This window comes from Panthera leo, chromosome B1 (assembly GCF_018350215.1).
Source record: "Panthera leo isolate Ple1 chromosome B1, P.leo_Ple1_pat1.1, whole genome shotgun sequence".
NCBI lineage: Eukaryota > Metazoa > Chordata > Mammalia > Carnivora > Felidae > Panthera > Panthera leo.
In genome coordinates this window covers 142,221,882-142,343,777 of record NC_056682.1, presented here as the reverse complement: position 1 = coordinate 142,343,777, position 121,896 = coordinate 142,221,882, and the positions used below count along the sequence as shown (strand labels likewise).

The window sequence follows — 121,896 nt, the reverse complement described above, 5'->3', positions numbered from 1 at the left end:
CAGGAATAAGAAGGCCTGTCAGCTGGCATACTATATTCTTGTGAGGAAGGTACAGTTTAATTATTGATATAGGAGCCCATGGAGAATGTCCTTCTAATTTTACTGCAGTGGGACATAATATGACCTGGTAGGAGCCCTTCCCTTTTGGGGTTAAATCCTCGGCTGTATTAGGATTTCAATTCTTTAAATAAACCATGTTTCCTGGGTTTATATGGGATGAGTTTCAGTAACTGTCAGATCAGGTTTAGGGAAGATATGGTTTGCATATCCATTTAGAAATTTATGAGTAAAGCACTATAGTCTTTACCTATTGATAGGTTTACAGGAAGAAAAGGCTTTTTGGAAGAAGATTGGAAACCTTAGTTTGGAGAGCCACAGCCAAATGTTTGAGGAAACCAGAAAAATTAGGATCTAAATAGTATTAAAATTTAACATCTACAGAGATGAGTTATTGAAACATAATTTTTCTCTATAATTACCCTCATTTCCAGAGGTAGCCAAATCAAGACTAATTCATCTCGTAAAACAAGTCCAGTTTTAACAAGCTTGGCTTAATTATTTATACAAGCTCAGCAAGAATAGCAATTGAACATATAGATCTTTTAAATTTGCTTTGCTGTAACTTTTCATAAGGAATCTAGATTGAACGTTTAGTAGACTCTCCAGGCCAGAAGTCAAGCCAAATACTTGCCATCAGACATGTCTACAATACCTGTAGATTTGGGCGAATTCCTCTTCATGAGGTCCCCAAGATATCCTGAGGTTCCTGCACCTGCCAGGAAATGACATTCTTTACTCACCTGGTAAGGCTGCTGGGAACCCTGTTACCAAAGTATCAGGCCAACATTTCCAAGGGCCTTTATTGGTTCCAAGCTTCATAAAGTCAACCTTAGTTCCTTAAAGCTGTCTGGTCATATTGGAGTCTATGCATGTCACTCTCACATATGACATTCTAGTTAAAGCCTTGGTAAAATAACCAGTATTTCCAATAGTGTCCTGGGACACCATGGGGAAATCTGAAGTAGGCGGTCCAAGGGGGTGCTCTTCACTCCTAGACATCTCAAATGTTTTATTTATAAATACTTTTAGATTTATATAACAGTTGCAGGGACTGTAAAGAAAGCTCCCTATTCAAAGGGAAACCCAGTTTCCCCTAATGTTAACATTTTATATAATCATGGTACATTTGCCAAAACTAAAAGATCAACACTATATATATATATATATATATATATATATATATATATATATATAGTCAAAATGGTTCAGGGGGGAATGATGTGGGAGCCAAAGGCAAGCTGAGGGCAAAGCACAACATATATATATATATATATATATATATATATATATATATATATACACACACACACACACACATATGTATAATGAACTAAACTCCAAACATTTTGGATTTCATCAAATTTTCTATTAATATATTTTTCTGTTTCAGGATTCCATGTGATATCCCCTTAGTCTCTTCTGGTCTGTGACAGTTTCTCAGTGTTTCCTTATTTTTCATGGCCTTGATTGACTGTTTTAAAGAGTGCTGGTCAGGATTTTATAGGATGTCCCTCCATTTGGTTTTGTCTGATGTTTTTCCCATGATTATATTGGGGTTATGGGTTTTGAAGAGGAATATCATGGGGATGGAGTGCTCTTCTCATTATACCAAAAGGTACTTAATAGCAACATGACTTACCGCTGGTGATGTTAACCTGGATCACTTGGTTAAGGTCGTGTTTGTCAGGTTTCTTCACTGTAAAATTGTTTAAGTTTTGGGGCGCCTGGGTGGCGCAGTCGGTTAAGCGTCCGACTTCAGCCAGGTCACGATCTCGCGGTCCGTGAGTTCGAGCCCCGCGTCAGGCTCTGGGCTGTTGGCTCGGAGCCTGGAGCCTGTTTCCGATTCTGTGTCTCCCTCTCTCTCTGCCCCTCCCCCGTTCATGCTCTGTCTCTCTCTGTCCCAAAAAAAAAAAAAAAAAAAAAAAATTGTTTAAGTTTTAGTTTAAATTACAGTTAGTTAACATATGGTATAATATTAGTTTCAGGTGTATGTAAAATTATTATTTTTTCCCTTTCTCTACTCTGTTCTATAGATACCTGAGTCACTAAGCCCAGCCCACACTCAAAGGGAGGGGAATTAAACTCCACCTCTTGGACTGGGGAGCAGGGACATATATCATTTCAAATTATTCTGTAAGGAAGTTTTGCCTCTCTTTCTCTATTAATTAAATCACTTATTTATATCAGTTGGATTGTTAGTGTCTAAACATAGTACTTTTTACCCCCAAATTTACAAACGAATGAGCTTTTCAGAAACATGTGTATCCTGAGGATTCTGAAAAACACAGACAAAACCCATTCCTACTAGGTCACTTCTTGCTTCCTCTGAATCATAGGCTTTAATGATAGCTGTAAATGAAAAAAATAAATGAATGACACACACAGGTGAGCATGAAGATCATTAGCACTGTCTGAGGGTAAGGATGTTTGACTCTAACACCAGTGTCTGACCAAAAAGCTACTCATATTTCCTTTTGCTTTGTTTTGTTTTAAACAAAGAATCAACCTTATTGGACATTCGGGGTCAGTTTCTCTTTTTGCCCTTCCCTGTGACTGGGCTGGTGTGAGGCCTGGGACTGCTGCCTGATACAGAGTGGAGGAGGCCTTGTTGATGTAGCATAGGCCAACCATGGAGAATGTGAATCAGGTGGTGAGGCAGACTCGGTGGGTGAGGCCGGATGCAAAAAGAGCCAACGGGAGGCAGAGAAGAATCTCATGGAAGATCTTTGCTTGGAATCCTTTGCCAAAGACAAGATTCTCCAGATTATTGAAAGCAGTCAGAGAGAAGACAAAAAGGCCAAAGCCCAGCAGTCCCCATGAATGGCGAGCTACTCGCTGCAGACAAGCTGGTGGCTACCATCTGCAACCTGGTGAAGAGTAGCAAGTACATGAGGGAGGAGAGTGCCAGAGAGGCACCTGCATCTTACCCTTGGGCCCAATGGATGCCTCAGGCCAAGAAATAAGGTAGCCTACCTGAGCCTTTGCTCTGCGCATGCGTCGGCCCCTCAGGGTTCTCCTTTTGATTCTCCTTAAGGCTCACAAAATCTTTCACGTTAAGACTAAGTGCTAGAGGGGTAGTTGATTCAGCCACTTTTGGAAGATGACTCTAAAGTATTCCCTCACAATGTCTTCAACAACTCAGTGACCTTTACCAGGCAGGAAAAAAAGCAGAGGGAGAGCACTGCCTTTTTAAAGTGAGAAGCCTAAAGCTTGAGGCTCTGGCAACCGGGTATTTGGAAGGCTATTTTTTTTCACCAGCCGGAAATCACGGACCAATTGTAGACCCGCTCCTCGGTGTTCTCATTGGTCCGCACCCAAGAAGAAGGCGGGGCTTTGAGTATAAAAAGGAGGCTGGCTGGCGGCCGCAGTTGCTTGCGGTGCTGCTGTAGGGTTGGGGTGTGTGGGTCCCTGAGTGAAGTAGTTCGCGGTTTTACAGGCGTATTAGTAGCTGAGGGGGTTCTCTGAGGGTTAAGGAGGGGGTGGGTGGAAAGAACCAAACTTCTCGTTGGATCTCAAGGGAAATTTTGGGTAGCTTACTTTAGAAGTGAAAGAATGAAGAAAAAGATGGGTATCTAAGCAAACAGATCAAGGAACTCGAAAGCAGTCATTTGCAGACCGAAAATATCTCTGTTATGTTATGTAGGATGTTTTGGCCGCTTCCTGAAGTCACTTTATCAGTCATGTCTTCCTCGAAATACAGATAGAGGAGAAACTTTTATAGTTATTGGGAGTCCTGGGGGGGGAGGGGCGGTTCTTAAACTTTGGGGCTCCTGGGTGGCTTAGTTAAGCATCTGACTTCAGCTCAGGTCATAATCTCCCAGGTTGTGAGTTTAAGCCCAGCGTCGGGCTCTGTGCTGACAGCCTGGAGCCTGCTTCGGATTCTCTCTCTCTCTCTCTCTCTCTCTCTCTCTCTCTCTGCCCCTCCCCTGCTTGCACTCTGTCTCTTTCTCCCTTAAACATTAAAAAATACAAAAAAACCACATTGAACCTTGAACTTTGAGTTTTCTTCTCTCGTGCTCAAACCTCGCTGAGAAGTCACCTGCTTTAACTGACTTGTGTTTAACCTCCCACTTAGAAGATGGTTGATCAAATCACTCTTCCAACTAACTTCAGTTGTATAAGCCTTAAAAGGACAAGTTTAGAGCTTCTATGCTCAAAGCAGATTCAGTAATCTAGCTTTCCTCACAAAAATTTCCTACTTTTTTTTTTTCTAGCGTTCAGTTGGAGTCCTAAAGTCTCTATTGGAAACTCCTGTCTAGACTAATGGCAAAAAGTGAGGACAAACCACCTCCTCCCTGCGTTAAGAGACCAAAAGTTAGATTGGCTTGGGTGGAAACCGTGGGAGAAAAATGTAGAATACTTTGGAATTACATTTCTTTGGGGGAAGGAATTGTCTTTAGTGACAAGTTGGTGAAGAACTAAAGCGAACTTCTAGCACATGTGGCTTTTGAGCCTTCTTACCAGGGAGTTAAGTTTTAACCACATTCATTTTGCAAGCCCTTGTCTGACCTGAAAATGATACAAAACCTGTGGGCTGAAACTTACCTACTTGTATGTGGAGCTGGAGGGGGGAAATGTATTACCTCTCCCTGAACTCTTCATTTAATGTCAGAATTGCTCACCTGAGATCACTTTTCTGATGAGGAACGGATAGGAGCTTTTGCAGTTGGAATAGTAAAGAAATTTGACTTAGATGGTTACCTAAAGCACCATAAGGATTGTGAAGTTTCCTTGAGCTTATTAACAAAATGTCACAAAGGAAGTCGATAATGTGGCATCTTTGTAACAAACTGATCAAGAGCATCCTAGGTGACAATCGGGACTATGATGATTTCCCAAGTGCTACCTAGCAAATCGTAGTGTCACCTGTATAACAAAGTGGTCTCGTAAAAAATCGCACTATATCCAAACTATACCTAGGTCTACCTGCTTTAAGAAAAATCTGGAAAAATAAAGTAGGATACACAACTTTGTCTACCCTCACCCCTATCAGTGGGGAATTAATTTTGATAATGTACTTGTGAAGGAAAGCCGGGCTCAAGAAGAGCAAAGATCTTGCCTTGTAGACAATGTGCTCAAGACACGTATAGTTCTGGGGTTGGCAATTTGCTTGACGCAGAATCACTTGACTGATGAGATCTGGGGTCTTGAGTCCCAGCTTTTCCAGAAGATGCTGCTGCTTGCTAACTGACGGTTATAACTAGAACTGGGGTAAGGGGAGGGAGTGCTCCAGCAGGATGAGGCCCAGGGATCGCAATTAATGGCTTTGCTTCTTCATGGCTGCCTAACACTGAAAACCAATATTCTCGTTACTCCTCCTGTAGCATTCTCACCTGTAATCATGTCTTTACTGATGGCAAAATTTCTCTGCTTTCCAATAATTCCAGAAACTGGTATACTGGTGACTTAACTGGCAATGAAGAATTCAGTTAAACTTAGGTGAATTCTAAGATGAACAGCATGGTATGTTTTGTCTACCAGTCCCCTTTCCATTTCTGTAAACTTCATTAAATATAAAAGTGAAAGGAAAAAATGAAAAGCAAACCATATACACAACTTCAAATCTACAAAATACTTCAGTGTACTAGACAAAATGCTGACTTCCCAGTAGAAAACTAACTGGAGACCCTGAAAAGCTTTGCTTTTCTCCTTAAAAATGCAGACCAAAACAACACCTACTGTTTGCCTATTTAAAGGACTCCACTGCAGGTGGGCCCTATAAAACTGGTGTCTGTATGTTGGTGTTACTGCATAGGCTTCTGGAGCCACTTGGCTCTAGATATCAAACTAGGGTATGATGAAGGGTTAGTAGTCACTCTTGTAAGACCATAATTGAAGAGTGGGGAGAAGGGGTTCAATAACACCAAGCTTCTTAAATGTCAAACTTCTAGAACAAAACCTGGAGCAGTGCAGGGTTCTCTGCCAATGGGAATTTGGCCATGCTCTAGGACCTTTTTATCTGTGTGGTTACCTCCGAGCTGTGGCCTGATGTGCATTCTGTCTGCTTTCTGGCCACTGGGCTCCGTTCAACCCAAACCTCTTAAGTTTTTTCTTGAAACTTGCCTGGGATTTAGCTCTTCATAACTCCAACCCCGACAAACCCTTAGGGTGGCATTAATAGAAATTCTTCAGCTGTGGCAAGACGATTTTGCGTTCAACTCATTACTTGGGTTTCTGCTTAGTATTCAGTGGTTACCCAGAGCTGCTTCACACCAGAGTTCAGTGCTACCTTCCCAGGAAATTGGTTGTTTGCTTAGTTTATTTCTTAGCACTAAATCTTAGTGTCTGTAGTCAGACCATTATCATTATCCTAATTGTAATCAGCTACTCAGACTAGAACTAAGCAAGAAGAGTAGGAAAACTATTAGAGGTGAGAATTCAATGATAGAAATTGTAACCAAGTAAACTGAAATGTGTGCCTCGGAGAGAAGCAGTTTCTCAGAAGGGTTTTTGTTAAAGGCAGCACTCTGAATATCAAGAGCCCCCCCCCCCCCCCCATAAATCTTACATGTAGCTGATGCATTATTGGCTATCCTTTTTTAAAAAAATATAATTTGTCAAATTGTTTAACATAGTGTGTAAAGTGTGCTCTTGGTTTTTGGGGTAGATTCCCGTGGTTTGGCTATCCTAACTCAAGCCAGTAGCTTTTGGACCTTTGTGTGTGCAATCTTGATACATAAAAAACCTGCTCTAGGAACAGGGGAGAAATGTACATTTTTATCAGCCTACTGCCCCAGAGAATATTCAAGGTACTAGGGAACATAATTTGAAAGTGTTTAAAATATACTTAAGCTTGTTGAAGAAAAAATACTGACGCATTAGTTTTAAAAGGAAAAAAAGTCCTCATTCAGGAAGACACTTCAAGCTTGCAGCTGTGATTACAGTATTAACTTCTCAATTCTCCCAGTGCTTCTAGGGAAACTCCATATCTTTAGGCCTCATTTCATTTCCTCTACGGCAAACTTAAGTTTAAGTAGAAATGAACTCACTCTGGGTCTTTGGCTTCTGTGATGTCTGTTCCAGTGTTGTCAAGTCTGAGGTCTTGCATGAAATGGAGATGGAATTGGAGAAAAGGCTCACTGGGAAGCTTCAACCTTCACTATGGTTCTGAATCCTTTGAGGCATAAAGCAGTTTGCTTACGTAATAGTCCTTTCACAGACCTGATTCTGTTTAACTCCAAAGGCTGACATTTTTTTCTCCAGGGGAAAAATCCTGTTAGAAGCCTGTGGGTGGGAGCTGTGGTGGCCGGAGGTGATCCAGGTCAGTTTTCCCTTCCCCCACCTCCCAAACCTGACCCATGGTCCAGGAGACTGGTGACTGCAGCAAGTGACTGGCTGGGAGCAAATAACTCTTCTCTGAAGCTTGTGTTAATGTGAGGCTGGTCTGAAGGCAACTAGATTCAACAGCCCTGTACTGAGCACACTCTGAAAGGAGGCCTTGCCCTCTTAGGAACGTACAGCACAGCTTAGGAAGGAACACAAACACCCAGCTGTGGCCGAAGATGCTTAACTGCAACAACTCTCCACAGAAAAGGGTGAGGGGGGAGGCTGGCTGGGAGTCAGAAATGAATTTCATATCTGGCTGTTACTCTCCGAAGTAACTTTGAAAAGTGTTGAGTAGACTTCTCTTTTGGCCTAAATTTCCCTTGCAGAAAAAACCATAAAGGCTTGTTTAAAATCTGCTATGGAATCCAGGCACAATCTTCCTCAACTGCGTGATAGAAAGGGCTTCTGAAGAACCTAAGGATGGAGTGAAGGGAATGAAGCTTCACTGCAGTAGCAGGAAGGGTCTCACTTCCCCAGTGGGATGGCCTGGGTGGAAGCAAGGCCAGGTTTTGAGTGGAAGGGTGGAAGCTTGGAAAAGCCCAGGATGGTTTTTGGTCTGTGTGCTGCTGCTGGTGAGGTTTCTAGAAGCAGTAGAGAATTCTTTGAGGGATGTTTACACTAGGTATGATCAACTAAAGGACAAGCAATCACTGTCTAAAGATACCTGATGATGTAACATTTTTGTTCTCATGTCTGAGGTTTAGGAATTCCCAGGTAGATGGGACGTGGTATAAACAGAACAATCTTGTGATCTTGTCTAATTCTCTGAAATCAAGTTCTCATCCCAGAGAACCCTCAACTTCTGAAGTAGCATTTGTGGAAAGCTTCTAGATGACAAGGTTGTTGGCACATAGTCTCCTATAAATTCTTTATAAAGACACTAGAATGGCGCTGTCTGAGACATGTGAAACACAAGTACAAACCACATACTACAATCCTAATGACCCCATTAAATGAAACTCCGTTTTAACCCGATAGACAATCGATTTCAACATGTAATACAAAAACTAAAGGGCTTATATTTTGGTACTATTTGTAGTTGCTATGCATCTTAAACTTACAGCACCTCTCCATTCAGACTCATTCAAGTGCTCGGTGGCTAGTGGCTATCCCATGGGAATAGATAAAAGGTAACATTGGGGGGCCTACTATCCCTCTTAAACTTCACTTCCCATGTTTTAGATGTTGGTCCAAGCTGACTTGTGTAGAAAGTAGTTTCACTATTGCTGCCAGTTGAGTTCAAACCTTTCAAGAGGGAAATTCCCAGGAATCAGAACATTGGAACCATTTAAACTATTTACTTGGACTTTGTCAGAATGATTGCCTTTGTGTTTATACCATCATACATCAGCAATATGGCCATCTTCCACACCCCTAGCAATCATTTTGATTATTGTTGGCAAACTTTGTCCTGGAATCTTCAGGGCCATGTCTAAAAGCACACAGTCTAAAGCTTAGTTTACTAACTCATGGCTGTTCTAAGTAGAGGAAACTGGAAAAATACCACATGTAGCTCTTTTTGAGTATTTTCCAATGGAGTTAGTGATATCATAAAGAGAACAAGTACTTAAGCATTTAATACCTAACCAGAGCCTCACTCACTACCACCACTGCCCCCCACCCCCCACCTCCAAAATGCATACCAGAGTTTCTTCATTGTGGGAGAAACTACCTCTTAGTGTTGAATTCCACTCCAGTTAGGCTGGTGATGGACTGTTACCAAAACCCTTCATGAGCCAACTGAAGTATAGATTCTGATAAACTTAACAGGACTGGAGATGTGCCTGCATAAGGACCAGTGTAAGTGGGTATCAAACTGAATTAAATTGTCTTCAGAGTAGAGAGGAATCCTCCTTATAACAACTCCTTACTCAAGACTTCCTAGGTAAACTGATTAAGCCTGGATTGGAATTTAGAACTGGGCTAGTCCCTGCGCCCCCACCAGGTGTTTGCATTCATTGGCAGTATCTAAATTGGCCAAGGGGAAGTTGTGTTGGGAGCAGGAAGGTGAAGAGAAGCATGTCTCTTCCTCAGACCTGTGTTAAAAAGCTGTGGTGAGGCTGAGCCCCAGGTTCAAGTTGGGCAGCTTTATGGTCAAGGTGTCCAGTGGAATATGGAAGCCTCACTTAAGAAATATAGTTTGGTCCTCACATGGTGAAACATATTCTCACATACCCTTGGCACCTCTTAGAAGGTAGGTTGGGCAGTTGACATAAATAAGGCCAAAGCAGAACTGGAACCAACTTTTTCATGAACCTCAAAGCAGAACTGGAACCAACTTTTTCATGAACCTATCTGAGGTCCAAAAATAATGGAGGGTATTTGGGGGAAGTTGTGATACTGTGGGGGTGGTGGTAGGCATAAGCCAACAAAATGGGTTTTGATATCATGCCCTCATTTATAGTCCTAAAGGGCTAAAACATGAGCAATCAGGGGTTTCTGTTTTGGAGGCATATCACTTCAAACAGTACACAATGCAAAGCTTTGTGAGATATTTGAGTGGCTACAGAATAGAAGCAGAGTCAGTATCTTTACTGTCTGTACTAATTAAGGAAATACTTCATAATTGATAAAAGTGATGTACTTGCTAAGATGGCAAGTCCCTTAGTGGTGTGAGTCCCCAGCAGCCCCAAAGTTGAGGAATGGGAGCCTAGGAGCAGTGTCAGTGTGGAAGTTAATAATGCAGGTGGCCACCATTGAGATCCATGGGGTGATTGAACGGCATGCGAAGCATCTGCCTGATTCTCAGGAACTTCCCAGCATTGTTGGGGGTGGGAGGAGGAGGAGGAGGAGGAGGAGGAGGATGCTTGTGGTATTTTCAGGTCTAGATCTAGACCTCCTGTTGATGGCCAGCATGCAGATATGTGCCTTGTTATATCTTGGGCGCAGACCACTCAACCACCCTTGAGCTGCAATAAATCTCCAGAGGCCAATGGAGAAGTCATCTGGAGGTACTAGATTTTTTTGTGGCAAGTCATAGCTGGGGGGCGGAGAGCATCACTCAGCTGGAAGCTATACTGTAAAACGCTTTGAATGATTTGGCTGTTACTAAGATGTTTTTGAATAACTTAACACTTGGCACTAGATCACTGGCTTTGTTGCTAAATACCTTAAATATCCTACCTAGTTTAAGAATTAGACTTTAAGCCAAAAGTGTGTGTTAACCCATTATATATCTGAGGGAGCTGGGATCCCATTTACCTTGTCACGCGTTGATAACGCTGACCTGGAATCTCTGGTGCTTTCTCCTCACTGCTGCCTCTCTGGATTGTTTCTTGATAGTAAGGATAATGAATCTCAAGTATTACCTGTGGCTTTTATGGTTTTAAAATTATGTATAATAAACTATGTATAATACTTAAAGCATTTTCTGGGAGTTCTTAACCAGTTAGCTTATATAATAGGCCAGGCTAACTTGTAAGTAGGAGGCAGTAATAATGCAAGAGTGGTTTCCTTCACCTTGTGGGCCACTAGAAATGAGGCTTTGTAGAGACAGCTAATCCTTCATGGTAACTGGAAAAGTTTCTACAACCTGCAACGCCTTGTCAAGTTACCTTAACCTGCTTTTACTGGCAGTTACTGTTTTTACAGGCAGCACTTGCTTTGTTTTGAAAACTACTTACTACTTTGTTTTGAAAACTACTACACTCTCCTAGAAAAAGAGTGGTCCTGTCCCCTCTACCCAGTCTTAAAATAGACTTCAGTATTTTTCCCAAGCTAAGTTTTGGCCCCCAATCCAGCAATAAACATTTGTCTAAAATGAGTCTTCAAATGCCAATCATGGCCTTAGCTAATGTAACATGATTACTCAAAGACAAAAATCCCAGAGACTGGTGACAGATCTGTCTTAGGGGGAAGGTAATTCTTACACATTTACTGTTATGTAACTGCCCTTGACTACTGAAACAGAACCAGTCTTTTTACTTAGGGATTCTCTTGCTCTCAAAATAAACTTAAGCAGGACCCACGGTGCCAGACATGGGGCTCAATGTCCCCCACAGATCATGACCTGAGCCAAAGTCAAGAGTCAGACGCTTAACCAACTGAGTCACTCAGGTGCCCCTGAACTAGTCTTCCTATAAAATGCCTAAACACAGTAGAAGACATAGGCATGGGGAAACTGACCAATATTTGACGTGACTCAACACTTAATAGGCTGAAGGGAACTTAACCTGTATTGCCAGCTAGTCAAATGTTTGTCACTTTAGCTAATGCTAACAGATTTAAGTCCAGTCAATGTTTTTCCCTGTCCAAAGAATATACAGGATAGGACCTTGTCTGGTAACAAAGTTCCCTCAAATAGATACTTAATAACTGTGATTCACAGGTTTTTTAAAGTTTTACAAGACTGAAAACTTGGAATTGTATTTTACAGGTTTGTTTTCATTTATGATCTGATCCTCCATAAATTGCCTGAATCTTTGCAACTCGTTTGGTACTTGGCATGTCCCTATCACTAACAACTTGAATTAATAGATCTACCTATGTAGAAGTGGAGTTTGGAATTGTTTTAAATTTATTTATTTTTTTGAGTTTGGAATTTTCTAGAGTTCTACCTGTTGCATACCTTCCTGGTCTCCACCCATCCTCATTGTTCATTGGAATTGGGTGTATTTTAGAATGCTTATTTGAAAGGTTCCTCTACCTCTGTCAAGGGTGAGAAAGATCTATCAGATCAATAGATGAACCAGACAGGACTTAATTCCGTGGGCACCTCAATCTAGGCAATGTTGATGTTTAGAAGAATACCTGAAATTTGGAGTGAGGAAGCCAGGCTTATCTCTACTCGGTGTACTCCATAGTGAATTCTTCATTGAAATGCAGCAGGTAGTTTGTTTCATACTATGTTGTGACCCATAACTGGAAATTATTCTGCTTTGTGGTCAATTCACAGATGTTTAAAACACCCTGGATCCGTGGCATAGGGCCCCTTCTGTTTGGGTTCTCCAGTATTCTCCTGGTTCCATTCTCATGTCTCCATACTAATTATACTCTTGCCTAATTTTATACCACTTTCAGCTCACCTCTTATGTTCACGTTCTATTCCCTATCCTTAATCCATTGTACCACTTGGCTTTAAATTTGAGTGGATATTGATGGTTTTAGTTCTCCCTTTTCCTTAGGTTAATAAGAATTTTCAGTCTTAAATATAAATGTTCTTTGCTCAAATATGTAGAACCTGGTCACCTTATGTGAACAGATAAGTGTTAAGTCTGTAATACATGTGTGGATATGACAAGGAATAAACAGTAGCAACAGGAGCCAAGACAATACTATTCGGAATGCTTCTACATATTTTGGTTCATTTATTTCTTAGTAACTACTGCACAGTGGCTCCATTTCTAGAGAAACAAACCTGCGACCCAGAGTATAAGTTGTTTTCTCAATCTCTCAACCTGGGAAATTGTTTGTTTTGGGTTAAAGTGTTTTTATCTATACAATTAAGTTGCCCTTACAATGACTTGCTATAATATACAAATAGAACAAACATTTCTTCAATGCTTTATCATAGTTAAATGTTAGGTACCTCTATTAATAGCAAACAATCTCTAAAATAAGCCTAAACTACACATAATCAGGTGAATGTTATTTTTTACCTTGCTCAGCAGGAAGCTAGGCATCATAAGGGAATAGTCACTTCCTATAGAACAAAGTCCTATCTGCTTACCTGGTTCTCTGGTACACTGACTCAAATGTCAACCGTGGGTAACGTGGGGCATCTACCATTATGTGAATGGAAGCTCTTGTTGTGGCAACATGACTGATTAAATATCAGGAGCTTAGTCATGTACATGTTTACATCAGACTAAATGACCAAGTAGACATAAAAAGGTGGTATAAATCTATCGTAATCACTTGGCATATACCTTGCTGTCTTTTCCCTCTTTTGTGGCTTAACTGTAACAGATCTCTCTGGTCTGCTTTAATAAACTAAAATCATTTAAGGGCTGCTGCTTAGTACACGTATACACTTAATTCTCCTTAATAGTAAACTCTAGATATAATAGACAGTCTGTCTGATTCAGTGAGGCAATCAGTACCTGTCACCTTGATAAACCAGAACTGATGTAGAAATCTTCCTCTGAGGTGTTTAAGATAGTCCATTTCTACTTCTGACTTACCTGAGAATGCATGTATAAACTGGCCCATTGCCAGTTAAACGAAACTCAACTACTCAGTCCTAGGTAGCTATCAACTTCGATAGGTGATGCTCAGAGGCTAACTGCCCAAAGTATCCCTTGTAAAACGTACTGTGATTTGAACTCTAGGTGTGGTCCAAAGCCAGATACTAGTTCTCTTATATGTGGAGGTGCTAGATGGTTGTGGAAATGCTTCCCTCAGCCCCCAACTCCACTGTCAATTGCTTCTATTCTCTCATGAATGAGTGGTTAACACTTTGCACTTTGTTTTCCCAAATACCTAACTTAGTTATTTTACTCACCTTGTCTTCTCTTTGGTTGGGCTGTTCAACTCTTCACACTTCAGTGCTGTTAAAACTGTTGTACATCTTCATGGGGACCTCCAGACCTTCATGACCCTTCTACTTTATCTCCATATTTCAGTTGCTGCCTTTATTTCCTTGTTAACTTGTCTTTTTCCCAAGTAACAATCTTGTAGGCTCTATTTGTTATGGCTTTCTTATTTTTTTATAGGCAGTTTTTAAAAATTGTAGCTGAAGACTACAATAAAACAATGTCAACATAATGAAAACTATCAGTGCAGTATAAACTTTTGTCAAGATCATGTAATAGACATCCTAAAAAATTAAGGCTTCTACAAAAATTAAGTACCCAGTAAATATTTTGTTCTACCACCAGGATCTCTCTAAAGGTACAGAAACTTTTTTTTTTTTTTATTTTCTGATAAACCTAATCCTGCATGATTCTAAATGCCTACTTTGTCCTTATACTGAAAAGGTAGAGCTTGGATGAATTAATAAAGATTAAGGTAGATCTTTGCCTCTCAACTTAAATGGAGTTTGGATTCTCCCAACTGCCAATTATTGCAGTAAAAGGAGGGGGAGAAGAAAAAAGGGAGAGTTGTTAGTCAATCTTAAGCTTAAATTCTCTTTGCACTCTCCCTGCTCCCAAGAAAAAAAGTAAATTTTAATTCTTACAACAGAAGTTTCCCCTTGCCTCCAGATATTCTAAACAAGTTGATAAAACATGGCATAACCACAAATCAAGGTAGCACAAGAATTGAAACTTGTGTGGTAGTCTTTATTTTCACCAATTCTTGTGTGTTAAACTCCCCAACCTAAGTAGCTGCCTTAGTCTAAGATGGGTTCCACTCACTGACTTCACTCTCCTTTCTGAATCCGTCTCTGGCCATCTGTGACTGTTGGAGGCTAAGTCTTGGGTCTGTCCCTAGCAGCAAGAACGCTAGAACGGAGCCCTTGGGAGTGGCAAGACTCATGTGAGAAACTCTTAAGTGGTTCAAGAGATCAGGCTTCTGTAAACATGACCGACTTCCACAACTATGTTGAATGACTTGTCCTAAAAGGGCTTGACCTGGGTGACTGTTTCTAACCAGCTAAGCAGATAGCCATGGAGGGTTATATGAAATTGAGAACGAGTGCCTTATAGCAGATACGGTGAAACACATTACCACAGCGACATAGATGCCAGCTGAAAAAGAATTCCCCCTTTAAAAATATAGTCCCCGGGGCGCCTGGGTGGCTCAGTCGGTTGAGCGTCCGACTTCAGCCCGGGTCACGATCTCGCGGTCCGTGAGTTCGAGCCCCGCGTCGGGCTCTGGGCTGATGGCTCAGAGCCTGGAGTCTGCTTCCGATTCTGTGTCTCCCTCTCTCTCTGCCCCTCCCCCATTCATGCTCTCTCTGTCTCAAAAATAAATAAACGTTAAAAAAAAAAAAAAAATTAAAAATATAGTCCCCAACTTTTCAGGCAAGTTAGCAAAAGCAGCCAATTTCACAACTTGGTCAAGCTTTCCTTTTTCTATGGTTGCTAAGTGCCCCCTGTTGGAAGATGTGTTAAAATCTTTAGTTGGTAGTTGTGCTCTGTATGCTTAAATAACAAGATCCTGTGTTTTGAATGGACCAAAGCTCCATAAACATGAGAGCATGGGGTTAGTCTTGATTGGTTCTCTCCCTGTGGCATTTGCTTTGATATGTATTTGGTACAGCCTTCACGGTTTGAATGTTTCCCGGTCTTGGTCTTTTATTCCAGAGAAAGGCTTTTTAGAAGTGGCATCAGTATCTATAAACATCATCCTTGCATTTCTCCCCCTAAAAGCTAGTTGTTTGTTGAAGATAGTTGAGAAAGGGGGGAGCTGGACATTTTAGGCTGGTTGGCATCCTGAAAACTGGCTTCTGTTCTTAGAAAAAACTTTTCCCCCCAATAATCCCCTCCTACTTTCTGGTACAAACTTTTGAAACTGGGCTTGATGGGATGTTAGGAGTAAAATGGTTAATTTTCTGGCAGTAATAACTTATCAAATGAGATGAGTTAAAAGCCTGGGATGTCCCAGACTGTGCATCTCAAAGTATCAGGTGTAGGATCAGTTGGTTTCTAATCTGTCACAGGCTAACACTTTGTAAATACAGTGAAAAGAACTATCAGAATCCAAATTCTATTAGACAAAATGTAGAATTATATTTTCAATAATCCAAACAAAAGGGGAAGGAATAGATTTTACATTGATTCTTTAAAGTGACTAAAAAAAATTGTAAGATATGTAAATGTTGAGTTAAAATGGAATACAATTGCACTAAATGTTATGCAGAATGAATACTTGTATTAGTACTTCCAAATGTTCAGTTTCTAGTGTGACGGGAGGTTTGTTTCTTAACTTATTGAATCTAGGTTGGATCCACAGCAATGCTACTCCAAGAAATAACTACCATGTTGTAATAACTTTAGTAGGGGAACTCAAAGAATTGAGTTGATCACAGTGGAAGTCTTTGAAGCCATCACAGCAGGCACAGGAGATAACTTAGCTAAAATAAATGAAGTCATGCTGTATTTGAATGCACCTTCAATCCTTCATTGTTAGCCATTTACAAATTTACCCCATAAAGCTATGGATATCTTTCTACCAGACAAAGGGATTTTGGATCTGAATTTCCTATACTTGGATCTCTTGATGGAAAACAAAATTCAATGTGTTCTAATTCAAAAGATGCTTGATCATTTAGTAAACTTGGAATATCCAGAATACCTACTTCATTGATTTGTCAAATTATGTAACCTCTAATGACTCTTTCAGGAGTCTAACTTTTGTCTTTATCTTACCTGAACTGCATACGCATTTTTATTGGGAGCTTTTAGAGGCTGTTGGTATGGTTTGGAGGCCAGGGAGAATGTGGTTAGGCCCCTTATCTTCTCATCCACTTTGATTCTTCTGTCAACTAGATTATCTCAAAACACCCTTGGGGGAAGGTAGGTTGCAAATAAATGACATTAACTATTAAACACAGCTTTTGAGGTCTTATGTGGCTGAGGAAGAACTAAAATTTATGATCTGAACCTTAAAAGTGCTAGCGAACTGAAGTTTCCAGGATTTCAGCATGGAAAGAGTAAAAAATGACTAAATCCTAGATCTACAGTTAGGATGCCATGCTTACAAATTCCCTTGAATGACTGTGCCAAGTGGGGGGTGGGGGCTTGAACTTTAGCCATTTCTTCATCCTCTCATGATGCCCCAGTCTGCCCTGTTTCTTAGTAATGCAATTGGTTCTTGCTTGATATGTAAACAGGGTTTCAAGCCATAAATATACTTCTGTAAACCAGGCTATCATTTCCTAAACCCATCCTATATAGGAATTCTGGAAATGCTGCTTTCCCATGGAGTAGTCAGGTTTTCAGCAAGGTGACATAATCCAGGTTCTAGAACAGATTTGGCACACTGGCCTGAGCCTGGAGTTCTAGATATTCCATCTTCTGGCTGTGTGACCTGTTGGCAAGTTAGCTACCCTCACCAATCAGTACACAAGATGTTTTTCATAGGATGAGTAAAATGGTTCATTGTTCCTCAAGGCTGAGGCAGTTATTTTTTGTCCTGATACAGGACTGTGTAAAATGAGATTTTTTTTGTCAGTAAAGGGAATGGAGCCTTTCAGAAGGCTACATCTAGAGTCTGTAGGGAATTAGGTATTCACAGGCTGCTTACAAAACTGGAGCATTAAGTTCCATAGGGTGTTATAGCACAACACTTTCTAATCACTTTCAGTCATGGCTCTCATGGAAAGTACTTAGTAAGCTGGATGAAGGTGCTCATGGCTGAAAGTCCTAGTTTTCCTGAGGAATGAGAGATTTATGTCCTATAACTATCAATATAACCCACTCTGACTCGCTAGGAAGCTCTGCTTGTGGGTGCTGTTTATTTGGAGAAAATGTCCCTGAAGACCTTGCTAGAAAAAACGTTTCAACTACATTCTGCACATTGGGGAAAATTTGGAAGTCAGTGGTTTTTGAACATCATTGCTAGCAGACAGGCAAAAGGTAGGCAACAAAGATGAGACTTGAGTTTGTCTAGAATGTCCCATCTTCACAGGTGAAGCCTCTTAGCTCTCTAACCCAGGTTCTAGAGCCAATTCTATTTATGGTATAATAGGCCAGCGGTGGTCACTTAGTATTAAGTCAGTTCTGTTATTGGTCCATGCTAATCTTGACAGACTTTAGCGACTAATTACTTCTTTCCATTTTCTAAGCTCCCATGTTAAACCCCACTCCTAAGAATTGAATATCTACTTAGATCTTCAAGTCTTCCTGGACCATGGCAATGTACTATGCAATCTACCAAGGAGCAGTAGCTGTCTCTGAGGCAACCCTCCCCGTGTAGTGTCCATGTCCTGACTAACCCTGGTACAGCTTGTTCTCCCAATGAAGTCTACCCAGAATCAGTTCTGACCTAAGTAGCTTGCTTCTTCTGAGATTGTTAGATAATCTACAGGATAAGGATAAGGATGGGATTCTCAACTACTGAAAACAGGACTGATCATAGGCTTTCTTTTCATGAGATTGATGATCAGGGAAAGAAGGTAAATAGAAACATAATAGAACTATCTAGACCTTACAATGTACCACTTCAATATAATAGAGAATCATGTCTTAGTGATTTTTACCATACTCAGAGATCTTTGATCAAATGGTGGGTAGGAGTTGTAAGTGGGAGGCATGCCCAGACATGGACTCGGGCCTTCCCCATGCCTGCCTGTGTAACAACAGCTATCATTGTCTCTTTTCTATATTGGGTTTTCTCTAAATTGTCACTTGGTGGGTTTCAGCATTGCAGTCTGGAAAAAATGCACACAATTATAATCAACATCAGAATTGACACCTGAGACTAAACCTGGGCAAAATTCCCTAAGCCCTTCTGGTGAAGTTTTGTCTTGTGTTCAAGACTGGGGCTAGGAAAGGGACATGGAACTGAGTCCTGTTGGGGAAGCTCATGGAAAAGATATGACTGCCAGTTTACCTATTAACTGGACCTGAGCAATTAGATTCTTACCCCCTCCTTTGCCCTTGGAATGTGGACTCCAATTTTCCACATTCCTGCTCTGAGGCTGTTCCAAGGACCTAGCCTTGGGATAATAATGTGGTATTGAATAGGTACTGTTATGCCCAGAATTTGTGATCCCCAAAGACCACCAGGGAGCCGAGTCCCATGCAAAAGCAAAGAGCCTTTATTCAAACTAGCTCCAGCTCAATCCCTTGCCTGCACCGATGCAGCGGTGAGATACCAGAGAGAGAGGGTGTTTTGCAAGCACAAAGGTTTTATAGGGGTCTAGGGGCAGTTGGGGGGGGGGGTGTGATGGTCGTGGCCTTAGCTGATTGGCTGGGGAAGGGTCAGAGTCCCATTGCGCAGGTTGCCTGGCATGGATTGAAAGGGAAGTAGGCGTGGTCTGAGGTTTGAGTGGGAATTTCTATCTGCGGTTTTCCCAGAAAGGGGGCCATTTCGGGGACATAATCACTCAAGATGGAGGACACAGAACAAAATGGAGTCGGCCAGCCTAGGTCCACTCTTTCAGTACATGGTATACTTGAATGTCCTCAGTTAAAGCCTCTCTATAAACAAATTTTAAGACTTGGTGAGTGGGTGCAGGGATCCATTTGTCTTCTCGCTGCCCAAGACCAGACTCCTGTAAGTTCCCATTACTTACTAAAACTGCTACCTACCAAACTGGAATGCCATGCCTCTTTCTTTGGTCTTTCGTTGCCCTTCACATATAATCTCAAGTTGTACCCTGGAAATTCTGGAGAGGGTTGGAAAACAAAAGATCTGTCTCTAGTGAGCTCGTGAAAGGCAAGGCACTGAGGGCTGCCTGAATAAATTTTTGTCTTACTGCTTTTGGGGGGAAAGAAAGGAATAAGACTCCTAAATTGGGAAGAGGAATGGTGAAACCCCAGAGACATGGGAGTTGAGGAGGATTGAGGCAGTGGCCACTGGCTTCAATGGTGCCAGGAGACCATGGAAAATCGAAGAGTAGGCAGTGGAAGGGCAAGGAGAAGCCTTGTTTTTATGTACTTGGCCGTGTATTTCTTGCAGTGCTGACAGAGCTACAGTTGCATCTTTAAATGCGATGAGCTAACCAAATTCTGTAGGCATAAGACCTTCAATAATGTTAACTATGTTTATGTTAAAGAAAAGGAAATGGAGTTGGGGGTATATAATGTGATTAACAGGGTTTCTAACATTGGAGTACCTTACCAGTAATTGTTGATCACGTGAAAAATTCATTCAAGTTTTGTTTGCAATGTTTTGTAAGAGGCAGCCATTGGTTCCTTGAATATAGGACAAATTCGAGGAGGAAAAACCCAGTAAGGTTACCAAGTTGATAATTTAGTCCATTTAAAACAGAAAGGAAATCCATCTTGGTGGACATAACCCATCTATAAAGTTTTCATCTGTAGTTAATTTTTAAAGTGGAGCAAAACCTTTGTTAGGGAGTTGGCAAATATGGAAAAAAGGCTTAGGGCTTTGCTTGTTTTAAACATTGCTAGACAAGCCTGGGTGCTTTAAATTCATAATGTCTCTTGTGGGTGGGTAATGTCAGCTTTGCTTCCCCAGTATTCATTGGGATGTACCTTCAAGAGGTTTCTTGGAGTCAGAAGTAGATTTGGGCAAGAGAGTTGGAGGATGGCTTAAATTCTTGAGGTGCCTGTTTCTCTCAGTTGGTAGAATGTGATTCTTGATCTTGGGGTTGTAGGTTTGAACCCCATGTTGTGTATAGAGCTTACTTAAAAATCTTACAAACAAACAAACAAAAATCCTGGCAGTGCCTAGGTGGCTCAGTCAGTTAAGTGTCCAACTTTTGATTTCGGCTCCAGTCGTGGTATCATGGTTCGTGAGATCAAGCCCCACATTGGACTCTGTGCTGACAGCATGGAGGCTCCTTGGGATTCTCTACCTTTCTCTGACCCTCCCTTGCTCATGTGCATGTATCCTCTCTGCTGTCTCTCTCACACACTCCCAAAAACAAAACAAAACAACAAAAGCACCAAAAAAAAAAAAAAAAAAAAAAAACCCAAAAAAAAACTTGGCTCGTGAGGTGGTGATTTTGTTGTCTCTGTAATAGAATTCCTGTTCTCATTGTAACATCAGGAACTTTTCTAGTTTCTGCTTCCTTCCCTATCCCCTCACTCAATTTTACTCAAAGGAAGAAGAGGAATTGGGTTAAGACTGGAAACAGTTCATGGGGCACATGTAGCTGAACATTTCTCTTTAACTTTGAGCAGTCTGCCCCCCTCAATTTGTGTGGAAAAGCTTCCTACTAAGCAAGATTTCTCTACCTTATGGTAGTAGGTTCATTAAGCCTTGGAAGTTCAGTGGGACTTCCAAACGTGGTTCTGATTTGATACAACTAACAAGAGTATTTGGATTCTGTGATTTCAAGTCTAGTTCTCAACAGGTGCAGCACCACCTGGGGAAAGTGAGGTGAATATGACACCTCAGATACCAACCCAGGATCTGAATTGCTGTCCTTCCTGACAAGCCTAGAGAGGCACATCAGTTACAGTGTTGCTGGTCTCCTATCCATGGCTCCACACCAGTATGCAGAAGAGTTGAGGGTCAGGGTAAGGGATTTCAAGGCTATCAAGAGCTTTCAACAGTGTGACAGAGTATCTGGGCCAGGCTCTCCTCCATGGTACCGGTGGAGCTGGGGATACCACTACTCTAGGAAGTTGCTGTAAAAATTGGGTCAGATGGACCGGGAACTCGGCCAGGTCCTACTACATAAGGAAGTAAATCTAATGGTCTTGGGCAGTGGAGTCTGTCAGGTTCTTGCAATGTGCTCTATTGTCCATATTCTGGATAAGGATTTCTTTGCAGATAGGTTGGTTTGAGTACAAAGCTTGGGCTTCCCAAGATAGACAAATACCTAAGTCTAATCTGGGAGAACAGGCTGTGTTATTTCTTGGGTCTGGTCTGATGAGACAGTTTTGGTGTTCAGCAGTTTCATGTACCATAGTGCAAGTTGAAGATGGTGTTCACAACTCTTTTGCATGCTATATCAAATTCTTAATCTGTCAGCAGTAAATTCATAATAGTTTATATTAGGAATTCGGAGAAACGACCCTCTCTAAGGTCTTAGAGACTTGGATTTATGTTGTAAGAGGTAATGTTAGATGGGGTGGGTTAAATTGAGAGCAGAAGTCTTAGTATTCTAGGGCTAAGTCTGAGCAGAAGAGATTAGAATGCCAAGATTTGAACTAATTGGTGAAGACTCTTCTATCACGGAAGAAATGGTAAGGGTTTGAGGGCCAAGAGGAACCTTCTAGAACCAGCTTTGAGAGACTTTTGACCAGAGTGCTAGTACCTCTTCTGAGGTGGTGGTGGGGTTGGAAGAGTTTAAAGCAGCCTCACAGGACAATTAGTCTGCCAGAGGTAGTTCATTTGCTAGATACCATGACTTTTTTCAGGTCTATGGGTTAGAGATTTTTAAAGTCTCCATCACGGTAAGGGGTTAAGAGATCCCAGGTTGTATGGGTATAGAAGATGCTATAAAAAGAATAATGGCTGTGGATGGATTACAGGAAATAGTATGTGAATTTGCTTAAGTATAGGATGTGGCCAAAGTGGATTGTTTATGAGGGCCAAAGTATTCCTTGGATTATATTAATCTCATGGTACGTTCTTAGGAGAACACTGAATGCAGACCTAGAGGGCATGCATGCACCAGCAGGCAGCTGTGTCACTTTGGGTCTTGGAGTTAAGACCCAAGAGACTTCATGGGCATAACGTCTGGGTGGGGTGGAGGAGGGGGGTGATGAGATAGGACCAGGCAGAGAAAATCTTCCTGCTTTATTGTAATCTCTGTGAACGAGGAAGGGAGAATAGGAAGAGACTGAGACTGCAATACAGCTCTGTATCCAGTCTCTGCCAGCCTAGGATGGAGTTCCAGTGCAAAGATAGCCAGTAGAGGAGTCTTGGATTGGGTAGAAAGTGAAGCCTTAATACACTATATTTAGTCTTTGGCTAATTGCTCCTTGGGAAGAGCATGCCCTAGACTTGAATGCTGTAGTAGATCCTGAAGCATTGCAGCTGGAAGCTGTCAGCTGACTCAAATGTTTATAGCTGCTCTAATCTCCCTTTAAGGCAGAACCTACATGTCCCCTTGACTACAACAGCCCCACCCTTGCACTCTACAGATACAATTCTCTAAACTCATTTGGAGAGAAACTCTTTTGTGATTTCTATGGGCCCCTCTTCCTGATAAGCATTTCATAAGAGGGATAAGTGGGAAGAACTGCATTTCTCACTGCTGTAATTACTTTCCATGCTATATTGGTACTTATCTCCCTTCTCCACTTGCCATTCCAAATTTTCCTTACCCTCAGCTATCACCTCTACAGGTCATTGGGACAGACTGAATTCTTCATGCCTGAAGGATCTATGGTCATAGAAACCATTATTTTATGAAGCCAGGGTTCTCCTATTTATTCAGTTATAATTGGACGAAGGTATGTGGAGAAGTATCCAGTTAGATCACCTAAGTTCCATAGACCTTCCTTCTCCCTGGAATAGCCTTACCACCCATTGGTGATCAAGGTCAATTACTCTTGCTAAAATAGTGACTCTTCTTGTGGGTTGGTTCTTAGGCACAAAGAATCAAAAGTGCAGTGGTAGCAGATTATAGCTTGTAGTTCAATGAAACCCATTCTGGGTCCTTTGGTAAGACTTCATATCTTTTTGTGGCCAATAACCTCTAACCCTGCAAAGCCAAGAGTTTCAGGAGTGAGAATCACACCATCCCCCAGTGGGTTACTGGGAGATGGTGTGGGTCACTCCCTTGGTTCTCAGACTCCTGTAGTTATCTTACTGGGGATGCAGCACCATACAGGCCTTTCCTACTGTGTGCATATACTACCTCATAGAGGATGACCCCTTCATGTATACAAAGTATTGCTTTGGAGCTGGTAATTCTGCTTTCAGCAGAATATATGAAGACTGAGGTCAGGAGCTTCTGGGTGGTACAGTATGAAGTGACCAGTGAATCCCATGATCGTTGGTCCATCTCAGTCTTTGCTTTGAATTGAATCCTCTGGTCCTAAGCTATGACACATACAATTTTTTGTGGATTTCATGACCCCTTTGGATAGTGTTGCAACTTGGGTCTTGCAAGCTGAGAAGAAAAACCCATGCTTGGAATAAGCATCTTGCAGTGACAAGCAACTTCTGGCCCTAGTATGGAAGATGCTCAATAGTTGCCACAAGCTAGCATCTTGGTCCTCCAGTAATATTGCCTATTTAGGGCCTCAGTGTTGATCTGTTGCAGGCAGATTGGACATCCATAGGCAATTGTAGCTCAGTTGGTTCGGGTAAGAGCAAGTGTGTGATGTTGGGTCCACATAGTCTCAGTGTCTCTCTCTCTCTCTCTCTCTCTCTCTCTCTCTCTCTCTCTCTCTCTCTCTCTGACTCTGTGGCTACTTTATTCATGTATCTGTGTGACTGAAAGACTGGCTAATGTCATGTGGTAGCCATATGTACTTGGTTATTCAGTATATCTTCTGGGGTGGATCCTTTTTGGTGGGGGTTAATGTGGGATAAAAATCTTCATACTTCATGCCCAGCACCAGAGGTCCATCTGTATTTCTCTACCAATATCTCCTAGTTTGATTTTTCAATCTTCTTTCTAGGCTGATGACCAGATATCTAGGCCATAGCCCACCCATTGCCTGTGTGTTCATGTATATTTTCCCCTTGGGGCCTTCTCCTTCATACAAAGTAGAGGACAAAATGTACTCTTTGAAACCTCACCCATTCACAGTTGGGGCTAATACTTGACTGAACTTGAGGTAGTGTTGATAGTCTCTAGTATGTGGTTTATTTATGGGCTGGAATGTAGAGTTAAATGGAGACAAAACCACCAACCCTTTTTGCTTGACTCTTAAATATTGCATGAGGGTGGCTAAGTTAACACTATATTTTTGAGTTAACATTTTGGCTGTGGTAAGGCCAGTTTCGGAAACTTGTTATTTGTGTTATCCTGTGATAGCCCTTACTTAACATGCCAAGGACCCAATGTAGGGGTTAATCCAAATGCCAAGTGTGTTAATCTCAATTATATACTCAGGGGTAGTAACTTCTGAATGGGTCCCCAGACCTATTGCATTATTGATCAGCCAATCTTGGTCAGAACTCCATTTATTAATCCCCATATGTCTGTACTTTAACATAGGGTCATGATCCTTTGGGTCTCCAGATATCAATGTCAGATCTTAAATCCAATAGTGCTCACATTCTCCATATTGTAATGTATGTTAAAAATGAATAAATGTCTATAAGAACATTTGCCTCCCTGACCGGTCTGGTCCCCTAGCTATACCTCTAGAGTTCCTGGCACTAGAACTCCTTCTGTGGGCATTGAAACTATGGCCAATATGAATAAGGCCTGATCCTGTCTTTGAATGAAGCAATCTCATGGGAAGGATAGGACTGTAGTAGAATGAGTTTGGTGTGATGACAGTAGAGCATCTTATTAATACTATGAAAAAGCACAAAAGTCCATCATGGGAGGAGGGCCAGGGAAAGAGCCCTAAAATAAGTCTTCTAGAAGTATTGTTTCCCTTGTGAAAAGGTAGAGGTTGAGAAACAAGTGCCTTTGACGCAGACAAGGCAAGATTATGGAGAACCTCAAATTTGTGATTGCAAGTATCAAGCTGGAGAAGGGAGCACTTTTTAAGACCTGGATGTTAACACCTATCTAAAAGGTAAGATATCTGGTCTTTAGGCAAGGAAGTGTCATATTCAGACTTGAATCTTCAACTTTATAGCAACATTCAAGTAGAAAAACTGATTTTTGGAACTAAAAGATATGTTATAAGAGTGGTTGGTAATAGACATCAAGACTAGCTTACAGGTTTCTGCTATGGGCATTCTTGAATAGATCCAAAAAAACTAGCTTATGACAGGTAGCTGCAATTGAGCTATTACTTGGTGTCTCATTTTCAAGACCAATAGTAAATTGTGATCTGTCTCAAATGAAGCATAATTCTCTGCCATAAAAGATGTGGCCTTACCCTCAAACCCTAGGGGTCTACATTCTAATTTGCCTATTAGGGTTTTCCAGAGACTTACAGAGAATATTTATACATCCCAAATACTGCTAGCACCACTGGATTTGGTAGATCAAGGTGGATCCAGGATAACTTGTATTATAGCTTGAATGTCATTTTTTCCATGGGTCTGCAATCTCACTGGATGCTTCTAAAACCGTAGCACTTCTTAAGGCATGGACAGTTTTCTCAGGATGAACCTACTGTAGGGTGCCCTGCCTTTCATAAAGAAAACTCTTAATGTCCCATTATTTCTTGAGGAGGTTTCTTTTCAGCATTGTTTGCCTCAGGGTACCTGGTTCCTCTATACCAGATTGAGGGATGTAAATGTGGTTCAATTTCAACGGACTTAAGGCAATGGAGATCTGCCTTTCTGTTGTTTACTCTGGCATATTCTTCGTGGGTGACCTATCCATGTTCAACTGCTGATCACATAGAATCCTTTAACAGCTTCCAAGGAAATGAGAATTTCCATGCCCAGTGGCAGGGCGTTTACTCCTGAGTGGTAGGGATAACCAGAGACTACACATGGGGTTGGAAGGTCTTGGGGGTCGAAACCATCCAGATCCTTAGGGGGGGAAAATGAAGCTACAGAGTGCCAAAGAGGTAAGGTTGAAAGTTAGAGCAGGTACACATAGCTGTGTCTGGTAAAATGTCTAAGAAAAAACACAAAAGTCCATCATGGGGGGAGGCATTTAAGATTTAACCTCTTTTAGGCATTTAAGTCATTTCAGAGGTTTTTAAATACCACAATACAGCTAAGTAGTACAATATGATCTTAGAGTTCCCCTGCACTTTGAGGCAACTGACTAGACCAGGTTTCACATATGTGTTTAGGCTTGGCCAATAACAAATATGGACCTCTCCCCAGTCATCTGTATTACATTCTTACTGTCATTTGTCTCCCTTCCTTATGTCACTCAGTCTGCCTTCAGGAACTCCCATCAGCTTTTGACCAGCTCCACCCTTCAACTATGATTCCTCAGGACACTTAAGCACACAGCTCATGAAATTTTATAAGGGAGTGCTTGCTTTTTAGCTCTTTATGATAGCCCTGGGAGAAGGACTTAGTAGTTTTTTAAGCTTACCAACAATGGTTCTGAAGTTCACACTTCACGCTAGTGTTTGTGGGCACTGTAAGCTTTCTTAATGAAATGTCTGTGTTCAGTTAGAACTTAATAGCTATTGTGGTAGAGAGGCCTGGAAATACAGTGAAGGCTTAAGTAGCTAAATGAATTCTCTTAAGGTGCTGCCATCATCTTGCACTACTTTAATACTCATTTGGATGACCCAACCAGCTTAAATCAGTTTCTTAAACTGAAATTTGAGGTTAGACGCTAATATTTTTACGTGTGGGGGCTGTCCTGTGCATTGTAGAACATTAAACATCTGGCCACCTCTACACATTAGATATTAGTAGTACCCTGTCTCCCCAGATGACACCCAAAATATCTGTAGGCATTGCCAAATGTGCCCTGGGAGGCAAAACTGTATCTTTCTGCCTCCCATACCCCTTGCCCCATTGCAAGTCTGGAAAGACTAGGTATGATCTTAAATACACAAATCAATGTTGTACTTCTATCTAAACTGTGACATTTTTAGATGGTGTTCTCATTCCCTGAACTCCTGTGTTTAGGCCTCTGATGTCTAGATCTTAGGCCTTCATTCTGGCCCTACTCACTTGCCCTTCTTGGATCTTTGTCTATGAACCTCCAGGTAGTTTCATTAACTCCTTTCTACATACATCTTTGTGCTGGTATTTCATCCTGGACTCTGATAAAATAGCAGATGAGTACTTCAAATCTGGTTGTGACATCTAAGCCAATAGTATCTTTGTTACTGCTTCTCTAGGCTGTCACCTGCCTAGCTTCTCCCTGCTCTACATTGATAAGAATGCCACACCAGGGCAGCTCTGAGCAAATAGTAGGCCCAGCAGACCACATCCTGTCTCGTCAATGCTTTCAGCTATCACTGTGGAAACATGCTGTAGAGTGGAAATGTCTCAGTGGGACTGTTTCCAGCCTCTCCCAGAGGGGAAAGGTTACTTTCATAGAATAGGGGAACCTCTTCTGAGCTTCTCCTCAAAAGGTGAGGTCAGGCTTCCTTAGAGCTCAACCAGGCATTGTCAGGATTGGAATCTTTTGGTTCTGCTAACTGGGATTTTTCACAACTGGATAGTCACTTCCCCTGTGTTTGCTGGCAGAGGATCTCCCAGGTTATATGGGACACCTGATTTTGTACAGTAGACCTTTCTTGCCAGGATAAATGAGTTCTAAACTCTAACTCTAGGGAGCAAGGCCTACGTTTGCTCTGGACTCCTGTAACTTGTAAAGCTCTGGCAGGCTAGAGAGATGGCTCTGGTGTGATAGGTTTATTCCAGGAGGAAGATCGGATCACTGTTAGCCCTTCATATCCTGTTGTAGTTAAGTTATACTAAGCACAGTGCAGCAGATCCTAGTTTAGGAAACTGCTGAAGGAAAGGTCATCTCCATGGTTTTGGAGGTATCCAGCTGTCCCACAAGGGGGAATGCCACAGTGGAGTGGGTTAAGATGAGTGCAAGAATGATAGGGTGCCATTTTCCAAATGTCTAGGCTATGGCAAGAGTTAAGTGGGGGAGAGTACTTAAATCCTTCATGATCATGAAGTGGTAAGTTCCCTGCACACTCAAAGTAAGTGTTCACCACTTTGAGGGGAGGCTGCTCTCCACTAGCATTATGGGCTATGGTGCTCCATGAACAGGTTTCATGATTCTGTCCGGTAGAATCCCATGAGGAAAGTGAAGTTCATTTCAGGGAGTTGAATAGAGAATATTTGTCAATAGTTTGCAATATCAAAGGTGTAAAAGACTGATCGGTAAGATCACCTCTTAAGCACTTACCCTAGTACACGCAAAATGTCTTTAACACCTTTGCCATACCTAAAATGCCACATGAACAGTCTCTTAACTAAATGGCCTGCACAACCTTATTAAAAATAGGAGAAACATCCAGAGAAGAGTACAAATTAAGGTGAATGTACCCATGACCAAACCACTCCAGGAAGCTACAGATCATCAATATTTTTGCTGACACAGGCACAGAAATATCAGTGAAACCAAGACTATGCCAGGACACCATTCTGGGTGCCTTCGTGGGAAATTCTACTTAAAATACTAGCTTGCTCTAGTACTTTGTCCTAAAACCCAGTGCTTAACTTTGCCTCAGGACACTTTGTCTTTGCTGTTATTCACTCCTCAACTAGAGAAGAACATTTGGATAGGATCCTGAAACCACCAGCTAGTTCTTAATTTTTTTCTGGATCCTTGTGGGGAAAATTTGGTATTGCTGGGAAGTAGAGAGGCAGTGGAGCTAGTCTCACTTTAGAAAAGTCAAGCTCAACAGGCTTCTCCCTAGATGCTAGTTTCTTGGTATGAATCATTAAGTCCTAATAGAAATAAGATAGGAGTTTCCTATTGCTGCAGCAAATTACCCACAAAGTAGCTTAAAATAGCAGATATCTTAAAACTTGGGAAGTTGGATCTGAAACCAGCCTCATTAGACTAACCTGGAGGTGTAGGCACAGCTACAGACTTGACTAGAGGTTCTGGACTGGAAATTACATCCACTTTCTTGATAGCTGCCCCCCCCCCCCCCCCCCCACCTTATACTTTGGCTCATGGTCCCCTTCTAAAACCAGTGATTGCTAGCTGAGCCTTTCTTTCGTTTTTGTTTATTTTTGAGAGAGTGAAGGAGACAGCGAGGGAGGGGCAGAGAAAGAGGGAGACATAAAATCGGAAGGAGCTCCAGGCTCTGAGCTGTCAGCACAGAACCCCATGTGGGGCTTGAACCCATGGACCATGAGGTCATGACCTGAGCCAAAGTTGGAAGCTTAACCAACTGAGCCACTCAGGTGTCCCAAGCTGAGCATTTCTTACATTGCATCATCCTGGTACTGACTCTTCTGCCTCCCTTTTTCCATTCTTAAAGACACTTGAGATTTTACTGGTCCTCCTGGGATAATCTGATTTACACGGTAAACTGATTAGCAATCTTCCATTTGTAGTCTTTTCCCCTGGACTTAAAACCATAGCATATGCACAGGTTCTAGGAGTTAGGGGGTAGACTTTGGGGGTGGTTGTACCTACGACAAAAGGGTAAGAGAAGCATTCTCTACCTGGAAGGGGACATGTTTTTATGGAAGGAATCATGTGAATACCGTCTACAATGTCGGTGCTGCCCAGCATATGGGAATAAATAGTGGACACTTGCACCATGGCAAGAACTCTATAAAGGACCTGAGTGATCATTGGATATGGAGACTGAAGGAAATAAGTCAGAGAACCAGGTCTGTGGTGATTTTTGGGAAAAAGATCATGTTTTTTGTTTTCACTTGGACCTGTGGGTTCTTTCTGAGTTTTATATAAGCTGCTGAGCTCTTCTACCATTTGGCAACAACCTGAGGTGCTGAGACTTGGTATTTTCTACCATTTGTGTTCAGATAAAACAATAGGGCTTGGTAGTAGGTGTGCTCATAGTCGTTCCCTGTGGCCTGACCATTGTTTCCCTACAGCTTTGTGTTCTTCAGCATTAATGTTCTTGTGGATTCTGGATGGTTTCTCTACTCGACACTTGTCTTTCTTTGACTTTAAAATCCCTGGGTATTCACTGGTACAATAGGGCTGATCAACAATGACTGGAAATATCTTTCCTCAAAGCCTCTCATTTATCATTTTTACTAACATGGTGTGGGGGTTGGTAGAGGGAAGCCAAAATGCCTGGGTGATCCCTATGGGTCCTAGAACACCCTTCTTTTAATACTTAAAAATTTTAAGGTTTAAGACGTATTAATATACAGTGAAATGATCAGTCATGCTAAATAGAACTTCTCACATAACCACACTTTATTTTGTGATAAAAACACTTAATGCAGTCTTAGAAAATTTCTAGTATTCAATACAGTATTAAAATATAGCTTCTATGACGTACAATATCTTTAGAATTTCTCCTTCTACAGAACCGTAGCTTAGAACTCTCTAACCAACATTCCCCCACTTCCCTCACCTGAGCCCTTGGTAATTACTGTTAAACTGTTTTTGTTTTTTTGTAAACTGCATTTTGTGTTTTAGATTCTAAATGCAAGTGAGCTAGTAAAGATTTTTTTCCTTTCCCATATAACCCAGAACTCCTCTTGTAGCATCACTAATACTGAGGAATGACGAACTGACAAACTATGGAGGATTGTCTGGTACTGTTGACCTGCTTGTTAGGGTGACTTCCATGGAGAGATAGGTCATTAATAACAATGTATATTCATCTTAGGATATCCATACTCGGGTATTTAAAAAAACATAAAATACAACTTGTCTTTCCTTTTCAAAGTTTGTTAGTAGTTACTCCATAGGGTGTTTGTTTCCTGCAGAGTTAATCCTAGATTTGAGAGCCATCTTTTTTTTTTTTTTTTTTTTTTTTTTTTTTTTTTTTTTTTAAACATCTTCCAGTCTGTTTCCCTGTTGAGTTGTTAAAGATGGCTTCTCATGATCCTTTTTTCCCAGACAGCAGGAAGTAAACCAAAAGTGGTAGGCCTACAGCTTTCTAAAGGTATGGGCTGCCATTTGCCCATAATTTTTAACATCTCCTTGTCCAGTATCTGGCTTTGTGGTCACAACTAGCAGAAAGGCTGGTCACGTAGTCTTAGCTGGGGAATTATACAATCCCCTGTATATGAGGGGCTCTGTTACTAAAAGGAAGAACATATTGGATAACCAGGAGTACCACTCTGTATTTAAAGAAGGCCTACCATTATTGGAATCCAACTGAACTATGTTCTGTAACTAGATAATTCACCTCAGATTTCCTCTGCCCCTTCCAAAGCAAGGTGGGCTGATCATGTCTAATCCCTCTAAGGTTACCTAGCTGGCCTAGAGCAAAGTCTGGCTTTCAGTGTGTTGGTTAGATGCTTGCTACTGGCAGGTTCAAGTGGAGTTCTACCACTGAGGAACCTCCTGTTGGACACAAATAATGCATGGGCCTGTGGAGCACCTGTCACACTAATGTTTGTACAGGTTCTGGCCCTTGAGCTGATGTCATGTATGGCACTTCACTGGCATTCAGGTAAAGCAATAGTGTGTAGCCTGGCTGTATGGCTTGGGTGAGGTATAGTAGCAAAACTCTCTGAATTCTGTTCTTCATTGTACAGATGTAAACAAAGCTTGGGCATGAGGTTATTTAAGTAGCCCTGATGAGAAGTGGAGGAAGTAGCTGGAAATCCTTCTTACCTTCTACCACAGGCCTTCTGATAGGTCCGTGGTGTGGGTTTTATACTTGAATGCATGATTCTTAGGCAATATGTTATATGGAAATGCAGCTGTGCTTGACTGTTCCTGTTGGACTAGGTGCTGGGGGTCAGCTGAAACAAAGTATGGGTGATAGCATTAACAGCTTAATCTGTTCTTCTGATCCAGGGCTTTATAGGAAGGCATTCCAAAGCTGATCTTAGAGTGGCAGAGGAGGGGAGTATGTTGTGCCTTGTGCTGGTCTAGTCCCCAGCACATCAGAGTCCACTATCATTGATCTCTAGGTAGTTGTGGTACTTGTGTTTTGTTTTTTGTTTTGTTTTGTTTTGTTTTTGCCTTGAAATAGTTAATAAACAATAGGGGCAGGGATATATTTGCCCTAGGAGAAGAGTTGGATCCTACTACTTTGAGCCTGGGCCTTTAAAATTAGGTTCTGGGGCACCTGGATGGCTCAGTTGGTTAACTTCAGCTCAGGTCATGATCTCATGGTCTGTGAGCTCGAGTCCTGCATCGGGCTCTGTGCTGACAGTTCAGAGCCTGGAGCCTGCTTTGGATTCTGTGTCTCCCACTCTCTCTGCCTCTCTCCCACTCAGGCTCTGTCTCTCTAACACTCAAAAATGAATAAATGTTAAAACATTTTTTTTTCTTAATTAGGTTAAGAACCTTTATGGTATTCATTATTGGTTGTCTAACCCACACCTTTTTTGGTCTGCCTTCAACAAAGAGACTATGAAAACTATATGGCTATGTGTAGCTTTAAGAAGAGCTGAGAAAGAGTTACTAAGACACAAACATAAGTCTACTGGAGGGCTTCTGGGAGAGCTATTTCTAGTTGATTAAAAAATCAAATAGGAACTAAAGCCTTTTCTATATTTGTGCCTGCAATCTCCATGTGATAGCTGGAGCTTATTACACTTTGTGCCTGAATTAAAAGCTTGCTGGCAAGTCAACGTTCTAAAGATGATAGAGTGGATGGAAAAAGCCTGGGTTCGTGGAGACCCCACTGAGCAACAGAACTGTTTATAACAATCTGCCTCCAGACTTGCTGTATGTGGAAAACTGTCCTTGAGTTCTTGAAGCCAAACTGGCATTCTGTGTGAAACCAAATGTGTAACTTAACTGAACCCATTGTGCATGAAACGGTGTTTTAGATTTTGCCTTCTACCAAAGAAGCTTCTGTAAAGTCCCAAAGGAGAAAGAGGAACACGGTCGATCTCTTGACTTAATGCCATAACACAGCTTTTAAAATGGCTAAGAGTAGTCACTTTCATGTAAGAGGTAAAAGACACATGAAAGCTTACCATAAAACCTAAGGTGGACAAAAATATTATATCCTTTTTCTACTTAAAGTAATCTCATCTCTTCACCACCAGTTAAATGTCTGTTATTTGGTCCCTTTATGATTAAGGCTATTTTCAGGTAAAATCTAGGTAACTAAGACTTAATTCCTGGTTAGAATTCTCTAAAATGCAGACCCTGAGAAAAGGATCTGGGAGGAAGTAATGTACTGGGGAGGTGCTACCAGGAAACAGTGAATTAGGGAACTGAGAGAGGGAAGGCTGGTACACCAGCAACTACATTAGTGAGTAGGTAACCACTGTGGCAACTTGGGCCAGTTCTCAGAACCTTCTTGTGGGATAGTTCTGAGGAATGACCTTTGAAGACTCCCAGGGGGAGGGTACCCACTCCTGACCCTCACTGGCTGAGGGTTGTTCCTGGGGGCTCCCTCCCAGTACTCCTGGCAAACATGGTCCTGTGGCAGAACTTGGTGGAGAGACAGAGGAAGCCATTGGCCTATGGAACTATTGACAGGTGACTTTGGGTGACCTGAGTAAATAGGAAGAGTTCGGGATCTACTCAGTCTACCTCTTAAATATTTGGATCCAATTTTGCCCCATATTGAATTTACTTGACTGGTTATCATTTTGAGTCAACCTTAAGAAAGCTTAAGTGTAACAATCTACCCACACTGTAATTAGTTCTTAAATTCTTATATACATTCCTTACCTATTCTGGATTCCTTTCTGCTTCTACCAGTAGTTTGGATCAGGATACTTGGCCAGTATGTTGCCCAGACATCTGGTTACCTTGTTCATATGAGGTTGTCATTGCTACAATAACTGTAATATGTCCCACCCATGGTGGCATTAAGGCAACCAATCTCACAAGTCTAGACATAAGCTTCCCTCTTCATAGAAGCCTATGTTGTCATGATTCTCGAGGTCATTGACCTGACATATAAGTAACTCTTCTCTTTCCCTATTGGCCTACTGGCATGGGATGCCTAGCATCACCAGTTGTTAGTTTAGGTCCTCTGTAACCCATTCCATATCTTCTGGGGGTCAGAAACTCTAATCTGCAATACATGAATTTGTAGGGAAATAAGCCATCCAACTATAAGTGGGTATTACTACTTGTTGTTGGTTATAGGTAAAATATTGTAGCTCCTGGGGACAAAATACATGACTATATCTTCATCTTAGAGTGTAACTTGATGAATATGACACTGGGGATATCTAAGAGTCGATTTGAATTGAGCTGAAACATAACCAATTACCTCAAGACACAAAAGCGCTAAGACATGGGATAACAGGCAGTGAACATGGGAAGTGAAGGCTTTTGAGTTCACATGGTTCCAGTACAGTCATGCCTGAGGGAGTTTTAGAGTATCTACCTGAGAAGTTCAGACTAGCTTATCAAATCTGAGGCTTATCTTGTCTGCACCATCTTATTGGGGCCTTGAGGCCTTTCACTTTCAGGAAGTAGTTCCCCAGGAAATCATAGGGCTGAGCATATTCATGGTTTGTAGAGCCCAGGGTATGTGGATCCAGCAGGGGCCAGGGTCACATATTTGTCCAGGTATTCAGGGTGTGACACCTTTCATTCTGGAAAGAGGATAAAGTTGATACTCAAGTAGCAACTTCAGAATACCTTTGGTGCCTTCATCACTTTATTCTGTCTGGTCCCAGAGAAAGTAGTTTCATATCTTAATAAGGCCATATCCTTGTGGTCAAAATAGCCCAGTAGAGGTTTGCTCAGATGCCAACTGACTAGGTGGTTGGCAGCATCATCTGCGTGGCTGGAACTACCCTGGAGTATATTAAAGTTTATGGTGAGAGGCAGGTGCTATCTATAAGGATCTAGGCGGGTCAGGGACTGGTCATGAGTGTGGAGTGTGTTGGGTTGGGCTTCCTAGAAGCAGACCCTAGGATGAGAATTTGAGGGCACACAACCAAGTAAAACTCCATAGGATAGTAGAGAGATAAGATGGGCAAGAGGAGGCTAAGCAAGGGTGTGAGACCAAGTAGAGTCTTACAGATGATAAATAAGTCAATATGGCAGAGGACCTCTGCAGACAGTATAGGTCATATCTCAGTTCCAGTCAAGGGAAAGAGAAAAATATTCCTACCATCTCACTCATCCCTCTTGAATTAAAGCTTGTCCTAGACCGGTTCTAGGTGCTTGGGCCCTCTTCAGATGGCCCCTTTTCCTGCCTTCCCACCCAAAAGACTGGCTTTTGGCAGTCAAATAACCAGGAACTATAATGCCTAAAATTAGGAGAGGCTTTAAGGAGGTGTGGGCTGAGCACTGACAGCTTCTGATAAACGATTTTCCTAAAGCTTAGAGCTAGAAAGAGAACCCTTAGTTTTTTTTGTTGATTCCAAACACTACTAAATCAAGAAGTAGATGAGCAAATCTGGAAGTGCACTGAGTTGTTGTGGATTTTTAAAGTAAGACCAAATGAGAACTAGATTTTGTTTAGGCTTCCCACAAAAGAACATGAAGTTCATGTAGATATAAGGAAGTGTTCTCAGGAGAAATCCATGAGCGAGTGGGAAGATAGACTGTAGGGGTTGGTAAGTAAGCCAAGGAAGAATCTCTAGCAAAATCCTGTGTACTTTATTATCCACATGGGTCACACAGGGGGGCACTAAATTCCAAATTAGACTTGGTGAATTGAACTTTCATATATCTGACAGTCATTAGCTAAAATGCCTTTAGTAAGGTGGGGAAGTGTAAACTTTTAGGCACATCTGGATCTTTGGGTGTACAGGCAAAACAGGTCCAATAATCAAAGGATGGAATTTTAGAATAGAGGCAGCAGCTGGCTCTGGAATCCCATGATAGCCAAGTTGAGGAGACACAGAAATGGTAAAATAGCTTTGAGGGGATTATGCACATGGCCTTAACCTCTTTCATTAATGATTGTGTGGTTAGAGGAGGAAAAAGACAAAGAATAGAGGAGAAAGGAGGCCTAAAGTATTGGATTTATTTCATAAAGCATGTACAAAGGTATCCTGGAAATGTGACCCCTTATTTTGTGTGTATGCTTGCCTTTGGGCTTAACTGTAAGAAAAAGCTCTCAAAGCTTTGTGAAGTACTTTGTTCTTAAATTTCATTCAGCATCTTCTGGAATACTCCTCCAAAATTTGAACCAGTGGCAGGATGAGCAGTTACCAGAGGGTAGCCCACTGGCAGGGCACCACCTGGAGGCTGAGGTAGGTCATTATGGGGAAGTAGGCAACAGACTAGAAACATTGCTTCTTGTTTTTACTATATACTGCATATTCTAGCATTGCCTCCTGGCAGGGACAAGAATCTCAATATTGGCATTTCACCAGTTATTTTGGTTGTTCTGGAGGTAGCTTTAGTGGATTGTAAGGAAGGGCCTGCTGGAGCAGAATTCTGAGTCCTATTAACCATATCTTGTGGGCTCACTCATGGCAGTTCTAGAAAATTTTCAGGTTATACTTTCTTTCCTTGATAAACACTTCTACATGGTCTCTGGCTTAGTGTCTCCCTATTGAAGTTATAAGTGACTTGGTCTGTTTGCCAAAATGCCCAGAGAATTTTGTTGACTTTGAAGTTGAATTTGCCCATGCGTTGACCATGATGAGTATACTTCTCCCTGGAAATGTTATGCTAATGGGCAGAATGAAGATGTCATAGATTCCTCAATACAGGAAACTTCCATCCTTCCATGCAAGGGACTGATAGAAGAAACCAAGGGAATATGATGGACACAACATTAAAAAGTAGTGTGCAAAAAAGTAGTGTGCATTTTTTTTGTACTTTGGTATATTGTAACTTTTTAAAAAGGTAGCTGGATGTGATATACCAGGTGAAGGAAACTCTTGTAAATAGAACTTTAATAACGTGGTGATAAAATGCAGGAGAAGCACTGCATAGTTACAAGCTTAGGTCTCCGGCTTTCCACGAGCCTATGAAGTGGGACTATGAACTCCACAGGTGTTTTATTAGTTGTTTACCTCCTCCTGCAGGTGAGACAAATGGCTAGAGTAGGCTGAAATTGGGTATTTCCTTTCAGTTAAGTTAGGCTCTGATAATACCTGAGCAGGTTAAGCTGTGGTGCATTACTTACCCTTAAAGGTAGACCTTGTTAAGAACAGAGCCCTCTGGCACATTTTAAATCATTCTTACTCCTCTGCTGCTGCCAGAAACAGAAAGGGATTTGTCTTATATTACTGTGGAACTTAGAACTCCTGGAGGTAAATCTTCTATTTTAGGGTTGGGGTGGTCCGTATGACTGAAGGCTGTGGAGTTTTAAAATCTTAGACTTGTCTACTCTGAACTTGCAGAAACTGATCAAATACAGTTTAGGTTTTCTTCCTTCCTTCTGGTTCCCTCTGAAGTTTCCAAAAAAAAAAAAAAAAGTCTCTAATAAGCCAGGACTGTGTATTTAGTTACCTCTCCTCAATCTAGAGGGCAGTGGTTTACCCTGTATTTCCCCCCCTTATAGATCCAGACAGAGTTGACTTTGTGTTGAAATTTCCACTTGTTAGGGCAGAGTGAGTGACTTCCAAGCATATACATGTGGAAATAGAAATAGGAAGTTTCCTCTTCACCCATTTTGAATACCACCTGCTTGCCTTCTGTAACCACAGCAGTCTGAGATCTGGGTCCTCAGAGGAAGTGAAACCTGGCACAGAAAGAATGAAGCAATAGTTACATTTCCTTTAAAACATGTGATTTTTTTTTTTTTTTTTATAATGCATCAAAAGTTAATCTCAGCACAGGATTGTCTGTTATGACTTGGGACTAAATATTCTTGCTCTCTGGTGATGGACCTGAGATAAGCAGAGTTTGTGTGTGTGTGTGTGTGTGTGTGGGGGGGGGGGAGCAAAGGAGTTCAGCTTTGAAGGCACATCCACATTGTGTGTAAAATTTGTGAGTGTTAAGTAAGGCAGCTCTTTCTTGAAGTAGGTTAGAGAATTCTAGACATCCTCCTCACAGAATGGTGTGGGCATGGGACATGATTCTGCCTAGCGGTCCGGGAGAAGTTCTTCCTGTTCCTAGTGATGACAGAGTCTGAATCCTGTGCAACTCTAGGTTCTGATCTCAATGCTTCCAAGATTTCTTGGTCTAGCGAAGGATGGGAGAATGGAGTCCTTGGCTATGAACCAACTGTATCTGTTGGCCAATTTCCTTTTTATTTCTGCCTGAGCTGCTGCTTGTCAGCCATTGTGTGTAGTAGTGACCCTTATTTCTACTACTGATATCCCCTTGGTTTGGACATGGATCTACAGATATTAGAGTGGGAAATGAAATGTAATTGTTAGCATCTCCATTGATCTCAGGTCTCAAACTCTTCCTAGAGTTACTCCCATAATCTTGAGGTTTCTTGATCCCAACATTTGAGTTACTGGGCTAGGTTGGCATGGGTGGATTGGGCACTAAGGCAGAGACTTGGTGAGAATTTAGGATTGCAAGTCTCTAATAGAGCCAGGTACTTGAAGCTGTAGGTTTGGGGGATGTATATGGGACTTAGTGATTACTAGTGTCTTGAGCCAAGATTGAGATGAAACTGGTGATTTCTTGTGTGGAATCAAATGTATAGGAACTAGATGTATAGGAACTTGATGAAGATGAAACTGAAGAGGGAAAAGGAACCTCAGGAGGCAGAGAACCTTCATTCTGCAAATAGGGGAGGAAGGAAGGTTGGTATAAAGCCTCAGATTTGAAATCACAGAAGAGGTTTGAGTAGACTGATAGGAAATCTTGTACTAAAAATTCTTTGAAAAAACAGTCCTGTGTCTTGTAGAAATGGGCTTGCCTTAGTCTTGTCAGGGGGCATGAGCTGGGCAGTTAAACTGCCCACCACAGGATATGAGTGGGCTCTTAATCATTTCTAATATGGGAGCTCTTTGTGGATGTGAATCTACAAACAATAAGAGTATGAAATGTAAGAAACCTAGAAAGTGGGTAAGGAGATCTGTGTCCCCAAAAGATGATTTAGAACTCACTTATATTGGAGGCTAGATAAGGATCCTCAGTTAACTCTAGATCCTGAGGGGGGTGGAAGTAATCAGCTGGTTCAATGGTTCTTGATCTCAGCTGCACTTGGAATCAATAAATTTTACCAATTACCTCTAGACCTGAATTTCATGTGCCTTGGGTTTAGACTCAAATCATTGAAAAGTAGTCAAGTGGTTTTCTCTATGTATCTGGAATAGAATAGAAATGTGATACAATCACTGTTTTGCCCTGGTTGTTTTGCAGAATCTGTTAATTAGTAGTCCTTTAGGGAGAGACCCTCTCAAGTAGGAGAGTACCATAGTAACTTGGAGTATACCTACAATTTCATTAGCTATCTAAGGAACTGTTGCTTAAGTATAATACCTGTATCCCAAACCCTCAGAAATAACCTTTAAAGGTAAACTTTGTTTTTGGGTAAGCATACTAATACCAGATGGCTAGCTAGAATTTATTTTTTGCCTCCTTTTAATTGGGAAGGTCATCTTGACAGATACCGAGGGATAATAACTAATGTCAAAGCTAGACCTGGGAGTTTCATGGTGGCAACTCCTCAGAAGTTGTGAACTCTGAAAGCTAGTCATTCTACCCTGGGCTTAAGTATTATAAACTTATATTGTTTAACATTTATTTTCATATTTTCAGCCAAACATACTCCTGACTTTCTTGTAAGGAATCATTTCTCAGTTTCCCTCTATCCTTGGTCATTCTTTCATAGATCAGACTTAAGCTCACCAGGATATTCCATTTGCCTACCCACATATCCATGAGTACAGTGACTAGTTCAGGGATGGGGCATGCTATCAGCCATTAAAACACAAGGAGATATTGTTGAAAATGAGCAACTTAGTTTCCAGAAAAATATATGGAAGAAATAGGACAAAGGTAACAAGGTGGAGCACTTGGTATCATAAGAGGAGACTTTGGAATTTCCTAGAAGGTAGAGCCTCTTTAAACCAACTTCACCTGGAGACACAAATTTAGATGTGTCAGTTTTGCCAATGTATTTCTATCTTAAAACAGTTATGGTTTGGATTTACCATCATTTACAACCAAAAGAATCTTAACTGTTACAGCCCAATGGAATATCTCTGAAATGTGGGAATTAAAGTAAACTGATTTGCTTCATTTGCAATGTTAAAGCCAACTTGGTAGTTACTAAGTCTGAGGAGTTAAAAGGGTGACTAAAAGAGCTTCCAGATAATTTAAAATGGGGTTGGAGTGGGAATGAGTTTACTAAAGAGTTGTAAAGGTTATGCAAAGGCAAGTATAAAATGGAAATAAGCCCATATCCATATGGCTTTTCTGATATACTTCTTACCAGCACGAGTGCTACTTTCATAAAGGAAAGGTGGTGCTTTCATGAGTAATGGAAGTTGAGAAAAGATAGGAAACTACTACCACTTTGGGGACTCTTGTCTAGAAGTGATTAAAGTTTGCAAGGAAGGAAGAAACTTAAAGTGAAATGAAAACTGCATGCCAAACAAAGGATTAGCAAAGTGTAATGGCTAACACCAGCCCTAGTGCTAGCATTGGTAATAGTCACCCAAGATTTCCTGGATCCACTGAGCTTCCAATCCAAAAGAAACTTCCTGGTCAGTCTGGGATCCTCTAGCCACTTAATTTGGATACTTCTTGGGGCAGGATGAGGACATTGGGGCCCACATTAGATAATTATGCCCAGGAAGGGCATACGTTGATCTGGGTTAGCAACAGAGAAATGGCATAAGGCAGAACATAAAACCAGAAGAGAAAAATCCAAAATAACCATAAGCAAATATGAGATGGTAACCTGGCAAATAGTGTTAAATTGGTTTAGAAGTAAGTGGTAGGGACTGGGTTTTTGTTTTTGTTTTTGTTTTTTTAAAAATAGGATCCACATACTTCAGCCATCCCAGGAGCTGCATTTACCCACCTCATCTACATTAGATGGCTTAAATCTTTGTTCTGAATGGAGTGGACTTGCAGATACCTACAGGCTTATTTCCATAGCTAAATGTAATAGTGCTTCAGTCTCTGGTTGGGAGCCAAAGCTACTTTTTGTTGTAGTTTGAAGTTACTTAAACTCCAGTTAACATATAATGTAACAATATTTTCAGGAATAGAATTTATTAAGTCCTCACATATGACCCCCAGTGCTCATCACAACAAGTACCCTCCTTAATACCATCAGCCATTTAACCCATCCCCCTGCCCACCTTCTGTCCAATAACCCTCAGTTTGTCTCTATTGTAAAGAGTCTTTTATGGCTTGCCTCATCTCCCCACCCCTCTATGTTTTCCCTCTATTTTGTTTCTTAAATTCCTCTTGAGTTAAATCACATGGTATTTGTCTTTCTCTGACTTAATTTACTTAGCATAATACACTCTGCTCCACCCATATCCTTGCAAATGACAAGATTTCATTCTTTATGTCTGAGTAATATTCCAGTGTGTGTGTATGTGTCTATGAGTATCACCTCTTTATCTGTTAATCAGTCAATGGATATTTGGGCTTTTTTCATAATTTGGCTATTGATAATGCTGCTATAAACATCAGGGTGCATGCATGTTTCCCTTCAAATCTGTATTTTTGTATCCTTTAGGTAAATACCTAGTAGTACAGTTGCTGGATCACAAGGTAGTTCTATTAACTTTTTGAGGAACATCCATATTGCTGTCCAGAGTACCTGTACCAGTTTGCATTTCCACCAATAGTGCAAAAGGGTTACCCTTTCTCTGCATCCTTGCCAACTGTTTCTTGTGTTAATTTCGGCCATTCTTTCTGGTGTGACGTGATATTTCATCATAATCTTGTATTTCCCTGATGATTGATGTTGAGCATCTTTTCATGTGTCAGCCATCTGAATGTTGTCTTTGGAAAAGTGTCAATTCATGTCTTCCCATTTCTTAACTGGACTATTTGTTTTTTGGGTGTTGAGTTTGATAAGATATTTAGATTTTGAATACTAACCATTTATCCAATATGTCATTTGAAAATACTTTCTCCCATTCCACAAGTTGCCTTTTAGTTTTGTTGATCATTTCCTTTGCTGTGCAGAAGCTTTATCTTGATGAAGTCCCAATAGTTCATTTTTGCTTTTGTTTCTCTTGCCTCCATAGATGTGTCTAGTAAGAAGTTGCTCCAGCCAAGGTCAGATTCATTCTGCATGTTGCTGTCCAGGTTTTCCAACACCATTTGTTGAAGAGATCCTTTTTTTCCATTGGATATTATTTCCTGCTTTGTTGAAGATGAGTTGGCCATATAGTTGTAGGTCCATTTGTGGGTTTTCTATTTCACTGATCTATGTATCTGTTTTTGTGCCAATACCATACTGTTTTGTTGACTGCAGTTTTATAATATAACTTACAGTTGAACTGTGATGCCACAGACTTTGCTATTTGCCAAGATTGCTGTGGCTATTCAGGGCCTTTTGTTGTTCTATACGAATCTTTAGAATTGTTCTAGTTCTGTGAAATATGCTGGCAGTATTTTGATAGGGATTGCTTTAAATGTATAGATTTCTTTGGGTAGTATAGACATATTAACAATATCTATTATCCACGAGCATGGAATGTTTTTCCATTTTTTTTGTGTCTTCTTAAATTTGTTTCATAAGTGTTCTATAGTTTTCAGAGTACAGATCTTCTACCTCTTTGGTTAGGTTTATTCCTCCAGGTATCATTGGTTTTGATGCAATTATAAATGGGATTGACTGCATGATTTTCTTTGTGCTGCTTCATTATTGGTGTATAGAAATGCAACAGATTTCTATACACTGATTTTATATCCTGCGACTTTGCTGAATTCATGTATTGGTTCTAGCAACTTTTTGGTGGAGTCTTTCAGGTTTTCCAAATAGATTATTATGTCATCTGCAAAGAGTGAAGGTTTGAGTTCTTCCTTGCTGATTAGATTCCTTTTATTTCCTGTCTGCTTGTTGAGGCTAGGACTTTCAGTACTATGTTAAATATCCGTGGTGAGAGTAGACAACCCTGTAGTGTTCCTGACTGTAGATGAAAAGCTGTTTTTCCCCATTGAGGATATTAGCTGAGGATTTTTCATATATGGTTGACCCTCTATCCCTACTTTGTTGAGGGTTTTTATCAAGGATGGATGCTGCACTTTGTCAAGTACTTCTGCCTCTACTAACAGGATCATATGGTTCTTTTATTGCGGTATATCACATTGATTTATGAATATTGAGCCACTCTTGCAGCCCAGGAATAAATCCCACTTGATTGTGGTAAATTATTCTTTTAATGTACTGTTGAATATGATTTGCTAGTATGTGGGGGAATTTTTGCATTGATGTTCATCAGGGATATTGGCCTATAATTCTCCTTTTCAGTGGGGTCTTTGGTTTGGGAATCAAGGTAACACTGGCCTCCTAAAATGAGTTTGGAAGTCTTCTTTCCATTTCTATACTTGGGAACAGTTTGAGAAGAATAGGTATTAGCTCCTCATCAAATGTCTGGTAGAATTTCCCTAGGAAGCCATTTGGCTCTGGACTTCTGTTTGCTGGGAAATTCTTTGATTCCATTTCTTTGTTTATGGGTCTGCTTAAGTTTTCTATTCCTGTTTCAGTTTTGGTAGTTTGTTTCTAGGACTTTCTCCATTTCTTCCAGATGGTCCAATGTATCGGCATATAGTTTTTTATAATCTCTCATAATTGTATTTCTGTGGTGTTGTGATTGCTTTCAGTCATGATTTTATTTGGGTCCTTTCTCTTTTTGGTAAGTCTGTCTAGGAGTTGATCAATTTTATTCTTTCAAAGACCCAGTTCCTGGTGTCATTGATCTGTTCTACTGTGGGGTTTGTTTGTTTCTATATCCTTTATTCTCTAATCTTCATTTCCCTTCTGCTAGCTTTAGGCTTAATTTGTTCTAACTCCTTTTATGTGTAAGGTTATGTTGTGTATTTTAGATTTTTCCAGATTGAGCTAGGCCTGTATTACTATATACTTCCTTCTTATGACCACTTTTTCTGCATCCCAAAGGTTTTGGATCATTGTTTTCATTATCCTTTGTTTCCAGGTATTTTCTTTCTTCTTTAATTCCCTGGTTCAACCATTCTTTAGTAGGACGTTTTTTAACATCCCTCCTGTATTTGTAGTCTTTCCAAGTTTTTTTTCTTGCGGTGGACTTCAAGTTTCATAACATTGTGGTTAGAAAATATGCATGGTATAATCTCAGTCTTTTTGTACTGGTGAGGCCTGATTTGTGACCTAGTATGTGACCTATTCTGCAGGATGTTCCATGTGCACTCAAAGAATGTGTATTCTGCTTTTGGATGAAATGTTCTGAATATATCTGAAGTCCATCTGGTCCAATGTGTCCTTCAAAACCATTGTTTCCTGTTGATTTTCTGCTTAGATGATCAGTCCATTGTTGTAAGTAGGGTGTTAAAGTCCCCTATTATTCTATCAGTGCATTCCTTTGTTTTCTATATTTGGGTGCTCTCAGCTTGGAATAAATATAGTTAGATCTTCTTGTTGGATTATGATATAGTGCCCTCCATCTCTTGTTAGTCTTTCATTGAAAATCTAGTTTGTCTGACGGAAGTATGGCTACTCTGGCTTTCCTTTTGACATCCATTTGTATGGTATAAATGTTCTTCATCCCCTTTCAGTCTGCAGGTGTCTTTAGATCTAAAATGAGTTTCTTACAGGCAGCATATAGGAAGGTCTAGTTTTTATCCATTCTGACACCGTGTCTTTTGATGGGAACATTTAGTCCATTTACTTCAATTAGAGTAATGATATGAATTTAGTGCCATTTTATTGTTTATGGAGAATTTATCTTCCTTTCTATGTTGCTTTTGGTCTTTCCCACTTAGTCTCTTCTAATATTTCTTACAGGACTGGTTTAGTGGTCATATACTCCTTAAGTTTTTGTTTGAGAAATTAAAAAAAAAAATAATGTTTGTTTTTGAGAGACAGAGCATGAACAGGGGTGGGGAAGAGAGAGAGGGAGACACAGAATCTGAAGGAGGCTCCAGGCTCTGAGCTGTCAGCACAGAGCCCAAAGTGGGGCTTGAACCCATGAACTGAGATCCTGACCGGAGCTGAAGTTAGACACTTAACCAACTGAGCCACCCAGAAGCCCCTGTTTGGGAAATTTAAAAAAAAAAATCATTTTATTTTGAGAGAGAAAGCATGAGTTGGGGGTAGGGGCAGAGAGAGGAGAGAGAATTCTAATCAGCCTCTGTGCTGTCCATGCAGAGCCCTACATAGGGCTCAAACTCACAAGCCTTGATATCATGAGCCGAGCCAAGATCAAGATTTGGATGTTTGAACCACTGAGCCACCCAGGTGCCCCTGTTTGGGGAAACTCTTTATCTTTCCTATTCTGAATGATAGTCTTGATAGAGTATTCTTGGCTGCATTTTTCCCATTCAGCATGTTGAATATATCATACCACTCCCTTTGGCCTGCCAAGTTTCTGTAGAGAGATCAGCTGCTAACTTTGTCTTCCCTTGTAAGTTAGGGACTACTTTGATCTTGCTCCTTTTAGGATTTTTTTCTTTATATTTTGAAATTTTAACTATGATGTGTCTTGGTGTTGGCCTGCTTTAGTTGATTTTGATGGGAGTTCTCTGTGCCTCCTGGATTTGAATGTCTGTGTGCTTCCCCAGATTTAGGAGGTTTTCAGCTATAATTTCCTCAAATAAACCTTCTGACCCCTTTTCCCTGGGGAAAAGGGATCGCTATGATGCAAATGTTACCATAACTTAAGGAGTTACTGAGTTCCCTAAGTCTATATTCATGACCTAATATTTTTCTTTACAGCTTCATTATTTTCCATAATTTTATATTCTATATCTCTTGGTCCCTGCTTTTATCCTTGTGGTCATTCCATCCTGTTGGTTTTAAATCCTGGTTCCTGCATTTTTCATTTTGGCATGACTAGTTTTTAGGTCTTTTATCTCTGTGGTAAGGGACTCCTCCGTGTCTTCTATGCTTTGTTCAAGCCCAGATAGTATGCTTATGATTGTTGTTGTAAAGTCTGGATCAGGCAGATTACTTATATCTGTTCTGGTTAGATCTGTGGCTGTGACCTTTTCTTCATTTTGGGGTGAATTTCTCCATCTTGGAATCTTGTCTAGGTCTCTGTTGTCTTCTGTATGTTAGGAAAGCCTGTTAGGTTTCCTGCTTCTGAGAGTAATCTCTTTATAAGGAAGAGATCATTTACAGTCTAAGTCCTGGTGCTTTAGGAAGTGTTTCTGTAGTATGCTGTGTGTACTCTGCTGCTGTGTTTTAGCCATTCTTTCCCTCAGGTCAGTCCTCTACAGAGATTCTCCTTGCCTGAAGTGGGGAGTGTTTGGACCTTGGCTAGAGTGTGGGGAGTTTTAACTAGGTGTGCTCTGGACTGCTTGTTAAGAGACCTGATGCTATTTCTATTAGAGCTAAAGCTTTATAGCATTCCATGGTTTGTGCTGGCTTCTCTGGAGGGGCCCACTGCCCTGGTTCTCAGGCATACTTATGGAGAAAAGCAACACTTGCAGAGTGTTGGCAGCCACTGTTGGTGCTATATTGCTTACTGAAGTTTATGCTGATGGGTGGCAGAAGGAAATGGTGCCAGCCCCCCCACCCGTCTCCCTAGAGAGGGGCATTCATGCCTGCCAATGTTCAGGAAGCTCTCTCAGAAGAGCAATCTCCATTCGTGTGTTTCAGGTATTCTTTGGATCCCTTCCCTGACTTTACCTTGTCTGTGTTCTGACCATCTGCCTGTTTGTAAGCCCAGTGCACCTGTGTTTTATCCCAGGCTAGCCAGCTGAATTTTAAAACATCAAACTTTAGGGAACTGGCATGGCATGGACCCATGCTGGTCCTCTATGGAAGGGTCTTGCAGAGCTGGGACTGATGAAGGAAAGTCACACCAAAGTGCAGGAGCATGGAGTTTGGAGTAGAGCATAGCAAAGAGCCAGTGCCCAGGTTAGCCACACTCAGGAGGTGTCTCTGTGCCTGTGTGTGTGTGTGTGGGAGGGGTGGGGGGAGAGGGTAATAATGCCTGCTGGCTCTTTTATCCCTAGAAAGGCAATGCCACCTCTGCCAAATGTGCTCCATGAAGGGGAGGGCACCACCTCTCCCATGAATCCCAGGGACTCCTCAGATTATGCTGTCTGCTCCAGGGCTATCTGCCCTTCTCCACCGGAGCATTGCACTCACAAGGCTCCACATTGGTCAACCCACGGACCTCTAAAACTCAGTCTTTGAGCCCCACTGACTACAAAAACCCTGGAGAATCAGCCCCTCTGGTTTCCCATTCAATGGCTTTGGGGACATGTTTTCTTTGTATGATCCCTTGTGTGTTCCTCTCTGGCTGACTGTCTAGCTCTGTGTGTCTGTCTCCTCCCCACCCCTCCAGGGCTCCCTCTCTCTTTCTCCCCCTCCCTCCCTCCCTCCCTTCCTTGTGACCAGGGCTCCCTCCCCTCTGCAGCACCCACAATAAATTTCTCCCACAAATCCTGTCTCCATACCTCCTACCTTTCATGATGTGGGCTCTTCTCTCTAGTTGTGAAGTTTGTTCTATCCGTCCTCAGATTTCTTGGGTATTTAGAACAATGCCAGTCTGACTGAAGGGAATGAAAGAAACGTTGTATAGGAAGTGGCTTAGACTGGTGCAATACCAAGTGCCTTGGCAAAATCAAGGGCAAGTAACAGCAAAAAGTGTCCCCTCAGAGGCCAAGTCTCTCACAACAAATGGGACTTCCTCAATATTCCTGATGTGCTTAGCTGGAATATAATCCATGGGAAATAAGGCTTTTTTAATGACTGTCACAGTCTGTCTCTTGTGCTGACAGATCTTATCTACCCAGGTCCACAAAGCAGCAACTTCATGATTCCTGCAGGTTACAAAGGGGAGACTGAGATAGGATATAGGTGGGATGAAATACAGCTCTCCTTGGTGGAGTGGATCTTGGATTATAACTAATAACCCATCTTATCCCTTCTCTATTCTCCACTGTAAATTCTTTTCATCCTTGGCTCTCACCTCCTCTGGATTTTAGATTACTTTAGTAGTGTGACCTGAACTGTCATCCTAAGGACTCTGAATCTGTACGGTTCATACCTTTTCAAGCTTGGGCTGCTGAAGTATCAATTATAATGGGGCCAGGAAGGAAATAGGAGATAACCACGTGGATCACATGGTTTCAACATGCATTCATTTCTTAAATACTTATTTTTGAGAGAGTATGTGAGTGAGCTGGGGAAGAGCAGAGAGGGAGAGAGAATCCCAAGCAGGCTCTGTGCTGTCAGCATGGAGCCTGATGCAGAGCTTGATCCCACAAACTGAGATCATGACCTGATCCAAAATGAGTCAGATGCTTAACTGACTGAGATACCCAGGAACCCCTCAACATACATTCTTATCTGCTTCCATCATGTCAGAATAGTCCAACTTTCTGCTAATTAATATCCCTGCAACTGTGACTCGAGAAATGACTCAGATGATTGGGAGTGAGGGACGATAGGACTGCTCTTGTCTTTATCGTTTGGTTCTTGTGCCCATGTGATCTTTCTCAGTAGGGATAAAATAACCTATAGATAATGACTTTTTAATGGACAGACTTCAGGCTGACAGAAGGCATCCCAAACTTACAGCATATTAACTGAGTTAGTACTTCTCCTATGCTTTATGAATGCTTTGTTTTCTAAGAGGCTAACTGGTTTTGAATGGTTGTATGATGTGATAGGAACAGCGGGCTCATGATCAGAGGGCCCATTCTCTACCACTTCTGTGAAGTGAGTCCATTGGTCAGGTGCTTCACTCTGGTATCCAGGCCTATGGATGGAACATGGTAGAAGTCACTAGAGTAGTACTGTTTGAGGCTCTGTGGGCAGGAAAGACAAACCTATATCAAGATTCAGTATCTATTGCTAGTAGGCTAAATTTCTGGGTTTTTTATTTTTGACTTTTTAGAATGGAACTGGTATAACGTAGTGAGGATAGTCAACTTCTGTCAAGTGGCAAGTTGGTCTACTTAACAAATAGTGCCATTTGGGGATTCAACAGTTCTCTCAACAGGTTGTGTATTCTGAGGCAACAGTAACTAGATTGCCTGAAAATTAGCATTCCATGTAGTTAGACATGTATGTACTCTTCATCCCTGTAACCATGGCTACAGTACTCAATTATGCATTGGCTGAAGAATGCTGGGTACAAACTGGCAGAACGATTTTGACCACTTATTCAGTGTCTCTTTGGTTAGAACTTATGGGTATTAACATGTGATATGAAAATCTGAATATTATATCAATATGCTTTTTCCTAGACCTCATCCTTTCTGATTTTCCAGTCCCTTTTTATCTGGAACCCATCTAGATGGCTAGACAATTGGCCACGACCAAGGGAGCAATATATATTCTCATCTTGAGCCACTTGTCATTTCACTTAGTTGATTTGTAATCTAGCAGCTGGAACTATCAATTACTGTTCCCTAAATAGAGGGTTTGTCACAATCAGAATATAGCCAAGATGCTTTGGAATTGGACCTAGTCTTTAGCATTTGGAACATAAATTTGTTTCTTTCCTAATCCTAAAACTATGTCAGTGCGGACAGAAGTTCTTAAACACTTGAAGAATCTGGGTTATAGTTGAAGAATAAAACTGCCTTTGCCGTCTGCTCCCTTCCAATTAGGAATAGGAGATACTCAATTATTGGATAGTAAACTAAGGAAACGTTTGAAGTATAGTTGTGATTCACTTACTGGCAAAGTGGAGAGTGGGGGGGGGGAACCACACAAAAAAACTGTCTTGGGGTTGCAGGTCCTGGTAAGTATTAGCTAGGCCTGTTGGCAGAGCCCATGCACTTGCAGGTTAGGAAATGAGGACTGGGTGGTATCTGTCAGTTTGGGGCAGAAGGGATATTGATGATCATAGTGATAGTTTTTGTTTTTTTGCCTAGTTGGTATGTCCTGATTTCAAGCCAGGCTTTAGTCAGACCAGTGTGTTGAGTTGCCTGTTACTGTCCTTCAGAATGGGATGGAAGTCTATAGTAACAAATTATATATATAAAAATAATGCCTTCTTACAGAATCTCTGTATTGAGTTTAGTATAATAAGGCTGATATTTCCCATTTCCCAACAGATGAGCTTTCCAAGTCTAAGAAAAATCCTGTAAGAGGTATATACGAATATATCTAAGCTGGAATGACATGATTTACCTATCTTTCAAGTCTCCTGTGTCAGTGTGCCAAACTGTATCCAGAGTTGGGAACTTCCAGGTGACTGGAAAAATGCAGGATCAGTCAGGCCTATGATTTGATTGGAGAGACCTGGGCCCACACAGCTTCAATGGACCACCTGGGTGTGCACAGGGGAGCAGCTATCAAGCTACTATTGTCACAGATGGAGTAGCATATTACTGATGTTACTGATCTGGCCTGTTTTTTTTTTTTTTTTTTTTTTTTTACTTATCAAAGTTATCAACTTTTACATAGTGGGTTGCTGAAGACTAGCCTTGGTTGCATATCTTTCAATCCTGGGTAGGAAGGTTGTCAGTTTGTCTCCAGAGGGAGCAGATTTCATTTACACATTTAGATCAATAAGGGATGCTCTGTATCTATAACAAATCTTCCATCAAAGGTTTGCTTTTCATGTGATGTCACTCAGACCAATCTTATTCTGACAAATTTGCCTTCCATGTGGAGGCAAGGCTGCACCTAAAAGCTAGATAGCATTTCTATAGATCACTTCACCTGACTCCTTTGACCAGAGAATCAAAACAAGAGTATTTGAGTAGATCTTTTACGAGAGATGTTTTATGATTCTAGAATCAGTGAGGTCTGTTACTTTCTAGGAAATTAAGGTACTGTAAGATGTTCTATGTCTTCTAAGATATGGGTGGTCTTGAGGTTATCTCTCATCCTGTGTGGCAATGCAGGTGGAGAATCAGACAAGGCTCAAGAGTGAACTGTGGGGTAAATAAAGTAGGGATGAGGTTAGTGTTTTGCTGAGGAGATGAAGACCTCATTTATGTATTGGAGCTTTGTGTTCCCTGAGACTCCTCAGAGGTGAGTTAGAACTTCAGTTGGGCTGCTCTTGATGGCTTTCTGTGTAGAAAAAACCAGCAGTGATGGACTAGATGTATACTTGGGATATCCCTTAGGACTAGTACTGGATGGAGGCAGTTTTTGGCAAAGAATGGGTTATGTGTATCAATTTTGGGAAGAAAGGTGATGGTGGAGGTGCTCAGTTGGTAGACCCTGACTTTATGCCCTGTTCATTTTGTGACCAAGTTAGGAGGCACCAGTCATTGTTGCCTTTCAGAAGTGGATAAAAATCAGTAACAAATTGATGTCAAAGGTATAATGCTCTTTGGCAGAATTCCTGTATTGAGATTAGTATGAAGGTTGGTATTCCCAATTTCCTAGCAGATGAGCTTTCCAAGCTAAGAATACTGTAAGGCACATATATCTGCCTTTCTACTCTCTCAAGTCAGTGTGCCAAACTGTATCCAGAGTTGGAAATTTCTAGGTCACCGGAGGGATCCTAGATCACAGGCAGACCTAGGATTCTGATTGATGGAGGGGCCTGGGTCCACTCAAATGCACTAGGCACCTGTGTGTGCACAGGGGCGCTGCTGTCAAGCCAGTTCTGGTGTTACAGGTTACGGAGTGGCATATTGAAAGTACTGCTATGATAAAGCTGTATGTGTATGTACACACACACACACACACACACACACACACACAGATATTTTCAAACTAGGCTAAAACCAATTGTATTGTGGGTCAGGCTGAAGACTTGGTCTTGGTTACAGATCCTTGGTAGAAGATCCTTAGATTTTTGGTAGAAATGTTGCCTTTCTCTTGCCTTTGAGAGAAGCATATTGAGGCAATAGTTCATCTACACAAGCAGATAAATAAGGATCTGCTCTGTATTTCGGTAGGAATTTCCATGAGAAGATCCACCTTCCTTGTGGGCGGGAATCCATCTTCTCCCAGTGGACAGAAAGAAGCCCGGAATTTCATGGGAAAGGAAGTCTGTATTAAGTAGCTGGTTAGTTACGTAGACCTCATCACCTGGCTTTTTGAATAAATGGGCCAAAAAACTGGTTAGCGCACTTAAGCTGGTCTTTCTCTGTGGGTGAAGTGCTTGTTGCTCTCAAAAACAATGAGGGTGACCTGTGGGGCAGACATACTGGAAACTGAGTTGGGCGTTTTGCCTAGGTGGTGGCAGCACTCAATCATACAGCAGAGCTCTAAATTGGAGGCTCAGCTGGGCTGTCTGAGAGGGAACCATCAATGGAATCAGCAGTGATTGACGAGTTGATAGTTGTGAATATCTAGAGTCAATAGCCCTGTATGGAGGCAGTTTTGGTAAAGAATGGGTTAACTTAAAACAGTTGTGCTGTTTAGCAGAAAGAGGACTTCAGTTGGGAGGAAGTGGACTTTGAAGGCTAAATCACAGCAGAGTGCCTCAGAGAAGCCGGAGTTAGGTCTGGTCATATATCAATGACACACCACACTTAGATGAGTGGATTGGTCACAGTAGCAGAGGATACCATGTTTTCAAAAGTACCTGTGCTTGAATAGTATGGTTCCTTTTCTACAAATACACTTTCACATTTTCTTTACAAAGAGAAAAATACTTGCTCAGGAGGAATAAGTGTATGGCTAAGTGTGCCTTCTATGGGTTCACCTTTCAGGATGTTTTAGGGCATACAACTCTTCCCTGAACAGAGATTTTCTAGACCCCCTAAGACTCATTTAACTTTCCTCAAGTGGGAATAAAGGACAAAGCACTGCAAATTAAGCAACATAAACATGAGGTGTGGACCTTGTGGGAAACAGAAGAGAGTAGCTGATCACCATCCACCCCTGTACTTGTGTGCAGATGAGTTTGCTAGTGTGCACCCACAGGTTCTTTGGTGCATTTTCAATTTGCATAGTGACTCTTAGGCAGAAACATTTGCTGATGATAGCAAACTACAAATGGTGAATTCAGATTACAACTGAACTTTGGTTTAAGAAATCTTGAATTTCTGGCTTGTCTAGAAAAGTTGAAAATTTTTAACATCTAACATTAGCAAAAGTGTTCTTTATCAGTCAAAGCAGTCTTTATAATCCTATGATTGTTATCTTGGGGCTATGGTGTGCATGTTCCCCCATCTGGATATTTATGGAGAAGCATCTGCTTAAAATCAGTATTGGGTTAGGTGTAAAACTTAGTTCTCTGACTTAGTTTAGCAAAATTTTTTTGAGAGGGAGCAAGTGATAGAGGGACAGAGAAGGAGGTAGAGAGAATCCCATGAGGGGCAGAGGTAGACCAAGAGAAGCACGGCTTGTGCTCACCCACCGTGAGATCATGACTTGAGCCAAAGTCAGATGCTTAACGAACTGAGTCACCCAGATGCTCCAGATGAGCAAATTTTAGATACCAATAAATCTACATGCATGGGGAATACATCCACTTTCACCCTCCTTTTCAGACCTCATTGGAAGATGTATCAGTACTGAGTTTCAATTTCTCTGACCTCCCTCTTCTCGTGGTGACCACCCTGGCATTACAGAGCATGTATATCCTGTTCATGTACCCTATCCAGACTGTTGATGGCCCTTAGTAGGTAGTGCTCTCTCCTAACTCTGGGAGGAAGAATCTAGAAAACTCAGCATGTTCTTGTGATCCCTGAACTATACAGACAACTTGAGAGAGTTTAGAATAGAAGGATTTTGTCGTAATGATCAGACAACCTGGGCAAGAAAGAATAGAATCTTCTTCATCTTAAGCCTTTTTTGCCTAGTTATGTAGGTTGTGTTGCTTGGAGTTAAATATGGAGGTGGAGTTTGACATGAAGATCCCTTATTAGAGATGAAATTCTGTAAAAGGGATTGGAGAGGAAGCAGGATTGGGAAGTGGTTGAAGCTAACTGAAGTTGTAGGCACAACAGTGCCTCACACAGGCCCATAAGAGCATCAACCTTTTTATGGCCCACCAGAATTATTCCATGGTATCCTGAGATGGCTGGCCTGTGTATGCTGTCTGCAGTCAGGAAGAGGATGTGGGCTGTCAGAGGAAAGACAAACTGTGGACAAGGTTCCAGCAGCTGGAACAAAAAGCTCTTCCTTGAAGTGAATTTTGGAAAGATAACACCAGATCATTCATATCCAGTGACTTTCTGAATTTGACTGTCCTTTCTAGTCTCTGGCCTGCTATATACATGTGGATGTGGTCTGCATAGCTACCCTCCAGAAGGTCTCTGCCTTTTCTAAAGAGCCCCCCAAACGGAATCTGAGCTTCAGTTACTGGATGTTTACCAAGTGAAAGGGAAGATATAAGTGGGGTGAAAGTTCTATCCTAAGTAGGATGTGAAAGTGTGCAGAGGGCAGCTATTCCTTCAACATCTTTATACCTAGAAACTAAGGTGGGAGAATTCAGTTGGTAGGAGTCTAACTCTGAGGGCCATTTTAGAACACATAAGAGGTATGGTCTACATGTCTCACATGTGAGCTCTGTAACTTGTACAAAATTAAATAGTTCAGAATACGATTTTCTATGTGCTAGATGGTTTAGACCACACGGGAGACTTCTTTTTCTCTGCCCAAGTCAAATGGTTTGAGGTCCCAAGACCTTGGCAGAATGCAGTCCACAATGGTTATCCCCTACATTTACTACTTGGAAAAGCCTATCCAGTAAAGAGTAAATATTTGGTCTAGTACCTTGACAGGAGTTTTTCAGACTACTTGTCTAGATCCTCAGGTTCGAATATTCTTCAGGCTATAACAGCTTTACACCAGTGATCTTAGAGGCACTTGTGGGAGAGAAATCCACAATGGCTCTATCCATGAGGGGCCAGGACTAGAACTCTTTGCTTGCTTCATGATCACCAAAGTCTTTAACTTAAAGCATGTGCTTTCAGAAAAGATGGAGGAAGGAAGAGGAGGAGGAGCCTTTAAGGGCTCCTGTTATATGGAAAAAGCCTAGTGTATATATTGGGTCTTGACATGTGATGTGAGCCATATGTAGGTACCAGTGATCTCTTATAGGTAGATCTCCTAGGCAGAATTAATGATTCACTATAGTAGCAGCCTCATGACACAGAAATCTTCTCTGTTTAGAATGACATTTAAAGGACTGGGGTGTTCTGGGAAATTGTGTTAATGCAAGTTGGCCATATCTTGAGTGGTGCCAGCCCATATCTTTTCTCATTGTTCTTCCTGATTTCTATTAACTCTCCCTGTAATCCATCAGTAGGATAAAGCCTATTTGGACCTGGATAGAATAGATTCCTTAATCAGCTAGGAAATCTTGGCATTGTATTTTGAAAATGGGATTGTGGGGATTGTAGGAATAATGGTCTTCCAGGAGCAGACCAGAATGACAAAGTAGGAGGCATGCCAGTCCTTGCTAGAGCATCCAAAACCTGAGCTGGACATCCTCTGTACTACCATAGAGATTGTCCTCCTGATATTTGGGATTTTTTTTCCCAGCCCTAGGCCCAAGGGCAGTGTTGTCCAACAGTGATAATGTGAGCCACATAATAAAAACTGCAGTGTCCATAGTAAATAAGTGAAACTAAATTTGTTTAGTTAGCTTTGTATTCAAATCCATTACCCCCACTTTTTACTTGTAATTGTGATCTTCATTTAGAATCTTGTTCCCCAGTTACCAGTCTCTGCCTACTGATAGAGAGATTGCCCCATAGGCTTGTTAAATACCTCACAAGCTACCCGGCCTTCCTAAAACTTTCCAATTTTTAGAGAACTTGGTAAATGTTGAAAAATGCAGTGACTCTAAATGGACCCATTTACAGTGGCTTACATGTTTTTTCGCTCAGAAAAGTAGCATTCATTTCAGATTGGCTGAGAGTTGACCATTGGTTATTATACCACTTGGTTAAAGAAAAATAGTGGCTATTCAGAGAGAATGTTTTAGAGGTAGCAGCAGGGATTCAATCATGGTAGCATCGAGCATCCTCACCACATGAGGATATCCATTACATTCATAGATGTGGAGGCCATTAGTCTGCACTGAGCAGGAGTTGTAATCAATGGAAGTTGGTGGCTGGTGTGGCAGGTGGGAAAAGTCATGGACAGAACTGCTGGGTTAATCTTGGTAAATGATGGTGATTATATACTAGGAAAAGGCATAATGAAGGGAATCTGGTCTCTGTGCAGGGACAGCTATTTTCAAGTGAAACCACTTGATGAGGGTGACTCCTATAGGGGGAGAGATTCGCTCTATAGTACTTGATTGAAAGAGATGTGAAGTTAATGTCTATTGGTTAATTTGTCAATACGTGATCCTGTTCCCAGTTCCCAAACTCCTAATGTCGCTAGTTCCTCTTTGCTAGAAGAGTTCTCAGAAGTTGAGGGAATTAATTTTACTCTCATAGCAATACATGACTGTTAGGATGGTACAGGTTTTGGATGTCCTTGAGTTTGAGAGACTGTATGTATCTGATCTCCTGCGTATCTGGGAGACCATTTTAAGGTCTTAGGGTGAAAGGGTCTAAATGTAAGTCGGCTTTGCAATGGTTTTTAATAACTTGTGGCAACATTAGTACTAGGGGTGCATGTCTTCTTGCATGTCTTGTCTAGGATAAAGTAGCTTTCTGAAATCTTTGCCTTCCTTCAATTTGAAATGAGAGCATAATTTTGCTTGTGATTTGAGTACAACTTTATGCTTTATGGGTACTATTTAAAAGTTACTAGTTCAGGCCTTTAACTCCTTACCTTTTTTTATTGTTGTTCTTGTTTTGTTTATTTTTGAGAGAGAACCAGAACAAGGGAGGGGCAGAGAGAGAGGGAGACAGAATTCCAAGCAGGCTCAGGTGGTCAGCACAGAGCCTGATTTGGGGCTGAAACCCATGAATGGTGAGACCATGACCTAAGCTGACACCAAGAGTCAGATGCTTATCCAACTGAGCCACCCAGGCATCCCTTTCACTCCTTACCTTCACCAAAAACCTTTTAAGGTTTTTTGAATATTAGGGATATTAGACATCCGTATAATGTACTTTTAGTTCAACTAGTTTCCATAGATCTATTCTTTTTTTAAAGTATAATTTATTGTCAAATTGGTTTCCATACAACACCCAGTGCTCATCCCAACAAGTGCCCTCTCCCTGCCCATCACCCACTTTCCCCTCTCCCTCACCCCTCATCTACTGTTTGTTCTCAGTCCTTAAGAGTCTCTTATGGTGTGCCTCCCTCCCTCTCTGTAACTTTTTCCCCCCTCCCCCCTCCATGGTCTTCTGTTAAGTTTCTCAAGATCCACATATGAGTGAAGTCATGTGGTATCTGTCTTTCTCTGTCAGGCTTATTTCACTTAGCATAATACTCTCCAGTTCACCCATTTTGCTGCAAATGGCTAGATTTCATTATTTCTCATTGTCATGTAGTATTCCATTGTATATATAAACCACAACTTTATCCAGTCATCAGTTCTTGTATAGTTTCTTATATTTGGAAATTTTTAATGTTCATCATGGTCATAAACTACTCACTGAAAAAATTGAGTCTCTATTCTTTCTCCCAAGCAAGTTATTTTCCCTCTTTAGAAGGTACTATCTTTATTTCCTCCAGATATTTATGCATATACTTAAATTTCCAAAGTGAATTATACCATTGACACGGTTTTGTGCATAACCCCTTAAAAAGTCTGAAAGGAGTCTCCTTTCATTAAAAAAGTGTTGGCAGGGCTACATTCTTTTCTGGAGGATATAGATGCAATTCAACCTGTTTTCTTCTCCAGCTATACTGGCTACCTGTATTCCTTGGCTCAAGGCTCTCTTTCAGGCTCAGGCCCAGTGATGGCTAGTTAGTTGAGTCTTTACATCTATTTCAGCTCTGACAGTAGCTCTTCTGCCTCCCTCTTCCACATTTAAAGACCCCCTGTGATTACACTATCCAATTGTGATCATCAAGGATAATTTTCCTGTTTGATGGTTAGCTGATTAGCAGCCTTAAATATATTGGCAATTGTAATCCCCCTGCCATGTAACCTAACCTATTCATAGTTCCTAGGTGTTAAGATGTGGACATCTTTGGGAGTCTTAATCTGTGTACCACAGAAGGAAATGGGAAGCAATCTTCACCAGAAAAGGGGCAGGTGCTCATGAAAGGAGTCATTGAGTGTGGTCCACTGTATTGATATTACTATGGGATATATGAGAGGCACTCCCACAATAATAGACATGACTTCTAAAGACACTGAGTGCTCATTGGCTGTAGAGACTGAAAGGGACAGACCCAAAAACCAGTGTGTCTGTGCTTGCTCTTTAGAAGTCCAATGCGCTATCCATTGCGCTACGGAGCCACCTTGTGCTTGCTCTTTAGAAAAAGGTCATGGTTTCTCTGGTCTTTAACTTTGTGTGTTCTTCTTGGTATCTATAAACTACTGAGCTCTTATGTCTGGTTGCAACTTGAGGTGCCATTAGACTTGGTACTTTCTAGCATTTGTGTCTAATTGCAGAACAGTGAGTAAAGGACAGGTGCTTAGGTCATTCCCCTGTGGCCTGACCATGTGTCTCCTTAGGTTTGTGTACTTTGACATGATGTCTTTATGGATTCTGAGTAGTTTCTAATTACAGTATTAATTTTGTCTTTTTAAGTTTTGGTGTTCAAATTATTCCATATCTATATACTGAAGCTACAAGACTAGTCACTTAGGTTTGAGAGGCCAAGTGTAGACAGGACAGACCTAAATGCTTTTCATACTAGAGTGGAAAAGCTAAAATATCTTTGATTTCTACCCAAATTTAACTCTACACTTGAGCCCCAGTTAAATATGCCAATCATTAAGTCATTTCTGGGTTAAGACTTAAATTTGAGGAGAATCAGTCAATTGAGGTCCATTACTGCTTAATTTGATTTCTCCAAAAAGCTCCACTGAGACCAGGGTTTAGATGAAATTTTTAGTAGGAAGGGGATTCCAGGTAACATAAGGGAGTTAGGGAAGTGAAAATGTGAAGACCTAAATCACTATAAATACATTGAGTGAGCATTGCCAGCAACTTGAACCAAGTTTGCAAAGCGACCCTCTCAGATAATTGAGAGGAATGATCTAGGCAGACTTCAAAAGGTCAGACCATCCCTCTCATCTTCTTAGTGGCTGAGAGTTCCTTGGAGGACAACTTCTTGGCACCGTTGGCCTGCCCTACACATAGGCATGGACTTGTGGCAGGAGAAAACGTGGGCACACAGAAAGCCATTGACATGTGAAACAGTGTAGGTTTCCTCTGGATGACCTCAACAAATGGAGCAAACACTAACTCCTCTTGTCTATTTATGGCTTACACATTTGGAAGCACTTCTGTGCCATATTGACTTCATTGTCTTGACTGGTTGCCATATTAAAAAAATCAACCATTCTAGATAAAAAACATAGGACAATTTCAATAGATATATAAAAAGCATTAGACAAAGTACATGTATCCATAAACTCAACAAAGCAGGTTTAGAGGGAATGTACATAAATGTAATAAAAGGCCATATGTGGAAAATCCCATAGCTAACCTAACTGTGAAAAACTGAGTTTTCCTCTAAGATCAGAAACAAAGATGTCCACTCTTACAACTCTTATTCAACATAGTACTGGAAGTCCTACCCATGGCAATCAGATAAGAAAAATAAAAGGCATCCAAATTGGTAAGGAAGAAGTAAAACTGCCACTATTTACAGATGACATGATATATCAAACTCCAAAGACTCCACCAAAAAATAAGAACTGATAAATGTATCCTGCAACTACTGAATTCAAAATTACACAGAAATCTGTTGCATTGCTATACATAAAGTGACATAAAGAGAAAAATTAAGAAAACCATCTCATTTACAATTTCACTAAAAAGAATAAAATACTAAGACATAAACCTAACCAAGGAGGTAAAATACCTATACTCCAAAACGTGTAAGACAGTAAAAGAAATGGATGACACAAAGGGAAAGCTATTTCATGCTCATGGATTGAAAGAACTCCTATTATTAGAATGTCCACACTACTCAAAACCACCTACAAATTTAATACAATCCCTATCAACATACTGACAGTACTTCCTACAGAACTAGAACAAATAATTCTAGAATTCACAAGGAACCAAAAACTGAGTAGCCAAAGCAATCTTGAGAAAGAACAAAGCTGGGGCTATGACAATCCCAGATTGCAAGATAAACTAATCTGTGGTAATCAAACTGGTATGGTATTGGCACAAAAATAGACACATAGATCAGGACAGAAGAGAGCCCAGGAATAAACCCATACTTTTTTGGTTAATTAATCTTGACATAGGAGACAAGAGTATACAATGGGGAAAAGGTAGTCTCTTCAACAAATTGTGCCGGGAAAACTGGACCACTTATGCACAAAAATAAACTCAAAATGGATGAAAAAACCTAAATGTAAGACCTGAAACCATAAAACGTGTAGAAGAAAACATAGGCAGTAATCTTTGACATCAGCCATAGAACCATTTTTCCCAGATATGTCTCAGATTAGAGAAACAAAAGCAAAATTAAACTTGGGATTACACTAAAGTAAAAAGCTTTCACATAGTGAAGGAAACAAAGACCACCTCCCTGAGCGGGAGAAGATATTTGCAAATGAAATAGCTGGTAAGGGATTAATATCCAAAATATATAAAGATCTTCTACAACTCAACACCAAAAACCCAAATAATCCAATTAAAGGGCAGAGGACCTGAAAAGACATTTCCCAAAGATGTAAAGATGACCTTCAGGCACGTGAAAAGATGCTCTCAACATCACTATCATGGAAATGCATATCAAAACCACAATGAGATATCACCTTACACCTGTCAGAATAGCTAAAATTGAAAAAAACACACAAGTGTTGATGAGGATGTGGATAAAAAGGAACCTTTATCCACTGCAGGTGGGAATGTAAATTGGTGCAGCCACTGAATATGGAGGATCCAAAAAAATTTTTAAATTACCATATGATTCAGTAATTCCACTACTAGGTATTTACCCAAAGAAAATGAAAACATTAACTTAAAAAAATACATATGTTTATTGCAGCACTATTTATAATAGTCAAGATATGGAAGCAACCCAAATGTCCATCCATAGACAAATGGATGAAAGACGTGGTCTATATATGCAATGGAATATTACACAGCCACAGCAAATGAACTTTTGCTATTTGCAACAAAATGGATGGACCGAGAGGGTATAATGAGTGAAATAAATCAGTCAAAGACCCTATGACTTCAGTAATGTGCAATTCAAAAAACAAAAAGGGTAAGAGACACACACTCTGAAATACAAAAACAAAATGTTGGTTGTCAGAGGGGAGGTGGGTGGGGAATGGATGATATGGATAAGGAGATTAAGAGTACTCTTTATATATGTACCATATTGTCTTTATCCATACACATACATGCAGGAATATTACTCAGCTATCAAAAAGCATGAAATCCTACCATTTGCAACAACATGGCTGGAGCTAGAGTGTATTATGTTAAGTGAAATAAGTCAGAGAAAGACAAATACCATATGATCTCACTCACGTGGAATTTAAGAAACAAAATAGGTGTATATACGTGAAGGAAAGGAAAGATAAAAACAGGCAAAACCATAATAGAGTCTTAACTATAGAGAGCAAACAGGGTTGCTGAGCGGGGGGAGGATAGGCTAAATCGGTGATGGATATTAAGGAGGGTACTTGTTAGGATGAGCATTGGGTATTATATGTAAGTGATGAATCACTAAATTCTTCTAAAACAAATACTACACTACATGTTACCTAACTTGAATTTGAAAAAAATCTTGAAATAGTGCACTTATCTAGATGAGCACTGAGCAATGTATAGAATTCTTGAATCATATTGTATATCTGAAACTTATGTTATACTTGAGTCTTAAAAAAAAAAGCAACAGATTTTACACTCTTCACCTATTTTAAGTTTTTGTCACAACCGTTATGCCCACAGCTGCAATGAGTCCCTAGAATGCAGTGGGTATTAATCATCTCCCTTTTTACCTGTTCTAGATTCCTCTTTATCTTCTGCCATTTCCTCTGCTGATCTAGATGATTTACTCATAGGGAGACCCAATTACCTATCCTGAGTATGTAGTTACCTTACTCTAGTCAGGTTATGGTTGCTGAAGTGTCACCATACAATGTCATTAAGAAATACCCAACCTCACAAGTCTAGACATAGGTTTCTCCTGCAAAATGGAATACTATTTCTTCACAACACTCAGGCTCAATGATCCCTGCCATACCAGAAACTTCCCATTTGCCTTCTGGCCAAAGGTATGAGATGCCTAGCATGACTATTGTTTTAGGTTCTCTGGAATATATTCTATATTTCCCAGTGGAAGTCTTTCTTCTCTGGGGACCACTAATCCAGCCAGGCCTAAAGTGGTGAGAACAGAAAGTACCCCATCTCTGCTCTGACTGTAAGGTGTATGTTGACAGGAATCATGCTACTTCTCTCTTGGTTATGATTATAGTAGTGTATCTCTTCAGGGACACAAAATGCTAAATCTGGCTTCCTTCAACTTTAAGTTGGATAGGATATGCTATTTGGGATATTTAAGGGTTGATTTGAAATCAAATGAAACATTTCACCAATGTACATGAGGCAAAAGCCCTAGGATCCTGGATAACAGCCCCAAACAGAAAAGACCATAGGCAAGTCAGCTAAGCTCAGGTGGCTCCAGTTATACTTGAGGTTGAGCTGCTCAGAAGTTGCCTCCCTGCTAGTCTGGGCTTCCTCTTGCAGCCTTTGGGGTCATGAGGTCACTCATTTTCAGGTCTTTTACTACCTTCAGGAAGTAGTTCTCCAGGAAATTACAAGTATGCTCATATTCATGGTTTTCAGAGTCCAAAAATGTGGATCCAGTAGGGCCAGGTTCAGATGTTTGTCCATATATATGGGTGTGGTCTCATTTATTCTGGGAAGAAGGATGTAGTTGACGGACTCACGTAGAAACTTCTGGATTACTTGGGTTCCCAAAACTTTCTTCTGCCAGGTTCCAGAGAAAGTGGTTCATTCCCTCTAGGGCCCCATACTTGTCAAACTATACAACCCCTGTAGGTGGTAGGTAGAGGGTGCTCAGATGCAAATTGACTAGGTGGTTGACAGCATCATCTGTATGGCTGCAACTACCCAGGAACACACGGAAGTTTGTGGTGAGAGGTGGGTGCTCTCTGTGAAAGAATTAGCTAAGGGGCTGTGGGTGTGGAGTATGTGTATCGGGTGAGATGAGAATTTGTGAGTGATCAGGACTTTTAAAGCCCAGTAAAACTCCATAGGGTATTAAAGAAATAGGATGGGCAAGAGGAGGCAAGGCAAGGGCATTATATCAAGCGGAATTCAATGGATGGTAAACAAAGGTCTTAATGACAGAGGACCTCTGCAGGCAGTATATGTTGTACCTTAATTCTTTCAATAAAGGGGAGAGTATTTAATCCCTTTTACCCCGTTCAGCATTGGTTAAAACATACCACAATGGGGACTAAATTCCCAGGCTCTTTGAGTTTGTCACACACCCACCCACATACACACACACCATCCCCAACAAAGGCACAGTCATTGGCTGTTAGTAATCAAATCACCAGAAGTTACTGTGCCAAACATGGGAGTGGGATCTAAGGCCATGTGGGTTGAACAGGGACAGACCTTGATAGAGGGCATCCTGAAATCTGGAGCTAGGAGGGGGAATCCTCACCCCAGTCTGTTCCTCCAAACACTGTTGAATCAAGATGCAGATACACAAAACTAGAAGTGTCATGAGTTGTAATGAGATCAAGTCTGTTTAGTTTGGTTCCCTAGAAACAGACCATGGGAGACTTATGTGAAAGTAATTAAGGAAGTATTCCTAGGGGAAACAAGTGAAGGAATAGGGGGGCAGACAGGAGTTGGTAGGCGGCTAAGTAAGGTGTGATTTCTGATAAAATCCTGTGCATTGTAGTCTTCATCTAGATCTCACGGCAGATGGGAAGTGAGTACTAGACTACAAGTGAGTTGTGAGCTGGGCTTCCACACTCCTGTAATTGCCAGTGATTAGTACTGGCTGACCTTGTTTGGAGAAATGTAAACTCCTGGGCATTCTGGCTCTTTGGGTGTGCAGGCAAAACAAGTCTAATAATCCAAGGGCAGTGCTTCAAAAGAGTTGCAGGTGCTGACCTTTGAAGACACATGGCATCCAGGGTTGAGGGGATACAGAGAAAAGTTAAAAAGGATTTTGATGGGATATAGGTATGACCTCCACATGGTTCATCAATGATTTTGTGGCTAGAGGGTGGAAAAGACAAAACAGGTGGCAAGTCTATTCCTTTGACTAACACTTTGCTACATGTCTGTCGTAACCCCTTGTGGCTTACAGGCTGGCCTTTGGGCTTTATCACCAGAACAAAGTTCTGTCAAGTATTGTAGAGTCCTTGCTCTCTATTCCAAGGCCCAAATAAGATTTTGGAAGGTGGAGGTACGGGAATCTGCAAGAGTTAGGAAGACTTCCAAAACAGCCTGTATTTGTAGAGTTTTGCATTTCAAATCATGATAGTCTTCATCTATAATCTGCAGCCTTTGGCAATAGGGCCTATTTATGTAGGGTTCATGTGCCTCTTTCTTTAAACTCCTGAGAATGTGTTCAGAATGTTTCTCTGGGACAGCAGTCAGCAAATCCTCTTCTAGAAACACAAGGAATAGAAGTTCTGAAGATAGGGCTCTGTGTTTGTTGGGAGTTTTTTGATTATTGATTCAATTTTGTTAGTAATGAATATGTTCAGATTTTCTATTTCTTCCTGATTCAGTTTTGGATACTTGTATGTTTCTACGAATTTATCCCTTTCTTCTTGGTTATCCAACTTGAACTGCTGGAGGTTTCTGTGCCTGGGCTCCAGCTTTGCTTCTATTACACTTAGGAGTAGGTTAGAGCAGCATATTTACTTAATGAAAAAATCACATGTTCATATAGGTGTCACAGGATGAGCGTTGGGGTAGAGGGCAGAGCTTTGATGGGAGATGAGAGGAAGTTTACTGGGGGATTCTCCTGGGGTCAACACCTGTAAAAGGGAAGCAAGATAGGACGGAGGGAGAAGTTGAATTGCAATGCAGATCAGACCAAAGACTGAGCCATCCCTATGGGGAGTTGTCAGCCTGGGATGATCCTTGAGAGCTACCTGACATGGGATGAGAAGTCTGGGCTTATATTCTCTCAGATTGCTAAATCATTAGATGCCAGCCACCATGGAAGGGGGTGTGACCTCAGATGAGTAGGCTCTCTTCAGCTGATCTAAGGCCTGAAGGAGATGTCAGTTGAGGGCTACCTGTCCTTGGCATTCCCAGTGGCTGGGAGAATAAGTCCTTGATTCCTGAAACAGGGGAAACAGGTGCTACATCACAGCTTATAACCTAGCTTTAAAGATTAGACAGCAATAAAAACAAAATACATATCCATACCTAAGAGGAACGACCCTGATACAGATGACAGGTTTCCTATGAGGCCTTTAAAAAAAACTCATAGGACTAGGATAACAGGCTGTTGTGTAAGTACAGATACATCCTGATGCTTTGTTCAAGTGTGACGTCCGTCCATCTTGAAGGCTCTGAAATTCTAGAACTTAACTGGGCCAAGAGCTGTCTGCTCTGAGGGGACTAAACGTTCTTCTTTTGACCAGATGACTGGCTGTTAATTGTCCAGAGGGTACCCCATCCATGACTGGATCATTTGCAAGGGAAGCTGCCTAGAGTCCCAGCTAGGTCATCATGGGTGAGAAGTAGACAGATGGGTATAGGAACACTCCATTTCTTGTTACATACTGTACTTTCCTAGCACTGGTTCCTGGCACAGATACTATATATTGGTGTCTCACCAGTTATTTGTTCTGAAGCTTGTTTTCTAGTGGATTCCAAAGTAAGGAATTGTTGGAGCAGTATTCTGAATCTTATGTTACCAGCTTGTCTACTTACTCTTAAAAGTTCTGTGTTTTTTTTTTTGTTTTTTTTTTTTTTTTTTTGTAAAGTCTTTGGGTTATATTTTCTCGATAATATTCAAATTTTCGACACTGTCTTCTGGTTTAGTGTTGCTGTTGAAGTTATGTGTGACTTGGTAGTGTGCTTAAATGCCCAGAGATTTTTGGTCTATTTTGAAGTCCAATGTGCTAATGCATTAGCCATTATGAGTAGATTTTTCTTGGAGATCATGCTGTCAATTGAGGAATCCGTGTCCTCTTGGTTCTGCTCAAGTGTGGGAACCATCCATTCAGGGGATCAGTAGAAGACACAAAGAAGACCCAAGTTAAGTGTAGTGGACTTCCTACAAAAATTAATGTCTTTTCATCTGCCATTTTGCTTTTGGTATGTCTTGTTTCATTCTTCTCTCTCTCTCTCTCTCTCTCCTTCTGACTCCCCCTTCTCCTCCCCGTGCCCGCCCCCTCATTCATTCTTTCTCTCTCTCTCTCCCTCCCTCCCTCCCTCCCTCCCTCCCTCGGTCTCGCCTTATCTGTCTCTTCTTTTCTCGTTTTTTTTTTCTTTATCCTTTTTCTTTGTCTTTCTCTTTTTCTTCTCGTGATAACCAGACCAGGTTGTACCAGGTAAAAGGAATTACTGTAAATAGACCTTGTATATTATGGGGAGGTTTGGGAGGAATGGCCTGTGACCATATGATTAAGTCTCAGGCTTTCTGTGACTTAAGCCTTGGGACCATGAACTTCACAGGTATTTATACCTAGTTATTTTTTCCCCATACAGGTAGGAGAAATGCGTAGAGTGGGGTGCAATTGAGTATATCCCTTCTAGATCAGGCTGTGATAAACCTCAGAGGTTAGGTTTGGTGCACTAGTTGCCCCTGAGAGGGAGGCCATGTTTAGAAGAATAGTGTGCTTTGGCATGTTCTTACCGGTTCCTCTTCTCTTCCTGCTAAACACAAGAGTGGATTTTCTTAGATTCTTATTGGGGAAACCTAGTCAAGTTCCTGCAGGTAAACCTCATATTCTGGACAGGCTTCCTTGACTTTTTAAATCCTCAGACTTTTCTGCACTGAACTTTCCAAATTGGTCACTTACAGTTCAGGATTTCCTCCTCTGTGCTGGTTCCCCCTTGGGTCTCTGTGATTGTAAGCAGGGACTCTTGTATTCACCTGTCTCCAATCTATGGGGAGCACTTTGCCCTGTCTCTTCCTTACTCCTATGCATCCAGGAAGAATTTTAAAGTCTGTTCGGTATTTTATTTGTTGGGACAGAGTGGTGATCTCTAAGCTCCCTACATGGTGGTAGTAGAAACCAGAAGTCTCTTTGGCTGCTGTTTTGAATACCATTGGCTCAGGCTGTATTAGGAAAACAGATCCAGGTACCTCAGAGGAAATTAAACTTTGGTGTACAAGGAATATGAAGAACGAAAACAATAGATCTGTTAAAACACTTGGTTGTACATATCAAACTTTTCTGGAAAGAGCTCTAGAACATGATAGAACTAAATGTTCTTGTTTGTTCTGATGAGGGACCAGAGAGGAAGACCATATTTTGTGGAAAAATTCAGTAAGTCTGTTTTAAAGACACATCCACATTGTGAAATTTGTGACTGTCATGTGAGACCAGGAGATCTTTTTTGGAAGGTTAGAGAATCTCAGACATCACCACATGATGGGAATTGGTGGGACATGATTCTGCCTCATGGTCAGGGAGAAGTTCTCCTCTGTTCCTAGTGTCAACAGGGTCTGAGGCCTCAGTGCAACACCATGCTCTGCCCTCAGAGGGTTCGGAGGAGATTCCTTGGTACCAGTGAGAGGGATAGAAAAATTGGAGTCTTTAGGTATGAGCTATATCTGTTTTGCAGTTCCCTTTACTTGTACTACTCTTGCCAGCCCTTGTATGTAGTCCTGACCCTTCTTTCTATTACTGGGGTCATCTTGGTGAGGACTTGGAACTACAGATAGTAGAACAGGGCATGAAATGCAAGAAGACTAGGATTGTGTTGTAGACCACTGAATCCCCCAAAGATGGTTGAAAACCTACTTATATCTGAGGAAAAGTTGGAATTGTCAAGTTAATTCCTTATTCATTGGAGTAGATCTAACCAGATGGTTTAATGATTCCTGATCTTAGCTGCACTTGGAATTGAGAAACCTTAGCAATTACCTATATGAGTTCAGTGTATTAGGTTTCAACTAAAGTTTTGTAAAACTAGACAAATGGCTTGATGTCTAAATGGGAACCTTGTCAGAAAGGCAATGAAATCACTGTTTGGCTTTAAACGTTTTGTTAATTGGTAGACTTTGGTACTGTGTAAGGGAGAGCACCCACAGTAACCATTGTGGTATACTTACAATTTTATTAGCAAAGAAGCTGTTGCTCAAGTATAATACCGCCCTCCAAAGTGATCTCAGAAATATCTCCCAGCTGAACTTGGTGTTGAGTAGGAACCAATACATTTTTATTGTCCCCTTATCCTTATTCAGGATGGCCAACTGCCAGGTCTCAAGGAACAATCATTAATGTCAAACCTAGGCCTGGAATTCTCAGGGTTGCAGTTCTGAGGCAGAGTTCATTTACCCATTCAGGTCAATAAGGGATGTTCTTTATTAACATGAAGTCTTCCTTCTACATGCTATCATTACGGACCAATCTTATCCCAGAAGGCAAAAGAATCAGGCCCAGAATTCCATGTGAAGGCAAGTCTGCATTTAGTAGCTGAATAGTTTTTCTGTAGACCCCCTCACCTGGCTTATTTGACTAGATGGCTCAGAAACACGATCAGCAATTTGAGCTGGTTTCCTCTGTAAGCAAAATGGCATTGGAGTCTAGAAATAGGTTTCTGACTCCACAGGACATTTCTACCAACTGGTTCTCTAAAACCTATGGCTTCTAAGATGTGGGTATTCGTGAGTACTTCTAGCTTGGCTAGAAGTACATACGGGGTTATCGACCAGGTCCAAGAGTAAACAGTGGGGCAGACATGCTGGGATTATGTTCAGTGTTTTGGCCAGGAGATGGCAGCACGCAATCTTATAGTGGAGCTCCATGTTCCCGGACACCCTTCAAGTGAGGTGGAGCCTCAGCTGGCCTGTTTATGAGATGGCTTCTTTGTACAAGGAACCAGCAGTGATTGACTAGATGGTCCTAAGGGAGGTCCTGGGTACACAGCCGTAGATGGAGGCAGTTTTTGGGAAAGGGAATGAATTAAGTGAAAAGGAAAATGGATCTCTGCAGATGATGCAAAAAAAAAGCTCTTTAACGTGAAGAATAAACAGATTCTTCAGGCGAAAGCAGAACAGAGTGCCCCAGAGAAGCAAGTAAGTTTCTCATTGTATATCAGTGACACACACCTAGATGAGTGGATTGTGTTATAGTAGTAGAGGATATCACATCTTTGAAAGCACCTGTGCTTGAGCAGCATGGTTCCTTTTCTACAAATAAACTTGCACAGTTCTCTCTTATGCATAGACAAAATGGGACACCAGAAGCAGTGTGTCTTCTATAAGTTCATTTCAGGATTTTTATCACCTACATCTCTTACCTGAACATAGGAATTTGTCTAGGCCACTGAGGTTCACCTAATTTTCCTCCTCAGGTAGGAATAAGGCAAAGTACTGTAAGTTAAACGTGACCATGAGGTGTGGACCTTGCGGGGGGGGGGGGGGGGGGGGGAGGGGGAAGGAGAGAAGACCACAGCTTATCACCATCCACTCCTGCACCAGTGTGTAGCTGGATTTGTTGGTGTGCACTCACAGGTTCTTAAGTGCGTTTTCAATTTGCATAGTGACTCCTGGGTAGAAAGACTGTATCAATCATAATAAGAAAGTACAAATGGTAAATAAGATTGCAAGAAGTATCTCTGAATGTTGGTTCAAATAATTCTGAAGTTTCAGCTTTTCCTGAGATGCTGGAAAGTTATGAGACAGAACACTAAGAGACTTGTATTAGTCAAGGCAGATTTTTTTTTTTTGCTCTAGTTATTTTAGTTATTTAAATTTATTTTTTTAAATTCAAATCCAAGTTAGTTAGCATATAGTGAAACAATGATTTTAGAAGTGGATTCCTTAATGCCCCTTACCCATTTAGCCCATCCCCCCTCCCACAACCCCTCCAGCAACCCTCAGTTTGTTCTCCATATTTGAGTCTCTTTTGTTTTGTCCCCCTCCCTGTTCTTTTATTTTTGCTTCCCTTCCCTTATATTCATCTGTTTTATCTCTTAAAGTCCTCATGTGAATGAAGTCATAAGATTTTTCTTTCTCTGACTAATTTCACTTAGCATAATACCCTCCAGTTCCATCCACATAGTTGTAAATGGCAAGAGTGGAATCATGTTCTTTCATGCCCCTTTTGCTTAATGTTGCAGGTTGGGTTTTTGGGAATTAGATATCGAGGTGGAGTTTGGTATGAAGATCTCTCTTTGGATAAAATCCTATCAAGGGGTTGGGAACGCATGCAAGATTGGGAAGTGCTTGCAGTTAACTGCAGTGTAGACACAACAATGTTGACTGAGCCCCAGAAGCACTGATGTGTGTCAATCCATCAGAATTGCTCCATGGTGGCCTGAGATGGCTGGCCTTTGTATGTTCTCTGCAATCAGTAACTGCAAGTATATTGCCACGGGAATGGCATGCCCTCGTAGCAGAGATAAACCCTGAAGGAGGGGACAGCTGACTCTACCCCCAGGAACTAGAGCAAGAGGCCCTTTCTTAAAGTGCATAAGCTATTACCTTTCCAAGTTCTCTGTATCTGGTAACTTGTTGAACTTGACCATTCTTTCTAACGTCTGAGCTCCTCTTACACATGGCTGTGCTCAGCATAGCTTTCTTCCTGTGGGCCACCAACTTTCCTACGGAGCCTCCACAGTGAAATCTGATGTTAATTACTTGATGTTTGGCAAGTGAGACAGAAGCCACAGGGAACTAGAGTTCTATTCTAAGCAGGATGTGAAAGTGTGCAGAAGGCAAGTATTTTTTTTTTTCACTTCCTTTCTTTCATATCTAGCAACTTCTCTGAAGTGTGACCTCTGTAACTTGTCCAAACTGACAAACAGTTCAACATACTATTTTCATGGTTTGGATCCCATGAAGACTTGTTTTCCCTGCTCAGGTCAAATGGTTCAAGGTCCTAGGACCTTTGGGAGAGGGCAATCTACAGTGTTACTGTTTTTGCCACTTTGAAAAGCCTTTCCAGTGAAGAAAAGCCACAAATTTGTCTTAGTGCCAGGAGAGGAGCTCTTTAGGTCACTTGTCCAAATCTTCAGATTGGAGTACTTTAGGCCATAGTCTTGTGCTGATTGTCTTAAGGTACAAGGGGTAGAGAATTCAAAGTGGCCTACCCACGGTGGGAGTAGGGGTATGAGTTTAACCCTTTGCTTGCCTCACAATAACATAAGTCTTCAACTTCGAGCCTGGGCTTTCAGCAGAAGAGGAGGAAGAACCTACCTTAGGCTCCTAATGCCTGAAACAATTCTAGTGTAAGCATGGGGGCTTGACCATGACTGTGTGGGCTGTGTATAGGTACAAATGATTTCTTAAATGGGATCTCTTAGGCAAAGCCAATAATTACAGTAGCAGCCTCACGGACACAGAAACTTCCTAAGTTCATCACGACATGGTAAAGTTCTGGGCATTCTTGTAAACTGTTAATGTGATATGGAAAAACCCAACTCCTGGACCATACTTGAGTAGTGCTAGCCCACACCTGTTTCACTGTTTCCCTTGACTATGAATTGCTTACCTCTCCTTACAGTCCATCAACAGGATAAAGCCCTATTCATACCAGATAGAATGGTTGCTTTAATATACTTAGGAATCTCAGTATTATTAGTTTTTTAATGTTTATTTTTGAGAGAGAGCACAAGCAGGGGAGGGGCAGAGAGAGGGAGGGAGACACAGAATCTGGAGCGGGCTCCAGGCTCTGAGCTGTCAGCACAGAGCTTGACACAGGGCTTGAACTGTGAGATCATGGCCTGAGCTGCAGTCTGACACTTAACTGACTGAGCCACCCACGTGTCCCCTTGGTATTATTTTGAAAATGGGATGGAGGTAGGGGAGAAGTGTGTGTAATAAGAGAAGCTTCCAAGGAGCAGACCAGAATGACAAAGATAGCAGGCATGCTAGAGCCTTGCTAAAGCTTCCACAGTCAGGATGGCCACTCTCTCTACCGCCATAGTGATCATCATCCTGGTAGCTGGGAATTGTTCTCAGTCCAAGGAGCTGTCTCCTATTAGCTTTGAGGGCAGTGCTGTCCAATAGAATTTGAGCCATATGTTTAAATAGTCTAGTAGTTACAAAATAACAACACAAAATTGGATGAAATTAAATTATTGGGATTTGACCTAGGTTCAAGTCTCAGCTGCTCTGACTTTCTAGTTATAACTGTGGTCCTCATTTAGAATCTTCTGGCCCAGGTACCAGCTCCCTACCTATTAATATAAGAAGTGTCCCCATAGGCTTGAGTATGAGCTCATGAACTACCCAGCCTTTTTTGAATTTTCTAGTTCTGTGGGAACTTGGTAACTGTTCTAAAAGGCACAGTGACTCTAAATGGACCTATTTTCAGTGACTTAGAGGTTCTTTGGCCCAGAAGAGGTAGCATTTATTTTAGGTTAGCTGAGATGTGATAGTTTTGGGTTACTATACCACCTGGGTTGAGGAAAAAATAGTAGCTCTTCAGAGTGAATGTTTTAGAGATGGCAACAGGGATTGGATTAGCTGTGGTAGCTTCCAATAACCAAATAGGTACCATGGTCAGAATACCAGCATTCATGGATGGGAGACCATTAGTCCTTACTGAGAAGAAGACATGATCAACAGAAATTAGTGGTAAGTATGGCAGGTGTGGGGAAATCATTGATAGAACTGGATTTTCTGAGTAGGAAATCTTGGTGAATGATGGTGTTGCATACTATGAGAAAGCATAATGAAGGTGATCTGTATACAAAAACAGCTATTTTCCAAAAGTAAAATCACATGGAGACCGACCCCTGTAGGGTAAGAGCTTCTTTGTGTATAGTCCTTGATCAAATGAGACATAAACTTAAGACTCTCTTCCTTGGGGACCCCTCCCCAGCTTCTTTATGCCACTAGGTCCTCTTTGCTGGAGTAGTCGTCCAGGGTTGAAGGACTTTATTTCACCACCAGCACAGCACCATTATGGGTATAACTGTGCAAAGTTGGGATAAATGTTTCTGTTTGAGACACTGTATTTCATCTCCCTTGTATTTGGGAGACCATTTTAAGGAATTAGGGTGGAAAGTTCAAAATGTAGATGTTTTCCAATGCTTTTTAGTAATTTCCCTTATAATTGCATTAGCAATGGGAGTGTCTATATTTCTGCAACCTAGCCAGAATAAGTAGCATTCTCTAATTCTTGCCATTCTTCAATTAGAAATGAGAGCACAATTCTACTTACTTGAGAATCGTGTACATTTTTTGTGTGCTTCATAGGTACTTGTTAAAAACTGTGCCAGTCTTTTGACCCTTTACCTCTTAAGTGTGTTATTTGTAAGTTTTTTAATATTAGTGTTACAGACTTCAGTAGGTAACATGTTTTCTAACCAAACTTGTTTTTATGTCAATTTTGGTTGTATATCTTCTTGTGTCTTTTGGACTTCTGTTCATCATGGGCATAAATTATTCACTGGAAAAATTTAGTCTTTAGCTATACTTTTCCCAAGCAATCCAGTTCCTCTTTATAGAAGAAACTACCTTTCCTTACTTCTGGGGATTTTACATGTATACTTAAATTTCCATGAAGTAGAATCACACTAGATATAATTTTATGCATTACCACTTACATTTTGAAATGTGTCCTCACTAAAATGGAGGTGTTGGTAGAGCTGCATTCTTTTCTGGAGAATCTATATGGGAGACTGAATCTGCTTTCTTCATTTCTCTAGCTATTTTGGCTGCCTGTGTTCCTTGGCTCATGGCCTCCTTCAAAACAAGTGAGAGCTATTTTAGTCTTTTTATATCCCTGTACTCTGACAGTGACTCTTCTGTCTCTTGTCCATGTTTAAAGACTCTCATGATAATACCATCTAACCAAGATCATTCAGGATAATCTTGTTCTATGTCAGCTGATTAGCAACCTTAATTCCATCTGCAATATTAATTCCCCCTTGCAATGTAACCTAGTTCAGTTTCTCGGAATTAGGATGTAGACATGTTTGGTGACCATGACTGTGCATACTATAGAAGGGAATAGGAAGCAATTACAACCTGGAAAAGGGCAGGTGCTTATGAGTGGAGTCACTGTATATGGTCCACTATATTGATGTAGCCCATGGGATTTATGTTGGACACTCCCACCATAATGGAGATGAATTCTAAAGACAGTGGGTGCTCATTGGCTATAATGACAGGAGGGAAATATCTGAGTGCTAGCAGGTTGATTACTTTTGGAAAAGGACAAGTTTTCCTCAAATCATCCTTTATTGTGACTCGTGAGCTTTTCTTGGGGTTTTCACATGCTGTTTTGCTCTTCTAATGCCTGGTTGCAGCTTGAGACGCTGTTAGGTTTAGTACTTTCTACAATTTGTCCAATACAGAACAATAGGACTTAAGGACAGGTACTCAGATTCCTCCCTTTTCACATGGCTGTATTTCTGTTCTTAGCATTGTGTACTTCAGCATTTATATCTTCGTGGATTAAGTGGTTTTTCCATAGATCATATTTTTCTTAGCTTCAGTGTTCAAATTGCCATTTTTAAATTAATGTAGTTGCAAGACTGGTCCCTTACATATTTAAGAAAAAAGCAGAAAGGAATGCTTTTCTTCTAAAAGTAGAAAAATGTAACAGTCTATGTCTTTATCTTAAAATGACCCTTAAGCCCCATGAATCCCATATGAATTAACGTTTGTTTTCAGGTTAAATCAGCCAATTCAGATTAATTCCTGATTATTTTGGGTTCTCCAAATAACTACCCTGAGACAAGGATTTGGGTAGAAGTAAATTACTGAGAGGGATTTCAGGGAGCATAGGGAGGGAGTTAGGGAAAGCAGGTAAACCATCAAAAATAGATTAGTGAATAGGTGACTATGGGCAAATTGGGCTAATTCTACTGAGGAACTTTGGGAAGATTTTGAGAAGTGATTTAGGTAGACTCCCAAAAGACAGGCCACCAGTACTTCCCTTTCCTGGATGAGGGTTCTTCTGGGACACTCAGGACTCACATGTAAACATGATCCTGTGTAGGAGAACACAGGTAGGAATCAATTGGCCTATGGAGCTTCCTGTAGATGATCTCTGGGTGGCCTGAGCAAATAAGAGCTCAGTCTACCACTCACACATTTGGATCCACTTGTGCCCATATTGAGTTAACTTGTTTTGTTTTGGCTGGTCAACATCTTGATTGACAATTCTTTTAATGTTTACTTTGAGAGAGCACGCACATGCATGTGAGTTGGGAAAGGGGCAGAGAAAGAGAAGGTATCCCAAGCAGACTCTGTGCTTGTCAGTGCTAGACCCCAAAGTGGGGCTTGATCCCAGGAACTGTGAGATCATGACATGAGCTGAAATCAAGAGTTGGATGTTTAACCGAGATACTGAGGTGCCCCTGAAAACTGAATTTTTACAAATAAACTTATAACAACATGATCATTATGACAAGCTACTGTCCCATAGTTGCAACAAGCCCCTAGGTAGTAATTGATATTCATCTTTTGCCTTCAACTTTAACCTCTGCCAGTATTTCTGCTGATCTAGTTGCTGGCTCAGTAAGGGTACCCAGACCTATACCATTAAGGCTCAGGTCATGGATGCTTCAGTCAAAGTGTACTTGTCGCTACTGTGTTTCTAAGAGGCATTCAACCCCACACGTATAGACCTAGGCTTCTCCTATGAAATAGGGACTATTTCCTTCATGATGCTAAAGGTCAGTGACACCTGCCATAACAGTAATTCTTTATTTGCCTGCTGGCCTATAGACGAGAGATTCTTTAGAGTGATCATTTGTAGCTTTAGGTCCCATGGAACCCATGCTGTATCTCCTGATGGAAGTATTCTAGCAGGGACATCAGAACCACAAATTCTGCAGGGCCTAAAGTTGTAAGGACAGGAAGTACCCATCACCAAGTGGATCTTAGGGTGTAATGGTGTCAGGAACCATTCTACTTCTACCCTTTGGTTATGGATACAGTGTTGTAGATCTTGGGGACAAAATACTAACAATGGCTATTTAATCAACTTAGAATAAATTGATGGATATTTTTTGATACTGGATATATTTAAGGGTTGACTTGAAACCAGCTGAAACATCACTAATGAGCATGTGGCAAAAGCTTTAGGATCAAGGATAATATTCAGCTTAGCATGGGAGAGCTCAGATGGTTGAACTTGGATGGCCCCAGTCATACTTGAGGTTGAGCTCTCAGAAAGGTAATTACCAGCTAATCAGGGGCTCATCTTGTCCACACTGTCTGGTCAGAAGGTCACTGATTCTAAGGACTTTTTACCTCCTTCAGGAAGTGGTTCTGCAGGAAATCACAAGAATAGGCATATTCATACTTTCCAGAGCTTAGGATATGTGACTCCAGTAGGGTCAGTTTCTGATCTTTTTCCGTGGCATGCATAATGTACCCCCATGGATTCTGGGGGGAAGGTGCAGCCAATGAACTCAGCTAGCAACTTTGGGATTCCTTTGGTGCCTCAACTTTTTTTCTGCCAGGTCAGAAAAAAATGGCTATTCCTTCTAGGACCATATCCTTGTGGTCAAAATAGAAGCTTTGTAGTGGTGGTTAAAGGGTGCCTAAATGTGAAGTGACCAGGTGATTGGCAGCATCCTCTTGGGTGGATGGAACTACATTGGTATACATAGCACCCACCTGTCAGCACAGGCTTCTATCTGAAAGACAGCTGGGTTAGAGGCTGGCCAGAAGTTTGAAGTATATGTTAGGTTCAGTTCTCTAGAAGCAGACCCTAAGATGAGAATTTGTGAGTGATTAGGACTTACAACTAAGAAAAATTCCATAGGATAGTAAAGAAGTAAGACAGGCAAGAGAAAGCAGAACAAGGGTGTGAGATGGAGAAGAGTTCAGTGAATGGCAAACATGGGTCAATATGGCAGATTACCTCTGGGGACAGTATAAGTGGTACTTCAGTTGTATCAGTGTAGGGCAAGAGAATGAAAGAATTATTTTCTTACCCCATATGTCATTTTCTGAACCCTGCTGGTGGGGGAGGGGACATAAATTTCAGGTCCTTTGAGCTCTATAGGTAGCACCCCCGGTCAAGACATAAGTGCTGACTGTTAGCAGCCGAATCACAAGGAGCTATTACGTCAAATACGGGAGAGAGATTTAAGGAGATATGGGCTGAACACTGATCGCCTCTGATACAGGGATTTCCTGAGGCCTGGAGCTAGAAGAAAATGCCTCCCCCAGTCTCTTCATTCTGAACATTGTTAAATCAAGAAGCATATCTTTAAAACTGGAAGTACCATGACTGTCATGAATTTAAAGTGAGACCAAATATGTAATGGGTTTTATTTGAGATCCTCACAAAAGACAGAGATTCACAGAAGTAATTAAGAGAGTATTCCAGAAGAAATAAGGTGTAGAGAGGTAGAATAGAGATTGATAGGTAAGCCAAGGAAGAGTGATCTCTGGCAAAATCCTGTGCACTGTATTTTCCATCCTCCAAAGGAGAGCATTAAACTGTAAGTTACACTCCATTGTGAGTTGGACTTTCAAAGTTGTGTATCTAACAATCATTAGTTAATAGCTGCCCTTATTTGATGGAAGTGAGGAGGTATAAGCCCTCAGGCACTTAGGAATCTTTTGGTATACCAGCAAAACAGGTACAATAATCCAAGGATGGTGCTCTGAAACAGATGCAGGAGCTGGCCTTGGAAGTCACATGAGAACCAGAGCCGAGAGGACACAGAGAAATGGTAAAAAGGAACTTGAGGGGATGTGGGCATGCCTTCAGCATGGTTCATTAATGACTTATGGTTACAGGAGGAAAAGGACAAAGCATAGACTATATTGCCTTTACTCCCTCATGTAATACCTTTCTAAATGTCTATCCTAGGAATGTGACCCCTCATTTTTTTTCTTCAGACTTGCCTTTGAGCTTGGTCATAAGAAGAAAATTATTTCAAGGTAGACTTGTGAAGTCCTTTGCTCTGTTTCTCCAAGAACTAATTTTCAGTATCTTCTGGAATGCTCCAAAATTTCCACTAGGAGCATGCTGAGAAGTTTTTAGAGGGAATCCCATAGTCGGATGAGCCACTGTCAGGGAGCCACCTGGAGGCTGAGCTAGGTCACTATGGAGGAGAGGTACACAATGAATTAATATAAAAACACTTCTTGCTGTACCCTGTATATCTTAGCACTGCTTCCTGCAGGGACACTAGTCTTAATATTGGCAATCATCAGTCATTTTGGTTGTTCAAACTTGTTCCCCACTGGATTCCAAAGGAAGGGCTTGTAGGAGCAATATTCTGAGTCTTGTTAACAGTATCTTATAGACTCGTGCAAATCAGTTTTTTATGAATCTTTGGGTCATATTTTCTAGATAGTAAAGCTTCTACACTGTCTTCTGGCTTAGTATTTCTGCTGAAATTATGAGTGACTTTGTCTTATTGCTGAAATGCCCAGAGGGTTTTGTTCTTTTACTTTGAAGTTCAATGCACCCATGCACTGGCCATTATGAGTAGATTTTTCTCAGGTATTCTTGGGTCCAAATGAGGAATCTGTGTCATCTTGATTCTGTCCAAGTGTGGGAACCATACCATGCAGAGGATTGTTAAAAGAAACAATGTGAATATAATATAAAATTTAATGGTTTTTTTTCTTCTGTCATTTTACCTTTTGTTATATCTTGTAATTTTGTCATGAACGCCAGACATGATCTAGGTAAAGGGAACTGCTGTAAATAGGCTTTTGATAATGTGGGAAGGTGTAGGAGAAGTATACCATGATCATATGACTAAGTCTCAGGCTTTGTGTGTGTGTGTGTGTGTGTGTCTCAAATATAAAATAAAACATAAAAAAATAAACGAGTGCTCTGGCAAATTTCAAATAGTTCTCTCCTACTGCCAGAACAAGATGGGATTTTTTTTCTCAGATTCTTTTTTTTTTTAATGTTTAGTTCTGAGGGAGAGAGAGCACAAATCTGGGGAGGGGCAGAGAGAGAGAGGGAGATGCAGAATGTGAAGGAGGCTCCAGGCTCCGAGCTGTCAGCACAGAGCCCAATGTGGGGCTCAAACTCCTGTACCATGATATCGTGACCTGATCTCAAGTTGGATGCTTAACCGACGAAGCCACCCAGGTGTCCTTTTTCTCAGATTCTTATTGTGGAAATTCAGTCGAGCTCCTGGAAGTAAATGTCATGATGTGTGGGTTCCCTATGACTGATTCCCTCTGAAGTTTTTAAATTTCAGGCTTCTCTGCACTCAGCTTCCAGGAATTGTCAAGTAGTGTTTTCCTTTTCCTCCCCTCTGTTGGTTCCCATGTGGTTGTCCCTTGAGTCTGCACTGTAAGCTGGGTCCCCTTATAGCCACCTGTCTCTCAAATCCAGGGGTAGCAGTTTGCCCATGTCATTTGTATAAAGACCAAGCAGTGCTTTGAAAACAGTATGTTATGAATAATGCAAGTCTAGAAAATTTAGGAAGCTACCACCACTTCTGGAACTTCTGTTTAGAAATGGCTAAACTTAAAGCAAGGATTGGCTGAGTGATGTCCTAGTTAATAACATCAGCCCTTATGCTAGCATTGGTAATATAGAGTCACCCAGGTACCCACGAGCCTGGATCCAATGAGCCTGTAATCCAAAGGAACAGATCTGAGTCATGGCATCATTGGTCAGTCTGGGTTTATCTAGCTCTATATAAATTTCAGATGCTTGATTTTCAGCTTCTTGAAGCAGGATGATGTGTGTGGGGTCAAAGGTAGACAGGTATATTTGGGATAGTGATGATTTCATCCGGGTCAATAATAGAATGAAATGGCATATGGTAGAACATAAGAAGACAAGAACAGAAGAATTCAAAATAATTTTCCCCAAGCAAATATGAGATGGAAACTTCTATAGTTCCCATGCCTTCTATCATTTATGCTTGACTAAATTTTGGAAAGGAGTATCCATATATCTTGGGAATCCCATCAATGTGGTATAAAGTTAATATCCATAGTATTGAGGTAATTCAGGATCTGTACCTAGCTACTCTTCTGCCTTTGGAATAAGGTAGCTTTGGGGTATCTATAGATATATACAAGCTTATTTTTTCATTTGAATGGATTAGGATGCTTAAGTTTTTATCTGAGACCCAAAAGTTTTACACTATTATTCTCTATCCTCTGAGATGCAGATGCCTAGATGGGGTTCATCTTGAAGATTTTTTTTTTGTGGTGGGAGAAAGCTCTGTGAAGGAAATCTAGAGGGAACTAGAAGATTCTTGGAGTGATCAACTGCAATGCAAGTCTGATTGGCTACAAGAAAGAGGAATAAATATTGGGTAGGGAGTGCCTTAGACTGTGGTGCAATACTAAGTGACTTAGCAAGGTCAAAGGCAAGTAATACCAGAAATCACCCTTCAGAAGAGTCCAAGTCTCCCAAGAATGGGACTTACTCAATATTCCTTTTGTTATTCAGTCACTGGTTGGAATCTATCTATGCAGGGGGTGGGATTTTAATGGACGCCAGACTGCCCTTTGTGCTGACACATCTACTCCTCTATCTGGGTCTTCAGAGAAACTCTATGGTTTCCAAAGGCCTCTATTCCAGAGGAAAAAAGTCAGAGGTTATAAGTGAGGTGAGGTACAGCTCCCCTTGCTGGAGTTTATCTTGGGTCACAATTGATACACTTCTTGTCCTTTCTCCACTCTTGACTCTGAATTCTCTTCATCCTTGACTATCACCTCACCTGAAGTTTGAGTTACCTGGTGGTGTGACCCAAACCATCATCTTAAGGAGTCTGAACCTAATATACCCTTTTCATGCTTGGGCTTCTGGATGTATCTGAGGTAAATGGAACAAGGAAGGAAGTATGAAGAGATAGTTAAATGGGTTTCATACACATTTTTACTTGCTCCCACCATGTTAAAGTAGCCAAACCTCCTCTTGCTGACCAAAGTCCATTATCCCTGCAACTATGATGACTCACAGAATGACTCAATATGTCATTTGGAATGATGAAATGTGGGATCGTCCTAGGTTTTACCTCCTGATTCTTGGATCTAATCTTCTTACTAGGGATACAATACCACATAGATGTCTCTTTAATGTAAAGACTGCATTATGAAGGGAGGCATCCTAAACTTACAGCCTGCCAACTCTGAGTTAGTGCTTCTGTTATGCTATCTGAAGGCTCTTTAAACTTGCTGCTGAAAGAAAGGCTAGTTGCTTTTGCATGGTGTTGCATGTTTTGGTATAGATCAGTGGACCTCATGATCAGGGGCTCACTCTGCACCTTTTCTGTAAGTGTTCTATTGGTTAGGTGCTTTGATTAGGATTCCATTCCTGTGGATGGAACATGGCAGAAGCCCCCAGAGTAGTGGTACAATTTGAGTCTCTGCAAGCAGGAAGGATAAACCTATACCAAGATTAGTTATCTGTTCCTGGGAGATTGAATTTCTAAAATGGAAAGGGTTTTATATAGTCAATATAATTGCTACCAAGTGGTCTCCTTTACAAGTAGTGCTAAAGTAGATATTCATTACTCCTCTTTAACAGTTGGGGCATTCAGAGGCAACAGCAGATTGCCTCTGGAATATGGCATTCCATGTAGTTGGGCACCTATGTAGGCTCCATGCCCACTGAAAATCATTTGCTTATTGGCTGATGAGGTCTGGCTGCTGTCATCTGTCAGACATTTTGTCTGTTTGACCATTCCATGCTTCTGTGATGGATGTTTTGTAGTAGGTGTAATAGAAGTTATGAAAATAGGGCATATGGATACACAAGATTTGCCTTTCTTAGATCTCATTGTCTAATTTTCCAGTCCTTTTCTATCCAGACCCTGACTAGATGGCCAGGCTAGTGGCCTCCATCCAGGAATCGGTATATATTCTTTTTCTTTACACTTTAACTTGGTTTGCAATGCAACAGCTGGAGCTGTCAGTCAGTCCCTAAGTAGGAAGTTCCAAAGGAATATTTCAAGCATATGTGATATGCTCACAATCATAGAGCATAGCTGAGATGCTCTGGTATTGAAATTAGTGTTTAGCTACCATTTGTAACATAATTATGTCTCTTCCCTATTGTCAAACAACTGTTAGTAATGCTGATGGTTTTCTTATACCTGAAGAATTTACACATGTGATTTAAGAACATCACTGCCTTTGGTACCTGGGCCATGATGAGAAGGGTTGTGAGATCTTTTGATTACTGGATATTGAGGAAGTTACTGAAATAAAATCATTACTCTCGTTTACTGGAAAAAGTTGCAAGATACGAGTTGCCCCTGGAGTACTGCAGGACTTGATCAGTACTAGTTAGGCTTTATGGTAGATCCCATGTCCCATGCAGATTAGGGAATGAGGACTGAGTGACATCTGTCAGTTTTGGGCAGGGTGGGTGGTGATGATTTCTTGTCCAGTTGGCACACCCTGACATCTAGCCTGGTTAATTTGTGAACAAGTATGGAGAGAGTCACCTGCCATTGTTCTTGTCTTTCAAAATAGGATGGAAATCAGTAGTGACAAATGTCAGAGGTCTAATGTTATTTTCTAGGACTTTCTGTAAGTTAACTGTGAAGGCTTATCTTCCACATTTCCTAACATGTGAGAATTCCAAGACTAAGAAAAACTGAGAGGTCAGTGAAAACATGTCTGAACTTAGTGGACATAAAATGTACCTTCCTTTCTAGCCTCATGAGTCAGTGTGCCAAATCATATCCAGAGTTAGTAACTCTGTGCTTCGGAAATCCTAGATCAGAGAGGCAGGCCTATGATACTGGAGTAATGGAGGAACCTGGGCCCATTCAAGTGCACTTGGCACCTGGACATCCATAGGGGAGCTGCTATCAAGCCAGTTCTAAAGTTACAGGTTACAGAATGGCATATCATTAGTGTTACTGCTGTAGTAAAGCCATATTTTTAACTTAAAATTCAAACTAAGCAATTGTTGTATTGTGAGTCAGGCTGAAGACTTAGGCTTGGATGCAGATCCTAAGGAGAAGGTCCTAGGATCTTTGGTAGAAATGGTGCCTTTAATTTGTCAATTTGTCTTTGCGGGGAGGCATGGGGAAGCAAGAGTTGATCTACCCATGCAGCTTGATAAGGGTATGCTCTGTATTTATATGAAGTGTTGCTTAAGTCTCCTTTCTACCTACTGTCACTCTGGAACCAACCTTACCTTTCCTGGCAGCAAGAATCAACCCTGGAATTCTATGTGAAGGCAAATATGCACTTAATACCTGGATAGTTTCTCTATCCAGGAACTCACTTGGCTTATTTGACTAGAAGAGTCAAAAAATAAGATAGGCCATTTAAACTGGTCTTCCTCTGAGTATAGTGCTTGTGAAGTCCAGAAATGGTGAGATTTGAGTCCATAAATCATTGTTATTAAGTTTTCTAAGATCTATGCCTTCTAAGATCTGGGAGTTCCTGAGGTCTTCTCCCATCCTAGCTGGAATGCAAGCGGAATTCAGACAAGGCCCAAGGGTGAACTGTGGTAATGTACCAGGGCTGAATTCAGTGTTTTGGCCAGGAGATGGCAGCACACAATCATACAGCAGAGTTCCATGTCCTGTGAGATCCTCTCAGGAGAAGCTTGGAGCCATGACTTGGCTATTTCTGAGATGGTTTCTGTGTAGCAGGAGCCAGCAGTGATTAACTAGTTGGTCATAAGGGAGATCTCCATATATAGCCCTGGGTGAAGTCAGTTTTTGGTATAGAGAATGAATGAAAAGGAAAAGGGATCTCTGCAGATGATGCAAAACAAAAGCTATTCAGCAGAAAGAGAAAAGAGACCTAAATAGACTTAGAAAGCTAAGGCGAAGCAGATTGCCCCCGAGAAACAAGAGTTAGCTCTTGCCATGTATCATTGACACACACTTAGATGAATAGATTGTGTCATAGTAGCAGAGGATATTACATTCACAAAAAGTACCTGTGCTTGAACAGCATGATTCCTTTTCTACAAATACACTTGCACATTTTTCTCTTGTGCATAGAGAAAATGGGTCACCAGAAGCAGTAACTCTATGGCTAAGTGTGTCTTTTATGTGCTCATTTTTCAGAATGTTTTATCACCTACATCTCTTCCCTGAACATAGGAGCTTTTCTAGGCCACTAGGGCTCATCTAATTTTCCTCCTCAGGTGGGAATGATAAGGGACAAAGCACTGTAAAGTAAACAACATGAGCATGAGGTGTTCACATTGTGTGTGTGTGTGGGGGGGGAAGCAGAGAAGACAGCAACTCATCACCATCCACCTCTGCAGCCATGTGAGTTGGATTTGCTGGTGTGCACCCACAGGTTCTTTACTGCATTTTCAACTTGTATAGTGACTCCTAGGTCGATACGTTTTGCCAATCATAATAAAAAATTACAAATGGTGAATTCAGATTGCCAGGAATATTTCTATTCAGCTTTGTTGAATTTTTTTTTTAAATTTTAGATCTTCCAGAAAACTGTAGAATTATAAGATGGAATACTAGTTAAAGGACTTTGTATTAGTCAAGGTAGTTTTTATATTGTCCTGTATGATTTTTACTGGGACTATGATTTGTGACCAACTCTGGAAGTTACAGGTAAATCTCTTCAGATAATTTGGTTTGGTGTTGGACTAGGGGTAAAACCCAGTTCTCTCACTTGGTCTAGTGTATTTTATAGACACTGTTAAATTTACATGAGCAGAGAATGCATTCACATTTTTTCAAGTAGCCCTGGAAAATGTAGCAGTACAGAGTGTCCATTTCTGAGCACTTCAGTGGTGAGAACGTGGATATTTGGTAACTTACCTCCCTCTGCTAGTGGTACTGTGTTTGGATCCTCCCTGACATTACAGAACATATGAATCCAGTTCTTGAATTCTATCCAGACCATCAATGGCCCTTAGTGAGCTGTGGTCTCCCCTAACTTTAAGAGAAAGAACCATTTTCTCTCTTTAGACATCTGTGTGTTTAGGCTGGATAGATGAGAAACACACAGAATCCCTAGGTGAGTTGCTAACATGAAGTTAATGCCAGAATATAACATGGGAATCTAGGGCTATAAATATCTGTTAGAACTGGCATGTAACTAGAAACCAGAGGAGTCGGGAAATCATAACCATGTCCTAAGATACCAGGTCTGTGCCAGTCTCTTGAATTAGAGGTTAGAGTTGAATAATTTTGTAATGATCATAGGTATTCTGGCAAGACAGAGTGGAATCCTGTTCCTCCTAGCCCCTGTTGCCTAGTGTTACAGGTTCAGTTTTTCAGAATTAAATATTGAGGGGGAGTTTATTATGAAGAACCATGTAAAAGGAATGGGAAAGGGAGCAGGACTGAGAAGCAGTTGCAGTTAAACTGCAGTGTAGACACAACAGCGTTTGGCCATCCCCAGGAGCATTGACAAGTAAGTGTATGGCCCATCAGAGTTGCTCCATGGTGGCCTGAAGTGGGAGCCTTTGTATGACCTCTGCAGTCAGTAATTGGTTGTAGGTCCCTAGGGGAAGGGTGTGGCCTTGCAGCAGAAACATACTTTTTGGAAGTCACACCTGACAGTACTCCCAGCAGCTGGAGCAACAAACCCTTTCTTGTGGGAAGAATGGTGTCTTTCCAAGTCCTCCATATCTAGTGCCTTCATGAACTTGACTATCTCTTCTAGTGTCTTGCCTTGTAGGTAGGTAGGTAGGTAGGTAGGTAGATAGATACACTCAGCATAGGTTTCCTCCTGAGGGCCATTGCCTTTCCTATAGAACCCCCTGCCAAGTGGAATCTGATCTTAATTATGAGATGCTTGGCAAGTGACACATAAGCCAAGGAGATGAGAATTAGTTGTACTCTAAGGAGGATGTGAAAGTTTTTTGGAAGGCAACTATTCTTTCAACTTTCTTTCATCCTACTTAGAATCTAGTTTGTAGGAATTAACTCTTCAGAACATTTTAAAGCACGAATGCTAGGAATAGTCTGTGTGTGTCTCTTAAGTGTGACTTCTGTAACTTGTACAAAATAGGATAGTTCAACATGCTTTTCAAGTGCCAGGTCACTTGGACTCAGTGCAAAATTTGTTATCCCTGACTTGGTTCAAAGGTCTTAGGACCTTTGGGAGAAGGCAATCTGCAATGGTTACCCCTGTATGTATCACTTTGAAGAGACTTTGCAGTAAAGAAAAGTCAATTTGTCCCAGTGCCTGGACAGGAGCTTTTTAGGCCACTGTCCAGTCTTCAGGTTGGAGTATCATCCAGGCCATAGCAGCCTTATGCTGGTGTTTCTTATAGGCACAAGGGAAAGAGAAATCCGAAGTGGCTCTACCTGTGAGGGGCCAGAGCATTGTTTGCCTCATGATAATTTAAGTCCTAAACTTTGAGCCTGAAGTTTCAGCAAAAGAGAAGAAAAAGACCCATAAGGACTCCTATTGTCTTGTAATAATTGTCCTATTGTAATAATTGCCCCATTGTAAGCATGGGGCCTGACAGGAGCCATGTGGGCTGGGCCATAGGTACCAGTGATCTCTTATGGGAGGATCTCCTAGATAAAGCCAATGATTATCAATAGTAGCAGCCTCATGGACATGGAAATCTGCTCTGAATCCATAGTGACACTGTAAAGGGCTGGAAAGCTGTGGGTTAATGCAATGTAGAAAAACCAGTTCCTGGCCCATATCCTGAGTAGTGCCAGCCCATATCTTTATCCACACAGTTCCTTATGTTCAATTAACGTAACTCTCACTAACTCTCCTTGTAGTCTATCCACAAGATAAAGCCTACTTAAACCCAAATAGAATGGTTGCCTTAATATGCTTAGAAATCTTGGCATTGTCTTTTGAAAATGGGATTGTGGAGGAAGTAGAAATAATACAGAGTGCCTTTTAGGAGCAGAACTCCTATCAGGGCCTTCTTAGAGCATCCACAGCCTGGAAGGCCACCCTTTTGTACCACTATAGATAGTAACCTCCTGATACTTGGGAATTGTTTTCAGCACAGGGAACTACCTCTTAATTGCCCGGAGGGCAGCTCTGTCCAATAGAGATAGTTTTAGCCACATGTTGTTTTATTTTATTTTATTTTATTTTATTAAAAAAAAAATTTTTTTAACGTTTATTTATTTTTGAGACAGAGACAAAGCATGAACGGGGGAGGGTCAGAGAGAGAGGGAGACACAGAATCTGAAACAGGCTCCAGGCTCTGAGCTGTCAGCACAGAGCCCGACGCGGGGCTCGAACTCACGGACTGCGAGATCATGACCTGAGCCGAAGTCGGCCGCTTAACCGACTGAGCCACCCAGGCGCCCCACCACATGTTGTTTTAAATAGTTTTGTAGGCACAATAAAAATAATCAGATGAAATTTAAAAATTATTAGTTGTATTTAGACTTGCATTCAAGTCTCAACTACTCCCACTTGCTAGTTGTAATTGTGATTTTCATTTAGAAACTTCTGGCCTGCAATTCCTTGTGTACTTCTAAGGGAACTGTCCCATAGGCATTCTGAAGATCAGCTGATAAACCGCTATGGCTTCCTAAAATGTTACAGCTTTTGGGGACCTTGGTAAATGTTCTAAAAGGCACAGCAAAATCTAAGCACACCTACTTTTCAGTGGATAGAGGGTTTTGGTCCAGAAGAGGTAGCATTCATTGATACTGAGAGTTAATAATTGTACATTCTTATGCCACTGAGTTGAGGACAGATAGTGATGGTCTAGAGAAAATGTGTTTTAGAGGTGGCAGCAGAGGCTGGGTCAGCTGTATTCCCACAAAACAGAATCAAGATACACTGTTTCATACCTTAGCTCACCAAAAATAACTTATAATTCTTTTTAACATTGTATAGATATTTCTCTATCAGTACATACAAACTTATGTGTCTCATTTTGGATTCCCCCAAAACAGAACCTGATATCAGGGGTTTAGTAACTTTCCCATGGTGTGTTCTATAGAGTTGATAATGTGTGATAGAAAATAGTATGGTCCTTGGTAAAGCTCATTGGTCAAAACTACTGTTTAGTCTGTTGGCACACGTGGTTCACATCTGTATAAAAATTTCTGGTGCAATTTGAAGTTTTCCTTTTTTTTTTTTTTTTTTTTTTTTTGTCTCTTTTTTTGTTCTTGAAAGTTTCAACTTCTTTGTTTCAGGAGTAGAAGTTAGTGATTCATCACTTATTCATCACTTACATATAACACCCAGTGCTCATCCCAAGTGCCCTCCTTAATGCCCATCACCCATTTAGCCCATCCCTCCACCCAACACCTCTCCAGCAACCCTGTTTGTTCTGTCTTTAAGAGTCTCTTAGGGTTTGCCTCCTTCTGTTTTTTTTTTTTTTTAATGTTTATTTTTGAGAGAGCGAGTGTACATGAGTGGGGAGGGGAATAGAGAGAGGGAAACAAAGAATCTGAAGCAGACTCTAGGTTCCAAAGTGTCATCACAGAGCCTGATGTGGGGCTTGAACTCACAAACTGTGAGATCATGATCTGAGCTGAAGTCGGATGCTTAACCAGCTGAGCCACCCAGGTGTTCCTGCCTCCCTCTGTTTTTCTTCTTTTTCCTTCCCTTCCCCTATGTTCATTTATTGTGTTTCTTAAATTCCACATATGAGTGAAGTCATATGGTATTTGTCTTTCTTGGACTTACTTTGCTTAGCATAATATATTCTAGTTCCATCCACATTGTTGCAAATGGCAAAATTTCATTCTTTTTGATCACTGAGTAATATTCCATTGTGTGTGTGTGTGTGTGTATGTATATATACACACATATATATGTATATATATGTATGTATATATATACATACATACATACCACATCTTTATCCACTCATCAATTTATGGGCATTTGATATTTTAGCTATTGTTGATAGTGCTGCTATAAATATTGGGGTGCATGTGCCCCTTTGAATCAATGCTCCTGTATCCTTTGAATAAATGCCTAGTAGTGCAATTGCTGGGTCATAGGGTAGTTCTATTTTTAATTTTTTTGAGGAAACTTCATTCTGTTTTTCAGAGTAGCTGCACCAGTTGCCATTCCCACCAACAGCACAAAAGGGTTCCTCTTTCTCTGCATCTTTGCCAACATCTCTCATTGCCTACGTTGTTAATTTTAGCCATTCTGACAGGTGTGAGGTGGCATCTCATTGTGGTTTTGATTTGTATTTCCTTGATGATAAGCAATGTTGAGCATCTTTTCATGTGTCTGTCAGCCATCTGGATGTCTTCTCTGGAAAAGTCTGTTCATGTCTTTTGCCCATTTCTTCACTGGATTATTTGTTTTTTGAGGTGTTGTTCTTTATGGATTTTGGAAACTCACCCTTTATCTGATACATCATTTGCAAATATGTTTTCCCATTCCACTGGTTACCTTTTCATTTTGTTGATTGTTGTGCAGAAGCATTTTATCTTGATGAGGTCCCATTAGTTCATTTTTGCTTTTGTTTCCCTTGCTTCCAGAGACATGTCTAATAAGTTGCTGAGGCCAAGGTCAAAGAGGTTGTTACCTATTTCCTCCTCTAGGATTTTGATGGTTTCCTGTCTTGTCTTTAGGTCTTTCATCCATTATGAGTTTATTTTTGTATATGGTATAAGTGGTCCAGGTTCATTTTTCTGCATGTTGCTGTCCAGTTTTCCCAACACCATTTGCTGAAGAGACTGTTTTTTTCCCATTAGATATTCTTTCCTGCTTTGTCAGAGATTAATTGGCCATACATTCGTGGGTACATTTTTGGGTTCTTTATCCTGTTCCATTTAAATGTTTGTTTTTGTTCCAGTACCATACTGTCTTGATGATTACAGCTTTGTAATACAGCCTGAAGTCCGGAACTGTGATGCCTCCAGTTTTGGTTTTCTTTTTAAGCATCTCTTTGACTATTTGGGATCTTTTCTGGTTTCATACAGATTTTCCTTTCCTATACAAACACTCTAAAAACAAGAAAAGTTTATCTTACTGGAGCAGCTACTTCTATAAGAGAAGATCTTGGTTCCATCTGTCCAGATCTAGCCCTTCAGAGTTAATCAGGAGCTCTAATGTTGTTAAAACAAGTTCAGTCTTATGTGTGAAGTTAGACTTGTTTGGGCATCCTGCCTAAATGTCCAAAAGCCTTAAACTGCTAACTCTTATAATCTTGTGGTAGAAATGAAAATGATTATCTACCTAATTGAGTCAATTACCCAGATAGGGTAATATAAGCAACCAGTTTTGAAATTTATAAAAACTGTTAAGTAAACTAGGGAAACTAAAGGTAGAACAATTCAGAAATTTTTTATAACTGTAATTTCAGTTTGGAACCATGGATGTGGTAAATATTTGGATGTAAATGGATCTGAGTTGAGATCTCGCCTTTATTTAACTGTTCTGACTTTGAGGGATTTTTCTTTCCTAAAAAAGCAGGCATTATACCTAATCTACACAATAGTTACAAGGAGCAGAAGAATGTATGTATGAGATAGCACTTCAAATCTGATGAACTACATTTGACCCTTGAACAATGTGGGGGGATATGGATGATCACTGCCTATGTTAAACTCCCCCAAAACTTAACTACTAATAGCCTACTATTGACTGGAAGCCTTACTAATAACAACACTCAACACATATTTTATATGTTATATAATATACTGTATACTTAAAGTAAGCTAGAGAAAAGAAAATATTACTAAGAAAATAATAGAAAATACATTTGAAATACTGTATTGAGTTGACTAAAAAACTTCACGTATAAGTGGACCTGCACCGTTCAAACCCATATTGCTCAAGGGTTGACTGTATGTTCACTTCTCAAAGGTGGACACGCTTTTAAAGGAAAAATGGTGGAAAAATTACAGCTTTTATAGACCAAAACTTGCTAGATTCCTTCAATTAATTGGAGGTTCTCTCAACCCTATGGTTGAACAAAATAGGTCCCAAAGTGAGGCAGGTCTCTTACATGGTGGAAGATCTTAAACACCTGATAGTCTCAAACCACTCACTTTCTCATACCACAGCATGTGTATTCTGTCACTGGCATTCTATAATGAAAGAATAGTGGTAAAAGCCACCAACTTTTGGTTCAAAGCTAAATCCAGACACGAACTATACAAACAACCAGATGTGTGCACAAAAGCTACTTTTGAGCCAAGTAAAATAAGGGCAAGTGGAAAATGACAGCAAATATTGCAAAATGTAATCATTCAGTAATATCAGTTAATGCCAGACTACAGTGAATCACAACTGTGCCATTTTCATTGGCAATTAAAATAAACATAAAACTACTTCGTTCCCCATCACACCCTTCACTTTATATCCTGTTTTTTTCCCCCCTATAGTACTTATCCCTACCTGATTGTCTCCCTCAGAGTACAAACTCCATGAGGGTAGGGACTTAGTGTTTATTGCTGTATCTCTCAGCGCCTACAATCACACTTGCCTGACACCCAGTAGAACTTGATATATTGATTACTGGATGCACTGGGCAGGTGAACTTTTACAGATTATTAGTACATCTTTTTTGCCATTGCTTAGAAAAGGAACTTTTGTCTTTCTGAGATTCTTTACCTATGTTCCCTAGAAAATAGATCATGAGTCAAAACTTAGGCACATTGTTTACTGGGGGAAGATGTGTGTGACTTGAGGGCAGCAAGAATGAGGGGATTAAATTAAGGAAGGAGAAGAAGGAACCATATACAACGTGTTAGGTGACTCGAGTTGATCATAGCTTTGTAAGAATACACATAGCTGCTTGTGTAATGCAGGCTGAATGAAAACACAAACATTTCGTGGATTGGAGTATATTTAAAATTTCCAATGAAAAGTACAGCATAGAGGATATAGTCAATAAAATTGTAATGTTGTTTGACAGATGGTGACTACATTTATGGTAAGCACAGAGTTAAAAGAAATTCTGATTGTTATGGTGGACTGCTCAATTTCTCCTTAATTTTTCAATTAAACTAAGTTGTAAACCTAAGCCTCTATGAATCTAACAACCTTAAAATTTATTTCTGTTGAATTGAAACTCTTTAAAATTAGGTAATGATCTTAGATCAAGTATTGACCTTGTCTTGATTTTTAACTGTATACTAGCTATCTTGTTGATACCTTGCTATTTATTTTTCCATCTTTTTACTTTAAAAGTGACATACTTAAATCATCAAGTATCACATTTGAATATCAAATACAAGCATTTAAAGAATCCAGGCCTGGTGTTCTCTTAATTCTCTGACAAGAATTCTTAGAAATCTCAAGGGTCAACTTAACATTGCATTTTGCGCTTTCTGTTCTGCTTCTTTCATCTAACTCTGGTTTCCCTGAGTTTCAGAAAAAGCAAAAAGGTGCCATGTTACCAAACTGGTCATGTTCTCATTGATCACACGGGATCTCTCTCATAGCTTGGATTCTCTTGAAGTCATTGCTTAGATGGACTTTGGGGTTCAAAGGATGTCCACCTGTGAAAGGGAAAGGAAGCAGGGCTAGTTAGAAACGGAAATGTGACAGGGTGCCTGGGTGGCTCAGTCGGTTAAGTGTCCGACTTTGGGTCAGGTCACGATCTCACTGTCCGTGGGTTCGAGCCCCACGTCGGGCTCTGTGCTGACTGCTCAGAGCCTGGAGCCTGTTTCAGATTCTGTGTCTCCCTCTCTCTCTGACCCTCCCCCGTTCATGCTCTGTCTCTCTCTGTCTCAAAAATAAATAAATGTTAAAAAAAAAAAAAAAAAAAAAAGAAACAGAAATGTGATGTAGGCCAAAGCCTTGACCAACAGGGTGGAGGTGCTCTGGAGTTAAAGTTGCTCATTGGTGTCCTATATCAGGCCTCAACGAGTAGACAGACTGCCCTGGGAGGGTGTGGCTTAGGCAAATCAGTTCTCTCCCACTGTCCCTTAGGGGCTGCCTGCCAATAGTACTTCCCCAGCTTCAAATCAAACCCTTCCTTGAAGGGGGGTCTGGATGGAGAATCTCCATATCTACCACAGTGTCTGTTTCCAAAGTATGGCGGTTCCTGGTCCGGAGGAATGAAGGGTGATACTCTGCTGGCTTCCGAGTATCTCTCATTTCCTATTGGCATCAAATCCTCTGCACTTTCGGGTTGTCACTTAGCTTTTCCAGCAGCTGCCTGTATAAGCCAGATCCCCTTCTCCATGGTGCATGGTGTTCTGCCAAGTCCACAACTGGTAAGTGAAGCTGTATCCTCCGAGTCTTCTCAGGTTGGGCTTGGATCCCTGTGACTCCTGCCATGGCAGGTGCTATGGCCACAGGGTCAGAGTCCAGCCTTCTACCTAGGGGAATCATAGACAGCTGATAAAGCTGGAGATGAGATGATGGTGACAGTTGGGGCTCTCTATTGACCATGCAGCCAAGCACCAAGAGGCAGGTAGGACTGAGCAAATTTGGGAAGTGTATCAATCTGGTCTCTGTGAAATGTAACTTCTGTCTCAAAAGCTCATGGGGCAAGTTTTAGGTAAAATGTACAATAGTGGCCACAGTTGTTGTTCTGGGCCACTTCTCACAAACAAAAACAAACTTGAAAGGTCTTCTCAATGTTAGCACATTCTAACAAAGAAAAACTCATTTTACTTTCATATTAAATATTATAAGTAGGCACAATTATATTAGCATAACATTTGAGAATAACTACAACTATAGCAAGGCAAATGACTGCTTATTTTCCATCTCTGAAGATGTCACTAGGATAGAAGGCACATTGACTATAGTAAAGCCTAATGAATTAGGATAAGCAGTGAGAAAAAGCAGTATGAGAATAAAGATCTCTAATGTTAGCTCTTTAAGGTCACAAATTCTATAGAGATTACTTGGAAAATCATCCCCCCCCACCCCCCCCCACCCCCCCCCCCCGAAAGAACTGCTTTAATATACTGTGACACTCAAAACTGGCTGCAGGAATTAATCTGCTTTAGTTGGGTCAAATTTCAGTGAATGCTATGTTGTTGTTCAATAGTGGACAATCACTACCAAAAACCCCAGGGCAAAAAACATGGAGGGAAGAGAATTTTAAATTATTCCTCATCAGCACAAAAATGTCAGAAACCTTGTTGTTGAGCAAACTTTAGGAAGTTTTCCAGTTATCTCTTCTTAGCTTGATGCATCAGGAATGAACTTTTCCATGTGGACTCTGTATTATATATGCCAGACAGATCAACTGGATGCAAACTGTTGGGGGAAGCAGTTATCTTTCAAAGCTCATTGCCAATCAGTTATGGGCCTTGGGTGTTCCTATACGTGTTTCTTGGGTATTCTAAGAATGCAAGGCCCTGATCATTCATGACCTGGGCCAATTCTCAGGGTTATGTTTTCAGCTAGCAACTCTGAAGGATGAGATGACGTTCTCCCTCCAGGGAAAAATAACAGGTTTATTTACTGCTTCTATAAAATGGTGAGTTTCCCAGGTTAAGTGTTTCTTGGCTGCAATGCAAACCCACTGTGACATCTACCTAGATTCTGCCATATCTTTGTCATGAGGCTCAGGGAGGCATAGAGACATGAAACCAAAATGCTCATGTTGCTTGTTTTGCCATTAGTATAATATCCATGGTTTCTCACCTAGGAGTCTTCTGTCTCCCACAAGCATTCATGAAATAGTAACAGGCCACCTTATTAGCTTAGTAATTAGGGTAGAATTCCAAACCCTAACACAAACCTGCCTGAATTTAGAGAAATGTGATTTCCAGAAGGAAATAGGCAATATATTATAAAATAAGGGTGACATGAGAAAGTGGCATAGGTGGAATAACATGAGAAACTGATCTGACATTGGAAAAGGGAATGTTTCTCACAGAAATGAAATGAAAATTGTGCAAAAATGAATCTTGGCATTTATAAGCCTTCTGCTTTGTGAAAGGGGAGTTCTATGGATGTTTCTTGGCTTTAAGTCCAGTGGTGGTAATTTAGGGAATCCTCAAATCAAGAGAGGGTTACTTTCAACCCTAGGTTTGTAGTGACCTCAGAAGTCTGGATAGAATTTCTGTTATAGAAGTCCTTGAACTTTAGACACTAGTTCCCAACAAAAGTTCTTGAACTTTTGGGAATTGGAAAAGGTAGTAATTGATTTTTGTGAGCTATGTTTTTAGTATTTCAAAATGGCTAAATGCACTTACTCATTTTCTTGCATAGCTTTTTTGACAAGTTAACAAATTCAAACACCAAGTTTCTCTGCTTTTGATTGGGATGTTATTGCTTAACAGATGTGAGAATACTGATTCTTTTGATCATGAATTCCATTTGGCAATAAAAAGTTGGTCTTTTCTGACTGTAATGTTCAAATGTTGATGGCAGATATATACTTGGTGTCTAAAAGGATAGTGAATAAATACAAGGAATCCCTGAATTGTGAGGAACTTTTGCTTTGGAATTAATCTGACAGTGTGATTTGACATGCCTGATCCGAGCTTGATTTCACTTTGCTTTTATTTTGGGCAAGGCTAGTGCAGGCTAGTGAGTAATCAGAGCTTTTGGTCTCTCTAATAAGAGTAACCTCCTGCTTTCATGAATCTTGCTTTTGGCCTCTTTATGTTGCAAGGCACAGACTTAGTAGAGTAACTTCAAATTATGGACTCCATGTGTGAATAGGGGCATAGCCATAAGAACTAAGAATGGAAATTAGGAGCCTATCATCACTCTATGGCCTGGGGGTTGGCAATCTTTTTCTGAAAGGGCCAAGGGTAAATACTTAAGGCCTTGCAGGCCATATAATCTTTGTCTTAACTACTCAATTTTGCTGTTTTAGTGGAAGTAGCCATAGACAATACACAAACAAATGGGTGTGGCTATATTCCAATAAAACTTAAACTGGAGGTAGATTGGATCTAGTCCATGGGCATGAATTTGCCAACCCCTGCTATATATAGCTATACCTCATGACCTTTCAAGTATTTACCTTCTCTTGGTATTTCTCAGTATAAATACCTAAGAGGTCTGATCAATCTCACCTTTTTGTGCCAGTATGTATTAGTTGTTGCATTAAATCTTGTCAAAATGAAACCAAGAGTGATTGATTTACAGGATGGTAAGTAAACAGAAAAGGCTCCAGGTAATTCAAGCACAAATGTAATACAATTAGGTCTTTACGAGTGTAGTCAAAGGGTTAGCCCTATTTTCAAAGTGATATGCCATCATGACAGTCATCTACTGGCCAGAAGGAGTTGCTATGTCATCTACCATGATCTTTTTCTTTTACTTTATTATTGAAGTATGGTTGACATACAATATTAGTTTCATGTGTACAACCTAGTGATATGACAATTCTATAAATTCTTACCACAATGTAGTCACATTAGTGCGATATTATTGACTATATTCCCTATGCAGTATTTTTCATCTCTGTGACTTCATAACTATAAATTTGTATTTTTTAATTCCCCTCCCCTATTTTGCTCCTCCCCTCACCCACTTTCCCTCTGGCAGCTGCCAGTTTGTTCTGTTTATAAGCCTGTTTGTTTGTTCATTTATTTTATTTTTTAGATTCCACTGAGTAAAATCATGCTATTTATCTTTCTCTGACTTACATTACTTGGTCTAATAGCCTCTAGATCCATTCACATTTTTACTAATGGCAAGATTTCATTTTTTATGACTAATATTCCATTGTGTACATATACCACATTTTTACTGGTTTATCTATTGATGGACATTTGAGTCGCTTCCATATCTTGGCTATTATAAAGCTTCAATAAACATAGTGATGCATATACCTTTTCAAAATAATGTTTTATTTTCTTTGGGTAGATACTTGCTAGTGGAATTATTAGACTGCACAGTATTTCTAACTTTTTGAGGAACCTCTATATTCTTTTCCTCAGTGGTTGCATTAATTTACATTTCCGTCTACCATGCACAAGGGTTCCCTTTGCTTCACATCCTTGCTAATACTTGCTTTTTCTTGTCTTGTTGACACTAACCATTCTGACAGGTGTGAGGTGATATCTCATTGTGACTTTGGTTTGCATTTCCCTGATTTGTGATGTTGAACACCTTTTCATGTATGTTCTGTATGTCTTTGAGGAAAAATGTATATTTAGGTCCTCTGCTCATTTTTAAATTAGTTTGCCTTTTTTGTTGAGTTGTATAAGTCTTTATGTATTTTGGATATTAACCTCTTATCAAATATGTCATTGGCACCTATCTTCTCTTTAAGTTGCCTTTTTATCTTGAGGGCATCCTCAAATGTGGAGACGACTTTTATTTTGGTGGAATCCCAATAGTTTATTTTTGTTTTTGTTTTTCTTGCCTGAGAAGATATTTCTAGAAAAATATTTCTTTAATCCATGAGTATGAAATGTTTTCATTTGTATCTTCAATTTCTTCCAATGTTTTATAGTTTTCAGACTGTAGGTTTTTTGCTTCTTTGGTTAAATTTATTTCTAAGCATTTTTGGCACAGTATAAATGAGATTGTTTTCTTAATTTCTCTTCTAATTTGTTACTAGTATAAACAAAGGCAACAGAGTTCTGTATATTAATTTGTATCCTGTGACTTTACCAAAGTCATTTATTAGTTCTAAGAGTTTTTTGGTGGAATCTTTTGGGTTTTCTATATGTAGTATTGTGCCATCTACAAATAATGACAATTTTACTTCTTTCTTACCAATTTGGATGACTTTTACTTTTTCTTGTCTGATTGATGCAACTAGGGCTTCCAGTACTGTGTTAAGTAGAAGTGGTGATGGTAGACACACTTGGTTTGTTCCTAATCTTAGAGGAAAAGCTTTGAGATTTTTCTTTATTGAGTATGATGTTACTTGTGGGTTTCCTGTGTATGACCTTTACCATATTAAGGTATTTTCCCTCTAAAGTCACAGTGTAGAGAGAAGATATGGATATCTATTTCTTCTTTATCATGAATGGATGTTGTATTTGTCAAATGCTTTTCCTGTATTGAGATAGTCATAGGATTTTTATCTTTTGTCTTGTTAATGTGATGTATCACATTGATTTGCAAATATTGAACCACACTTGCAACCCAGGAATAAATCCTACTTGATTGTGGTGAATGATTTTTAAAAATATATTGTTGGATTTGGTTTGCTAGTAATTTGTTGAGGATTTTTGAATCTATGTTCATCAGGGATATTGGCCCATAGTTGTTTTTTAGTGGTGTCTTTATCTGGTTTTGATATCAGGGTAATGCTGGCCTCATGAAATGATTTGACAGTTTTCCTTCCTTTTCTATTTTTTGGAATAGTTTGAGAAGAATAGGTATTCTTTTTTAAATGTTTGGTAGAATTCACCTGTGAAGCCATCTGGTCCTAGGCTTTTGGGAATTTTTTGGTTACCGATTTAATTTCCTTGCTGGCAATCAGTCTGTTCAAATTTCTTCTATTTCTTTCTGTTTCAGTTTTGGTAGTTATAGGTTTCTGGCACTTTATCCATTTCTTCTAGGTTGTCCAAATTGTTGGCATATAGTTTTTCATAATATTCTCTTACAATTTGTATTTCTGTAGTGTTGGTTGTTTCTCTCTAGTGTTGGTTGCTGCATACCAGAGGTTTTTGACCATTGTGTTTTCATTTTCATCTGTTTCCATGTACTTTTTAAATTTCTTTTATTTCCCAGTTAACTCATTCATTGTTTAGTAGTATGTTATTTAACCTCCATTTATTTGTGGTCTTTTTAGATTTTTTTCTCGTGGTTGACTTCCAGTTTCATGGTGTTGTGGTCAGAAATGATGCATGGTATGACTTCACTCTTCTTAAATTTGTTGAGACTGTTGAAATTTGTTGTAGCCTAATATATGATTTATTCTGGAGAATGTTCCATGTGCACTTGAAAAGAATGGGTATTCTGTTCTAGGATGGAATGTTCTGAATTTATCTGGTAAGTCCACCTGCTGCAGTATGTCATTGAAAGCTCTTGTTTCCCTGTTGATTTTCTGTTTAGATGATCTGTCCATTGATGTAAGTGGAGTGTTAAAGTCCCCTACTGTTATTGTATTATTAATTTCTTATTGTTTTATGTATTTGGGTCCTCCAATGGTGGTTGCATAAATATTTACAGTTGTTATATCTTCCTGTTAGATATCCCTTTTATTATTATATAGTCCCCTTCTTTGTCTCTTGTTACAATTTTGGTTTTAAAGTATATTTTGTCTGATGTAAGTATTGTTACTCCTTTCTTTTGACATCTGTTTGCATGATAAATGTTTATCCCCTCACTATCAATATGTAGATGACTTTAGGTCTAAAATGAGTTTCTTGTAAGCAGCATTTAAATGAGTCCTGTTTTTTAAATCCATTCTAACACCCTATGTCTATTGATGGGAGTATTTAGTCTATTTACATACACAGTAATTATTGGTATGTATTTATTGCCATTTTATTACCTGTTTTGTGGCTGTTTCTGGATTCTTTGAGTCTTTCTTGTCTTTCATATTTTTGATTTTCTTTAGTGATAAATTTGGATTCCTTTCTCTTTATACTTTACATGTTAGTGGCTTTTGATATATGGTTACCATTATGTTTGTATATACCCTCTTCTGCAAATAGCAGTCTATATTCAGTTGAAGGTCATTTAAGCTTGAACCCATTCTTTTTTTCCTTCCCACATTTTAGGTATATGTTATTATATTTTGTATCTTTTATGTGTTCCTTGACTGATTTGTTACAGAAATATTCACTTTTAGTCCTTTTGTGTTCTTGTGTTTATACTGTTACTTTTGGTCTTTCCTTTCAACTCAGAGTCCATTTTAATATTTCTTGCAGGGCTGGTTTAGTGGTCATGAACTCCTGTATTTTTTGAGAAACTCTTGATCTCTCCTCCTAGTCTGAATGATAACCTTGCTGGATAGAGTATTCTTGGCTGCAGATTTTTCCTATTCAGCACTTTGAATATATCAAGCCCTTCTCTTCTGGCCTGCTAAGATTCTGTTGAGAAATCTCCTGCTAGCCTTATAGGTTTTCCCCTGTAAATTAAAGACTTCTTTTTTTTTTCTTGCCTTTTTAAAGATATTTTCTTTATTAGGGGTACCTGGGTGGCTGAGTCAGTTAAGTGTCTGATTCTTGATTTTGGCTTAGGTCATGATCTTGTGTTTTGTGAGATTAAGACTGGTGTAGGGCTCTGTACTATCAGTGCAGAGCCTGCTTGGGATTCTCTCCCTCTCTCTTTGCCCTTCCCCCATGCACATGTACTTTCTCTCTCAAAATAGACACTTAAAAGATTTTTTTCTTTATCACTATATTTTTGCAAATTTAATTACAATATGTCCTGGTATTCGCCTGCATTGTTGATTTTGATGGGAGTTCTCTATGCCTCCTGGATCTAGATGTCTGTTTCCTTTCCTAGATTAGGATAGCTTCAAGCTATTATTTTCCTGCAATATATTTTCTTCCCTCTTTTCTCTCTTCTTCTGGAAATCCTAGAATATGAATGTTACTACATTTGATGGAGTCACTGAGGTCCCTAAGTCTTTGTGTTGCATACTTCTTCTTTCTTTTATTCAGCTTCATTGCTTTCCATTACTTTGTTCTAGATCATTAATTCGTTCCTCTGCTTCTTTCAGTCTGCTGTTCGTTGCATTGTGTGTTTCTAATCTCTTTATTTAAAAATTTTTTTTTAAATGTTTGTTTTTGAGACAGAGAGAGTGTGAACAGGGGAGGGGCAGAGAGAGAGGGAGACACAGAATCTGAAACAGGCTCCAGGCTCTGAGCTGTTAGCACAGAGCCTGACACGGGGCTCGAACTCACAGGCTGTGAGATCATGACCTGAGCCGAGGTCGGATGCTCAACCAACTGAGCCACCCAGGAACCCCTCTAATTTCTTTTACTGTACTCTTTGTCTCTGTTTCTTTTTAACTCTTTTATCTCTGTGGTAAAGTTCTCCCAGATGTCTTCTTTTCTCAAGCCCAGTGAGTATCCTTATGATCATTACTTGAAATTCTCTATCAGGCATGTTACTTACATCTGTTTTGCTTAGATCTCTGTGACTGTGCCCTTATTTTCATCTTTGATTGGTGATAAATTCCTCTGTCCTAATTTTGGCTAAATCTCTATCTCCTGTATTAGAAAAGCTAGTTATGTCTCTTGCTCCTGAAAGTAATGGCCTTATGAAGAAGAGCATATGTAGTGCCCAGGGCCTGGCACTTCAGGGAGTGCCTCCAGTGTGCTGGGTGTGCTCTGCTATTGTTTTTTGGCTGCGGCGTCCTTCAGGCCAGTTGTCTGCAAAGGCTCTCCTTGCCTGTTGTGGACAGTGTTTGGTTGCTGGCCTGAATGTGGTGATTTTTAACTAGATGTGCTCTGGTCTGCTGGTGAAATGAGACCTGCAGAACTAAGGCCTTTTAGAACTCTCTGTTTGGGAGACATGGTATGGTCAGAGGTTTATGCTGAGCTTTGAGGGGAGGGGTGTGCTATGCTGGAACTGAGGCAAGCATGACTGAGAAGGGAAGTCCCACCAGAGTGCAGCAGGCGGGGGCTTGGTGTAAACAAGTTAGGCAGCCAGGTTCCCACTGTGCTGCTTACCACAAGTGGCTCAATGTTTATGCTGAGGGATGAAAGAGGGAAATTGTGCTGGCAAGCTGCTTTGTTCCCAGAGAGGTGTCTTTTTTTTTTTTTTTAATATTGTTTTAATCTTTATTTTTGATAGTGAGTGTCAGAGTGCAAGCAAGGGAGGAACAGAGAGAAGGAGACACAGAATCTGAAGCAGGCTCCAGGTTCCAAGCTGGCAGCACAGCCTGACATGGGTCTCAAACTCACGAATCGTGAGTTCATGGCCTGAGCTGAAGTCGGACACTTAACCAACTGAGCCACCCTGGCTCGAGAGGTGTCGTCTTGAACACTGCCTCTCAGGAACATACTCTGAGAAGAGCAAATCCTCTCCCCACTTTGTGCCCTGGGCATTCTTCAGATCACTGTTTCCATGCTGAGTGCCCCTGGTTTGTTTGCCTTTCTTCTAAGAGCAGCACAGAGCTCTGCAGGCTCTATCTCAGCCAAGCCTTCTGACCTTTAAAACTCTAGGCTTTAAGCCCTGCTGGCTGCAAGAACTTAGGAAATTCAACCCTTCTCACTTTCCAAGCCAATCAGCACGAGGAAATGCTCTACTTGTGCTTTTCCCTGTATGCTCCTCTCTCTCACCCTTCTCTGGTAACCATGGCTCCCTTCCCTTGGCAGCAACCAGGATCTATTTCTTGCCTAAACTATGTCTTTGTACTTCCTACCTTCTTGAATGTGGCCTCTTCTCTCTCTTTAGCTGTGTAGTTTGTTCAGTTTGTCTTCAGGGCAATTTCTGGGGTATCTAGGATGATTGTAGTTACCTAGTTGTATTTGTGGGATGAAGTGAGCTTAGGGTGGTCCTACTCTTCTTTCTTTCTCCTTCTTAATTACTGATATGTATTTATTGACATTTTGTTACTTGTTTTATAGTTTTTGTACTTTTCTCCGCTCCTTTTCCTCTCCTGTGGTTTGATGACTTTTAGTGTTACGCTTGGATTCCTTTCTCTACTTTTTGTGTATCAAAGTTTTTGACTTGTGGTTACCATTGGCTTTATATATAACATACATATATAACGTGTGTGTAGCAGTCTATATTAACTTGATGGTTTAATTTTGAACTATTCTAAAAGGAATAAATTTTTACTGTCTTCATGTTTTATTTATATGATGTCACGTTTCATATCTTTATTTTGTGTATCCTTTGACTAGTTTTTGTAGACAGGATTGATTTTTTTTTTTTTAACTACTTTTGTGTTTTAACTTCTATATCAGCTTTATGTGATCTATTACCTTTAGCATAGGGTTTCTGTTACTCGTGAGTCTTTTTTTTCCCTTTTGTAATTACTTTATAGTCTTTTCTTTCCACTTAAGGAATTAGCTGTAAAATTTCTTGTAAACCTGGTTTAACTCCTTTAACTTTGGGTAACTCTTTATTTCACCTTTAATTCTGAATGATAACCTTGCCAGGTAGAGCATTCTTGGTTGTAAGTTTTTACCTTTCAGCACTTTAAATATATCATGCCCCATTCCCTTCTCGCCTGCAAAGTTCTGAAAAATCAGCTGATAGCCTCATGGAATTTCCCTTGTATGTAATGGTTTTCTCATGCCGCTTTTAAAGTTCTCTATCATTACTTTTTGCTATTTTAATTATGTGTCTTGGTGTGGATTTCTTTGGGTTAATCTTGTTAGGGGTGATCTCTGCTTTCTGGACCTGGATGTTTCCTTCCCCAAATTAGGACGTTTTCAGTTGCTATTTCTTCAAACAAGTTTTCTTCCCTCCTCTCTCTCTCTTCTTCTGGGATCTTTATAGTGTGAATATTATGCTTGATGATGACACAGAGTTCCCTTAACCTATTCTCCTTTTTTATTCATTCTCTTTGCTGTTCAACTTATTGCTTTCCATAACCCTGCCTTCCAGATATCTGATCCATTCTTCTGCACCCATTAATCTGATGATTCCCTTTAGTGTATTTTTTTCATTTCACCTATTGAATTCTTCAGCTCTGATTGGTTACTTTATATTTTCTTCGTTGAACTTATGGTTGTGTTCATCCACTCTTAAGTTCAGCGAGTATCTTTATGACTATTACTTTGAACTCCTTTGCAAGCATTTTGCTTATATTCATTTCATTTAGCTTTTTCCTTAATTTTGTCTTGTACTTTCACTTGGGACCTATTTCTGTCACCTCATTTTGTCCATATATTTGTTTGTATGCATTCAGTAGGTCAGCTATGTCTCTTTGTCTTGAAAATAGTGACATTATGTAGAAGAGGTCCTGTGGGGTCTATAGTACATTCTTCCCCATGGTCCCCAGAACCAGGTGGCCCAGTGGTGTCTCCTTTATAGTCCCTGTGCACCCTCCTGTTTTGGTTGAGCTGCGACTGCTTTGGACATCCTGGTGGTTTGGGATGACCCTCAGCCCTGGTGGCTGCAATTACTTGATTTGCCTGTTGTGGGTACACTGGACTGGGTTTGCTCTCCACACTGTTGAAAGGCTTGGCTGCAGCCACCATGGGCTCACCAGTGAGTGAGGCTGGCACACAGCTTAGCTATCTGCATTTATCTTTGGCCACAAGCTCAGGCCCACTTGAAGGGCGGGTTTTGCTCCCTGCACAGTCGGCTAAGATACTTGGCTATAGGAATGGCAGATACACTATAGTTTAGGATTTTCTCCCATCCATTCCTAGCCCCAGCAGTCACTTTGGAGGAATGCTTGCTGAGGCCAGTAGGTTGGGTAGTGTTGGTCTGCAAGGGAACACTGGGACATACAGTGCTAGGAAGGTAGATGGAGAGGCAGTAGCCTCCCATTGGTGGTCCCAGCTGCTACACTGGAATTCACCAACACATTCAAAACATAATTCTTTGCAGCACTGGGATAACTGCCACACCATTAGCTGACAACCCTTTTCTGGTTATGCATTTCAGTTTCTCAAGTTCTTGTTTTACCAGTAGGATCCATGTAAGTTGTTTTCTGAAGCTTGACCTATTTTCCTTTAGAAATTAACTTAGTATTCTACTGAACTGGGAGGAAAGTTTCACTGCATACATTAAGCAGTAGCCCTCTTTCTTATGCTATCTCACTTCTTGCCGGCAGCAACCTAATAATTATCAAATCTCAGAAATAACAGACTGATACTTTGAGAATGATATGCCCATTCTTGGCTTTCCATTTTTCAAACTAGTTCATCGTTACAGTCATCAGGCAAGAAGTTCATGGCCAAGGCATAGGGTGAAGGGAAAAGTACCCTTTGGGAAGGGCACGAATAAAGAAAGTTTGAATCTAAGGTAGCAGTCTTAGGAGATGCTGGTGCTACTGCTTCTGCTGGTTAATGTTTTTATGTACCTTTAAGAAGGACTTCTCACCACACCAAATATATAGCTATTCCTTCAATTTTTTTATCAAGTCGTGGTGTTACATTACTAATGGGCTCTGGGTTTGATACCTACCTTGAGTCTGGAAAATGGGCAAGATTAGCTGACATGAGTGTTTTATTTCCCTGATCTAGATAATTTTTGATAAGTCCAGCAAGTCTCTCATTGACTGTGTATTTCATCCTTATTAACACTGTGGTTTATTAACCATTGACAGAGATCCTGTGGGTCAGAGCCTTGATCATCACTGTAACTCTTCTGCTTCTTCTAGTGATTACATCTACCTTGCTTCTGCCAATTAAATGATGACTTATGGCTGCTGCTGTTCTAGGACCCTATGTTATCCTCTGATGACAGCCCAATGCTGTAGTGCTCCCTTTTGTCATCAACATTTTGGCCTTCAAAGGACAGCCAACACTATATTTCTCAAAGACTTCTGTGCTTCCCTTGCTGCCACAATTCTTCAGTGAAGGGTGTATCTTTCAGGCCTTCCTGGGGAACATAATTGTATGGTGGATTCCCTGGTATTATATAATAAATTCATTCTAGCTTACCCAAATCTGACCCTTTTGACTATTTCCTCAGTATTCAGTCTACAGTAAGTAAGGTGGGAATACCAGAAATATTTTGGCAATTGTTTTTCATGCTTATGTGGTACTAATCTTAATGCCTTGTTAGGATGATTCTGATGGGATATCCACATTCCCCTTTAAGGAATCATTTTTCCTGGCTACTAGGAGTGCTGTCTGTATAGTCCCCAGCTATTTGCCCTTTCAAAATTTGCCTCAGTTGCCGAGACACTTTGCTCAAAGATGTGATCTTCCAATCAAATGATTGATTAGAGTAGAAGTATACAAGTCCAGCCATTTTCATCCACTGTGGGACAACTCTAATGAGTTGTACATCCTCCAGAATTCCCTATAGAATTGGGTGAAGTTTTTTTCAGGTCTCCACTGTAGTTTGACTTTTCCCTCTGACCAACTCTATCTACCTCCCCCTTACATATTAATAAACACAAAAGTTTTACTCAACATCTGTCCGGAGAACCCAACATAAGACAGTTGGCACCAGGGGTGGTCCAAGAAAGCAGGCAATAATATGGTGTACTCAGGTTGGATTTAGGCTGGGTTATTCAGGTTGGCCATTTTTAGTAGAATGGAGCACAGACAGCCATGCTACAAGATAGTGCTCCAATTGTTAAATGGCTTTTCCGGTGGTGAATTAAGATGGTGTACTGGTAGAGGGAAATGCATTAGCTGATACTTCTCAAACATACTATGTAATGTATCAGGGAAATAGTCTTTATTCTTATTTTGGCTAAGACCCATTGACAATGGAGATCCAGAGTGTCATCATGTCCCCTCTGTTACAGTAGGGACATATTAGTGCCAGGTTATGAATATAGTCCTGGGCAAAGTTGAATTTATTATGGGTCATTTTTGTCTCTGGACCAGCCCGGTAGTCATGTCTCTGGTCTCTGCATATACTAGAATTCAGTTGTCATTTGGAGCACCCACTCCATGTTGAGTTATTAGCTTTCTCCACCTATAGGTCAACTTAAAGAAGCTGGAATTCTTTCCAGAGAAAGGATGGTGATGTAAGTGTCACTGTTAAGATTATAAATGACGTGGGGCTGGTAGTTCCCATCATAACTCCATTTAATTCACAAGTCTGGCCCCTTCAGAGCTCACATGAATCCTGCAGGATGATAGTGGACAATTGTAAACTCAGTTAAGTACTAATCTCAACTGTAGTCACTGTTCTAGATGTAGTATCTTTGCTAGAGAAGATTAATATAGACTTAAGGGTGTGATATGCAGCTGTTGATTTGGCAAATACATTTTTTTTCTATTCTGATTAAAAACATCAGACAGTTGGCATTCATATGCAATATAAAACCATATTCAGGAACAGTTTTGTCTCTGGGCTATGTTAACTCTGTTTGATAATATGGTCTGATGAGATTTGGACCACTTGGTCATCCTACAGAATATTACACTGATCTATTACATCAATAACCTCATGAATAATTAGCTAGGACAAGCAAGAGGTGGTTAGGATTCTGGAGGCCTTGGTAAAACACATGTGCAGCAGATGATGAGAGAGAAACCCTATGAAGATTTAGAGACCTATTCCTTCAGTGAAGTTTTTGGGATCTGGTAGTCAGGTGTGTTCCAGGATATCCTTTCAACATAAATAGCTGTTTCTTGCATCTCCTACTGTGGAGAAAGAAGCCTAAAGCTTTGATAGGCTTCTTCATGTTCTAGAGTTACCACATTCCAAACCTAGGAATACTGCCCTAGCCTTAAACTATTGTTCTATGTTCCATCGAAATTCACGATTGCATCTCGTAGTAACTGTGCTGCTACAATGTGCTAGGGTTATCACCCTGATTTCCACCAAAAAGAGCCCTTTTTGCCATTTGGCTAACAAATGATTTAATTTTGGAATCCTTTCTTAAATATCTCCTTTCTAAGATCATTTCTGGAACTAATTGCCTTGGTTTGGGTAGCCCTAGAAATAGAACCTGAGGCAAGTTTTTAAGTACCAGTGGTTTGTTGGCTACCTTCTCTTCCCTGTCTCAATCTCCCATCCATGACTGGTATATACTTAAAAAAATAGAGTACATTATCAAGTTTGCTGTCATGAGAATGACTGAAGCTTAGTTCTGCAGGGGAAGCTCTGGGTTCCAGAATAGACACACATGACTCAGAATCCTCCCAACTTGAACCAAGGGATCTGAAATCTCTTATATACTGTTTCCCATCATTCATTGTTTGGGGGTTGTTTGAAGGGGGTGCTGATTTTGATATTTTTGGCCTGCCACAACTGCTTTGATCCTGAGAGCTCTTTAGGTAAAGGCATGCAAACTGATGTATACAGAATTGGCAAGTGGGAGGTGACATGGATGGGGTACCAACAGCATATGCTATAGTAAGGTTGACCAAACTATTTACATATATTATTATGTTGAGTAATTTTAGCTAATTTACTCCATTTACTGCAGTTTTATTTCCTTCTTGCTCCCCATTGGGTAAGTCAAATTTTCTTTTGCTAGTTTTGGTAGTCATACATTCTATTCTTATCATGTGGTAGTTGAACCTATGTTTTTATGTCTACAATAAGTGTCCTCCCCCAAAAAGAGGCGAAGCCTTGTTAAAGATTTTTTTTGTTTGTTTCTTCCCGCCATCATGCCCTCACATCACCCTGATCCAATTCATGTGCAGTGTTATTGTCTTGAGATTTGGTTCTGAGTTGGTAATGCGATACTGTTCAGTGCTTGTTTTTCTTTACACAAAACTTTGGTGAAAATGTAACAACTGAGGTTGGTTGAGGAATCCAGGGGATGTTTAGAGAGATGGACAAGGGGAACAAATAGAGCTGTCAGCTCCTGTCACTGTTCAATGTGACCAGTTCATATCTTGTCCATTCCTTGCAGGAAAGGTTAACTCTAGAGGAAGAACAGAGTAGAATATGACTTGGAGCGAGAACGTGACTGGAAATTTGGTGGCTCTAGCTCTGAAGTCAGTTGATTTGTGGCAGGTGACTATACTTCTCCCAGGAAAGGCAGAGGGAATACTTGCAAAGGATTGCTACCATGGGTCCAATCAAACAAAAAGACTTAAGTTCTTCGTCTTTAACTACTTCTCTTGACTCTCCACTTGAGCTAAAACAAGAAGAGGGAAGAAACGTGAACATACTTAGTACCTCACTACCGGAGGTGAGTCCTTACATATCACCTCTTTCCCTAACCTAACCTTAAGTTGACCCAATTGTTACGAGTTTAGGATGGGACTCCAGTCACTTTCAGTTACTACAAATACTTTGGGACCATCCATGGAAAGAGATTGAACACAGCACGATTAAGGTCAGGGAATAAAGCAACAATTTCCTATTTTGTGCTCCAGAGTTCAGACAAGTTCAGTAAACTGACTACAAATGACTATAATCTATTTCTTTGTCCATCCTCTGCAACAACTTCAAAACTCCACTTGCCATGTCTCCTGTTCAATTTCCATATCCCTTCTCCTTCATTCTGTCCTGTATGACACTTAACTACATCTGATTCTTTTCTTTTTTCCTTTAATCTCAGGATAGCGTGGGATCAAGGCCAACTTTTCTAGTGTTCTTAACATCTCCCACCTAACACTTGACTTCACCAGTTATGCATTCTCTTCAGGTCTCCACTCCCACTGGCTCTTTCTCAACCCATAAGTAAGCCTGTCTCTCTCTGATCTTAGAGTACCACCCTTGATCTCCTGCTGTTCTCTAGCCCTTGTTCTTTGCCTCCTTTCTGATCCAACCCCCAAAGTGGTATACTGATTTCTCTATTTCCTTTCTACCTCTCCTCCTCTACAATCTGACTCCATGTCATACCACAAGTTATAGACCTTCAACTCACGCAAACACAAATGAATGCATTTCATTAATGAGGTTTTGAAAAAAAAAAAAACACCTTTCTATTACTCCTCTATGATGATAATTTTTACATGCTAACCTAGCTAGGCTACGGTCTTCAGTTATTCAAAAACTAATGTAGGTGTTGTTGGAAAGGTAATTTATAGATATTAAGTTCTTAATTCATTGTTTAGGATAATGTCCCTTAACATCAATGTTAAGTCATCCTAATTCAGTTACTTAAAAGGTCTTAAAAGCAGACATGAGGCTTCTCTGTTGAAGTAATTCTACTTATCAACAGAAGTTTCAACTACGCTTGAGTTCCCTTCTGTACTTCCTGAAAGCCTTTCCTATGGATTTTGAACTTGCCTGGCCAGCTTCTGCAATGGGAAGCCAGCATAGTTGGATACTAATAACCAAATACATATAGAAGGTGAGATTCTGGATGACCACGTATTTGCTACTGTAACACATTCTTGTCAAATTAGGAAGTGTTACTGTGGTTGGCTAGATGCTCCAGACTGCCCTGGAAAAGTGAAAACAATGAGCTCAGGGCTTCAAATTCCCAGATAAAACTCTGGATAAAAACCCTGAAAACTTTCATACCTGTCCTTAAACCTTTATCTGCTGAAGCTGCAGGCCCAAAACTTCTGAAAACTAAACCCAGAGTCTCATCCTATGAAGGGCTGAATCTCAATACAAATTGAATTCCCAACCTAATATGATATCTTCTGTTAAAGTGAGTACATTGATAAGGAATGAGATCCTGAACATTGGAATGGAGACATTTGGGCAGATCCCAAGAAACTGTGGACATCAAACCCCTAAATCTTGCTGACTGTTCTTGCCAGTAGAAATTGCCTTGCCTGAGGAGGTTAATGGTTTTTTGCTTAAAATATTTGCCTTGATAGGCACTGCTGATTCTCCTAAGGGCCTGGTCCTGCTACCTCCCTTGGTTTCTAAATCTAGAAACAAACTAGACCCAAGTTTTAGAAACTCCAAAAGAGTAAGGTGAAAATGTGAGCCATGAGGAGGTATACTACACTGAAACATAACGGCATGATTTTTTCCCCCAATTTCTACTCTAAGGAGTATATAGGAATGGATCTCAACTGTGGGATGGTGATGGAAAGAATATAAAGTTAGATCAGGCTGAATCTACTGATATGAGCTAAGCCTAAATTCGGATTCAGTGTTTTAGCCTAAGGGACCAGAAAGGTTCTAACATTTTGTCTGAAACACAGACTGAAAGGTGGCCTCTACTAAATGAAGTTGAAATGCCAGAATTGCCTTGGTGTACTATAGAGGATGATATCCAAAGGCTTAGGGAAAATGGAATATTAGATTTATAAAGTAGGACCTTCTCACTCACCCCAAGAGGGTCCAGAGGACACAATTTCACCACAATTTTGAGAGCATCGTTGAAGAGCTCCGTGGTCAATCTGCTCTGTAAACCAAATTACAGTGGGAACTGCTACCATACAACTGGTATCTTGAAATGCAATGGGGATAATGGGATTGTGGGATGGTAGAAACTAAGTGGCAACACTTAATCCCCAAATATAAGGTGAGAATAGCTACCATAATAGACAGTAGAGCCAAAACAATAATCAGAATAGTCTGGCTTGCAGAGATGTGTGATGTTGATTAGTTGATCATGATGTCTCTAGAAAAGAAACAGGCAGTCTAGTAAATTTTTGCTCTGTAAAAGTAGATGGTCTACTAAAGGGTAAAGTCTAACTTGAATCTCAAACACACAAAAGTAATGGGCCCTCAATTTCCAAGCTTGAGTCACTTCACAGACCAAGAATTTCATGAATGCAGGGGGAGTCTCGGTCCCTTTGAGAAATCACCTTGCTACATTGTCAAAATTGAATGCTTTTAATCTTTTCCATAGCATTCCCTAAATAGACCACAGTGAAATTTTGGGTAGGAACTAGTGTGTCAGTTTAAAACCAGTGTCTAATAATGCCTGAGAAGTCTTTTTTTCTCCAATGCACATGGGAAATAGCCATAGGTCTACCAGTCACAGTAGGGGCTTATGGAAGTAATATAATGGTATTTTAGCTAAGGTACATCTCAGAGTAGGTCCAGTGAGCCCCAAACTCATCCTGTGGTTATTTTCTCAGTTCTAGAATGCATAACAGGAATAGACCTACTCAGCAATGGGCAAAATCCCCACACTTATTCCTTGACCTATAGAGTGAGGGTTTTTATAGTAGGAAAGGCCAAGTGGAAGCAACTAGTATTGCTTTTACCTACAAAAAGTAACAAACCAAAAGCAATACCACATTCTGGAGATAAGTTCCACTATAGGGACTTGAAAGATGCAGGATGGTGATTTCTACCATGTCCCTACTCAACTTTACTATTTGACTTGTGAAGAAAACAGATGGATCTTGGAGAATGGCAGGCCAGAATTGTTACAAACTTTAGTTGGTGATCCAAACTAAGCCAATGTTATAGATGTGATTTCACTGTTTGAGCATGTTCCCTGGTACCTAATATGCAGCTAGTGATTTGGCAAATGCATTTTACTCTGTACCTATTAGTAAAAAACACCAGAAGCAGTTAGCTTTCGGATAGGCCAATGATACACTTTCTCTATTCTGCTTTAAGTTCTCACCCTGTGTAGGGTATTAGCCCTATGTCATAACTTAGCCTGGAGGGTCTTTGATCATCTTTTTCTTTAGACCTCTTGGTGGTTCATTACATCAATGATATGCTGATTGGACCTGGTGATCAGGAAGTAGTAATTACTCCAGATATATTGGTAAGGCATTTGCATATTAGAGGGTAGGATATAAATGCTACCAAAATTTAAAAGCCTTCCACTTAAGTGAAATTTTTCTAAGGGTCCTGTGATATTGGTATGTGAGAATGTATTTTAAGGTGTAAAAGACGTTGTTGCACCTGGCCTTCCTACCACCAAAAAAGAGGTACAGTTGTTAATGGGCCTTTCAGATTCTGGTGGCAATGTATGTATTCCTCAGTGGCACGTGCTCTAGCCATTTACCAAGTAACCCGAAAAGGTGCTAGCTTTGAGGGGTACTCAGAACAAGAGAACCTTGTTCTTTGGAAACTTCTGTCACTTGTCATATGATCCAGCAGATGTAATGGTGCTTGAAATGTCACTGGCAGATGGAGATCTTACTTGGAGTCTTTGGTAGGCCCTTAGTTGAATCAAAGCACAGACACTGAGGATTTTGGAGTGGAGCTCTACCATCATCTGTGGATAGTTAATATAATATCATTCTGAGAAATAGCTCTTTATCTGCTACTGGGCCCTAGAAGAGACTGAATGAATAACCACGTGCCAAGCTGCCCCTCATAAGTTAGTGTTGTCTGACCCATCAAACCATGAAATTGGGAATAAACAACACTCCATTAACAAATAAAAGTGGTACATACAAGATAGACTTAAGCAGATCCTGAAGGAACAATTAGCCTGAGGAATTGGTCTAAATATCCAGAGCTCCCACTTCTGCTACACCACCTTTCTTCTTCCACTCATACCTATAGTCTCATGTAGATTTCAGTTGACTGAAGACAAAATTCAGGCCTGGTTGACAGATTGTTCTGCGTGAGATGCAGTCACCAGAAGTGGACAGATGCAGCATTATAGCCCCTTTCTGGACATTTTCAAAGGATAGTAGTGAAGGAAAATACTCATTGGGCAGAACTTTATCTTGTTTTCAAATCTGTTTTTTAAAAAATTTATTTAAATTCAAGTTAGTTAACATACAGTATAGTATTGGTTTCAGGAGTAGAACCCTGTAATTCATCACTTACATATAATACCCAGTGCTCATCCCAACAAGTGCCCTCCTTAAGGCCCATCACCCATTTAGCCCATCTCCCCACCCACCTCCCCTCCAGCAACCCTCAGTTTGTTCTTTGTATTTAAGTGTCTGTTATGATTTGCCTCCCTCTGTTTTTTTCCTTCCTTTCTCCTATGTTCATTTGTTTCTTACATTCCACATAGAAGTGAAATTGTATGAAGTTTATCTTTTTCTGACTTATTTCACTTAGCATAATACATTCTATTTCCACCCATGTTGTTGCAAATAGCAAGGTTTTGTTCTTTTTGATCAAGTAATATTCCATTGTGTGTGTGTGTGTGTGTGTGTGTGTATGCATACATACACACATCTTTATCCATTCATCAGTTGATGGACATTTGGGTTCTTTCCATAATCTGGCTATTGTTGATAGTTTCGTAAATATTGAGGTGCATGTGCCCCTTCAAAATAGCACTCCTATATCCTGTGGATAAATACCAGGTAGTGCAACTGCTGGGTCTAGCTTAGTTCTATTTTTAACTTTTTGAGGAAACTGCTTTCCAGAATGGCAGCACCAGTTTACATTCCCACCAACAGTGCAGAAGTGTTCCTCTTTCTCCACATCCTCACCAACATCTATTTCTTGAGTTGTTCATTTTAACCATTCTGACAGGCATGAGGTGGTATCTCATTGTGGTTTTGCATTTCTCTGATGAGTGATGTTGAACACTTTTCATATCCAATGGGCAGAACCCTAAACAGTGCACCTTTACTTTGCTGGGGAGGAGAAATGTCCAGAGGTAAGCTGGATAATATGGTAGTTTGAATTTTAATTTTTTGAAGATCTCCATACTGTCTTTCATAGTGACTACACCAATTTGCATTCTCACCAGTAGTGCACCAGAGTGTTCCCATTTTTCCACATCCTCACCAATACATTTGCAATTAGCTTCTACCATAGCTGCAGGCACAACAAATGGCAGAGCTTGCTCCCTGTGCAGCCAACTAAGAGGCTCAGCAGCAGAAACTACAGGGATGTGGGTGTGTGGGGTTATCTCCCCCTATCTCCAGGGCAGTAATCATTTTAGAATAGTGGTGGTCCCAGCTTGGGCTACCTGCCAGGTGTTTGGGACGGGAGCTGCTTTGGAGCCATGTTTGCAAGGCCAGTACATTGGGTGGGGCAGATCTGAAGGGGAATGCCAGGGCTGGGCACATAGTGCTATTTAGGTTGGGGGAGAGCAAGAAAAGTGGCATTTGTCTGTACTCGAATCCTGGATAAATCTATAGATTATTGCCCCTACAGCATGTGTTTTAAGATTACTCAATTCATCTGCTTCATGTATATCCCAGATGCTTTTGACACAGCTGTTTCTGTGCTGTAACTGGGGCTCAGTTATTGAAGTTACTAGCTCTTCAGGGGTGGTGATTCAGTTTCTTGTTGCTTTCTGAATTTCTTGGAGTGAAGTCCTGCTTATTTTTTAAAGCTAAGTTCCATTGATTTTCATTTCATGTTCTGAGGGCTTATCTTCTAGCATAGGTCCCCAAGGCCGCGGGTGCTTGGTGTGAGGTCTGATCCCCTTGCTCCTCCATGCTTGTGTGGATCTCCTGTTTGTGGTTAGTTGAACATGGGGCTTTGTTCCTGGTGGCATTTCCACCCCTCCTACCCTTTTGGATGTGGCCAGCTCTCCACAAATACCTGCAGAAAATCTATTGTGCCAGTCTTGAGGTGTTTTTTAGAGTTGTTTGCATAGATGGTAAGTATTGTCTTAGTGTGTCCATGAGACAAGGTGAGCTCAGGATTCTCCTACTCCACTATGTTCCCCAGTTCTCCCCACAATCAGATTTGTTGTTATTGATCTGTATGTGTTCTTTATATAGTTCGAATATTAATTCCTTATCAGATACATAGTTTGCAAACATGTTCTCCCATCCAGTAGGTCCACTTCATTGTGCTGATGGCTTCCTTCACTGTGAAGATGATTTTTGGTTTGATATAGTCCCACCTGTTTATTTGTGCTTTTGTTGCCATTGCTTTGGAGTCAGAGCTGTTGAGAACAACATCAAGGAGTTTATTGACTATTTTTTCTTTTAGGACTTTTAGGTTTATTCAAGTCCTTAATCCATTTTGACTTTGATATGCCCCGATTCGAGAGACCCCCCCCCCCCCCCCCCCCCCCCTGAAAACAAACCACCAGAGTCCAGAATCAAAGCCAAGCGGCAAGGGTCGTTTATTGCAGGTTCGAACCCGGTCCTCTGTGCACTGGTTGCCGGTGGTGCTAAGAGGCCCCGAGTAAGGATCTTACAGCTTCTTTTATAGCCCCACACAAACAAGTTAGGGACCTTTTTTAGAGGTTACAGAGCTGTTGTTGGTTAACATTTAAATTTGAATGCTCAGCAGAACTCGATTGGTTCCCGCCTTTATTTTAAACCATTCAGCAGAACTTGATTGGTTCCCGCCTTTATGTCAGACTACAACCGGGCACACCCTGGCTGGTTTCGGGTATGGCGGGGGGGAGGGGAAAGATCTTTTCTTTGCAGTTGTGAGTACACCTGGTAATTTTTCTCTTAGCCTCTCAACTTGTGTTTGTATAAGATTGTGATCCAGTTTCATTCTTTTCCATGTAGCTGTCCAGTCTTCTCAACACTATTTATTGAAGAGACTATCATTTCTCCATTATATGTTCTTGCCTTATTTGTTGTAAAATAATTGATCATAAATGCTAGAGTTTTCTTCTGGGCTTTGCATTCTGTTTCATGACCTATGTGTCTGTTTTTATCCCAGTGCCATACTAATTTGATTACTTTAATCAAATTTGAAATCATGAAAACTCCAGCTTTGTTATTTCTCAAGATTACTTTGTATGGAACCACAAAAGATCCTGACTATCCAAATTTTAGGTTTTGCTGTGAAAAATGCCATTGGGGTTTTATAGTTTTTCCACTGAATCTGTAGATTGCTTTGGGAAGTATGGACATTTTTACAATATTCTTCCCATCCACGAGCATGCAATAGCTTTCCATTTATGTGTGTCTTCAATTTCTTTCATCAATGCCTTATAGTTTTCAATATACAAGTCTTTCAACTCTTTGGATAAATTTATTAGGTATTTTATTTTTTGTACAATTGTGAATGGGATCGATTTATTAATTTATTATGATTTTTTATTAATGTAAAAAAATACCACTGATCTGTATATTGATTTTGTACTTTTCAACTTGACTGAATTTGTTAATTAATACTACCAGTTTTTTGGAGTATTTAGGGTTTTCCATATATAAAATCAATATCATCTGCAAATAGTGATAGACATCCAAAGTGGAAAAAAAATAGTTTTATTGAATACAGTATTGGAAGTCCTAGATAAAGCATTTTGGCAGGTAAAAGAAAGAAAAAAGTGGTAAGACCAGGTATCCTTATCTTGTCCTTGATCTTAGATAAAAAGCTTTTGGCTTTTTACCCCTGAATATAATGTTAGTTGGGAGCTTATCTTTATTATGTTAAAGTATCTCCCATCTATACCTACTTTGTTGCGAGTTTTTATCATAAATGAATGAATTTCACCAAATCCTTCTTTTGTACCTATTGCAATGATTATATGGTTTTTATCTTTCATTTTGTTAATGGGGTGTATCATGATTGATTTGTGGATCTTGACCAGTACTTGTATCCCTGGAGTAAATCCCACTGAATAATGGCATATGATCCCTTTATGTGTTGTTGAATTCAGTGGGCAAATTGGTGCAAAAATCCTCAACAAAATATGTATATCAGGCATACTGGCTTGTGATTTTTTTTTTTTTTTTTTTTTCATGGTGTCCTTGTCTGGTTTTGGTATCAGAATAATGCTGTTCTTATAAAAATGAGTTTGGGAGTGTTCCTTACTCTTTAATTTTTTGGAAGAATTTGAGGAGGATAGGTGGTTTTTTTAAGTTTTGATTTTAATTCCAGTATAGTTAATATACAGTGTTATGTAGTGTTTTAGGTATATTATATAGTGATTCAACAATTCCACATTACTTTTATTCTTTTTTATATTTTAGTTATTTAATATACATAGGTTTTGAATCTTCTCTGTATGTTTGAATAGTAGTAAAGAGATTGATCAGTAATTGTAAAACTCCAAAAAATAAAACTCCAAGACCAGATGGCTCCATGGGTGCATTCTACCAGTCTAGATTTTTTTATTTCTTCATGATTCATTCTTGGAAGATTTTGTTTCTAGGAATTTATCCATTTTTTCCATGTTGTCCAATTTATTGATCATAAGAGACTACTATACACAATTATATGTCCTTTGTATTTCTTTGTTACCAGTTATAATTTCTCTTCACTTCTAATTTTGAGTCATCTCTTTCTTAGAGCCTAAAGTGACAATAGAAAAAAATCCATGAAACTAAGAATTAGTTCTTTGAAAAGATAAAATTAGCAAACCTTTAGTGAAATTGACCATTCCACCACCATTTTGTTTCTGCTTTGATCTTTATTATTTCTTTCTAACTTTGGGCTTCATTTCTTTTCTGGTTCCTTCAGTTATAAAGTTTGAGATTTTTCCTTTTTCTTGAGGCAGACCTGTATCATTACAATTCTTCTCAGTATTGTTATGCTGCATTCCATAGGTTTTGGTATGCTGTATTGCCATATTTATTTGTCTCAAAGTATTTTTAAATTTCTCATTTGATTTCTTCATTGACCCACTGGTTAAGTACCTTGTTGTTTAATTTCCACATATTTGTGATTTTCCAGTTGTCTCTTTGTAATTGATTTCTAGCTAAATACAATTGTGGTTGGTAAAAAATTCTTGATATGATTTGATTCTTAAAGTTACTGAGACTTACTTTGTGGCCTAGCATATGATCTATCCTAGAGACTATTTCAGGTGTACTTGAAAAGAATGTGTATTTTGCTGCCTTTGGATGGAATTTTCTGTATATGCTTAGTCTATCTGGCCTAATGTGTCACTTAAGACTGATGTTTTATTATTGATTTTCTGTCTGGACGATCTATTCGTTGATTTAAGGGGAGGTATTAAGGTCCCCTACTATTATTGTATTCAGTTAATTTCTCCTTTTAGGTCTGTTAATATTTACTTTATATAGTGAGGTGATTCTATGTTGGGTAAGTAAATATTTACCAATGTTACACCTTTTTGTTTGACCATTTTATTACAGTATTTGTTTGAAAGACAAAGATGAGCATTACATAATGATAATTTTCTATTTTCTAAGTATAGCTACTCCAACTTTCTTTTGGTTCCCATTTGCATAAAATATCTTTTCTATCCCTTTACTTTCAACTTGTGTATGTCCTTACATTTGAGTTGAGTTTTTTAAGGCAACATGTAGTGGGTCTTTATCACTACTTTTTTTTTTTTTTGAAAGTTTTAATTTTTTTGGGGGCGCCTGGGTGGCGTAGTCGGTTAAGCGTCCGACTTCAGCCAGGTCATGATCTCGCGGTCCGTGAGTTCGAGCCCCGCGTCAGGCTCTGGGCTGATGGCTCGGAGCCTGGAGCCTGTTTCCGATTCTGTGTCTCCCTCTCTCTCTGCCCCTCCCCCGTTCATGCTCTGTCTCTCTCTGTCCCAAAAATAAATAAAAAACGTTGAAAAAAAAAAAAAAAAAGAAAGTTTTAATTTTTTTGAAGTGTAACTAACATAGTGTTACATTAGTTTCAGGTCTACAAAATAACGATTCAACAGTTCTATACATTTCTCATTGCTCAACAAGATAAGTGTGCTGTTCATCTCCTTTATCTATTTCACCTGTCCCTTCCACCTACCTCTCCTCTGGCAACCACCAATTTGTTCTCTGTATTTAAAAGTCTGGTTTTTTATTTTTCATTGGTTTTTTAAATTCCACATTCAGATTAAGTGAAATTCTATGATATAGGTCTTTCCCTGACTTAGATCACTTAGCATTATAACCTCTAGGTCCATCCATACTGTCAAATGGTTAGATCTCCTTTTTTATGGTTGAGAAATTCCACTGTGTGTGGTGTGTGTGTGTGTGTGTGTGTGTGTGTGTAGATACTACATCTTTATCCATTCATCTATTACTGGACATGGGTTGCTTCCATCTCTTGGCTATTATAAGTAATGCTTGCAATAAACATAGGAGTTCATATATCTTTTAAAATTAGTGTTTTCTTTGGGTAAATGCCCACTGGTGGAATTATTGGATCATATGGTAATTCTATTTTTAATTTTTTGAGGAAACTCCATACTGCTTTCCACAGAGGTTGCATCGATTTACATTCCCACCAACAGTGCATGAGGGCTCCCTTTTCTCCATATCTTTATCAACACTTGTTATTTCTTGTCCTTTTGATACTAGCCACAGGATGTGAGATGATACCTCATTGTGGTTTTGATTTATATTTCCCTATGATTAGTGAGGTTGAGAATCTTTTCATGTATCTGTCTTTTTTGGCAAAATGTTTATTCAGGTCCTCTGCCTGTTTCTCCAATCAGGTTCTTTCTCATGACTGTGAGGTCATGACCTGAGCTGAAATCAAGAGTTGGATGCTTAACCGAGCCACCCAGGCACCCCATTCTTTTAACATTTTAAATCTATTATCTCATTCTCTCCTGGCCAGCAAGGTCTCTGCTCAGAAATCCACTGATAGCCCTGTGTGGGTTCTCAAATTCTTTGTGTTTGGCTTTAGTTTTAGTGTTTGTCTTGGAGAAGATCATTTAAATTAAAATTTCAAGGTGAACCTATTAGGTTCATGAACTTGGATATTCAGATTTTTCCCTAGACTTGGGAAGTTCTCAGCCATTGTTTAATATTTCTACTCTTTTCTCTCTCTGGGATTCCAATGATATGTATATTATTTCATTTGGTTCTTATACCCCCATAGGATTTCTTCATTCCTTTTCATTCTTTTTGTTCCTCTGGTAATTTAAAAAACTTATTTTTTAGATTCAAGTATAATTCACATACAGTGTTATATTAGTTTCATATGTACAATAGTATTCGACAATTGTATTCATTCCTTGGTGCTCATCATGATAAATGTGCTCTTAATCCCCTTCACTTTTTTCACCCATCCGCCCTTTTGCTTAACATCATATCCTCTAGATCCATCCATGTTGCAAATGGAAAGATTTCATTCTTTATGACTAATACTTAACTGTGTGTGTATATAACACACACACACACACACTATATATATATATATATATATATATATATATATATATATATGTAATCTATCTCACATCTTTATTCATCTGAGTGGTAATTTTAATTGGTTTGAGTTTTAGCTTACTAATTCTCTCTAGCTTTCTCAAATCTGCCTTGAACCTCCCTACTGAATTCTTCAGTCACTATTTTTAGCTTCAAAATTTGAGAAGTTAGAAAGTACCAATTTGCCCTTGTATTGTTTTCCTGATCTCATTGAATTGTGTTCTTTTGTAGTTCTCTAAACATCTGCATAAAAATTATTCTGAATTATTTGCCTGGCTGTCCATTTCTTTGGGGTCTTTACTCCGAGTTTACTGTATTCCTTTGTTGAAGACACACGTCCTTGATTCTTTGTGATCTCTGTAGCTTCCAGACTTTGACTTTGGTAAGGGAAGCCTTTCATCTGCTGGTGGGGCATCCTTGATTGTGCTGTGACCCAAGGTCCAGTGGTGCATGGCATCAAGTGAGGGGGCATGTAGTGTCCCTGGGTCTGGAGTGGGGGCATGATATCTCTTTAGCTCAGATTGCTGGGGCCCAGAGCATCAACAACTTTGCAGCTCTTGCTAAGTACTATGGGGGGGAGGGGTCTGCGGTGGCTGCAAGAGTGGTTGGTGTTCTAAACATCACCTCCTGATCTGGTATCTAGGGACCAGGGCCGGCAATGGTGGTGACCAGAGCCAGTGGTTACACATTCTTAGTTGTGAGAGCCAGCTGTAGGTGTCTGTGTAGTGGCAGAGGCCAGTTGCAGACACTCAGTGATGGGGAGCAGGGCAGGTAGCAAGGGCTCACTAGCAGCTGCAGGGACCCTAGCTATGGGCATTCTCTCTTGTGGCTGGGCATTTAAGTGGACACCAGTGATAGGGGTGCATGTAGCTACACCTGGGTAGAGAGGCTAGCCATAGCTGGGTGTGATGGTGCTGGCCAGTGATAGAAGGCAGGGCTTGATTCAGTCTCATAAGCAGCTGCAGGGGATTTGGCTGTCAGAGTACTCACCTGTGGCTGCACTTCCCCCCTACCCCGCACCACCCCCCCCCACCCCCCCCAGAGGATGCACACAGCAGTGGAAGCTGATGACAGTAGTCAGGCTGGTGACATTCAGGTACAGAGCTGGAGGGACTATCCCTGTGTACAGGCACCGTAGTGGTAGTCAGCCTGTGGAACTTAGGTCAGCTTGTTGGGCTCACACAACTCTAGAAGCCTGAGCTGGCTGTAAGCAAATCTGCTGGGCTCCAGCGACTACAGGGAAAAACTTCTTAGGTGGCTAGCATTTTACACTTTGGCCACAGAAATATTGGATGGCTGCAGTTATGCGTCCTGGACTTTGGTGGAGAAGCAGAGGGAGTAGGGGAGGATTTAGT

General features: G+C 40.4%; 1 pseudogene; it reads right to left on the bottom strand.

The window, feature by feature from the left end:
* Positions 1 to 2,049: 2,049 nt before the first annotated feature.
* On the bottom strand, positions 2,050 to 93,428 carry LOC122218477 (annotated as a pseudogene).
* Between the last annotated feature and the right edge of the window lie 28,468 nt (positions 93,429 to 121,896).